This window comes from Ziziphus jujuba, chromosome 10 (genome assembly GCF_031755915.1).
Source record: "Ziziphus jujuba cultivar Dongzao chromosome 10, ASM3175591v1".
In the NCBI taxonomy this organism is placed as follows: domain Eukaryota; kingdom Viridiplantae; phylum Streptophyta; class Magnoliopsida; order Rosales; family Rhamnaceae; genus Ziziphus; species Ziziphus jujuba.
The window spans coordinates 489,723-612,318 of NC_083388.1; the positions used below are offsets into that span (position 1 = coordinate 489,723).

The 122,596-nt window shown below is 34.5% G+C and overlaps 13 protein-coding genes and 1 pseudogene across 17 annotated transcripts; 7 read left to right on the plus strand and 7 right to left on the minus strand.

The window, feature by feature from the left end:
• Positions 1-1,700: 1,700 nt before the first annotated feature.
• On the minus strand, positions 1,701-2,805 carry LOC107409547 (receptor like protein 22-like). Its single transcript, XM_060811876.1, has 2 exons — positions 2,431-2,805; positions 1,701-2,321 (listed from the first exon to the last, which is right to left on the minus strand). The coding sequence occupies exons 1-2, from the start codon at positions 2,803-2,805 to the stop codon at positions 1,701-1,703; spliced, it is 996 nt and encodes a 331-aa protein (XP_060667859.1).
• Positions 2,806-20,963: 18,158 nt separating this feature from the next.
• LOC107409663 (bifunctional nitrilase/nitrile hydratase NIT4A) lies at positions 20,964-24,534 on the plus strand. Of its 2 annotated transcripts, XM_048468883.2 has the most exons (6): positions 20,964-21,323; positions 21,419-21,598; positions 22,464-22,757; positions 23,378-23,659; positions 24,169-24,348; positions 24,439-24,534. In XM_048468883.2, exons 1-5 carry the CDS (start codon positions 21,182-21,184, stop codon positions 24,324-24,326), a joined length of 1,056 nt encoding a protein of 351 aa, XP_048324840.1. In that variant the 5' UTR covers positions 20,964-21,181; the 3' UTR covers positions 24,327-24,348; positions 24,439-24,534. The 2 variants fall into 2 exon arrangements, with proteins under 2 accessions (XP_048324840.1, XP_015872579.1); XM_016017093.4 differs by having other exon boundaries at positions 20,966-21,323; positions 24,169-24,534.
• Positions 24,535-25,239: 705 nt separating this feature from the next.
• On the minus strand, positions 25,240-28,542 carry LOC107409919 (probable LRR receptor-like serine/threonine-protein kinase At3g47570). The gene is made up of 2 exons (XM_060811877.1): positions 25,920-28,542; positions 25,240-25,625 (listed from the first exon to the last, which is right to left on the minus strand). Exons 1-2 carry the CDS (start codon positions 28,540-28,542, stop codon positions 25,240-25,242), a joined length of 3,009 nt encoding a protein of 1,002 aa, XP_060667860.1.
• A 5,427-nt stretch (positions 28,543-33,969) lies between these two features.
• Positions 33,970-35,484, minus strand: LOC107409953 (receptor kinase-like protein Xa21). The gene is made up of 2 exons (XM_060811878.1): positions 34,794-35,484; positions 33,970-34,487 (listed from the first exon to the last, which is right to left on the minus strand). The coding sequence occupies exons 1-2, from the start codon at positions 35,482-35,484 to the stop codon at positions 34,087-34,089; spliced, it is 1,092 nt and encodes a 363-aa protein (XP_060667861.1). The 3' UTR covers positions 33,970-34,086.
• A 5,784-nt stretch (positions 35,485-41,268) lies between these two features.
• Positions 41,269-42,957, minus strand: LOC125420865 (putative receptor-like protein kinase At3g47110). Its single transcript, XM_048468165.2, has one exon. It carries the CDS (start codon positions 42,955-42,957, stop codon positions 41,269-41,271), a length of 1,689 nt encoding a protein of 562 aa, XP_048324122.2.
• Positions 42,958-49,305: 6,348 nt separating this feature from the next.
• LOC107409453 (uncharacterized) lies at positions 49,306-52,747 on the minus strand. The gene is made up of 3 exons (XM_016016891.4): positions 51,873-52,747; positions 51,305-51,436; positions 49,306-50,903 (listed from the first exon to the last, which is right to left on the minus strand). Exons 1-3 carry the CDS (start codon positions 52,317-52,319, stop codon positions 49,632-49,634), a joined length of 1,851 nt encoding a protein of 616 aa, XP_015872377.1. The 5' UTR covers positions 52,320-52,747; the 3' UTR covers positions 49,306-49,631.
• Positions 52,748-55,296: 2,549 nt separating this feature from the next.
• On the plus strand, positions 55,297-56,774 carry LOC107409753 (photosystem I subunit O). The gene is made up of 4 exons (XM_025070694.3): positions 55,297-55,492; positions 55,712-55,784; positions 55,930-56,109; positions 56,480-56,774. The coding sequence occupies exons 1-4, from the start codon at positions 55,402-55,404 to the stop codon at positions 56,568-56,570; spliced, it is 435 nt and encodes a 144-aa protein (XP_024926462.1). The 5' UTR covers positions 55,297-55,401; the 3' UTR covers positions 56,571-56,774.
• Positions 56,775-58,264: 1,490 nt separating this feature from the next.
• On the minus strand, positions 58,265-59,759 carry LOC107409673 (F-box protein At2g27310). The gene has a single exon (XM_016017104.4). It carries the CDS (start codon positions 59,512-59,514, stop codon positions 58,468-58,470), a length of 1,047 nt encoding a protein of 348 aa, XP_015872590.2. The 5' UTR covers positions 59,515-59,759; the 3' UTR covers positions 58,265-58,467.
• A 3,522-nt stretch (positions 59,760-63,281) lies between these two features.
• LOC107410143 (uncharacterized) lies at positions 63,282-68,811 on the minus strand. The gene is given in 10 exon segments (XM_016017551.4): positions 63,282-64,148; positions 64,254-64,334; positions 64,428-64,514; positions 64,700-64,795; positions 64,871-64,935; positions 65,435-65,491; positions 65,628-65,709; positions 67,985-68,077; positions 68,210-68,281; positions 68,366-68,811. Coding segments are annotated over 10 exon segments (1,401 nt in total). The 5' UTR covers positions 68,450-68,811; the 3' UTR covers positions 63,282-63,464.
• An 18,845-nt stretch (positions 68,812-87,656) lies between these two features.
• LOC107409619 (uncharacterized mitochondrial protein AtMg00810-like) lies at positions 87,657-88,863 on the plus strand (annotated as a pseudogene).
• Positions 88,864-97,266: 8,403 nt separating this feature from the next.
• Positions 97,267-102,642, plus strand: LOC107409704 (mitochondrial fission protein ELM1). 3 transcript variants are annotated; one of them, XM_016017134.4, is made up of 10 exons: positions 97,267-97,731; positions 97,913-98,121; positions 98,481-98,577; positions 99,503-99,652; positions 99,752-99,884; positions 100,721-100,833; positions 100,944-101,007; positions 101,116-101,209; positions 101,355-101,463; positions 102,106-102,642. In XM_016017134.4, exons 1-10 carry the CDS (start codon positions 97,531-97,533, stop codon positions 102,205-102,207), a joined length of 1,272 nt encoding a protein of 423 aa, XP_015872620.2. In that variant the 5' UTR covers positions 97,267-97,530; the 3' UTR covers positions 102,208-102,642. The 3 variants fall into 3 exon arrangements, with proteins under 3 accessions (XP_015872620.2, XP_015872634.2, XP_015872626.2); XM_016017148.4 differs by having other exon boundaries at positions 99,785-99,884; XM_016017140.4 differs by having other exon boundaries at positions 97,269-97,731; positions 99,758-99,884.
• A 103-nt stretch (positions 102,643-102,745) lies between these two features.
• On the plus strand, positions 102,746-104,451 carry LOC107409630 (casparian strip membrane protein 3). Its single transcript, XM_016017059.3, has 3 exons — positions 102,746-103,509; positions 103,701-103,824; positions 104,029-104,451. Exons 1-3 carry the CDS (start codon positions 103,208-103,210, stop codon positions 104,242-104,244), a joined length of 642 nt encoding a protein of 213 aa, XP_015872545.2. The 5' UTR covers positions 102,746-103,207; the 3' UTR covers positions 104,245-104,451.
• Positions 104,452-105,249: 798 nt separating this feature from the next.
• Positions 105,250-109,995, plus strand: LOC107409693 (transmembrane 9 superfamily member 5). Of its 2 annotated transcripts, XM_016017123.4 has the most exons (7): positions 105,250-105,499; positions 106,099-106,139; positions 106,957-107,545; positions 107,624-107,755; positions 108,161-108,317; positions 108,405-108,889; positions 109,576-109,995. In XM_016017123.4, exons 1-7 carry the CDS (start codon positions 105,327-105,329, stop codon positions 109,790-109,792), a joined length of 1,794 nt encoding a protein of 597 aa, XP_015872609.2. In that variant the 5' UTR covers positions 105,250-105,326; the 3' UTR covers positions 109,793-109,995. The 2 variants fall into 2 exon arrangements, with proteins under 2 accessions (XP_015872609.2, XP_024926945.2); XM_025071177.2 differs by lacking the exon at positions 106,099-106,139.
• Positions 109,996-117,945: 7,950 nt separating this feature from the next.
• On the plus strand, positions 117,946-118,674 carry LOC107409931 (protein GL2-INTERACTING REPRESSOR 1). Its single transcript, XM_016017354.4, has one exon. The coding sequence runs from the start codon at positions 118,114-118,116 to the stop codon at positions 118,504-118,506; it is 393 nt and encodes a 130-aa protein (XP_015872840.3). The 5' UTR covers positions 117,946-118,113; the 3' UTR covers positions 118,507-118,674.
• The last annotated feature ends 3,922 nt before the right edge of the window (positions 118,675-122,596 follow it).

Below are 122,596 nucleotides of genomic sequence, written 5' to 3' on the forward strand. Positions count from 1 at the left end.
ATCCGTATTGAATGATGAACACTCGATGGATTAATATTTCGTTTCCATTCATTGGTTCATGTCCATCTCTACGTTAGCGACTTGTATGAGAGTTTATTCCTCTCTTTTAATTAATTCATTTCTTCGAGTGTCGATTTCTGAAAAATTTTCTCTGACTTGGTTATCCTTGTGAATTGATCAAAGACGCGATACATTATTTGTTATTTCATTTATTCCCATCCAATATATGTTTAATTAAAATGAAAAATAAAAAAAGGTTCACCCATCATAATTAATTCATAAGAATTTTTGGAGGAATTTGGGTACCTTATAACATTGACTTTTTTGTCACTAATCTTCATCTCTTCCTGAACAAAATCTCGCCAAGGCCAAGTTTGAGTTTGATGTGATTGGATATTATTATTCGAAGCCAGATGTGCCGAGCCTTTCTGTGAATAGCCATCATCTTGGTCCAGTTACGTTCACATCTTCAACCAATCAAAACTAGAGGCACTTAGAGCAACAATTACTCATCCTCAGTTATATATCTCTTGCTGTTAAACCAACTAAATGTTACTCGTGACTTCTCTCTATCCAGTAATGTTTAACGTAATAGTGATAAAACGGCTTAGTTGAAACTAAATTCTCTCAGAGTTGTGTGAAAAAGATCATCGTACTGCTCTCATATTGAAGCATTTGAACCTTTTTCTTTTGAAGTTAAATTTACCAGAGTATATTTAAATCACTTTGTCGTAGGTTCAACAGCTAATTAATTGTGATGGTCAGAGGAAGTAGACTGAGAATTAAAAAAACTGTCACCAATCTCAGTTCTATGACCACCATATAACCCTTAAGTTATAAAAACCAATTCCCTATGCATTTAGCATGATAATATGCTCTATCAAGGAAAAGGCAAAACAATGCAGAGTGCCATACTATATGAGATCATGCTAACCAGAGAAAGAGAATGACAGAGATTATTTTATTTAATTCAACTGAAACCATTTTCTCCATGTAGAACCATTTTGTTCATGATTTTGGCTGCACTCAGCCCCATGTCTTTACGGTAAATTTCTAAGTGCATGCATTCATTTGGTAATCTTTCTCTGTATAAACACAAAACCGCAGTGGCTCAAATAAAATACTAAAGGGTTGTATTTATCTAAAAGCATAATGCATTTCATCACTTCAAACTACTACAACCTGTTTTCCGTTCAACAGAAAAAACTATATTATAGTCCATTTCCATTTTTATCTTCATAAAAGAAAAAAAAAAAAAATGGCACACCAGCGATACATAAACTAATACACATTTAGAAGGAAGAAAAAAAAAATTTTTTTTAAAAAAAAAAAAAAGGGAAAGAAGAAGAAGCTAAAAATATACAAGCAAGAGAAAACAGGTCAAATTTTTTGTCTCATTGTCTCCCTTTCCTTATTGGTACCCATTTTCCAAAATTCTTAACCAACCATGTCCATGTCTGCCTCTTCTTGGTAACAAAGTCACCAAGAACCAATCCAACAACCAGACCACTTATTAATCCTGCCAACATAAATTTCCAATCTAATTCAATAGAAGATCCCAAATCATTGTTGTCTTCTACAAAAATAGAAGATGGAGGTGGAAAAACCTTTGAATTTCCACATTTCTTTGGCAATGGATCACCACACAGTCCTGGATTCCACTCAAATGAACTCTGCTCCATTGTATTAAATTGATTCCCTCATGAAATTAGCCCTGTAAGATTGTTGTGAGAGACATTGAAGTACGCAAGAAATTCGAGTTGATTCAATTGTTGAGGGATCTCTCCAGAGAGATTGTTTCGAGAAAGATCTAATGACTCGATCATCGATAAGTCTCCCAATGATGTCGGGATGCAACCACTTAGTATCTTATTTGAAAGGTTCAATGAGTGAAGGGCCTTTAGGTTCCCAATGAATTCAAGAATCTCTTCTTCGAATTTATTGCTTGAGAGATCAATAAAAGCAAAAAAATCTTGAATGGCACTATAGTATATCTCCACCCCTTTGTATGCTACTGTGATTGTGTAACGATATATGTATTCAGATCCATAAGAGTTTGGAAGAGTATATACCCAATTTGCGTCCATGTATGAAGCATTGTTAGGAAGGTTGATCTCTGTCATGGCATTCCAGTTAAGCATGTAATGATATGGTAGCTCACCTGTGAAATGGTTGTATGACAGGTCAATAATTTGCAACTTGGGGAAGTACTTCAAATCCTTTTTGGGTTTCCCAATCACACCAAGGAATCCATTGCAGCACAGTGTGAGAACTTTCAACTTTGGAAGAGATCCCAACCAAGGAGAGAAAACATCATTCAACTGGTTGTTTGAAAGAGAGTGCTTGTAGAGCCATACAATTTGACAAGGATTGTGGTAGTTTCCCCTGCAACTGATTATAACTGAGATCAATCAGTCTCAAATTACTTGCCTTGTTGCACATTTGAGGAATGCTACCTTGAAGAGAGTTGTTTCTTAAATCCCACATTGACAGAGAATCGCTGAAGTTTCCTAAACATTGCGGAATCATGCCACTTAAGTTGTTATTGGATAAACTAAGGCAGGAAAGAGAACTCGGTTTGCAGAAGAGAGGTGGAATTTCTCTTGTCAGCATGTTGTTTGAGACATTATAATCAACAAGGGATGAAGGAGGAATAGGTAGTGGTCCTCGAAGCTTGTTGAACGAAAGGTTTAGTTTTCGCAAGTTAGAATGGGGAAGAACAGTTGCTGTAGATTGGTGAAAGCTTGTTCGGCAATTTTCAGCAATGTTAAAAGTGATCAAAGTGTCTAAGCTTGTGCTCCACATCCACTTGGGAATTTGGCCATAGATTCTGTTCCTAGAAAGTACTAGCCATGTCAGATTGTTTTGGTATCTAAGGAAATTTGGGAACTCAACTAAGTTGCAAGTACCTAATGATAAATGCTCGAATTTGGAAATTGTTGCATTTATGTTTCCTTTTCCAAAGACCAATGACAAATCGTTCAGACCTAGTTGGAGCTTGAATAGACTTTTTATGTTGAAAAACATATCAAAGTTGTGATGATTTAATCCTTAAAATCACCTTGTAATGCTGCTGTGATGATTTGCAAAACTGGTGCAAAATTGCAAAACTGGTGCAGAACTTGTTTTATGTGTTTTTCAAGCTTCTGGAGGTCAAAACAGTGCACTTCATTATTTTGGAAGTAAAGAATGGCAAAACGGTCATTTTGCCTCACAGCTTAAGTAGAGTGACGTCATTTTGAGACAACACTAATTATATATATGTCTTCCTCCTTCACAACGAGATTAAGAGAGATAAAAATCAAATTTTCAAAAAGTTGCAAAAGCAGGAAAAAACTCCAAGAAATCTGTTTTCATTCCCTCGTGTTCTTCTTTGTGTGTGTAATTGATTCTTGGTGAGGTTCTTTGTGAGCTTGGTAAAGAACACTGAGTGAAAAAGGTGTAACAGGGGCTTTGGGTTGTGAATATCTGAGTGATTTCATAGTTTAAGTTTTGTAGTTATTTTCTGTGATAGCAGTTACTCAATAAAATACCAGAAGCTCTCACCGGAGCAACGAGGACATAGGCTATCTTGGCCGAACCTCGATAACTCTTGTTGTTGTTTGTGTTACTTAGTTTTTCAGTTTTGCTCTCTAATTTTCCAACAGTGGTATCAGAGGTTTGGGTATTTCTAATTCTCGGTGAGTTGGATATTCTTCCTTTTTTTAATTCTTGGTGAATTGGGTTTCTTCAATTCTTGGTGAGTTGGGCATTTTCAATTCTTGGTGAGTTGGGTAATTTCGGTTCTTGGTGAATTTGGATATTTCAATTCTGGGTGAGTTTTTTATTAACAATCTTGGAAGAGAGATTTGGTTCTGGCCAATTCAAAGGATGTTTACGAAAATGGAGATTGAAGTCTTCAATGGAAAGGGAGACTTCTTGCTCTGGCGCAAGAAGATGAGGGCTATGCTGGTCCAGATGAAGGTGGCAAGGGCGATCGATGGGTCATATACAGTAAATGTCACCGAAGAAAAGAAGCTTGAAATTGATGAAATTGCAATGAGTACTATCATCCTTCGTCTTTCTGACAATGTGTTGAGGCAGGTAGATGATGTGAGTACTACTTCACAGATGTGGCAGAAACTTGAACAGCTTTACTTGGTGAGATCTTTACCTGACAGAATTCTTTTATTAGAACAATTTTTTGGTTTCAAAATGGATACCACTAAGGACTTAGATGCTAACCTTGATTCTTTTAATCGATTAATACTGAGTCTTGCAAACTGTAATGTTGTTTTTAATGATGAACGTCATGCTGTGATATTATTAAACTCCTTGCTTGAGACTTATAGAGAAGTGAAGAATGTCATTAAGTATGGCAGAGACTCTTTGTCCTTTGAAACAGTAGTGAGTACCCTCAGGTCCCGAGACTTGGAATTGAAATCTGAGTCTAAAGGGGAAGGACTTACAGTAAGAGGTAGGAGCACCACTCGAAGCTGGGGTCACAATGACCATAGAAGTAAATCTAGAGAACATCCTAGATCTAAATCTAGGATAAGAGGCAGGAAGTGTTATTACTGCAATAGAGAGGGCCATTTTATTAAAAATTGTTTTAAGAAAAGAAAAGATGAAAAAGAGAAAGGCTAAGAAACAGGTGACTTGGCAGTGGCTTATACTGGTTTGGAGCCTGCAGAGGTCTTGGTTGTGTCTTCCAGTCAAGGCAAATCTAAATGGGTGTTAGATAGGTTGTTCCTTTCATGTGTGTCCTGATTTAAGTTGTTTCCATTCTTATTCTAAGTATGATGGTGGTCAAGTCCTTCTAGAAAACAACCTGTCATGTCAAGTAGTTAGCATTGGAAATGTACAACTACAACTATTAGATGGTACCATTAAGACTCTTACTTCAGTTAGACATGTCCCTGATTTGAAGAGGAATTTAATTTCTCTTGGCATGTTAAATGAATCTAGTTTTTCTTGTAAAACTGAAAATGGTACTATGAAAGTGACTAAGGATTCTCCTTTTGTTATGAAAGGTGTGAAAAAGAATGGTTTGTTGTTTTGCTCTATAAAACAGTGACTAATTCTAGTAATGCTTCTGTTAGTTCATCAATTGATAAAAATATTTTGTGACATAATAAATTAGGTCACATTAGAGAAAAAGGTTTGTACTACTTGACTAAACAAAATGTGTTTGGCAAGGATATAATCAGCAAGCTAGAATTTTGTGAAAATTGTATTTTAGGAAAACAACATAGGCTTAGCTTTAACTTGAGTACAAGTAGAGCTAAATCTATGTTAGAATATGTGCATGCTGATTTGTGGGGCCCTGTCAAGGTACAAACACAAAGTGGTAATATGTATTTTTTATCAATAATTGATGATTTTTCTCGAAAAGTTTGGGTTTACTTGCTGAAAATCAAAGATGAAGCATTTCCTAGGTTTAAAGAATGGAAATTACTTGTTGAAAATCAAACCAATAAACCTATAAAAGCCTTGAGAATCGATAATGGTCTAGAATTTTGTAATAGAGAATTTGATAATTCCTGTAAGTCTCATGGTATACTAAGACATAGAACTGTTAAGCACACACCACAGCAAAATGGTGTAGCTGAAAGGATGAATAGGACTTTGCTTGAGAAGGTGAGATGTATGCTTGTTTCATCTGGTTTACCCAAATTGTTTTAGGGTGAGGTTGTTATGACAGCTATACATTTGGTAAATTTATCACCATCTACTATTTTAAATTTTAAATCCCCTGAACATATGTGGCTTGATAAGAAGTCTGATTATAGTAAGCTTGGCTGTGCTCCATATGTACATCAAGCTGAGGGAAAACTTGAACCTAGGAGTATAAAATGTGTTTTCTTAGGTTATCCTTCAGATGTTAAGGGTTATAGACTTTGGGATAAAGAAAGTCAGGGTTATAAAGTCATTATAAGTAGAGATGTAATATTTGATGAAACTTCTATGCCTTGTAACTAACAGTGCAGTAAATGAGATGAGTAACAAGCTGGAAACAAGAAGCCTTGATTTACTTCTTGAGATGGAAAGTCAAGAGGATGAAAATCTAAGTGATAAGCCAAATGATGAAGCTGTCTGTGAACCTGCAAGTGTTGATGAACCAGAAAAGCATACACCTGCCCAATCAGATGAAGAGTCAGAAGATGAACAACCAAAGCAAAAATCGTCAAGTCCAAGACAAAAAAATATAGCTTCACCAGGATACTTGCTGACCCGAGATAAAGCAAGTGAAGCCTAATAGAAAGTACAACTATGCAGATTTCATAGCTTTAGCCTTAGTGGCATTTCAAGATCTTACAGATAATGAGCCAAGAAGTTATTTGGAAGGTGTGAAATCAAAGGAAGCTGCAAAATGGAAAGAAGCTATGGTTGAAGAAATGGAATCTTTACATAAAAATGAGACTTGGGAGTTGGTACCAGAACCTGCAAACCAGAAAATTGTAGATTGCAAATGGATCTACAAAGTCAAGGAAGGAATGACAGAGTCTGAACCAATGAGATTTAAAGCCAGATTAGTGGCTAAGGGGTTTACTCAAGTTGAAGGCATAAACTACAATGAAATTTTCTCACCGGTTGTCAAGTATACAACCATAAGGATCATGTTGGCTTTGGTAACTCAGTTTAATTGGGAGTTAGAAAAGATGGATGTTAAGACTGTGTTTCTTCATGGAGAATTAGAAGAAACTATATACATGAGACAGCTTGAATGTTTTGAAATTAAGAGAAAAGGTAGAGATCTTGTGTGTTTGCTTAAGAAATCATTGTATGGACTTAAGCAGTCACCAAAATAGTGGTATAAAAAGGTTTGATTCATTTGTGGTAAAAGTTGGTTTTGTGAGAAGTAATTTTGATAGCTGTTTATATTTTAAGGACACTATGACAGACAAGGCAGTGTATCTTTTATTATATGTGGATGATATGCTGCTAGCAGGTCCAGATGGTAAACTTATACGTTTTGTGAAGAATTTACTCAAGTTTGAGTTTGAAATGAAGGACCTTGGACAAGACAAGAAGATTTTGGGAATAGAAATTGTGAGAAACAGATCGAGATATGAGATGAAGCTGCTGTAATCTTCCTACATTTAGAAAGTGGTGTCCAGATTTTCTATGGAAGGTGCAAAACCAGCAAATGTTCCACTTGGTGGACATTTCAAGCTATCTAGTGAGCAATGTCCAGCTATAGAGCAAGAGAAGAAAGATATGGTGGCTGTACCATATTCAAATGATGTGGGATCTGTGATGTATGTGATGATCTGCACTAGGCCAGATTTAGCTCATGTCATTAGTGTCTTGAGTAGATACATGGCTAATCCTGGCTGAGATCATTGGGAGGAAATGAAATGGCTTCTATGATATTTGAAGCCCACAGTGAGTGAAGGTTTGATTTATAAAGGAAATTCAAGTGATGTTGAGTTAATTGGGTATTTGGATTTTGACTATGCTGGTGATAGGAACAGAAGGAGATCTATGTCTTCTTATGCTTTCACTTTGGGTGGAAATTGTATAAGTTGGAAGTCTCAGTTGCAATCTGTGGTGGCTTTATTGACAATTAAATCTGAATATATGGCAGCAACAGAGGCTGCAAAAGAAGCTATTTGGCTTAATGGTCTATTGACAGAACTTAAAGCACTTAATCAAGAGGTTGTTTTATACTCAGATAGTCAAAGTGCAATCCACTTGTGTAAAAATCCGGTATTTCATGAAAGATCTAAACATATTCAGGTCAGGTATCACTTTATCAGAGATATGATAGCTCAATAGGTGATTAAGTTGAAGAAAATTCCTACTGAACTCAATCCTTCTGATATGGGTACAAAGGTGCTTACTGTTGGCAAGTTTAATACTTGCAAGAATCTGCTCCGAGTTGGAGCAAGCTGATTTGGTGATGGTTATTTTTGCTGGGATGATGATGAGCTTCTGTTGAATTGAATTTGAGGATTAGATGGAAATATGTGATGATTTAATCCTCAAATTCACCTTGTAATGTTGCTGTGATGATTTGCAGAATTGGTGCAGAACCTGTTTTATGTGTTTTTCAAGCTTCTGAAGGTCAAAACGGTGCATTTCATTATTTTGGAAGTAAAGAATGGCAAAATGGTCATTTTGCCTCACAACTTAAGTAGAGTGAAGTTGTTTTGAGACAACACTAATTATATATATGTCTTCCTCCTTCACAACGAGATTAAGAGAGATAAAAATCAAATTTCCAAAAAGTTGCAGAAGCGGGAAAAAAACTCCAAAAAATCTGTTTTCATTCCCTTATGTTCTTTTTTGTGTGTGTAATTGATTCTCGGTGAGGTTCTTTGTGAGCCTGGTAAAGAACACTGAGTGAAAAGGGTGTAACAGGGGCTTTGGGTTGTGAATATCTAAGTGATTTCATAGTTTAAGTTCTGTAGTTATTTTATGTGACAGCAGCTACTCAATAAAATACCAGAAGCTCTCACCGAAGCAACGAGGACATAGGCTATCTTGGCCGAACCTCGATAACTCTTGTTGTTGTTTGTGTTACTTAGTTTTTCAATTTTGCTCTCTAATTTTCCAACAAAAGTCCACAGTGCCAGCCAAATTGTTAGCACTTAGAGAAAGCTCTTGAAGATTCACCAGTTTAGATAATGATTGAGGAATTAAACCATGAAATTCATTTAGCTGAAGATCAATCCCTGTTATTTGGGTAAGGTTTCCCAGCCAAGACAGGATTGTACCAATTAGTCAATTTCCAAAAAAAGATATAACACGAAGCTAAGTGAGATTTTGAAAAGAAAATGGGATGTAATCGCTTAAATTGCTATTATCAAGATTTAGATAAACAAGGTTGGTAAGTTTACCAAATGAAGATGGAATAGGCCTAGAAAAATTGCAGTCAGAAGCATCAAACACAGCCAATGATTCAAACTTTTCAGGTGAAGTGAGGCTTCCTTAAGATCTAGTGCTTCTAACCTTCAACGTTGTAAGAGGACTACTATGGTGGAGTTCAGGCAAGTAACCAGTGAGATTGTAATTGTATCCAACATTAACAGTTCTTAGATTTGATAATTGAAAAACTTTTACTAGAAATTCACCATACAGACACAATCTTCAAGAAAGAGAGATGTCAAAGAAGTGAGATATACTAATGACTCTGGCAGTGTGGATGATATGTCGACACCGCTGAGATTAAGTTGTTCTAGGCTAGTCAAGTGTTGTACAAGGCCATTAAACCCAAAACTTCCAAGTTTCGGAGACCATTCTCCAGTGCTAGAATCATAATTCCCAGAAAGATCAAGAGAAGACAAATTCGACAAACGCAAAATTTCGTATGGGACTTGACCAAAAAAGGCAGAAACTGAGAGGTTGAGATAAATCAATCTCGAAAACTGACCTATAAGAGTAGGAATTTGAGAGCCATTGAAGTAATTGTCAGCCAGATTGAGCCTCTGAAGATGGAAGAGTTGGAAAAGGGTAGAGTTGGAGTTGACAAAGCCATAGAGAAAGCTACTGCTAACACCAAGGCTAATCACATGACCTGTGTGTTCATCACACTGGATTCAATCCCATGAGCAGCAGTTGCTATTCTCTTTAGGTTTCCATTCTAGAAGTTTGGGATAAGCAGTTTCAGAACGAGAAGCATACTTGTTGATGAGAAAACTTTGCTTGAATTGCAACAAAGCAATTCTCTCATCATCATGGCAAGAATGCTGCTCATGCATAGAATTAGCAACAGATTTAGTAAACACAAGATTACACAGCAAAAGGTAGCGTAAAAACAGGCGCAGCAACACTAATAAGCACATCTCATGCATGACTATTACCCCAAAATAATGCCTAAATTTGATGATTTTTTTCCCCCACCTTTCCCTTAGATGAGCTATATATATGTATATATATATATATATATATATATGGATATACTCTATATTATATATATTTATATATATTTTGGTAATATAGACGAGCTAATGTCGAATACATGGGCTAACGTTGTACAACTTATGCGAGGGTCAAGTCGTCTTTCTGAACTGATGTTTCTCTACCCATCTACCAACATATAAATTCGTCTGCCAACTGCCTCATAATTGGAAATATTTATTGCCAATACGTGGGTGTCCTTTTTTTTTTTTAATTTTTTTATGGTTAGTATCCGTACTTTTTTTTTTTTCCTCTCTTTTCTCTCATTCGTATAATTGTGATATATATATTTATATACATATATATATATATTTTTTTAATTCACCAAAAAATAATCTGTATGATTTTTTTGTCAAATTCCTTTTTTTTTTTTCCTACAATTCTCTTTTTCTTTTTATATTTTTAATTGCATCAGCTTTTTTATTTTTCTTTTTTCCTTTTTCGCATCACTGATTATTTTTCTCTCACTTTCTATCTCCATACTTTTTTTTTCTTCATCGGTATTTGGGTGTATATATATATATATATGTATATATATATTTCTTTATCTTTGATTTTTTTTTCTTCTTATTTTCTATTTTTTTGTTTTTGTTTATCTTTGTTTCTTTTCTCCCAGTGTTCGAGTTCCTCCCCCCCCCCCCCCCCCCCTTTTTTTTTTTTTGTAATATAACAAGAATATATGGAAAATCTGTGATTGTATAAATTAAAAGGCACAATTTTGATAATTTATGCTGATATTAAAATTTTTAATATTAGATAAACTCTTTCAAAAAAAAATTACTAGATAAATAATTTATCTAATTTAAATCTTTTTGTTTAATTGAAAAATCAATATTATATGGTAAATTATATTTATTTTTATCAATTATTATATAAAAAATAGTCAAGTCCAATTGACACTATACACAAAACTGGATTAATTTTATCCAATCCTATTCTATACTAATTTTAGTCTAAAATATAGTCCAATCCTATCTTGCTAACAAAACCGACTTTTAAAGTATTTAAAGAATAATGTTAAACATACCAAATTATTAATATAATTTATTTATCCAACAACACAACTTAAAAGATATTATTGGTTGACTTATTGATATAATTTAAACCTAACTATATATAAATCAACATTAAAATAGATATGTAAATAAAAAAAATTAATTAAATATTCAATGAAACTTTATGTATAAATACTACGAGAAAAGGAACAGTACGCTTTTAATTGAAAAAGTAATGTGCATATTTATTCATAAGAAATATTAACAAAAACACATCTTATTTAAATGTTTATTTATTTATTCTTTTAACTAATAAGAACACTTTAGTCAAATGGTGTTTGAATAAGATATGCTGCTATACAAATACTAGTAAAACAAACCTTATTCAGATGCTATTCAAACATTAATCATACGTAGTAGCACTCTTTAGTCTGCAGTAATTCTTTGATCCAGGAATTTTGAATGAAGTTTTATTTAGGACAACATTATCTTCTTTAAGATATGCTTGTATTTTATTTATACATGTACTTTGAAGAGGATATGCGTTGTTCTAGATAAAAATTCGTCTAGGATTCCTGTACAAGAAAAAAATTACTTTAGTGTAACTATCCAAAATATTGGAAAAAAGTGTTGATAGCGGCACATGGAGACACGAATCTTAATAGATTGGAGTACAACAGGGCTGTAAATGTGAAAATTATACACATACACATGACTTAATTTCTCTGTTCTTTTGAGTTTTACAAATATGTATAAATACATGTATTATTATATTCATATTTACGTTTAAGAAATTATGAAATATTCTCTTAATTTCCTTATCGAAAATATAAAGATAAAAGAAAAAACTTGAAGTAATTAACTAGCTAGCTTTTGATTAATAAATAGTTCCCTTTCACATGCAGAAGAAGAAAAATAATTCCAGAGCATTGAAGCTTTTTGACAAGAAGGCACATGAAATAAAACTACGAGATTTAGAAAATTTATAAGTCTAATGACAGGATGGTGTCATGTTGGAGCTCTCATCCTCTGTAATAAGCAAACATGAATCAGAAATACCAAGGCCCTGAAATTGCAGTAATGGCTTAAAATGTTAATCATTTGTAAATGGCAAATAAGTAAGGAATGGAAAATAATCATCTCTGCCGCCAATAATAAAAAAGATTAGGACTTTAAATTCCAATCCATTTGTCCTAAGTGGGCGGAAATGAACTGTTATGGGTGAATTTGGCTGGCAATTCCTACATGCAAACATTAGCTTGTGTGGCAATAATAATCCTATATGACACCATTATTTGATGTGGCACCGTCAACATTATGTGATGGGCAGATTTTGTAGATGCCTTGGTAGCATTCATCTAAGGATGTTGGAAGGCTTATCCTTATCGATGGCATTCAATGAGTTATTGACACTTGTGTGTGGTGGTTGTAGGAGGTTAACCATAAGGTTAAATGGCTTATGCTGATTGGTTCAGTAATACCCATACAACTAGGATTGTTAAATGCAAATTGGCAAGCTATATATGCTAGAACAAGGCAAGAGATATCATAAAAAGAGCATTATGGTGATCTTTATATGTTCTTCGCCGATATATATGCTTATATTGTGAAAAAGAAAAAGGTTGGGGGAGAATTTTGATTGTACTGAGTGTGATTGCTGTGTTAAAACTCACTCAGTGTATGTAGACCTGCATTGGATGAAATTGACTGAATAAGATATGGTACTTTAGTTAAAATTTGATGATAAAATTTGCCCTTGTAACACTACCTATCTACCAACATATCAATTTGTTTGCCAAGTGGGTGTTGTGGTTCTCTGACCACTTTAGAGAAGAAATATGAGAAGAAAAATAAAAAGAATTCTATTACTCTCTTGGAAATAAAATACAAAAATACAAAAACTTCTCTCTTGGATTCTCACGTGGAATCTCTCTCTACACTCTCCAATTCTCTCTGGAATTGCTCACTCTTCTCTCAAGCTCTCTCTGGAACTTATTGAGCTTGCTCTCTTGGCTTGGTTTTCATGCAACGGGAAGGAGCCTATTTATAGGCTTACAAGGCCACAATCTTCAACAGCTTAGCCCACAATTGTTGATCGGTGCAGCAATGGTGTCAAAAATGGTGGCTGTCCAAAATGGTGGCTGTGGTTGGTGCGGCTGTGGTTGGTGCGGCTGGACTTCACAATTCTCCCCCTCCAGCCGCATTTAAAACTGATTGTCATCTGCCATCTATTCCAGCTATGTCTCTGCATAGCTTCAGCTTCTCTTGAGCAACAACTTTTGTTAGCATATCTACTGGATTCTCTTTTGTGTGAATCTTCATCAGTTTCAGCAACTGTTGATCTATTACTTCGCGTATCCAATGATAGCGGATGTCAATGTGCTTTGTACGGGAATGATACATTGAGTTTTTGCTCAAATCCATGGCACTTTGGTTATCACAATGTATCGTGTAGTCTTCTTGCTTGATGCCCAATTCTGTGAGAAAACGCTTTAACCACAACATTTCCTTACCCGCTTCCGCTGCGGCAATGTACTCTGCTTCAGTAGTGGATAAAGCAACACACTTCTGCAATCTTGACTGCCATGACACAGCTCCCCCTGCAAAAGTGTAGAGATAACCTGATGTAGACTTTCTATTATCAAGGTCTCCGGCCATATCTGCATCTGTATAGCCTTCTAAGATTGGATCACCTCCCCCGTAGCACAAGCACAGCTTCGATGTACCTTTAAGATACCTGAGAATCCATTTGACTGCTTCCCAGTGTTTCTTTCCAGGATTTGAAAGAAATCTGCTCACAACACCTACTGCGTGAGCAATGTCTGGTCTGGTACACACCATTGCATACATCAGACTTCCTACCGCTGAAGAATATGGTACTGAAGCCATCTCCTCTATCTCTTCTTTGGATGAGGGGCACAATCTCTTACTCAACTTGAAATGATTTGCAAGTGGAATGCTGACCGGTTTGGTTTTATCCATGTTGAATCTCTTTATCACCCGTTCAACATACTTCTCTTGAGATAGCCATAACCTTCTATTCTTCCTGTCTCGGATTATTTGCATTCCCAAAATTTGTTGAGCTGGTCCTAAGTCTTTCATATCAAAGGACTTAGACAATTCTTTCTTCAGCTTACTAATCTCCATTGCATCTTGTCCAACGATCAACATGTCGTCCACATATAGCAAAAGTGTAATGAAGTTTCCACCTGAAAATTTTTGAATATAAACACACTGGTCTGCTGCAGTCCTTTTATAACCTTGACTCACCATAAACGAGTCAAACTTCTTATACCATTGTCTTGGTGCTTGCTTGAGGCCATACAATCTCTTCTTTAGCTTGCATACGAGGTTTTCTTTCCCTGAAACCTCAAATCCTTCTGGCTGCTTCATGTAGATTTCTTCATGTAAATCACCATGAAGAAATGCTGTCTTCACATCCATCTGTTCAAGCTCTAGGTTTAGACTTGCTACTAAACCAAAAATGACTCGAATTGAAGTCATTTTTACCACTGGTGAAAAAATCTCATCAAAGTCAATTCCTTTTTTCTGAAGAAATCCTTTGACCACCAATCAGGCTTTGTGTTTCACCACCCTTCCGCTGCCATCTTTCTTGAGCTTGAACACCCATTTATTCTTTAGTGCCTTCTTTCCTGTTGGAAGCTCAACCAACTCATAAGTATGATTTTTCTGCAAGGATTCCATCTCATCTTGCATTGCTTGCAGCCACTTTTCCTTCTCTTGATGAGAAACAGCTTCCTGGAAACTCTCTGGCTCCCCCTCCTCAGTAAGCAGAATATACTCAGATTCTGGAAATCTCTTTGATGGAATTCGGCCTCGCTCAGATCTCCGAACTTGCAAACCACTGGTTTCAGGAGGTGTACCATCATCTGACCGCTGTGATGGCCCTGCAGCTGCTTGAGAGGATTGAGTCTCCCCCTGCTCAATATCCCCTTCTTCCTCCTGGTATGCTTCTGGTATATCTTCATGCACCTCATTATCTTCTGTGGCTATTTGTGCTGGTGCTGGATTAGGACAAAAATTCTCGGCACTAGAACTACAATTAGGAGACATTCTGGGCTTTTCAATGTCTTCCATTTTCTGGTTTTCATGGAATACTACATCCCTGCTTCTAATAACCTTCTTTGTTTTTGGGTCCCATAACCTGTATCCGAATTCTTCATCTCCATATCCTATAAAGATGCATGGAGTAGATCTTGCATCGAGCTTCTGTCTGAGCTCCTTGGATACATGTACATAAGCTAAACAACCAAACACTCTTAAATGAGAGTAGGAGGGAATCTTACCCGACCACACTTTCTCCGGAATGTCAAAATTCAACGGTACTGACGGTGATCTGTTGATTAAATAGCAGGCGGCACGAACAGCTTCTCCCCAGAATGGCTTTGGCAGCTTAGCCATACTGATCATACTTCTGACCTTTTCCATAATGGTTCGGTTCATTCTTTCGGCTATTCCATTATGTTGTGGGGTGCGAAGGACCGTCTTCTCATGTCGAATGCCGTGTCTTCTGCAGTAGGCATCGAACTCCTTGGAAGTATACTCGCCTCCATTATCTGAGCGGAGACATTTCAGCTTCTTTCCTGTTTCACGCTCTACCATGGTATGAAACAGTTTAAAGTAATCCAATACTTGGTCCTTTGTCTTCAAGAAATATACCCACACCTTCCGTGAAGCATCATCAATGAAGGTCAGGAAATACTTGTTGCCACCTAATGATTCCACCTCCATGGGACCACAAACATCAGAGTGCACCAGACTAAGCAACTCTGATCTTCTCAATGCAGAGGAACTGAAGGAGACTCTATGTTGCTTACCAAACAAGCAGTGATTACAAGGATCTAGCACAACATCCTTGCAAACAGTGATAAGCTTCTTCCTTACCAAAGTGGATAATCCTTTTTCACTCATGTGACCGAGTCTCTGGTGCCACAGATTTTGAGACGCCTCTCCTTCTGCAATATTGAGGCTATCTGCACATATCTTCACATGAGTCTTGTACAGCGTTCCACAAATATGTCCTCGGGCGACAACTATGGCACCTTTCGTCATTTTCCATGTGCCTTTGCTAAAGTAGTTGTCATAGCCTTGCTTGTCTAAGGCTGCTCCCGAAAGTAGATTAAGCCGAAGATCTGGAACATGACGGACATCCTTCAAAGTGATTGTACAACCAGCATTCGTTTTTACCTGAATATCACCAGTTCCCATAATCTTTGCGAAACTGGAATTTCCCATCTTTACCGTACCAAAGTCTCCTGCTTTGTACGTTTTGAAGAAATCTCTGTGTGGAGTGACATGGTAGGATGCTGCAGTATCGACTACCCATTCAACATCTTGGGTTGATATATGAAGGCATGTCTCTTCTTCGGTGGAGCAGAGCGCCACTTCACCTGTACAAGTGACTAGTGTCTCTCCATCCTTCTTCGGCTGATTACCTTGGAGTCTCTGCTCTCTCAACAACTTTCTGCAGTTCTTCTTCATGTGACCCTCCAGGCCACAATGATAGCACTTATACGATAATTTTCTGCCGTCTGTAGATCTGCCTCTGCTCTTGCTCCTGCCTCTCCCCCTATCTCGACCACCTCTTTGCTGTCTTCCTCTCTCTGTGACGAGGGCATGTGACTGATCCATGCCAATGTCCTTTCTCCTGGCCTCTTCATTAAATAGGGCATCCTTAACCATAGACATAGTAAGTTTGCCATTTGGGGCCGAATTGCTAAGAGAGACTACCAATGTCTCCCAACTGTCTGGAAGAGAGCTTAGAAGTAGGAGGGCCTAATCCTCATCCCCTAGTTGGTAATCCACAGCAGATAGTTGATTTACCAAGCTCTGGAACTCACTGGTATGCTCGGCTACAGAAGTTCCACTCTGTAATGTTAGATGTACCAATCGCTTAAGCAATAGGGCTTTGTTTCGAGCAGTCTTGGCCTGGTACATGTCCTCCAATTTTGTCTAGAGGGCATATGCATCCGTTTCCTTTGCTATATGATGGAAGACACTGTGGTCGATCCATTGCCTGATCTGACCGATCGTTTTCTTGTTTAATTTCTTCCATTCTGCTACTTTTCTGGGATCAGGGTTTTCTCCTTTAGCTTCTATAGGATCAAACAGATCCTTACAATTGAGGAGATCTTCCATTCGAGGTCTCCAAAGTGTATAATTTGTGGCAGTGAGCTTAACCATAGCTCCCGAAGATGATTCTTCCATTGACATTATGGCTTGACCAAAAATGGAGCTGAATTTGGCAAAACGGAGTTAACCGTTGCGTCCGGAACGGCCGAAAATGGTGGACTTGACTCTTCCGGGGTCAAAATATAATTACCAGAAATTTTGGGGCAAAACTGTAATTTCATAAAATTTCTGGATCAACCTGCAAATACAGCAATTACAGGGGTCAATCTGTAATTTCCAATAGTTCAGGGCTGTACCGTAATTTCAGCAAACTACAGGGGTTAATCTGTAATTTCTAATAATTCAGGGGCTGTTCCGTAATTTCAGAAAACTATAGGGGTCAATCTGTAATTTCCAATAATTCAGGGGCTGTTCCGTAATTTCAGAAAATATTGATGACGTGGCAGATGGTGCTGACGTGTCAACACGTGGCAGATGACGTGTCAGATGACGTGGCTGACGACGTGTCGCTGGCGTGGTCGATGACGTGGCAGGGGTGTGCTGACGTGGCTGCTGACGTGGTCGTCTTCAACCTCCAGACGGCGCGTGAGGCGCGTGAACTGTTGCAGAAAACTTCAGGCGGCGCGTGCGGGCGCGTGAGACGCTCTCTTGCTCTCCAGCGAACTTCTTTGTTCTCGTCTCATCGTGTACTTTCACCTGGTATTGTCAAATTAATTATTTGAGCAACTTTTCGAAACACCAACTTAAAGAACAGTAGCTCTGTTTCTTCAAATTTTGAACCCAAGCTCTCAACCTGGAGCTCTGATACCACTTGTTGTGGTTCTCTGACCACTTTAGAGAAGAAATATGAGAAGAAAAATAAAAAGAATTCTATTACTCTCTTGGAAATAAAATACAAAAATATAAAAACTTCTCTCTTGGATTCTCACGTGAAATCTCTCTCTACACTCTTCAATTCTCTTTGGAATTGCTCACTCTTCTCTCAAGCTCTCTCTGGAACTTATTGAGCTTGCTCTCTTGGCTTGGTTTTCATGCAACGGGAAGGAGCCTATTTATAGGCTTATAAGGCCACAATCTTCAACAGCTTAGCCCACAATTATTGATCGGTGCAGTAATGGTGTCAAAAATGGTGGCTGTCCAAAATGATGGCTGTGGTTGGTGCGGCTGTGATTGGTGCGGCTGGACTTCACAGTGGGCAGGTGGCAACTATATTTGTGGTATCATAATTGTCAACAAGGCCATTCTATGATTTATATAATATTTTTAGAAAACATTAAAAAAAATTGATGAAAAACATGATCATTCAAAAGTATTCAGAGAATAATAATAAGCTATTTGCTTAAATTAAATAAAAATAAGCTTTTAATAAAAAATGATTATTAAGAAACTAACTACTACAATAAGATGCAAACTAGTTGCAATAATATATGCATTGAATAATATATTTCTGGATGGTCGATTATAGTCAAAGTCACTCTGTAAATGTATAAATACTCTGTTTCTCCATTATCACTTAGTAGAATACCCAATTATTCAATTTCAACCAGCTGCAACCAACTATGCCAATTGTTGCATTACTGTCTACTTTCCAACCTTGCAACGCTTCTAAAAAACGAACAAAATAAATAAAATAGATAGATAGAACAACTCTTTTTTTTTTTTTTTTTTTCCTTTTTTTTTTGGGTGCTATAAGATGAACTTAGTTGAAGACAAAATCAGTAGATATCCCATCTCTTTTTTTTTTTTTTTGGGTAGCAATTCTATCCTTGATATTGCACATTTTAAGATAATCATGGAAGACCTGCCGAGGAGGCCGGATAGAACACAAAAATCATTACAAGTGTTGGTATCATATATAATATATATACAAGTAATTTTTTTTTTTTTTCCTTTTATATTGATGATAGGGGATTTAAATTCGTATTATTGTCCGAGAAAACTGGACTGTCCGAGACATATAAAAGTAAATTTATATATTGTATTTTGTTTTCGATTATATGCAAAATGTTATTTGGTATTATTTAAGTTAGAACAATTTATCAATTTAAAATCTAAAACAAATAATTTCCTATCAAATTACCAATTAGATATCAAATTAATTTTCTCCATTAATGTATACAATCAAATATGTATAATGTATAAATATAAAAAAGTAAATCTTATTGTTTATTATTCATGCCTAACAAAATTTAACAATTATTAACAAAAAAAAATTAACAATTACATTTTAATAACACACACGTAAAAAAAAAAAAAAAAAAAAAAAGTTGATTATTTTAAAAGAAGTTAACATCTAACAGAACACGATGACAAGGTACGTTCAACATTTTCACTCCTTTCTAGGATATTGTCATATCGATTTTCACACTTAAATCCCCAATCTTTTTTTCTAGACAAACTAGTCCCTCGTAACTTCCTAGAAGGCTGCACGGTTCATCGTGAGCCTTTTTTTTTTTTTTTTTTCATCCATCTGAGATTGTTAAACTTACATGTTTTCCATGTGAGCGAATTAGAAAAGAGTATATGACATGTTTTTTGCACTTGTTTTTTTACTCTCCTTTCTGTCTCCTCTGCAAATCGGCAAAATGAAGGAAATAAAATAGAAATTTTTTTCTTCTAATCAGCTCATGCCCAGAAGTAAGTTGTCAAAGAACAAAACCAGGCTTTTAGAAGCATCAAGAACCACATAAAGAGAGAGAGGGCAAGTAGGAAGAAGAATTATTTTGAGTTTTGAAGGACTTGGTCTTTTGAATACCATATATAAGACAACCCATACATGAACAATAAAAACCAGAATCAATCCCCCCCCAAAAAAAAAATAAAAATAAAATATATATATATAGAAGAGTGAGCAAACTTATGATTTCTCAAATATGTCTTCTAGCTGTAGTATGATCACTCAAGTCATTCCCATTCTTATAGTGTTTCTTCTTTCTTTTTATCCCGGGAACATCAAAGCCCAAATGTTTTTTCTTTTATTTATTTATTTTTTATGTATGGTTGAAAACATAATTTTTTCTTAATTCAAACCCAAAAAAAAAAAAAAAAAAAAAAAAAAAAAAAAAAAAACACTTGATTGCAACTTTCATATTGGGTTTTGGAAAGAAGGTAAAAGTCATATTTCAAGCTGATTGTTTGCAATGGGTCTCTTTCTCTAGTTTTAATCAATTTATATAATTTGAGCCTTGTTTAAGATTTAAAAGAATCCTACTTTGATTGGAAATATGAAGGGTTCATGAACTTTTTAGACAGAGGGAAAAAGATTTTGTGAGATTTTTTTTTACCATGATGTCTGATGGATTTGCTCAAGGTTTTTACAATGTTGGTTCAATCTCGACTCTTCCCTATTTTTATTTCAAATCCTCATAAATCCAATCTCTTCAATCTTGAATCCTCAACCCACAGTTTTGGGAAGAGGGGATTTTGGACTGGTGGTGAAAAATTTAGGAATTTGCAGGGCATTGGCAATTTTTGACATCGTTGTTAGGATTGGGAGATGGCTGGCAAATCAAGGGGCGTGCTTGAAGATACAGTTCACTAGTTCAACAAATTTCAGGCAACTTCCAATACCGTTTTGACAAGATAAAAGCACAGGAGAGAGGTGGTTCGGATGAATTGGTGTGAAAGGAAAAGACAATAGTTACCCTTTATTTGGTTCACATGTGGCAAATATGTACTTTTCACGGTAGAAAATAAACGGTAAATAAGGGAAGTACGAACGGTGCAACTTTTATGTTTTTTTGTATTTTTTGGGTGGTAAATTTCAATGTTTTCATTTTTGGAAAACAAGTTCAATTTTTTCATCATTGCCAAAAACAGTTCAATGTTTTCATGGTTGATCACCTCATGCTGTATGTCAGCCGGTTTGAAAGAGTGCTCTATCTAAATTTTAAAATATTTGTTAATGTTAAAAGGAAATAAAATAAAAAATAAAAAAATAAAAGTTGAAAGTGTACCTGAGTTTGTTCTAGAAGTGTCGAGTAGGAAGTGAGGAGAATCTGGACTAGTGGCGGCCAAAAGAAACAGAGAAGTCCAAAACGAATTGATTTCGAGTGTACGAAGACAAAAACAAAGCAATTCGTGTCCACCCAAACGCCATTAAACCAGTATACAAGCTCCTTTCTCTAATCTATTTATCAGTTGGTAAAATGTCGCTTGTACCCTCCGTACCCATCAACGAAAGCCCTTTGTTCGCAGAGGTCGACATGGGTTCCGACTCCTCTGCGCCCACGGTTCGAGCCACTGTGGTCCAGGCCTCTACCATCTTCTACGACACCCCCGCCACTCTAGGTCTGTACTACTACCTCCCCTGACCCTATTCTTTTCTTCTTCTACTCTATACAATATTGCCAACAAAGATTAATTAAAGATATGGGCATGCACAGATAAGGCTGAGAGATTGTTGGCTGAAGCTGCTGGATATGGAGCTCAGCTTGTTGTATTTCCAGAAGCTTTCGTGGGTGGTTATCCTCGTGGTTCCAATTTTGGCGTTACCATTGGGAATAGAACCGTCAAGGGTAAAGAGGAATTTCGCAAGTACCATGCTTCTGCCATTGATGTGCCTGGTGAGTATGATTCGCTTTGTCATCCTTTATTTGTTTTGTTTCTCCTCCTTGATGATTGAGCATGTTGGTTTTAGTGTCCGTAATCAAAGTTTGAATACTCGAAATGCTGAATACTTAATGCACAAGGCTTTTCTGATATACTGATCTTTGACTAGGTTGTCAAAGCTTGATTTTCGTAGTTGGATTCTGCATTATTTGAAGTGTTAGGATTTGATATTGATAAGTTTTCTTCTGGTCTAAGTATCACTGAAGAATGTACAGCATTAAGACCCCAACAGATGATGATTCATCAACCAAAGGACCAGTCTAGGATAACAATAAGGTTATGTTTGGTTAAAAAGAATGACTATTTCTAAAAATTAAGTATTAGTCATTCTTAAGAATAAAAATATCTATTCTTATTATTTAGTTTAGTAGAACAAAGATAAAAATATTAATATGAAACTAAAAAAAATCAAAACGTAAAAAAAAAAAAAAAAGAACGTAAAGTAGCATGTTTTGTATTCCTTTATTTAGGGAATACAGATTCTGTGTTTTTTTATTTTAAGGAATTAGAATTCCATAGGAATAGATAAGTCAAATTTTAAAAATCCAACCAAATAAAAGAATATCAAAATCTTAGAAATCCTTATTTTATTCCACTATCTATTCTCTAAACCAAACGTATCCTAAGAACTATAACTATTGAATTGTTGTGAACCAACTGTGGATTCTATAAATATCCACTCTAGCTGTTATGAGCTTTTTGAACTACCCTCTAAATGGGAGCCATTATTTCTAGAATTGTCTTAAAATGAACCATTTTGTAGCTTTTAGTTGTGTGGTCAAGCATGCAACATTCACATCACATATTGATATGATGCAGGCCCTGAAGTTGACCGATTAGCAGCAATGGCTGGAAAGTACAGGGTATATTTAGTAATGGGAGTGATAGAGAGAGATGGGTATACACTGTATTGTACTGTACTGTTTTTTGATTCTCAAGGTCGCTACCTGGGAAAGCACCGGAAAGTTATGCCAACAGCTTTGGAGCGTATCATATGGGGCTTTGGGGATGGATCAACAATTCCTGTTTTTGAAACTCCAATTGGAAAGATTGGTGCCGCTATTTGTTGGGAAAATAAAATGCCACTCTTAAGGACAGCAATGTATGCAAAAGGTGAGAATCGTTGTATCCTCAAACGGTAAGAATTGTTGTATCCTAGAGGTTAGAATTGCATGGGTTTTGAGCTTCTGAAAAACGGTTCAATTTTAGCGGTATCTAGCAATTTATGTTTTTGTTGAGTGTATATTCATTGATAACCTTGAAATCGTTAAAAACATGTTTGGAATATAAATTTTCACATGCAGTTTATGAAGTGCTTAAATATATGGAAAATGGAAAGAAGTTGGAAGATTTGGGTTGTGATTAAAAAGCCATCATACTGTAATGCCCTCACCTCACCTGCAAAATAATTGCGAGCTGCTTCCGTTACATTTGGCAATTGATGCACTCATATGTTGCATATACTTGTAGTATTTAGCAGTCTTAGGCCCGGCTGCTACTACTGCATGGGGTCCTTAAAGGTGACTATAGAAGTTGTAAACAATGGCTAACTGCATAACCATCTAGTTTGGCAATTTTAGTATGGGGCTGTTTCCCTGCTTGAGACTGAGGTTCATTCCAATATAATGCTTGATGTGTTATCGTCAACTCTTTTTATGTTATTCTAATTTATCTTAGGTTATAAATATTTAAATATTTGTATACTTTATCTTATGGAATTTAATCTTTCATAGGTATTGAAATATATTGTGCTCCTACTGCTGATGCAAGAGATGTATGGCAAGCTTCAATGACCCACATTGCTGTAGAGGGTGGATGTTTTGTTCTATCAGCCAATCAGTTCTGTCGAAGGAAAGATTATCCCCCACCTCCAGAGTATGTTTTTTCTGGTACTGAGGAAGAACTTAGTCCAGATTCTGTTGTCTGTGCTGGAGGAAGTGTCATTATATCACCATCAGGTACGGTTCTTGCAGGACCTAATTATGATGGGGAAGCACTAATCTCAGCCGATCTAGGTATGTTATTGTCATTAATTGTTTTAGTTTTGCTAAACTTCAATATTGTCTCTGAACAGTACTGTATGGAAACCGTGGAGATTATTGGGTATGTGGTAACTATTTCTTAAAATGATGTTGCTAGTAATAAGATTTCAATATCACCAAATATTCTATCATCTATCTGTTAGATTAGATGTTTTATAAAAGAAATGAAAATACAAAAAGATTAGAATGAGATTAAAATTAAAGTTAATGGAAATGATCAAAGATGAGTCACACTGGGAAATAGATCCATTATTCTCAGACATGGGGTATGATGAACCATTTCCAAGTGATAAACTTAGGACAATATTAGAATCTCTGGTCTTTATGAGTACTTTGAGTTCATGTTTTCTTTGCTTCCTTCTATTTCTATATAGAAAAATGACAGTGGATTATGTCCTAAGCTTGTATCATGTATTTAATTTCTCATTTGGTTATTGTTTTGAAAACATAGCTCTCATTTTAACAAAGGAAAATTCTTGTAGATCTTGGAGAAATAGCAAGGGCAAAATTTGATTTTGATGTTGTTGGACACTATTCACGGCCTGAAGTGCTTGGCTTGATTGTAAGGGACCATCCAACTAGCCCGGTTACCTTTACATCATCATCATCTCTGAAAACAGAAGGCTTGCAGAAGTCATAGTTGTACTCGCTGGCCGGCAGTTGTAAGTTCAGCTGGCTAAATGTAAAACCTCTTCGCTAAGAAGGGGATTGTTGTCAAATATTGTATGGTGATGTTATATCATCTTGTGCAGACAAGCTTCATGTGGGATTGCAATCAACAATTCTGCCTGCAACAGGGGCAAATGTGTTTAATATTCAAGTCTTAAGTGAATGTTGGTTTACATTTACATATTCTTTTGGATTCAAATTTATTTCATTTCTGTAGTCATCGTTACCACTTGAATTTATCTATGATTATATACATTCAAATCGAGCATTATATGTCAATAACTCTCATATGGAATGGGTTTTAAGCTGCTTTGGCATAATGTGCGTTCATTGATAACTTGGGAATCATCCAAATCATGTTCGGTATAGAAAATTGTACAATTAAAGTGCTTAAGTCGTAGTATTACAATTTAGCAGTATCATCTCTGGCTGCTACCCAGCATATTGTCCACAGAGGCAGCCGCTGAAATTGTAAACAGTAGCTGACTGCTTAACCATCTAGCTCTCGGTTATTATTGATGATTCCAAGTAAATTTATATAAAAAAATAGATTACAAATATAAAAGAGAAAACCTTAAAAGTGTCGATACAATCATTAAAGTAGACTATTTTATTATTTTGCAGAAAATTTACTACTAGTGACACTTGCATAAGGTACAAGATAGACATTACTTCTGTTTGGTTGTTGGCCATATTCTTCGACTTCAAGAACTCCTTTTGGACAAGCATAGGGTTTTCTAGCAAAACAGAGTGCTCTGTTTTACTTTTAACCAAACACAGAGCCTTCCATCAGGTAGACACACTTTTGACTCAAAACGGTTATATATCAAGTAGGAACCATGAGAGGGTGCTTCCTGCTTTCACTGTTCATGATGCTCCTGAGTCTATGTTCTGACCAATCTCTCCTTTATATGACAGAGTTCAGAAACAACTTTGGCAATATCCATTCGCTCTTTTTCCATTTCAGAAGAGCAAGCAACTCCGATTTTAATTACAGAAATCAAGCAGTCAAGAATGCGAATGCGTTGATTTTGGGCCCTATTCCTGTTGCAATTGGTGTTGCTGCTAATTTCATCTTCTGTTTGAAGAAGCGCGGCATCTGTAATTTCTTCCACACTATGAGAAAGACCCATCAGAGCAAAATTATGCAGATTCATACCATCTGTAAACATAGTATCAGTTGGCCTTTTTCCTGTGAACAATTCCAGCAATAGTATTCCATAACTGTATATATCGCCGGATTTTGACACCTTGCTTCCCATGCCATACTCTAAATTACATATATAAAGTAAAGATTAGAAAATTTATTAAAGGAAAAAAAATATATGATCCAGAAAGCAAAACCTTGTTTTTCGTGTGTGTGGCAAAATGTTGAAATTTGTAACCCGTATTAACCACAACGATAATTGATCAATGATGCACTATTTAAATTAACCATAAACGAAGGAAAAAAAAAAAAAGAAAAAAGGATAACCCATAAATAAATAATAATGAAAAAGACAAGTTTTTTGTAATATAATTATACCAACATAGTTAAAATTTTGAACATTACGATGAAGTTTACCTGGAGCAGTGTATCCAATGGAGCCTCTTACTCGAAGAGAACTGGTTTGTTCTGAGGAAAATGAATGGGAAGCATCCGGGAGGAACCTCACCAATCCAAAATCTCCAAGATGAGCATTCATGTCACTATCCAAGAGGACATTACTTGGCTTCAAATCACAATGAACTATTGGCACGTGGCATTGATTGTGCAAATAATCTAGAGCATTTGCCACACCCAGGGAAATGTTTACCCTCTCAATAAGACTCAAATTCTTGTGTTCTTCTTCCATGCTTGTTCTGTGATATGGATGTAGCCACTCTTCTAGGCTCCCATTAATCATAAACTCATAGACAAGAGCTTTGAAATCGTTTCCCTGAAAATCAATACTTGAACATGCAGTTATAACTCTGACAAGATTTCGGTGCTTGATCCTTTTCAAGGCTTTGCATTCAGCTACAAAACTTTTTGATGCTCTTGAAGTTCCAAGGTTTAGTACTTTCACGGCAACAACTTTTGTTTCTGGCTGATTTAAGATTCCTTTATATACAGAACCAAAACTTCCAGCACCAATCATATTTCCTTCAGAAAAGCCATCAGTAGCTCTAAAAAGATCTCCATATGATACTTGCACGAAAGAAATTCCAAATGATAACCCCAAATTTGCTGACTTGCTTCTTTTCCTCCACGCACTAAATATAAGCAAAAGCACCATAACAATCAATGCAACAAGTCCACAGGCAACTGAAACAATGATTATCTTCACCTTGAGAGAGTGTTTATGCTTCTTGTACAAATTGGTGGAGCAGCTAGATAAGTTCAATTCAGGAATACCTCCACATAGCCTAGCGTTTCCCACTATGGAAAGTGCACTTGTATTACTGAACACTCCCTGAATAGGTACCTCACCTTCAAAATCATTGAACGATAAATTCAGAAGCCGCAATGAACGAAAAGTCTGCAAATAGAGTGGAAGTTTTCCAGATAAGTTGTTGTGAGAAAAGTCAATTTGTTCTATTCCTCTCAAAGAAACCAAAGATGAGGGAATGTTCCTTTGCAATGAGTTTCCGTCCAAATACAAATACATCAAGCTCGTGCAACTACCAAGAGTTTCAGGAATTTCACCGGTCAATTTATTTTCTGCCAGACCCAGATATGGGGTGTTTGCCAGATTACCTACTTCCATAGGGATGGGACCAGTCAACCTATTCTTTGATAAATCTAATCCCTCAGACAAGGATGACAAGCCAATAAGTTGTTTTGGTATAGGACCTGTGAGATTGTTTTGAGAAAGATCCATTAATGTCAAACTCTTACATCCTCCAAGACTTGATGGTATGCTACCCTGCAAGTTGTTTGAGGCTAGCAAGACTTTGTTTAACCATGTCAAATTTCCCAGAGAAGAAGGTATAACACCTGAGAGTTTATTTTTGTCCATAACCATCCAATATAATTTTTGTAACTTAACTATCGAGGTGGGTATAGGACCAGTCAACTGGTTATGATCCATAATTAATACCTCCAAGTTGATGAGATTTCCAATATCAGTGGGAATACTTCCTCGTATCAAATTACTTGCAAGTGATAACAGCTCAAGATTTGTTGACAAGTTGCTCACTGATTCAGGCAAAGATGCTTCAAAGTTATTGAAAGAAATCTGCAAGGTGTCTAACTTTGTGCAGTTTACAAGAGAGGTGATGAAATTTAAGTCATCATCCTTGTGAAATCCAAGATTATTAAGAGCAATATGTAGACTCCGTAACTTGGAAAGGCTTGCTAAACTGGGCACTTTACCTGTAATCTTGTTTCTTCCAATTTCAAAATATGCAAGGTTCGATGCATTGGAAATGGTTTTTGGAATTGGTCCAACAAATTGATTTCCAGAAAATAGAAATAATTCCAGGTTGGGAAGAGTGTGACCAAAGTCAGGTGGTAGGTTTCCACTAAGTTGGTTATCAGCCACTGAAAATATTCTAATGGAAGAAAGATTGTATATGGAGGTAGGAATTGTACCAGTCAAATTATAATTTTGTCCAAGCCTCAGAACTCTCAAACTTTTCAGCTGGCCAAAGCTAATTGGAATTCTTCCATTCAGGCTGTTACGTTGCAATCTTAACTCCGTAAGAAAAGATAGATTGCCACAAGAAATAGGTATTTCTCCAACTAAGTTGTTGGAAGCCAAATCAAGCACTTCAAGCTTGGATATAAAGCCTATATCTATGGGAAGTTTGCCACTAAGATTGTTTTCAGACAGTCTTAGGTACTGAAGGCTAGAACAGTGCGAGATGTTGTGTGGAATTTCACCACTAAAGGAGTTATTATTGAGGTATAACTCTCGCAGTCGGAACAAATGACCGATTTGTGGAGGAATATGGTGGCTGAAACTATTGCCAGAGAGTCTTAACATTCTGAGAAAACTTAAATTTCCAACGTGGGGAGATAACTTACCTTTGAGCTTGTATGAATGGAGGTCCAAGACAGTGACCCTTCTGTGCCTTGGGCTGCAAGTAACGCCCGGCCATTGGCAGAATTGTTGAGATGCATTCCAGGAGTTGAGAACTCCAAGAGGGTCTTGTAGTTGAGCCTTAATTGCAAGCAAGGAAAGCCTATCTGTATGGTTATTTCCTCCAAAAACTGGCGACATCATGGCTAAAGCAATCAGCAGAAGGAAAATTTGCATGAAAACTGACGGAAACATGCTAAAATGGATGCCTGAAAGCTGATCTATCTGGACTGGACAACCGAAATATATGAGAATAAACTGAATGACTGATTTATCAAGTTTTGTGAGCTTAATTAATTTCCTACCTTTATCAAGGGGTATAGATATTTATATGAATATATATATGTTGGTGATTGACCAAAAGTAGTCATAAGCGTTGATTTCACTGGAAGCAACTACATGAATATTAGTAAGCCATTCATACGGAAGAAAAGAAATACATCCATTACCCAAAAAAAAAAAAATTGAGGAAGAAAGAAAGACAGAAAAAAGTAAAAGAAAATTACATGAATGTGAATATTACTTTTATAAACCATATTTTATTATTTTATTATATTTATTTAATTTAATGCATCAGCCAAAGATTTGTTAGTTTCTTTGTAAAATTATTATTTATTTATGGCATAAAAAGTATTTATTCTTCCAATAGCCAGAAAGATAACAATATAAATATTAGTTTAACGAAAATAAATATAAATATATTTATGTGATCTATATGTAAAATTAATTAATTACAACTGGTGTATTGGACATATTTTTTCTTATTTTTTTCTTTTATATAGAGTATTGGAGACTCACACGTATATATTTTACTTTTTTTTTAATTGATTATTGTATTATTTGTTAATAAGAAGTTTTTATTCAGATAAAAAGAGGTGGAAATTATACAACTTGCAAGAAAAGCAAATGGTTAGTGGGATAACCACTACATTGTGTCGGATATTAAATTTCCACAAGATAATTACATACCCGATGTTCAACAGCACACCTTGTTTGGACTTAGAGAAAAAGGTTGATTACGATCTCCTTGTTGATGCAGAAACATGACTTGCTGAGATCATTTTATCCTATACGTGTTAAATGGGATGGCCCATACTTATTTAATATTTTTGTGTTAATATCTCTTATTTATATTCTAGAAAATATGATTATGCTTATTAATATTCTTAATTTTTAACCCAACATCCAGATAGAAGGCTGGTTGACATGATGGTTTTGGTTGTCACGATGGTTTTGGTTGTCACGATGGTTTACCTCTTTTTTTTTTTTTTTTTTTTTTCCTTAATCATGTACAATAATTTTTTCCATTTTGATATTTTAAATCCATGATCATTTAGGTATAGATATGAGTGATTTACATTTTATTTGACACTCTTAAACTTTTTCTAATAAAATTTTAACATATTATTAAATTTATATTATATTATTAATTGATTTTTAAATTTCAATATTATAAAAATTTATGGATTAATAAAGAAAAATTTGATAAAAAAATATCAAGTCGATCTAATTTGAGCCTAATTCTTTATGTAAAATGTGGTGAATCACATGATGTAATTTTGGTGTGCTCGAGTTTGATGGATTTAACCAAATAAGTCCATTTTCTTCTTCTGTTTGGTTGTGTAGACTATAATAGGCTATGATCATACGAGTGCCTCAATCTCTTATTAATGTACCAAAACCATTGTGTTTGACCAACCAATTAAGTTAGGAAAAAATAAAAAAGGTGATCCTCAGGCTAAAACAGCCTTAATCTCCTAGTCAATCAGGCTGCGTCAAAGATCAATGTAGATTAAAAAAAAAAAAAAATAGATTGCTCAAAATTTGATTGACCTTTCAATTAAATTCGATTTAATAATCTAATAATAAATACTCACCGGATACGAAAAGAAGAGAAGAAGGATGGCCAAAATGGTACTCCAGCACTGTCTCGTTCATACACTAGAAGACACGGCACAAGTTTTTAAAGCTTTGTTTTAAACTCCAGTGTCTCAATTCTCATTCCGGAGACAAGGATGGGAGGAAAAAGTATTGACCCAAGTTTCTACATTTAAATCGTACATGTGCTTTGCTGAAGTTACGAAATTATTTTATTTTATACTATATTATAGGCTATCAGTTTAGCTGGTAAATAGATTTTAGCAGCACCAAACAACCTATATATCATCTACCTATTACATTACATATCTAATGTCACATCTCCTATGTCTAGTAAAACAAGTGACAGCGTATATACAAACTTCATATTACATTGCAATCAATAATTTTGCCTGCACAAGGGCAAATTTGCTTACCATTGAAGCCCAATTGTAATTGTTCATACATATTTTTTTAGATTCAAATTCATTGCATTTTGTATAGTCTTAGACTATTAATGACCATTGGATTATTACCTATGACTGAAAACTAAATTTATACACACAAATATTTATCAATGTGAAAAAAGAAGATTTAAAAGTGTGCGTACACACACAATCGTTAAGACGAGTCAAAACTGTATTTTTGCTATTGTGGAAAATTTTGTGCTATTGTAACGTGCGTGAGGTACGAAATAAGACATCACTTCTGTTAAACACCAAAAAAAAAGATTTGCTCTGTTGTAACAAATACTGTACGTTAAAAAACTTAGAGAGCCTTTCATCAGATAGACAGACAAATCAATATATATAACCACCAAATTTTGAATCCAAACACTAACAGTACAGCATAAGCTAAATCAAAAGCTTGTGAATCTATACATTCCTCCAAGTCTATCCCTCAGAGATATACATTCGCTTTGTTTGCACTTATAATTTTTTATTATGGCTAAACATTTGAGAAGAAAGATTTGCACAAAACTGACTACTGAGAGTTTATCCATTTGGACCGTACGTGATGGTCGACTAGCTCAAAGCAATATATGAAGATGATGATAGATGATGATCATGAACTGTATATATATATATATATGCATTGCAACATGCATGCATGTCTGATTTTATAAAACTTTATTTAATTCAAAGTCCTGAAGTAGTCTTGGTCAGCGTTGAGCGTTGAGTGGGGCATTGCTAAGTCAATTCCATACCCGCCTTCTGTTTAGTGCGTGGCAGAGGAATTACCTGACGCTGGACAACATTCCTCTCTCTCTCTCTCTCTCTCTATTATTTTATTTTGTTTTTGTATAACATAAATGACAAGTTAAATAATAGGATATAACATTGTATTCTTACATAGATATACGAAAAATTCTCAATTAATTCTTTAATCTTAAGGCAAACAATAATTTTAATCTATTTAAGAGATAGAACTGAGTGTTTATTAATATGTATGATATTGAATATCTTTTAACGCATTAATTAGATGAAGATGAACCCACAGAGATCATGATTCTCATATCAAAGTGGACCACGGGGATGTTGACATTACATAGACTTTTCTTTTTAGAACGCCACATATAGTTTTTGAACACATATATTTAGAAGAAGGGGAAAAAAAATGAATACATTATTATAAACTTTTTTTTTTTTTGGGTTATTATTTTATTTGCTAACTAGTATATATCCGTATATTTTATCCAAAAAAAAGAAGCACATATACATATATTGGCATTTCCTGTTCAGTTTCTTCAAGCAATCAAAACTCTTTTATCTTTTTTCATTTTTCCCATGGCAATTTTCCTCATTCAGGTCTTCTCTATTTCCTTCCTAATTGATTTAGTTACACTTATTGGATTCAAGGTTTACGCTTTTGATGAACTGATTTTTTTTTTTTAATTTTTTGATATATTTATGAGATAGAATTAATTATGTCCTTTAACACTAAAACTCTTAAATAATTCTGAAAGTTAGAAGAAAAGACCTGACAAAATGTGTAGTTGAGTTAATTAGTAGACTATTTTACATATAGGCTATCACTTTAGCTGGAAATTAGATTACAACAACACCAAATACAAATACTTTGTCATATCTTATCTGCTAGATTATTATGCAAGGAAGAGTGACACCCAAGTCAAAAGGTAGGCTTCCATGAAGTTGGTTATCTTGTACATGACTTATTCTAATAGAAGAGATATTGTATATGGAAGTAGGAGTGGTACCAGAGATGTCATATTTAATCCAAGCCATAGAGCTGTCTAACTTTTCAACTTGCCAAAGCTATGTGGAATGCTTCTGTGTAGTCTGTAATCTACTAAACCATATATGAAAAGAAAGATTTCCAAAAGAAGTTGGAATTTCTCTGACTTTTGGACCCAAAATGATTTATTTCAATATTTGACAAGGAGTCTATATTTGTGGGAAGTTCACTGGTAAGATGGTTACCAGATAGTCTTAGGTCCTCAAGGCTAGAACAGCTAAGCTTAAGATGTTGCGTGGCATTTCGTCGCTAAAGGAGTTGTTAGTTAGATCTAATTTTCGCAGACCCAGAAATATAAGGTGGGTGAAGCTATCGTTAGGGAGGCCAAATATCATGAGAAAACTCAAGTTTAACAATGTAGGGCTTTGAGGTTGCATGAATGGAATGAAGGTCCAAGACTCCTCTTGTGCCTTGGGCCACAAGTCATTCCTAGCCACTCACTGCATTGAAGAGAAGAATTCTAGGAATTCAAAATTCCAAGAGGGCCTTCGATTTTTTTGAGCCTTCAAGGCAAGCAAAGAAAGCTTATCTGTTCATTATTATTATTTCCTCCAACTACTGCTACTACTAATAAGATTAACAAGGTAAAACGAGTAAGAAGAAAGGATTGCATGAAAATGGACCCAAATATTCTATAATTCGTACTTGAGACCTCATCCATTTTCCATTTGGACCGGACATGAAGGTATATATGAATGAATTATGCCAGAATATATGTGCATGACTATTTTTTTTTTGAACTTGTATAAATTCTTGAATGTTTGCTTACCTATTTTATTGGTAGTTTAACAATGATTTTTACCCCAAAAAAAAAAAGTGTTAAAACAGTAACAAATAAACCTAGGTTCATACTCTTCTCTTATCTCTCTCTCTTTTTATTTATTTAATTTTTTTTTATGGTGAGAAAATGCTCATGCTCTTCTTAGATCAAACCACATTTGGGACCAAACCAAAAAAAAAAAAAAAAAAAAAAAAAAAAGAAAACAAACCAAAGCAATATTTTAATATTTTTCAAGATCAATCCGCCTTATGAATTTCATCCTCCAACACATTGACTAGATGAAGATGAATACCAAAATATATCACCAAGGTATCATAACACACAGGCCAACTGGCATCATGTCAATTTCCAAATTAAATGTTTGCAGTAATAGAAAGTACCACATAAAGCTGGACAAATATAATAACATAAAGGAGGAGGAGAAGAAAAGAGGAAAATGTGTTATTGACTTTGCTAGAGTACTTCATACATAAACCATAATTTTATTGGCTAGTAAATAGTTTCAATGGCACGAAATATTCCCCACTTCTGCTAAATTGCGGGCCATATCCTTCAACTTCAAGACCTCCTAAAGAACCATTGGATTCTCCTGCACAGCAGAGTACTCTGTTATAACCAAATATTGAAATCTATGAACTTATAGAGCCTTTTATCAAGTAGATAAGTATGATAAATTATTAAGACTTAATTTTCACACATAGAAACCAGGTACAATTTCCCATTTGTAACAAAAACTATGGATTTATAATGTAACAATTATAGTGAGAGAATGCTTACTTTTTGGACAGTTCTTAATGCTCCCTATGCATGGCTGTCCCTAGAAGTCTGTCCTTTATGTGACAAAGTTCAGAAACAACATCAGCAATATGCATTCTCTCTTTTTGCAGCTTGGCAGAGCAAGCAACTCCAATTTTAATAACAGAAATCAAGCAGTCATGAATGCGTTGATTTTGCGCCCTATTATTCCTGTTGCGAGTGGTGTTGCTGCTACTTTCATCTTCTGTTTGAAGAAGTACGGCATCTACAATTTCTTCCACACTACTACAAAGACCTGTTAGAGCAAAGCTATGCAAATTCAAACCATCTCTAAACATAATATCAGAAGGCCTTTTCCCTGTAAAAATCTCCAATAGCAGGATTCCATAACTGTAGACATCGCCTGACTTTGACACCTCGCTTCCCATGCCATACTCTATATTACATGAATAAAGATTGAAAAAATGATTAAAAAAAATATTAAAAAAAAAATAAACAACAAAAAACCACTTCAGAAATCAAAACCTTGATTTTGCGTGTGTGGCCAAATGTTGAAAATCCATAATCCTTATAAACCACATTGTTTCTTTGATGATTTATATCGTAACAATAACAAAGACTGGTTTAGTGACTTAAAATTTAGCCACGTGTATTAGTAATAAGCACAAATACATTCTCAAATGAATTCATATCATTAGAATTTGGAAAACTTAATGATATTAAATTATAGTAAGATTTGTACCTGGGGCAATATATCCAATGGAGCCTCGTATCCCAAGAGAGCTAATTTGTTCTGAGGAAAATGGATGGGAAGCATCTGGGAGGAACCTCACCAATTCAAAATCTCCAAGATGAGCATTCATGTCACTGTCCAAGAGAACATTACTTGGCTTCAAATCACAATGGACTATTGGCACATGGCAATGGTTGTGCAAATAATCCAAAGCATATGCCAGACCAAGGGAAATGTTAACCCTGTCTATAAGACTCAAATGCTTGTGTTCTTCTCCCAATTTTGCGCTATGAGTTGGATGTAGCCACTCTTCTAGGCTCCCATTAACCATAAACTCGTAGATAAGAGCTTTGAAATCATTCCCCTGAAAATCAATACTTGAACATGCGGTGATAATTCTGACAAGATTTCGATGCTTCATCCTTTTCAAGGCTTTACATTCTGCTATGAAACTTTTTGATGCTCTTGAAGTCTCAAGTTTTAGTACTTTCACAGCAACAACTTGTGCTTCTGGCTGACTTAAGATTCCCTTGTATACAGAACCAAAACTTCCAGCACCAATCAAATTCGCTTCAGAAAAGCCATCGGTAGCTTTAAAAAGATCATCATATGATACTTTCAATAGAGAAATTCCAAATGTGAATCCCAAATTTGTTGACTTTCTTCTTTTCCTCAACACACAAAATATGAGCAAATACATTGCTAAAATCAATGCAACAAGTCCACAAGCAACAGAAACAATAGTGATCTTTGCCTTGCGAGATAGTCCATGCTGGTTGTAGGGATTGGAGAAGCATTTAGAAAGGTTCAATTAGGGTATGCCTCCACATAGCCTTGTGTTCCCCACTATGGAAAGTGCAGTTGCATTACTGAACACTCCCTGAGCAGGAACCTCACCTTCAAAATCATTAAACGATAAGGTCAAAATGTTCAAGAAGTGAAAAGTTTGCAAATACATTGGGATTGTTCCAGTTAAGTTGTTTCTAGACAAGTCAATTTGCTCTATTCCTCTCAAAGACGCCAAAGATGAGGGAATATGCCCTTGGAATGAGTTTCCATACAAATACTGTTAGAAAATCAGAACAAAACAAACACAACAGGATTTATCGAGGTTCGGTCAAGATGACCTACGTCCTCGTTGCTCCGGTGAGAGCTTCTGGTTTCTTATTGATTTTGAAGTAGTTACACAAACTGACACCTTTGGTATACACACAAGTTTTCACACAGAAAACATTCACACCAAATCCAAAGCCCCAGAATACACCCTCTCAACAATCACTCAATCTCACTTAGAGATTATCTCACACACACAGAAATGAATACAATTAAAGAAAGGGAAAAAGAATCTTGGAGCTCTCTCTCACGATCACAAGCTTGAAGAAAGACAATTTCTGTTATTTCTGTTTCTTCTATCGAAAGGAAAGAGTTCTGTGCATATATATATAACACACCAGCTTCAAAACGACATCGTCCAACTTATACCGTTATTCTGTTACAATACGCTAGAAATGACTGCTTTGCCCTTCTTTATTTCCAAGTAAATGAAACGATGCGTTTTGCTTCTTCTGAAACTCATCAATTCAATCAACTTGAGTCTTCTCCAAACGTTGACTTCATGCATACACCAGACCTTTGCAAGTTAAATTTGTGGATTATATCTTCACATATCTCCACCTAATCCACAAATTTAACCAAAAACCAGAAACTCATCACCATCTCAGCAAAATTCTTTACAAAATGATCAGCCTGCTCCTATTCGAAGCAGGTTCTTGCAAGTACTAAACTTGCCAACAGTGAGCACTTTTGTTCCCATATCTGCAGGATTAAACTCTGTAGGAATCTTCTCCAATCTGACTACTTTCTGAGCTGTCAAATCTCGAATGAAATGATATCTGACTTGAATGTGCTTAGATCTCTCATGAAAAACTGGATTTTTACATAAATGAATTGCATTTTGACTATCCGAGTACAAAGTGACCTCCTGCTTAAGCACTTTAAGCTCTGTCAGTAACCCTTTAAGCCAAATGGCTTCTTTTGCAGCCTCAGTGGTTGCCATATACTCTGACTCAGTAGTTGACAATGCCACCACAGGCTGCAACTGAGATTTCCAACTTATGCAGTTTTCACACAAGGTAAATGCATAAGAGGACATTGATCTTCTCTTGTCCCTATCTCCAGCATAATCAGAATCTAAGTATCCATTAAGCTCCACTTCACTTGAATCCTTCTTATAAATCAACCCTTCATTTGCTGTATGCTTCAAATACCTTAGAAGCCATTTTAAAGCTTCCCAATGACCTCGGCCAGGATTTGCCATAAATCTGCTCAACACACTGATAGAATGAGCTAGATCAGGCCTAGTTAGAATCATAACATACATCACTGAGCCCACAGCATTAGTATAAGGGACTGCTATCATGTCTTCCTTCTCCTGCTCAGTTGATGGGCACTGCTCACTTGACAATTTGAAATGTCCACCAAGAGGTACACTTGCAGGTTTTGCATCTTCCATTGAAAACTTTGAAACTACCTTCTTAATATATGAAGATTGCATTAACTTCATTTCACATCTTGACCTATTTCTTACTATCTCAATGCCCAAAATCTTCTTAGCTGGTCCAAGGTCCTTCATCTCAAACTCTGACTTTAACAGGTTCTTCACAACTTGTATAATTCTACCATTTGGTCCAGCTAGAAGCATATCATCTACATATAACAGTAGATACACTGCCTTATCTGTCATAGGATCTTTAAAGTATAAACAGCTATCAAAATCACTTCTCTCAAAACCATATTTAACCACAAATGAGTCAAAACGTTTATACCACTGCCTTGGTGATTGCTTAAGTCCATATAGTGACCTTTTAAGCAAGCACACCAAATCTCCACCTTTTCCTTTAATTTCAAAACCTTCAGGCTGCTTCATGTATATTGTTTCTTCCAATTCACCATGAAGAAAGGCAGTCTTGACATCTAGTTGTTCTAACTCCCACTCGAAATGAGTTACTAATGCCAACATGACTCTTATACTGGTATACTTCACAACTGGTGAAAAAACTTCATTGTAATCTATTCCTTCCACCTGTGTAAATCCCTTGGCCATTAACCTGGCCTTAAACCTCACTGGTTCAGATTTGGACATACCTTCTTTGACCTTGTAGATCCATTTACAATCTACCACTCTTTGATTTGTTGGTGTTGGTACTAAGTCCCAAGTTCTGTTCTTATGGAGAGATTCCATCTCTTCCTTCATGGCCTCTTTCCATTTTGCTGACTTCTTAGAATTTACTGCTTCTCTGTAACTTCTTGGCTCATTATCAGTAAGTTCTTCATATGCCACCAAGGCATAAGCGATGCAGTCTGCATAACTGTACTTTCTGTTAGGTTTCACTGCCCTCTTAGCTCTATCTCTTGTCAGCAAATATCCAGGTGATGCTATGTTCTTATTCCTTGTACTTGGTGACTGCTGTTGAGTGTGATCATCTTCAGAATCTGCCTCAGATTGTGCAGGTGTAATTTTTTCTAGCTCCTCACCTGTTTCAGGCTCTTCTACTCCTTCTGAAGTTGACCTTCTCACAAAGTCTTCACTGTCTTGGTTTTCCACTTCAGGAAACAAATTTACACCTCGTGTCTCCACTTTGTTGCTCATTGCATCACCTGCATTGTTAGTATCTTTGCAAGGCATAGAGGTTTCATCAAAAATAACATCTCTGCTAATAATAACTTTAAAACCTCTACTCTCTCTATCCCAAAGCCTATAGCCTTTAACTCCCTGAGGATAACCTAAGAAAATACATTTCAAACTTCTAGGTTCAAGTTTCCCCTCAGATTGATGTACATATGCAGCACAACCAAAGACCCTCAGTTTGCTATAATCAGGCTTCTTTCCAAACCACATTTGTTCTGGTGTTCTAAAGTTTAAAGCTGTAGAAGGTGACAAATTCACCAAATGCATGGCTGTCATTACAGCCTCACCCCAAAACAACTTAGGTAATCCAGATGACACTAGCATGCATCTCACCTTATCAAGTAGGGTTCTATTCATTCTTTCAGCCACACCATTTTGCTGTGGTGTGAATTTTACAGTTCTATGTCTTAAAATACCATTTGATTTGCAAAAATCATCAAATTCTCGACTGCAAAACTCTAGACCATTGTCTGTTCTTAAAATTTTAACAGTTTTGCTGGTTTGATTTTCAACCAGCAATTTCCATTCTTTAAACTTCGAAAAAACCTCACTTTTAGCCTTTAACAACTTTAACAAGTATATCCAGACTTTTCTAGAGTAATCATCAATTATGGACAAGAAATACCTGTTTCCACTCTGTGTTTGCACTCTAGCAGGTCCCCACAAATCAGCATGTACATACTCTAAGACAGACTTGGCTCTATTTGAGCTCAAATTAAAACTAAGCCTATGCTGTTTGCCCAAAATGCATGTTTCACATGACTCCAAATTATTGACTATATCCTTATCAAAAACATTCTGTTTATTCAAGTAATACAGGCCTTTTTCACTAATATGACCTAATCTCTTATGCCATAAATCAGTTTTATCAACAGTTGAACTTATAGAAGCATTACTTGAATTAACTAATGGTTTACCAAGCAAGACATATAAACCATTTTTCTTCTGACCCTTCATTACTACAAGTGATCCTTTGGTCACTTTCATGACACCATTTTCAGCTTTACAGGATAAGCCAGACTCGTCTAACATGCCTAGAGAAATTAAATTTCTCTTCAACTCAGGTACATGCCTTACTGCTGTGAGGGTCTTTACAATACCATCTATTAACTGTAACTGCACATTACCTATGCCAGTTACTGAACAAGATCGATTGTTGCCTAGCAACACTTGACCACCATCACACTTAGTATATGAGTTAAAACAACTCAGGTCAGGACACATGTGGAAAGAACAGCCAGAATCCAATACCCACTCAGTATGATTTTGACTTGTGGACACTACCAAGACTTCTGCAGATTCTACATCAGTGTAGGCCACTGCTAAATCACCAGACTCTTGACTCTTTTCTTTCTCATCCTTCTTCTTCTTGAAACAATTTTTAATGATGTGTCCCTCTCTCTTACAGTAATAGCACCTTCTACCCCTAGATCTTGATTTAGACCTAAAAGTCTCTCTTGACTTACTTCTATGGTCACTATGACCCCAACTTCGAGTAGAACTCCTACCCCTCACAGTAAGTCCTTCACTTTTAGATTCAGACTTTAATTCCAGGTCTCTAGATCGAAGGGCACTTATAACAGTATCTAAAGTCAAGGAATCTCTGCCATACTTAATGGCATTCTTTACTTCTCTATAGGTCTCAGGCAAAGAATTCAATAAGATCACAGCATGATGTTCATCATCAAAAGTAACTTTACAATTTGCAAGACTTAAGATTAAGCGATTAAAAGCATCAAGATTTGTGTCCAAATCCTTAGTAGTATCCATCTTAAAGCCAAAAAATTGTTCAAGTAGAAGAATTCTATCAGGTAAAGATCTTACCAAATAAAGCTGTTCAAGCTTTTGCCACATTTGAGAAGTAGTGCTTACATCATCAACTTGCCTCAGAACACTATCGGAGAGATGCAGTATAATTGTGCTCATTGCAATTTCATCGATCTCATGCTTCTTTTCATCAGTAACATCAGCAGCATAGATTCCATCAATTGCCTTAGCCACCTTCATTTGCACCAGTACTGCCCTCATTTTCTTGCGCCACAGCAAGAAATCACCTTTGCCATTGAATACATCAATTTCCAATTTTGTAGACATTCTTGACTTCTTGAAAGATTGAGAAAACTTCACACAGATGATTCTCACAGAAAACTCACAAATCACAGAACCAAGAATCAAGAATACTCAAACCTTGCTCTGATACCACTGTTAGAAAATCAGAACAAAACAAACACAACAGGATTTATCGAGGTTCGATCAAGATGACCTACGTCCTCGTTGCTCCGGTGAGAGCTTCTGGTTTCTTATTGATTTTGAAGTAGTTACACAAACTGACACCTTTGGTATACACACAAGTTTTCACACAGAAAACATTCACACCAAATCCAAAGCCCCAAAATACACCCTCTCAACAATCACTCAATCTCACTTAGAGATTATCTCACACACACAGAAATGAATACAATTAAAGAAAGGGAAAAAGAATCTTGGAGCTCTCTCTCACGATCACAAGCTTGAAGAAAGACAATTTATGTTATTTCTGTTTCTTCTATCGAAAGGAAAGAGTTCTGTGCATATATATATAACACACCAGCTTCAAAACGACATCGTCCAACTTATACCGTTATTCTGTTACAATACGCTAGAAATGACTGCTTTGCCCTTCTTTATTTCCAAGTAAATGAAACGATGCATTTTGCTTCTTCTGAAACTCATCAATTCAATCAACTTGAGTCTTCTCCAAACGTTGACTTCATGCATACACCAGACCTTTGCAAGTTAAATTTGTGGATTATATCTTCACAAATACAAATACCGCAAGCTTGTGCAGCCACCAAGAGTGGCAGGAATTCCACCAAATAACTTGTTATCGTGAACATCCAAAGAGGGAAGATTTACCAACTTACCTACTTCTAAAGGAATAGGACCAGTCAAGATGTTGCTAGATAAATCTAATGTAATGGAAATGGATGACAAGCCAATAAGTTGTTTTGGTATAGGACCACTGAGATGGTTCTGAGAAAGAAAGAGATCTATCAAACTCTTGCATTCTCCAAGACTTGATGGTATGCTTCCTTGCAAAGTGTTTGACTCTAGATAGAGTCTACTTAACTGTGTCAAATTTCCTAAAGAAGAAGGGATAAACCCAGAGAGTTTATTGTTATTTAGGTATATGTATTGCAGCTTTTGCAATTTACCTATTGAGCTGGGTATAGGACCTGTGAGTTGATTTCCTGCAAAAGATAATACCCCCAAGTTTATGAGATTTCCAATCTCAGTAGGAATACTTCCACGTATCCCATTTTCTTCCATGGCAAACGGTACGAGCTCAGTTGAGAAGTTGCCAACCAATTTAGGCAAGGTCAGTTGAAAATTGTTGCCAGAGGTTGAAAAATCTCGCAAGTGTGTGCAGTTTGTAAGAGAGGAAAGAAAATTTAAATCCTCATCCTCACGAGATCCAAGATTATTGTATTGAATAAGTAGCCTCTGCAAATTGGACGACCTAGCAAAACTTGGCACTTTCCCAATAAAGTTATTTTTGGGAACTTCAAAATATAAGAGGTTTGAGGCATTAGAAAAAGAGGTAGGAATTGGTCCACCAAACTGATTGTATGACAATTGAAAGTAGTGAAGGTTTGGAATACTGCGGCACAAGTCAGGAGGTAGGCTTCCTTGAAGTTGGTTGCCTGTTAGACCAAACTCTGTAATAGAAGAAAGATTAGTGAACATGGACTGAGGAATCACACCAGACAAACCAGCCTCCACAAGCCGTAACACCATCAAACTTTTCAACAGGCCAACGCTGGTTGGAATGCGTCCATGCAGGTTGTTTGCTACCAAACTGAACTTCTCAAGAGAAGAAAGATTTCCAATGGATTCTGGTATTTCACCGACCAAATTGTTCCTGCCCAAATCAAGTTTCTTAAGCTTAGATAGCAATCCAATCTCTGCGGGAACTTTTCCAGTAAGATTGTTACCAAATAAGGCGATGGTTTGAAGGGCAAAGCAACGAGATATATTGTGTGGAATTGGGCCGCTCAAGGAGTTGTTGGAAAGGATTAATACTGTCAACCGGAACAAACGGCCGATTTGTGGAGGGATTTGGTGGGTGAAGGTATTATTTTGGAGGTCTAACGTCCTAAGAAAACTCAAGTTTCCAATATGGGAAGATATGCTACCCTTGAGGTCGTATGAATTGAGCTCCAACTTGGTCACCCTCTTGTGCCGTCGGCCACATGTGATGCCTGTCCATTCGCACACGTGCAGAGATTCATTCCAAGATTTCAGAATTCCATGGGGATCTTTGCCTATTTGGGACTTGAACCCAAGCAAAGATAGCTTATCCGTATCATCAATATTATTATTATTATTATTACTATAATTTCCTCCTCCACTTCCACCTCCAACTGCTACTTCTACTACCACTGCTGTCCAACCCAAAACAAATATAGTTTTGTGCATCAAAACCGACCAAACTTGGAGCTCCATTCGTATTGATTGGACAATGTAGAATTTTTAGTAGCTACCTGATGACACCAGATCTGATTTTCTAGCCTTCTAAATCACTAAAACCAGCAATAAACCTGCTACACACAAGCAACATATAAATATGCACTCAAGATGAAAACTCAATCGGGTAACCTCACCAAGCTAAACAACGTGACAGCTACAGCTTTATATATACTATATATATGTATCAGATAGGAATTAAGGATCATTAAAACCAGCAAGGGTAATAAAATATCAACAAGCTTATCAGATACAAACAGGAAAAATATGCAAGCAAAGGAGAACGAAAACAGACCAAGAACACCAAGGATTTCAATGTGGTTCAGTCATCAAAATGACAACTTACATCTCCGGGCCAGCAAATGAGAGTTAAGATTTCACTGATCAGGAGAACATTACAAGCTTACCTCTGTTCTTCACACTCAAAACCCGAAGGGACCACTCTCTCACGTTCACACTAGGTGCTGGTTTATATCTTCAGGACTAGGATACAAACTCTCACATGCTTCACTTGTATAGCACGTCCGAGTGGTGTAAAAACATGTTCACATCAGCTACAATAGTCAGCAACAATAAAGCTTACTCGTCAAATAATTTAATGCCACAAGACTCGCAGATAATAATGGTGCTCAGCTCAAACTTGTAGTCATGAAGATGATTGTAAGTGGGAAATCGCATATTTGTCAAAATTAACATGCCTCATCTTTATTGATTGACTTTGAAATAAAAGATAGGTGCCACAGTGAGACGAATTAGAATACAATAGGTGGAAAATTGGAAATATATGTCATATGTTGACAAACAAGTCATAGTTAACAGGTGGGCTCAAAAATTTGAGTCACATTTTCATAAACTCTGCTCATTGTTCAGTACTAGAATTATTTATATATTTATTTATTAATTATGTTTATGCTTGGTTGTTCACTAGGATTAATGTTTAGAACCACTATCACACTCAGAGTGTTTTTCTCACAATAATCATCCACTATTAACACCATTATACAAAAACAAAACCTATTGAATAACTCATTAACTTTTATTCAGTTTATAATTTAATGACTTATGACTAAAATAGTTTTGCCAATTAGGTACATTATTAATTTTTGCTTGAATCTTTGAGACGATCTTATGACTTGTCTTTTACGGTAGAAAGAAAAAAAAATGGAAAAATTAACCTTTGACATGGACAGATGTGTGGAAAAAGCTGATTATAACGCTGGAAATTCGTTAACTCTTTTGTTTGGTAATTCACACTGTAACTATAAGGAAACCTTAACAATCAAAGATGTGAGTCATATAAGTGCAGAATATTTGAGACTGATTTAAATTTGATTTAAGAAGTCAAAGTGAGGTGTCGTATGCCCCTCGTATCCACACCATGAGGTTGCAGACTGATTTATAAGTTAATGACATATGACTAAAATAGTTTTGCCAATTAGGTACATTAATTTTTGCTTGAATCTTTGAGACAACCTTATATGACATGTTTTTTACGATAGAAAGGAAAAAAATGGAAGAATTAACCTTTGACATGGACAAACATGTGGAAAAAGCTGATTATAACTCTGGAAATTCATTACTTTTTTGTTTGGTAGTTAATTTCCACTGTAACTATAAGGAAACCTCAACAATCAAAGATGTGAGTCATATAACTGCAGAAAATTTGAGACTGATTTAAATTTGATTTAAGAAGTCAAAGTGAGGTGTAGTATGCACCTCATATCCACGTCATGAGGTTTCAGAGTTTGAAACAAGCCCCCTTCCTTTTAGAATAGAATTTATAGCAACCTAATAAAAAATATAAATAAATAAATTGTTTAAGAAAATTATGAGAGTCATAACGGCACATACATGCATGATTCACATGTTTCAACATTAATATCATGATTCAATATACACTCAATAAGCGTTTATTATTTAAGGGATACATAATAAACTGAATGGAGAATAAAAGGAGAAGCTTCTAGGCCATCATGTCCATCTTTTATTTGAAATGCAAATGTATAAAATAAGCATGACATTTTTCATTGTCTTAAAAAAACCAATACAGCCGCATGATCAAAGTTTCTTTAGAATTTAATTAATTCATTTATTTTTTCTCTTTTGATAGAAACTAGAAAGAGAGGGAATGTTTGAGGGAGAGTGGGAAGCAGAGGTTTCTCCAAAACAGAAACTTTCTCATGACTAGAAAGTTGTAGTTAAGAACAATAGAAACAATTATTACGAACTTTCAGAAATAGCAGGAAACATGTATCACCATGCAGCTCTTCATGTTGATTGGACATATGGGATCCACTCTGGTTTTAGCAGCTAATTACTCGCATGGTTTTATTGACATTCCATTTTTGCTTTATATGTCAAAATTCATTAAGGCTGGAATGCGTTTTAAGCTGCTGAAATTGAAATAGTTCAATTTTACGAGTATGTCGCAAGATGAAGATTTCTATTTCATAAAAATTCAATTTTAGATTTTGGAATGGGTTTTCAACTGCTCTGCTTTTAACAAAGATAAACTTCTATAGTTTTCTTACTGTCCCTCTGTCTCTTTTAGAAAGAGTTCGGTTTTGAATGCAAGGGACCACCCCAACTTAACCCAGTAACTTTACGCTGTCATTTCCAAAAACAGAAGGCTTTTAGTAGATGTTGTAGTTGTAGCAATTGGAAGTTCAGTTGGTTAAATGTAACACTTCACTAGGCAGGGGATTGTTGTCAAATGTATGGTGATGTTTTATCATCCTGTATAAATAAGCTTTAAATTGCATTGCAATCAATAATTCTTAATGCGGAGGGGAAAATTGCTTAGCATTCAAGTCTAAATGTAAATGGTTGTACATACTATTTGGATTCGAATTCTCTTCATTTCTATAGTCTTAATGACCACTTGATTATTACTTATGATCGATCATAAGTGAATTTATGTAAACAAATATTTATAAATATGAAAACAGAAGTAGATTTACAAGTGTTAATATAAATACAGTCGTTGTGAAACTAGTAAAATCTGTATTTTTCTGTTGTGGACGGCCAATTCCAAGACCTTCCAAAGAAGCATGGGGTTTTCCTGGAAAACAGGATGCTCTGTCCTTACAAAATACTAAAATTTATTTATTAAAAAAAAAAAAAAAAAAAAGAACTATGTGTTATTGCGGTGACAGTACTGAATGCACCCTGTGGTTGAATCTATATTCCTGCTAGTCTGTTCTTTATATAACAAAATTGAGCAACCACCTCAGCGATAATCATTTGCTCTCTTTGCATTTCAGCAGAGCAAGCAGTTTCTATATGAATACAAATCAAGCATTCATTTTTTTTGGACGAAACAAACCAAGCATTCATGAAAGCCTTGATTTTGAGCCCTTTTCCTGTTGTAACTAGTATTACTGCTACTTTTGTATTCTCTTTGAACAAGTTTGCATCTAAACTTTTATCCACACCTGTAGAAAGACCCATTAAAGCAAAGTTACGTAGATTCAAACCTTCTCTAAACATGATAGCAGCTGCCTCTTCCCTGAAAACGTCTCCAATACCAGGATCTATAGCTGTACACATTTCCACATTTACAATATTTGCTAAACTAGGTGCTTTCCCTTTAAACTTATTGAATCTGATTTGAAATGATACAAGGTTTGAAGCATTGGAAATAGTTTGGGGAATTGGTTCATCAAACTGATTTATAGAGAAGTAAAACTTTTCCAGGTTTGGCAGAATGTGAAATTTTTCCAGGTTTGAGAGAGTGAAATTTTTCCAGGTTTGGGAGAGTCAGGAGGTAGGCTTCCTCGAAGTTGATTATCTGCACATGAAGTATTCTAGTAGAAGAGAAATTGTATATTGAAGTAGGAAATACAAGAGATGTTATAATTTAGTCTAATCCATAGAGCCTTCAAACTTTACAACCTTCCAAAGCTATTTCAAATGCCTCCGTACAATCAATTATCTGCTAAACTTGACCACCTGACAAAAGAAAGATTTCCCAAAGAAGTTGGAATATATCCAACTAAATTGTTGGACACCAAGCGAAGTATTTCAAGCTTGGACAAGGAGCCTATATCTTTGGGAAGTTTACCACTAATACGATTACCAGATAGCCTTAGGTCCTCACGGATAGAACAGCTCAAGATGTTGCGTGGCATTTTGCTGCTAAGGTAGTTGGTAGTTAGATCTAATTTTCACAGTCGAAACAAACAATGGCTTTCTAAACAAACAATGGATTTCTGAGGGGATATGGTGAGTGACACTATTGTTAGGGAGGCTTAATATCCTGACAAAAGTAAAATTTCCAATGGGGGGAGATAACTTACCTTTGTGGTTGTATGGATGGAAGTTGAAGACTGTGACTCTCTTGTGCCTTGGGCCACAAGTAATGCCTGGCCACTCACAGAATTGAAGAGACGCATTTCAGGAATGAAAAATTCCATGAGGGCTTTCACTCTTCCATTACTTGAGCCTTAAATGCAAACAAATAAAGCTTATCCGTTTCATTATTATTATTATTTCCTACAACAACTACTACTACTAATAACGAGATTAATAAGGTAAAAACACAGGGAGGAAGGATTACATGAAAACTGTCCCAAAAATTCTATAACTCATGCCGGAGAGCTCATCCATTTGGAGAAAATATAAATTAATTTTATAAAATTTACTATTATTTATTATATGTTAATATAAAACAATTATTTGTTTAAAGCATCATCCTCCAAACACAATAAGTAGATGAAGATGAGCCCAAATCCTTGACTCATAATCAAAATGGACAGCATAGGAATCATAACACACTAGGGGATCTTTCGGTTATTTGCAACTTTAATAAGACCAGCGATATATTAACGAAATTGGCGTTCAGAATATGGTGAAGATGGTCAGTGGGATATGGGGCATATGCCGAAATATGTCTATAATTCATTATCTTTGAATTGAATATAAAAAGTAGATTTCAAGCTTACAAGAAACAGATATACGTTCTCAGCCTTTTTAAAAATAAAAAAATAAAAAAATAAAAAAAAAGGAAGAAACACATAATTGATTTTCTTCTTGAACTTTTACTTAACTGAGAAAGAAACACTAAAAGCGGCATCAGAACCTACTAAACAAGTCCACAAGCAGCTGACAAATTAAATCATCTTTAATCTTTTTTTTTTTTTTTTTACTAAAATTAACTTTAATTTAACACATGGTAGTTTATACTTCTTGTGAAGATCAACTTTGTACTTGTCTGACTTATCGACAAAGCTTTGTGATTCCCCTGATGTTTCAGTGCACTTACATTATTTGATAAATTCAAATAAAGCGAGAAGTGAAAATATTCCAAGTATATTGGAATTGCCCCACATAATTAAATTGTTATGAGAAAGGCTAATTTCTCCAATTCCTCTCCAAAATCTTAAAGAATGGAAGGCTAATTTTTCCGTTCCTTCCAATGTCTTAAAGAATGCCACACAAATAAAGATATGCAACACTTTTGTAACTACCAATAGGTTATAAAATAATTTCTTGATTTGAAAATCCACAAGGTTGGAGCATTGGACATTAATTGTAGCCAGAATTGATCACTAAATTTGGTTAAACTAAGAAGGTTTCAAGAATTGGAAGAGTTTGGCCCGAGTTGACGTATATATTAGTACAGAAAATACTTAGTTGTAGATTGAGGGAAATATTATTTACCACTTAAATTATTTGAATTATCATTACCAAATATATGTATATATATATATATTATTTGAACTAATTCATTTTGTACCTGAACATTTGATTGAAACACTACTCAAAACTTTGGTTGGCAGTTTAACTTTAAGCGTCCTTAGCAGCAAGATTTATAAAAGAAAACAGAGTCATCAAAGTGTTTCACCTATCATGTAACTTCTTGAAAGAAGACTTGGTGCTTTTTAGAAAATGATAACCAAAAGGGATTGGGTGGAGGGAATTGATTATGGCAATTCTTCAACATTGAATTGGAATACTGTCTCACCTAATGTAATAGCATTGCTCACCATTGTCTCCTTTCTTATGAACAATATAGTTTGCTATATAATTATAACCAAACAATACTCTTATAAATTTAGTAATGAAATTGCCAGTTTCTTGGCCAAAATCGGTCTATTTCCGGCATCATATCCATAGGACACCCAAGTTTTTTCAAAAGTCTTGCTTTGAGAAATCTTAATATTCAGCTAGGCCCAATTACCCTCCTAGCTTGATGTCTCCTTTTTTTAGCAATATGTTTACATGTATTCTTAAACAAACCACCAGGTGTTTGCATTCCAGCACCATTCAGTTCGTGAAATTTAATTGGACTGTATTCAAATTGGCCTAGAAACTCTGGCATCTTCATATATATATATATATATTTTTTCATGCTTTATGTCTGCATTCATTTTTGTAAATGGATACTGGTAAAAACATCACAGAAAGAACATGTATGCCTGCTGGATGCCTAATGAGAGCTAGCAGGCTTTCCATACATAATTATACTCGACCAATACTTATACTTTTACAAGATTATATTTACACTTGAATTATGATGCAGCAAACAAGCAAGTAGCAAAATTCTGACATTTTTCAAAAACATGCAAACAACCACTCCAACCCTGCATTCTCTCCTTTCTACTAGCTTGATCTTCAAGTAATTCCCCTGAATCTAAAATTTTGTTTGCATTTTAGTCATGGTCCTTCAAAGGCAGTGCAAAACTCCATTGCTGGGTTGGACTCGTAAAGCTAGGGAGTGATACTATCTCTGTTCCAGATAATATTTGTTCTGCTAGATCCTTCGCAGATCTATATCTCTTCACTTCTTCATCTTCATGCCCTTGTGCTTGAGCTTGTGAAACCAGATCAGATGTTTCAGCATCGAAGTCCAAATCAATGTTATTGGAACTTTTGTTTAAGCAAATGCTTCCCCATTGGATTTTCTCAGAAAGAGACTTCCTCCCTGCAAATTCTTTATCAACTGAAATCCTTTTTGAATCATCTTCATCATTTCCACAGGCATAACTCCACTTGTAGCTCATATCGTTGTTGTCCATGTTTAATTCAATGGAATGAAGATCACTTTCACCTGAATCGTCTCCCTCGTGCTCCTCTCTATGTGCAAGCTCAACTACATCTCTTCTCTCTGGCCTTTGAGATGACCCAAAATTGATTTTCTTCAAGTAAGCCTCAAGTTCCTTGATTTTTTCAAACTTAGGAGAGCCATCACAATCTTCTCCTATTTTGGACCTTAAATAGGCCTCCAACTCATTTCTCATCTGTTCGACAGCTGCATTTTTCTCCTCAAAATGATATTTTGCTTCAGAGAGCTTCATATGGACTCTCTCCTCCCGCAACACATCAGCTAGCTGAAGCATTTCCCTCTCCTTTTCGACCTCTACACGAACTTTTGCTGATTCTCTCTTCAGCTCTTCCACTTGGGCTCTGTCTTCCCCAATACTTCTGGCTAATTCTTCGCAAATCTGCTCCAATATCTCCTTTGCCCTTTTCTCCCTCTCGACCTCTTTTGTTTTCTTTGAGAGGACTGCCTTTGTATCTGCCAATTCTTTCCCAAGCTTCTTGTTCAATCTCTCAGTTTGTCTTCTTAGCTTCTTCTCCACTCCGAGTTCTTCTGCTATGCACGATATAGCATCAAGAATCCTCTCTCGCTCCTTTCTTTTCCAAGCTGCCTTTTCTTCTGCAAAATGCTTCAAAAGGTGCTCAATGTCATTGCGATTAGACTGCTGCTCTCGAATCAAATTACCAATCTGGATGCAAGCACGATCAAGCTCAACTCGCAGGGCAGAGACTAAGGATATGCTTAAGGAACGCTGCTCCTCAAGACAAAACACATGATTCAATATTTTAAGAAGCTCCTTTGATGTAGTAAGGCCATTATTAACCTCCTTCAAACGAGACGTTACTCCAAGTATGCATTTTTTGCCTCGTGAATTTTCTTCCAACTGCATTTTTTGCAGTACGTGTTGTTCATACTCGGTGTAAGATAACAACTTAGAACCATCAAAAAATTGAATTCCAAATAGACTGACATATACCCTACAAACACTTAGCATTTGGCATGAACTAAAACCTACTTTATGCTTTTAAAAAAATTATAAAAATAGAAGAAAAATAAAAATAAGATTCGTGGTCAAACTTCCTACTCTTTTCAATAAATAATTAGATACGACACTACAGAAAACTTATTCTAATGTTTAAAAAGATATGAACAATCATGTGGAAGAATTATTTGCCAACTTGTCATTTTCACATTATTGTAGTCTCCTTTCACACAGGGACAACAAAAAAGAAAAAAAAAATTGAAAAGAGCAGAAGTATAGTAATTCAATTTTTCTTGGTTTACCTCCATAAAACTGGCTGTGCTAAGAGAATCCAAGCCTCCCACAAAACAATCAGTCAGCTGAAGCTTATTAGATGTGGTCGACATTTTTCTATGGTGGCTACCACCACCAAATCTCTCTTTCCTCTGCAACCTCTGCAAAATTTCACACAAGATAACTTAAAATAAGCAAGCTCCTGGACTTCAACTTTTATTCATTTTGCAGGTAAGCCCTTAAACTATACAGCATGAACAAAACTACCCCACATGGATAAACGAAAAGCATTCACATTCACACAGCTCAATTTAAGATTTCTATGACTCATAGGACAACTCAAAACTCATCACTCCCACCAAGCCACTGTCAAAATCCAATGCAAAAACAAGTGACATGAATATACATCCATACATACATACATACACATACGTATATATATTTACATATGGCAGAAAATATAGAAAAATGAAAGATTTTCATCACAAGTAGTATTTTCCTGTACAAATGGCATGTACCCTGCAGTGCATTAGGTAGAAGCAGTCCCCGCTGTAGAGTCAAAATTTCTAAATGATGAGGTTAAGAAAGAAAACGGACCTCAGAAAAAGGAGTATAGGATGGATCTGACAAATGATGAGGCAAAGAAGCCGATCGGGAAGGCACTTTGGCAGACCTTTCACCACCCCTTCTCACTTGTTTTGGCTCCATATCTTTCTTCTTCGAAGGAACCTGATTGATCCCCCATAGAGTAGCTCCAAGCTTCCTTGCCGAAACTGAAACTTCCTTCCCTTTACTATTATCCACCATGGAAGTGGAATTCTGCTTCAACTCAGTGCTCTGCATTGTCCCAGAAAGCGATCTAGCGGTTGTCTCCCAACTGGGCACTGGAGTGCTCGACCCTCCTCTCTTCCCCACCAGAATTGCCCGTTTGAATCTGTATTTACGGACCAAGGAAGATGATGAAGAAGAAGAGCAACCCCGTTTCCTGATCTTGCATTTTCTCTCCAAATTGTGGTGGTGGTAGTGGTGGTTTAGCCCGGACATTGTTTTGGTATTAAAAAAAAAAAAAAAAAAAAAAAGGAAGAAGTACCCAGAAACCAAAAATGAAATCTTCAATCTTGAATTCTGAACAGGACTAGGAGATCTCAAAGATTTGAAAGGTTTGGGAGGAGGAGAGAGAGAAGGAGTTGAGAAAAGTTGATGGAAGTACAAATGGTGATGATGATGAACATGGTTTTGTGTATAGCTAGCCTTGAATTTAGCAAAGGCAAAAGAAAAGCGAAAGAATCAAAGATTCGTGGAATTTGAGAAGTCCTAAAGAGGATGAAGAAGGAACATTAGAAAGTGGGAAAACTGTCAAAAAATGGAAAGTGAGTTGGTGATTGGAAGAGAAAAGCTTTTGTTTTTGGAAATCTTGAAGAGGGAAAAGGAAAAGGAGATGACGGAGAGTGATTGTTGGGAGGAGAGAGAGAGAGAGAGAGAGAGAGAGAGAGATGGACAGATTTCGATTAATATTTAAAACTAAAATAATATTTTAAAATTACGAAAAGGAACAATTGGATGACATGGCGGCCACGTGGGAGAGGCTCAATCAATCAGAGACGTGCATGTGTGACAGAATCTTGACTAGGTTCCGAGTATTTGTTTTTGTCTGCGTCCTTGTAATCTTAAGCTGGAAATTATGTTGTTTTGCTTCAATCAATGACCACCTCCACTGCCTTTGCATCTTCATCATCATCATCAATAAGAGATTAAATATTGTGTCAACTTTTTTTATATTATATGGTTTATTTATAAATGCTAAATGATTCAAAATTTTTATGTGTCTTTCTCCTATAATCTTAAGGAAAGAAAGTTTCACTTCTTCTTCTTTTTTTGTTTTTTTTTTTTTTTTTTGGCAATACAAAAGAAAGTAAATTTAGTACATATATTGCTAAAAAAAATAAACAGATTGAATGAAATTTGCACTAATATTTCTTACCAGATATCTTCCTTAATAATCAAAAGATATCTCTATGGGATTAATTGCTCCTTTCTTTCAAACATACTCAGTGTGGGTATGGAAAGACTTTGACCAAGGATGTACTAATATGCCATAATTTCTTTGGTCTTTTTCTTTTTGTATTTGTAGGAATCCTTGGCCCCCAGTTAGCCTATCAAGATAGATTTTAGGGAGGTACATTGGTTTAAATCTAATATGGATTTTAGTTTTTTTTTGTTGCATAACTTTTGGAAGGTTTGCAAAAGACCGATATTCTGCTATTATTGAGCTACAACAAAGAATGGTTTAAAAAATATCTAACAATCAAATTACTGTAAACTTTCTAATGTGCTTTTTAAGTCAATAATGGATAACAACGCAAGAGTTTTAATATTAAAAAAGTAAATAAATAAATAAAAAATGCTAAAATTCGGTAAGAATTCGAGAAAAACATATCTAACGAGGAACTAAGTGGAGTATTTACCTTCGGATCCAAAAATCAATAAATTCAACTCTGCATTGCGCACAAAATTTCAATAGGAGAAAAATTACCTGTAAACCGAAATGTAGACCAAGTGTTTTAATTGTGAATTCAATAACTTACTTATTCCTTTGATAACTATATATTTGAGGTCTTGGACAATCTTAGAAGATTTGTTCAAAGGACCTTGGCAATTCTACTCTAAATGTCCTTAGGGAGGTCTTGTCCAATCACGTGGGTGATTAATTATTTTTAGTGCATGATAGGGTGGTTATAATTAAAAGAATAATTAATAGTTTTTTTAATTATTGTTCAAGGATATATCGGTGTAATTTTATAAAAATAAAAAATATATATAAAAAACAAAAAACAAAAAACAAAAAAGGGTGAATGAAGTACATGCAAATAATTGGGAAGCATTGAACCGCTGCCAGTACTTAATACATATATTCAGAAACTCTCATAAAGAAAAAAGTTGAAGGGAGAGAGGGCAGAAGGTGGTACCCCACTAACGGCTCTATGTTGGGGATTGGGTTTGGATTTTCATGGCTGTATTTGGAAGTTATGAGGACATAGGAACACCCACAAATTGCCAACACTAGGACCCACCATCTGCACCCTCATATGCTCTTTAGCTCTCACTCTCAGACCCTCCATGAACCTGTCTCCACCAATTCATTCAAATAAATATACATACAATTTTTGGACTATTAATTTCACATTCAATTAATACTCATGACATATATGTATATGAAGGTGGTCCATGGTTCTTACTAAGATTTGGGGCCTAAAGCCTTAAATTCAATCTAAGTTTGCAGAATACAAATTAAAAATGGGGAAGAAAGAAAACAAGTGACATTGTGTTAGATTATATATAAAATTTTTCTAATTTTGCTATTTGTTAAAAGTGATGATGCTTACCAGCACAACTATTGTTTACATTAAAAGCTTTCATAGAAAATTCGTATCAGTTTTGATGGCAACCATCCTAATTTTACCATTTAAATTATAAAATGACATATGAATTCAATTAATCAAAATCATAAATAATGACAAATAATATATATATATATATATATATATATATATATATTTGTCCATTTTGGAAAGTTCATGAGAAGTTCTTATTCTACACAATCATCTATATTTGTTAGTAGTACAGAGAGACTAGTCTATCAAGAGATGAGAGTACATTATTTCTTCAAGAAAAAAAAAAAAAAAAGTACAATGTGAACTAAAAAGTTTTTGAAAATTTTAAGTGAAGAAGAGGACTAAAGGAAGCATTGCCATCGAGGTTTATGAAATCCATCGAGTAAGCACCTTTATCGAAAGCCCAATTGAAGAATCATTCAAACAAAAAAGCCCATAATTCCATCACAATAAACCCAAAGTCCAAGATATTGTGGGCATCAGGATTCCGAAGATGAATAGAATAGAGGACCCCACTTTATCCAGGCAAATCCCAGGTGGCAGAAGTTGATTGTAGAAGATAAAATCCATACAATTTCCATCTAATCTTTCCAACACAAAAATGATGTCCAATCACAATCTCACAAAACAAAACACCAACTCCTCCTCCACCATTACATTCCACTTTGCATATTTGTGAATTAGCAGGGCAGCAGAGAAAATAATCAAACCAAAAAAGAAAAAAAAAAAAAAAAATGGCAACAACCATTGCGACCGCATCAACAACCGTGCTAGGCCTCTCCACTTCCTCCCTCTCCTCACCCAAGAGGACATCCCTCTCTTCAGGTACTTGTTCGCTTTCTATATTTTCTCTTCAATCTTTTTAATTTATATATATTTACCAAAAACAAAACATATTTATAATGTAATAAAAAGATGGCTTCTACAATTTATCCATCGTCTATTTCTCTTTGATATACCATATCAATTTTTTTTTTTAAAACTATCTTCCATTTAAATGCATACTATCAATATAATAAACTAATTTATTTGAAAAATAAACAGGATTTTTGAAGCCCAGCGTTGCTGTTAGGAACCCTTTGAGGCAAGCCCGGGCATCAGGAGGAAAAGTTACATGGTAAGGATTAAGGAATCACTGACTCCGACTGAGCTAGCTGCTTTTAAAAAAAAAAAAAAAAAATAAAGATAATCAGAGCCGTTGGTTTGTTTATTTATTTTTTAATGGGTTAATGATGACGTTGACGGTGATTGATTAAAAACAGTTTCGAAAGAGATTGGCTGAGGAGGGATTTCAACGTGATTGGATTTGGGTTGATCGGATGGCTTGCACCGTCCAGCATACCTGCGATCGACGGTAAGAGCTTGACGGGTCTCTTCTTTGAGAGCATTGGAGCAGAGCTGGCCCACTTCCCCACCCCTCCCGCTCTCACCTCCCAGTTTTGGTCAGTTACCCTATACCCATCTCTTTTTATTAATTTTTTCTTCTTTTTTTTTTTTACAATTTTGTGATTATAATTTATATCTCTGATTCTTTTAGATTGTATTTTGTAATAATGTTTATCATTTCAATTCCATAATCAATTTATTAAAACTCTTACATTTTCATATAGATACTTCCATATAATCAATTTATATATGAAAATTTAAAAAAGTTATGTACCATAGATATGCAATATTTTTATAACAATAAAGTTTAAAGAGAAATTTAATGTTGCAAAACTCGCAGAAATAATTTTCTTATTCCATTTAAGTAGAGCATCTTATCACTAAAAAAAATGCATCATACTTTTTTTTTTTTTTTTAATTACACAGGTTGTGGTTGATTACATGGCATTTGGGATTGTTCATTACCCTCACTTTTGGGCAGATTGGATTCAAGGGAAGGACTGAGGACTACTTTTGAAGCTTCTTTTTTTTTTTTTTTCCCTATTTTAATTGTGCATGTAAAATCTAATGTATAATATTCAGATGCTCAACTTTCTTATTGTCTTTCTTCTGCCCAAATTCTCTTCCATATATTCTTTATTGTTGTGTATTATTTGTAATCTTGGTGTATGTCAATTTGTTGGCAAGTTGTTGATAAAATTGACACGAGACAATTGATTGATGCATGATTCTTTATCACAAAATTCCAAATACATATCAAGCTACAAAAATAAATAAATAATAAATTGATTAAATGAAAAACAATAGCTAACCAAAAAAAAAAAAAAAAAAGAAAGAATAAAATGAAATAATGCAATTTCGGTATATTGAAGCCGAGTATCATGATTGGTGCTGTGCAGTAGAAGTTACAAGTTCCCACGAAGTGTCTATATGTAATTTTCTCATATAGTTGGCTTTTAGTATTGTTCCCTTTGTGAGACCTTGTAGATCACGAGTTTTATCAGGTAATTTGATCAGAAAGGGCCCCACTTAAAATCGTTTTCGGTGGGTTTAATCCCATACAAGTTATAGATCCTCAAATTAATGTTACATTTGAGCTACCAATTAAGGTGAGACTCGATGACTAATATTGTAAAATGGTATCAAAGTCATCCCATAGAGGAGAGTTTTCAACGAGGCTAAATGAGATATTACGTTTTTTCTTTTTTTTTTTCTTTTTTTTTTGGTAATAATTAATACTTTTGGCTCGTTAACTTCTTCTTGACCAATAAGCCTTTCCTAAATCTTAGGTACTATAACAGACCCAAAAAATAACTTATCTACACTAAGGTGAAAACAGGGCTTATATATAATTTGGAAATTTCAGCTAGATCTAGCGGATTTAAAAAAAAATATATATATATATATATATATTGAGGGATTAATTAATAATGTAATTTATAAGAAATGAAATAGAAGAAAAAGAGGTCACTTTTTCATACTCTGTTTTACATTTATATTCTGTGTTGTATGCATCACGAGTTTGTGGTAGAAAGAAAACCATTGAGATGGAGATGCAGATAAGAGTCAGTGTATTTGTGATTTATGAACATCGACTAGGCAGAGACTGACTGACTCAGAGACTCCCTCCAAACGAACCCCGTGAACCTTTACCTTTACCATCAGATTTATTTTATTTTTTTTCTTTTTATATATCTTTTTCCATTACACTGGTACTTGACAAATAAAGTTGGATAAGGATGAATTTGGAATCTTTCTTTTAAAAGCATATTTTATAAAGTTTGACAAATTCAACAGTCAAATTAGCTTTCTTTTCTTTTTTCCACAGTAATTCATCTGCTTAAGCTCTTATGTTCATCCACTTTCCTACTTGTGCATTTCTCCTTGGACTTTTTTTATATGTATGTGTATATATATAGCCCGAATTCAATGTTCAAACATAAGATTATAAAAGAATCTTTAATCAGATGTAATAATTCTCTCCACATAATTATTCTAAAATGTAAAATAATACACAGTTTCATAAAAAAAAAAAAATGTAAAATAATACACAGCTATATGTACACGAGTACTCCATAGCACAAACTACAAAGAGTCAATGATATTAATAAAGATATTTTGAGAGTAAATTCGTACATGGCCGTCTTACATGAATAACCGTCGTAACAGTAAAAACCAACTCCAACCATATAAATGATTAAACCAAAGAAGTAATGAAAATGTTGTTAATTTTCCAAAAAAAATAAAGATATTTTGTATGTATTTCTATATATATATATATATATATTGTCATCAGTAAATTTGTATATGGCCGTATTACACGTATACCTCCGATAACAGTAATTAAAAACCAACTCCAAGTGTCGGAGTGTAGAAATAAAAAAAAATTAAATAAATGAAAATGAAAATCTTAGCTATCTGAACACAAGGAAGGTCCAGAAACCCACGAACATGGAGATCCCACAAACAATGCAGGCCATGTCCAGAGCTCTCTCCCTCCTCGCCTTCTTCTCTTTCCTCTGTCTCTGCATCTCCAAATACTCTTCGTACCTCTGTTTTCCAAATTCCCTTCCTTTCCCAGCTAATTTCTTCCTCTTCCCTCCTTCGATGGCACTCTCCAATATCCCCAAACTGTCCCTCCCGCTCAAATGCTTCCCTTCCATGTCCTCCACTTGCAGGCTCACTTCCCTCACCTCTAACTTCCCTCCTTCCTTCCCTCCGCACGTCACCACCATCGCGCACTCCACGTGATCATCGTCCCTGCCGGGGCCCCTCGCCATGATCGTCGTGTACCTCAACTGCACGTCTCCCGTCAACCAGTGCCTCTGCACCGACACCGCCTTCCGGCTCGATAGATTCGCCGCTCTTTTCCGGGTCGGGTCGATTACGATCCAGCTCAGTGTCAAATTCTCCTCCAGGTGCTTCAGCCAGGCCCCGTCGTCCTCTCCCGCCACGTGTTGTATCGGCGTCGGGGCGGACTCTTTCGGGTCAAGGAGGTCGACCCGAAATGGCGAGCAGAGAAACCACCCGGACAGCGTCTCGATCTCTTGGACCTTGGAGAAGATAAGACTGTCTTTATAGAAAATATCGACGGCGGAAATCAGTTCCGAAGTGGAAGATAACGGACGGCCGTGACCGAATCGGCAGAAGGAGCTGGGGTCCAGAAGCGGAAAAGAATCGGAGAAGAAGGAACGGTGACCGGATGGAAAGGAGAAAATAAGGCGCTGGACACGTGGGTCGTTTATGGAAGGCCACGTAGAGGTGCAGATATCTCGCCAGAGTTTGTCCTGGGTGGAGAGGGCGTGTAGGTGGGAGGAAGCGCAGCCGGCGGAGGCAAGAGTTGGGCCGTCGAGACGGGTGAGGATGTGGGCCTGGATGATGTCGGGATGGACGGCGGAGATGGAGATGGCACCGTCATCATCAACGTTTGCTGTTGAATCTGTTGGATGAGGAGAAGGCATAGCGGTTGTAGGTGAGAGAGCCTTGGTTTTGGTTTTGGTTTTGGTTTTGGTTTGGGTTTTGGTTTTTTATGGTGGTGTATTGTAGTAGTAGTAGCAGTCAAATGTGAAATTGAAGCAAGGGGTTGGTGGTGTTTTGAGTTTTTTCTTTTTTATAGTAAGAGAGGCCAAAGCTACGTCAAAAGTCAACTGTCAACAGCAGCCTGTGTTGGACTTTTCGTTACGAAATCTCCTTCGATCTTCTTCCTTCTCCTTTTATATAATATATACATATATTTTATACACGCCTTATCTGTAATTGCTCGCAAGTGTATCATATTTTCCATTTTTTTCAATTCTATACTTCTTTAAACCCAAAACTAATCTCTACATATGTTTCTTTCTTCTTCTTCTTCTTCTTTTATTCTGTTTTGGTGGGGCTTGAAGAGGAATGTGGGTTGGGGTTCCACACAATTTCAAATAATAACCATCTTAAATAATTACTTTATATTTTATTATTTACCGTAAAATATAGGTTCTTAAAATTTATTATTATGTGATTATAAATCATTCTCACAAACCGATTCAAGAACAGCATCGCGGATGCTATCTAACCACACCCTTTGATAGCATATCGATACAAATAGAATAAAGAAAATTTTCAAATCTATTTGCATTGAAAAACCAACAATTTTCATTAATAAAGGTGCAAGTGGATAGCAACACCAATAAAGTATGGAACAAAAATGTCGACCAATATCACATTGTTAATATATATCCAGATTCGAAGTTAAATTTTAAGGAAATTAAGCACCAACAATTAGGCTTGGAAATAATTTTTCTTTTTAAAGGAGATGGAATCCTAACAAATAAATAGTCAAATAACTTGGACGCAAGTGGTAAAGAGGGAAATCTATGTACCAACCTAGAAATAGATCCTATTGTTTTCAAATTAAATATAAAAAGTGTATTCATGGAGATGAAGGTACTATAAGTTAGAATTATAATTAATGTTAATTCTTCAAGGACAATATAGTTGCAAAGTTCACTGTTTTTCTCAACAAATGGAAGTTTAAAATAAGATCTTTCCCCTTCAAAGTTAAAAAGAAATATATATTAAAGTCACAAAAGTGTATTTCAAAAAAAAAAAAAATCAGAAAAGCATTTTTTTTTTATTTTTACGAAGAATTAAATCTCTATCATCATTCACACAATATCTAATACTAAATTTTTACGATTCGATTTGGGTTTCACAATTTTTTTTTCTTTTTTGACTATTATATTATCAAATAATAATGATAATAATATCGTCTAATCCATTATTAATTTAGAATATTAAATAGTTAATAGAATTTTTTAGTGAGATGTTGAACAAAAATTGAAGAGTTTTGGTGTTAGGTACGTCCGAGTTAGTCAATTTTGGTTGTCCGGACTTGGATGTTCGAAATATTCAAACATGAGTAGCTTATACTAATTATTAGACTACTCCCTCAAACAGTGTTTAATACCTGACACCACTCTACACGCGTTGACTAAAGTTTCACCTTGTCATGGTATGCCTACTCTGGGGTTTCTAATCTTTAATTTGAGGGATCGATTTCAATTGTGATTTGAACCCTATAATTATTTTATTTGACTAATAAAGTATTCAACTTTGTGTTATATATATATATATATATATATGAAATAATCAAACTAAATCGAACCAAACTCATCATAACTTTTTTTCCCCGATAAATCAAACTCATCACATATATATATATATATATATTATTAATTATTTATAGTTTACTGTTTACATAATTTTATGTTTTATATTTGATTTTATTATTTGTATTGTAATTTCATTAGTTTTATTATTCATACTTTTTTTAAATTTTTTATTGATACTTTAATTATTAATAAACTTAAATTTTAGAATTAGGGGGAAAAAAAAACATTTTGACTCAAAACAAAACATACATTCAACCCAATTAAGTGGACCATTCGTTTCAGTTTGTACACGTGGTTTGAAGGTATAGTTTGGGATTTTTAAGTTAGATTGTAACATCAAACTAATTTGGTTAAACATTTTTAAAAACTATATGTAAATATAGAGTTTTGATTCAAGTAACGTTGTTAAATTCATATTAAGCAATGATGATGTGACATCGTTTATATTTTCAACTTATTTTTCATTTTTTTATTTTTTTTATTATTTTTTTTTTTTACATAAGTTATAGGCTACATGATGTAAAAGATATATAAAGCAAATAAAATAAATTAAAATTGAGCGTCACTTCGTTGTTACCTCCAATAAAATGAACAACTTGTTTAAAAAATTATTTCTTGATGTAGATATGTGGAAACTATAAATAAATACGACGTCCTACTGTTTGCGCGTTGCTCCCGTATTCATATCCAAAAGGTGAACGAACGCAAAATTTAATTACAAAGTCTATGCGGCAAGTCCAAGTATAAAGTTGGTTGTTATTTATTATTATAAGGTAAAGAGAAAAAGACAAGGAGGATTCACCAAAGCATACAATTATTTAGACATCGTTTTCACGTTTTTGTTGAAATTTCAATTGCAATTGCTCATGAAAAATGAGGTTGGAAGGTAGCGAGCAAAATATAAATAAATAAATAATATAATATAGTTGATATTTATCTCGTAACTCATGTTCACAGTCTTATCTACTCCATATCCTCGTAGCAGTGATTGAAGCCACTTAAAATGCTTTGCCCCACTAATTAAAATTTCTCAACTTTCTCATTTCTGATAACCACCAACCATCCACAAAAAGTAACTGTGCCAAATGCTGCATATATATATATATATATATACACAAATCTTATCAATTTGTCAATTTTGGACTTGAATTTTTCTTTTCTTTTGGACCGTTCAGACTAAATTATTCAGGGAAAATGAGAGAAATTAATCATTTAGTGCGCAAACAATACACACACACACAGAGAGATTGGAAAAGTTCTCAAATTCATTTAAGAGAAAAAATAATAAATAAAACCCTGTATTAAAAAAAAATCTATATTTTGCAACTGGGGTGTCTTAATTCTCAAAGGTGTGTCCTTTTTGACATCCCAGTTTGTTTTAACTTTCCACAAAGCGAGATAACACTCTCTCAACTATTACACATTTTCTACTTTAATTATTGTTAAAAGTTCAAAAATTCTCATCATTTTAATGCAAACAATACATTTTTTTATATCAGTTTAATGGAATCGGACCTAGTTATGCTAAAATTGAAATAAATAAACATATGTCGATACACGTTTATATCATCTCCCAGAAACTCCAAGTAAAGGAAGTCATGCTGTAATGTATGAATATTTAATTAACAAGTGCACACTGCACTAACTTTGACCAAAATCCACAATGTGGACATTGTTTAAAGAAACAAATGCTCCCTCTTTCCACATACACACTTTATCAAAGTCAATTAGCAACTAATTAACTTTTAAATAAATTTAAACTAAATCACCGAACATAATTTAAGAACAAAAGCAAACGATAGCTTTTTGCGCCTTCAATTCGAAGGTCAATTGACTTTAAAAATATGGTATGAAGAAGATCACAAACGATCCATGAAATACAGATACGAATAAAGTTTCCATCTCCGTCAATAACACCCTTCGTCCGACACAAAATCCTAAACCACTTGCTTTCGTAGTTTTCTTGTTAAAGTACAGAATTTCCACAGTTGTTGCCAAGATATTGAAGTCAAACCCAACTATTTCGTTTTAGTCATGGATGAATAATGACGATACCAACCAGCGAATGCTATATGAAATGGAAAAACAACACAAATCTTGCCCATTAACTATTCGATTAGAACCACATTAAGCAGGTCCTGATTGCAGATTTCAGAAACTAATCGAGTTATGGTACAACTTGAACCAGTAAGAGCAGGAAACATAACCATGGAGGACTCAGTATCCGGAATTTGACATGATCAGAACATTTCCCACCATAATTACTCATCACCCCAAGTTGAAGGCCCACCCATTCCAACTTCAACAGCTGGGAATGATTGTAGCAAGGAATCTGCACCCATGGTTTTAGCTTTCTTCCTCTTCGCCTGAAAAGTCACCATGCCACCCCCTGACTTTGAAACTTGACTATCCTTGATAGTAATCCTCTCTATAGTGCCTTGTTCGGTGTCTTTTGTGCTGCTCACAGATAAAAGCTCTACAATGGAAGCATCTCCATCATCAAGAACATCAAGTTCACCTCGTTTTACCTTTGATTTTTCCTTTAGTTTCTTTTTGACGTTGGTATTCTCCTTGTCCTGTATCAATCATTCTCTTGTCTGAAGCTTGTCATTCTTTTTTCCACTTCTCTCATTTGATTCCTTCTCCAAATAAACATTGTTCCCAAGATTGGCAACTGTACCTTGATTTGGCTCATGATGTTTAGATTTCTTTTCCTTGACTTGATCGTTCTTGTCTTCCTCATGGCCCAGATATTCATTTTCTAAGAGATTCTTAGCTGTTTTTTGCCTTTCCTGCTTCAGTTGCTTCTTCACTTCAAAATCAGTACTGTCGAGATTATCTCCCTTTTCGGTTTCTAGCTCAACTCTATCACGCTTTCCAATCTTTGAATATTTATCAATGGGTCTGGCATTGAATACCCGCAAGTTTAATAAGATGGTTCTAACCTACAGTAACATTGTCCTCTGTAAGAATCAAGTAAAGATGGCAAGTTTGAAATAAAGATAAAAATAATAAACATAATAAGCATGGTAATGACTGTTGACTGCTACCTTTTTCATGTATTTGTCATTTTCAACAATAGGATTTCCTAGAAGATTAATATTTCTCAGACTAACCAATGATTTAAGGACCTGCAATTTCAAAATGTAAGCAGGCTTTTAAGGTATAAATATTATTTCCATAATATTCTAAGATAAACAAAATTTAAGCTCCATTTTTCTAACCTTTAGATCTGACCACCGTGTGATCACATTGCTTCCCAAATCCAAATTAAGTAGATTTTTATTATGAGCCAACTCAGCTGGGAGACTCTGCACAGTAAAGAAACATGAAACAGTTAAAAATTTGGGCAAAGCTATGCTCCAGGCAAAACAAATAACTAAAAAAAAAGGTAAATTTCAAAAACAACAAGAAGCATTAATTGAATGAAAACAATTTTCAAATGGTGAAATTTCAATAAGAGAATGCTCTCTAGATGTTAAAGTCAACAACATACCTTGATTTCATTGTGAGAGAGTCTGAGTTCTTTCAATTCAATACAGGACTTGAGTGAGGAGCTTATACTCTGAAGGCGGCAATAAGAAAGAGAAAGCTGGAACAAAAAAGTTTTCAACAACCTTAGCAAGAAATTACCGCCGAGAACAATCAAAATCAGAGAATTGCTTACCTTCGTGATTGATTTAACCTTTGCCAAAGATTCACCAATTTCACCAATAGGATTTTTGGAGAGAACTGCAGGAGATTTCACAGGAAAAAAAGTATTACATCTTAATCTCCCATAAGCAATTCAAAGCTTCCCTAGATTTTATCTTCTTCTTCTTCTTCTTCTTTTTTTTTTTTTTTTTTTTTTTTTTTGTGAGACAATAAAGTTTCACTAATTTGACTTCCATGAACAAGAGTTGAACCACATAAGTTTTGCAGGAAAGAAGAGATGTCTACTTTATAGATATTGAGAAAGAAACTTGTATAAACATCTCTCTAGTTCATATTTAAAGTTCCTGCATAAATTCTTGAACTGATTTTTCCTGCACAAGACATGTTAATTTTGCTTTCATTTTTGTGCTCTCTATTTGAGAACTATATCCTCTGTCTAAAATGAAGTAGAATTAATTCTAATAAAAATCAACACTGTAGTTTTTGGTCAAAGTACTTGACTATATCATATACAAATACCAATCACTGACAAAAATGGAACTTGCCCAACAAGCAGGTCTGAATTAAGAATTCATACCAAGAGTATTCAAATCTTTCATCCGATCAAGCTTGCAAATGGAACTAATCTCATTTTCTGCAAACCAGAAAGGGGATAAAAAAAAATATGAGGGGGGAAAAAAAAGCTGCAAATGTAAACAATTAATACCAGCATGTCAAAACACAATATATTAATCTTCGCAGTAATGCATTGAATACATTTCACAGCTCACCATTCAAAACTAATGCACGCAAGCTGGTGATAGACCTGAGTTCCTCCATAGATTTAAGCTTATTCTTGCTTGCATTTAGCACCTGATTACAAAAATTGAGGGGGAAAAAGGTAACTACAAGACACCATATAGGGATGAACTAGAAATTATGACCAAATAATTTATGGACAGCATAACAAAAATAGTATTGCAGGTTCTAGCTCAATGGTTGGTCAATGACATTATCCTACAAACAATCAGTACAGACGAGCTACTTAAGCATCCAAAGGCTCTAGTGCTAGTTAAAAGCTCTAATGAAAAAACTATAATTTGTCTGATTGCTCATAATAAAGTGTTTCTAAAAGATTAGAAAGCTCCTCTCTGTCTCTGCCTCTTCTACAAGACACCATATAGGGATGAACTAGAAATTATAACCAAATAATTTATGGACAGCATAACGAAAATAGTATTGCAGGTTCTAGCTCAATGGTTGGTCAATGACATTATCCTACAAACAATCAGTACAGACGAGCTACTTAAGCGTCCAAAAGCTCTAGTGCTAGTTAAAAGCTCTAATGAAAAAACTATAATTTGTCTGATTGTTCATAGTAAAGTGTTTCTAAAAGATTAGAAAGCTCCTCTCTGTCTCTGCCTCTTCTAAAATATTGTCGGCAACAACAGAAAGTTCGACAACACATCATTGAAATTCCAGCAAATCTGTCATTTTTATAGAATTTGCAGCTAATTCTGATATTATTAGCAGTAATAGAAACTGTCGCTGATTAATAGGCCACATAGGAGAAAGTTATCATAACCCTCATATCATTATCAGAAACTCTAATTACTGAAATTTAGCCAACAACTTCACCAATATCAGCAACATTTGCTTCCATACTTGGAGCTGAGCACATGAAATGCCTACTTTTTTAATGTCTTAAGTGATAAGTTATGAGTAATACCTTATTTCATTTCCTATGCTACTAAGAAGACTCATAACCTTAGAGCTAGGGGCATAACATACTACCTTCCCTATCCCCAAGGCCCTAACTGATAGAAATACCTTCCAAAATGTCCAAGCCCCTAACCATGTCCAACACTTATGCGTCCCCTGAATTAACTAGGCATGTCAATGCATCCCAAAAGAAGGAAAAGCCAAGGTCACACTTTATCAGATAGTGAACTATATATACAATTAATTGTTTACTATCGATATTATCCTTTCCATGCTCTCAGCACACATGGGTCTTCCATTCAAAAACGTATTAGATAATAATCATATAATATGAAAATTACCGTTAAGAAATACATTTTTGAATTAAAAACCCTGTGAGCTAGGACCCTGGATACATGATAATATTATTCTTACATGCATAATGGGATGTAATTTCATAATTGTTGTAACTAGACACAATTGAAATCTAGTTTCTCAGAGCAACCATCATGCATGCTCAATAGGTAGTCATGAAACCTATTGCTGTATTGCTGTTTGTTTCAATAAACAATTTGCAGCAACCAGCAAGTTCAAATTCATCTAAAAGGATATCTAAAAAAACATTTATATACTAGTAAGGAGGAGTCTATTACTAAACAAATAAAGAGGTAAAGCCATTAGGGACTATTCCATATATTACAGGGGATAATAGATTTAGAACTTATAAACATTATCTAGATACAATTATTTGACTTAAGCAAGAGACAAGGAAAATTGAGGGAGCACAATGACGCATCAAAATTAATACTTCCAAAACAGAAGAGGAAGTTACTGCATTAGAGCCCATGTATAATGGAGGAGAACAAATTGGAGGAGAAGAATCATGGGAAATGCAATTTCACTCTAGTTGTAAAGTTAGACACTGCAAAATGACGATTTCCTTTTATAACCAAACAAGAGAAATCAGGACAGTTTAAAAGGAGGGGAACTGTTGAGAAAAGAGACACTACAACAGCATTAAGCTACCTGCTTGTTTCAATTCAAATCGCATCAAATGCCCAATCGGCAAAAGGTTTAAAAATAGTTCAAAGCATATAGTAGAATATTACACTCAAACTTCCACAACAACATGCTGCCAATTTAAAATTACATTTATACTTGTCATGAGATGGTGACTAACACATTTATATACAGAGGTACGCCAAACAGGAAAAAAAAAAAAAAAAAAAAAAAAGAGACCGGCAACAGAATTAGCCAAAACATTCCCAGATTGAAATTCATAGAGGATGTAGAGTTCCTTCATAAGTTAGAAAGCAGTAATTCTAAGAACAATCAGCTAAACTTGCGTGTGTACAACTATATAAGTTGTTTACAAGCTTCCAAGGCAATTATAAAAATATTCAAAGAAAGGAAACAGTAACAAAGCAAACAGTGTGGGGATACTTACAGTGAGCTTAGAAAGTGATTCAATTCCTTTCAAGCTCTCTAATTTATTTTGTGCAACCGATAACCACTTCAAATTAATGCATGACTTCAAACCCTGATTCACAAAATACATCGTTCACTTCACAATCACATAATAAAACAAATTCCTCATAATCTGATGTTTGCACATAAAAAATAAAAATCAAAACTTTTTTAAAGAAAATAGAATTGGAGATCGGAAATGTACCTCGAGAGAAGTAAGCTTGTTGAAGCTGAGATCGAGCCTTTCCAAGTTTTTGAAATCTCTCAAGCACGAGACCTGCCAATTCATATCCAAAAAACTCAGAGCTTTGAGAGGGGGAAACAGAGAGAACGAAGTACGGAATAGAACTACTTGTCGTACATCAGAGAGAGCTTTGTGGTTGAGTTTGAGACATCCAACGGAGTTGTCGTCGTTCAAGAGCTGATCGGAGCTCAACCGAGCCATGGGTCTGCAATGGATTCTTGCGAGTTTTCTTCCACATAAACCCTAAGTCTACTGGGTTTTGGAACTCGCTATCCATATATATTCGGTCCGAGACCAACTCTATTTTCATTTTACACGTACTTTATGCCAAATAAAAATAATGATAAAATACTATCCTATCACTTTGCAAGAATACATAAATAAATAAACAATAACACTGGATGTAAAAGCAGATTAGCACCGGCACAAAATTTTAACCTAAAAAATTCAGCCAAAAAAAAAATTTTAACTTAAAAAAAAAATCAAGCACAAAATTACAATTTATTATTCCCAAACAGCTCCAAAACCGTGTACAAAATTACAATTCTCTTTTTTTCCAAAAAAAGTCAAAATCAAATTGCTAAACTTTCAAAGCCATGTGAAAAATTACAATTCACTTTTTCCAAACAAAAGCTTCAAAACTATGTTGTTATCGATTCTTCGGTTAGTTGCTCCCATCTCGTCAACATCAAGTTGTATATGGGCTGTGACTCTTGGACCAGTGCCTCATTGTTTGGCTCTTGGGCTCCTGGTCCATCATGTGCTAATTCTGGACCCCACTCAATATTGTTAACTTGGACTTCAGCCATTGCCATTTCTTGGCCTTCAGCTACTTCTGGGCCTTGGTCTTGTTGGCTCATTCACTTTTTCCAAACAAAAGCTTCAAATCTATGTTGCCGCCGGGTCTTCAGTTAGTTGCCCCTGTCTCGTCAACGTCAAGTTGGATCTGGGGCTGCGAGTCTTGGATATTGGGCTCGTTGGTCCATCATGTGCTAATTCTAGGCTCGGCTCAATATCGTTAACTTGGACTTTAGCCACTGCCAATTCTTGGCTTTTACTACTTCTAGGCTTTGGTTTTGTTGGCCGACTGCAGGCTCATTCAGGACTGAATTCTAGCCAATTGCAAGCTCTTCTTGGACTAGATTGTGGCCGATTGCAGGGTCATCTTGGGGTGGATTTGGGTCTTCTGGATTCGGAGATGGTGGACCCCGGGCCATGGCCACCAGCAGGTTGGCAATTTCAAGGAGATCGTTTAAGACTTCTTGGGGTTGTTGTAACTCTGGTTGTTTGGATTTCTTTTCCTTGACTTGATCTTTCTTGTCTTCCTCATGGCCCAGATATTCATTAGAGTTGGGGCTGTGAGTTTTGGACTGGTGCATCGTCGTTTAGATCGTGGGCGAAAAGCTCAACTACTTGGTTTCTTTTTTTCTTCCTTTTTTCTTGTTTTTCTACAATTAGAATATCGACACCATTCAATTCGATTTGGGTATAAGATTCATTTACACATTCTTTCTCTTCACTTTTTATACGTAAGTTTTGTTTGTTCTTTAGAATGATGGGGTACAATGCATCTGCATTCTTTCTGATCTTCTTCTATGACACATTTTATTTAGTTATGTATTTTCTCTTTTGATATGCATTTTGTTTGTTCGATCTCTATATGCAGTTTGTCTGTTCTCTATATGCAGTTAGAACAGTACTATAAAAAGTAGGAGATCTTGAAAGAGTTTTAGAGGATGTAGAATGCTTGTATTCTTAGATTGTTAGATGTTTTGTATGTGTTACAAACCTTTTTATATAGAGAACCTAGCTTATATCACAAACATCTATAATGTTCTAGATATGTACACATGTCACACATTTAAGCTAGGATTTAGATAGTTCTGGAATTATGTACAAGATATTTACATGTAGTATTTTAGAGAGATTCTATTCTATTTTCTCTTAAATTATCAAGGAGAGTGTAGCACCTTTCAACATTTTATGCGCGGTGCATGACACATGGCTACCATCCGATTGGCAATATGAACGAGATCATCTAAGAGCTGTTGGGTGTCTTGTGACTTATATTGTTGTAGTTTGTAAATCCAACGACAGCTTCTTCCTGTCCTTTTGGTCACTGTTTGCTGGATCCCCATGATTACCAATCCTTACGCTTGCATATGAAAGAATGAAACCAAAAAATGTATGAGAAAACAAGAAGATTCCCATGATTACAATCCCTACACTTGCATATGAAAGAATGAAACCAAAAAACATATGAGAAAATAAGAAGAGAAAGTATGTACATATGTAAATGATTTGCAACCAATCAATCTAAAAGAATGAATATAACCTACATAAGATCAATTGAAAGAACCTAAATGAATTGGACACCCCAATCAAATTGAATGGTATCAATCTTAATTCTAACTGCATATAGAGATCAAACAAAATGCATATCATAAGTGAAGAGAAAGAACATGTAAATGAATCTTATATACAAATCAAATTGAATGGTGTTGATGTTCTAACTACACTGCATGATAAGAGAGAAGAGAATGAACATGTAAACGAAAAGAACGTATACAAATGAAGTAGAGATTAGTTATAATACCATAATGTAGCTTTAAGTACTATTGACCTTAGAGTGATCATAAAACAAAAAAAGTAAGAAAGAAAGAAACCAAGTAGTTGAGCTTTTAGCATGCATGAAAACTCCAGAGAGTGAGAAAAAGCAAAACAGTTATATAACAAGCTAACTGAAAAAAATAATAATAATAAAAAGAGACAGTTGGAAGCGGGTGGGGATCCTTCGTCTCCAAAGTGCTCTCCCTCTCTCTTTCTTGCAAATAACATGTTGCCACGTTAGTTTAATTTATTTTAACATCTTAAAACTTCCGAATTGGAATTAGAATTAAGTAATCTTAATATTATATTTGGAAGGATTAAAAAATCATGGCCCACTAAATAATAAAAGATTTTCTTAGAAAATTTTAAAATATCTAAGAGCATCTCCCATGGTTCTTTTTTAATTGGAGTCTATGTAGTATTGATTTTGGAAAGTGTTCATACTTATATGACATTATTTATATTTAATAGATAATGTTTTAGATAATTTCTCTCTAATGGGTTCTGTTTAAAATGTCCTGAAATGCTAATGTGTAATTTTTTATTCTAAAATTATATCTAATTAAAAAAACCAAAAGCCCATTTTTCTTTTATCAAAAGTCAATTAAAATAAATAAAATACTGATTCAACATGTCTAACAGAGCGTTAAGAAGTAGACAGTGTCCTTCATAGCTTCTATTTCTTTTGTTGTCACATCAGCTTGAGAGAACTAATGCACAGAACCATTGGAGAAGATTTTTTTAAAATCTTATCTATTTATCTGATGTGGCAAAAGATTTTTAAATAGACACATAACCATTAGAAATGCTCTAACAAGCCCTTTAGAAGTTGAAAGCCATCTTAACATTATCTAATTTTCTTTCCAGCTGTATCAACTTGATAGGGTTCTTAAACATAAAAATTTAGCAATAAATATAAAAATTTAGTAATAGATATAACCATTAAAGATAATATGAAGAAAAGATTTTGGGTTGAAGGAAAAATATATACAAACTTAAAATTACGTTTTAAAAAAAAAATCAAATTATCGCATGCATATATATATATAGGGCGATTCTATGATCAGGACCCTCCGCATAAAGTTGCGTGCGGACTAGGAACAAAGCCAACTCAAAATCGATGTTTTTTAGAAAAGCTGACTTTTTTTTTGTATAGCTTCTGCTTTTATCTTGAGAGAAAAACCAACGTTTTTTTCTTATGTAGCGTCTGCTTTTCACGGATTCTCATGCAACTTTATCCGATGGTCCTAACTATAGAAGGATTCTATATATATATATATATATATATATGCGTGTTTGACTAAGAAGGTGGAGAGTATGTACGTGTAATTGACTAGAGGATGAAGAGAAGTATTTTGTAAGGAGGAATGTTGGTCTCTATGGTTTCTTTTCCTAACAAGAAGCTAGATGTTTATCTTTAATCAAAATCTAATTTGAGGGCATGTTAAAGGAACAAATCGAGTCACAAGAATTAATTAAACTAATGTCAATAGTCGGTAAGAGAAATCAAGACAACAAGCTGAATGTTTATCTTTATTCACAATCTAATTTGAGGGCATGCTAAGGACAAATCAAGTCACAAGAATCAATTAAATTAATATCAATAGTTAATAAAAGAAATCAAGATAAAAATCAAGTTGATCAAATCATGGAGATATAGATTAATTGACTTCCCTTGTATAATTTTCTACAATCTTTTCTATGATTATGCATTGATGTATTTTGTAAGCTCTATGAACAAGAGCCATTGATATTTGTAAGATTTGAAATTTATTGAGATGTCAATGAAAATATTTGTATTTCTTATTCTTCTATCTTTCATTTTCCTATTCTAAAATTGGAGGGTAGGTTTTAATTATCTCCATTCAATGAAGGTCATCATATTTTGGTTTGGTATAGACGACTAGCATGAATCATAAAATTGGAGGTTAGAAATTAAATTTCTTCTCTATGAAAAAAATTAATCATAAAAAACAAAATAAAGAAAAACAAATCATACCAAAGAGTTCAAAACGTTAATAAAAATAATTCAATCTTCCTAATCAATATAAATTTATCTTTTCTTGGGACTATAAAAAAAATTTGTGTCAATCATACATTGTTACTGATATCTTTTAAAAGTAAGTTATATATGCCCTGTACATACAATTATCTATTTAATTGTGACAAAAAAAATTAAATAAATTAAATTTAAAGGTTTGATTTTATCACCATATGATGTAATATAATATGAATAGTACATCCAACGCATATGCCTATGCATCAATTTACACCTACTCTAATATTATTTTCTTTTTCTTTTTTTTTTTTGGGTAAATATTTTATTTTTTTATACCTATAGGCCTAATGTATGAAAATTTTAAACTAGTAGCTTCCAATTTGATGTAAGTACTTTTTTTTTAATTTGTGCCTATTTTTAGCCTAATTACGTAATGTGCCCAAACCTATATGTAAATACAATATATATAATTTTTTTAAAAATATATTTGTGTATATATACACAATAATTCTCTTACTAGGGATTTGATGATTTTAATAAATAAGAAATGATCATGTGTTAATTGTTGAGGATTACCATATTTCAGATTTAAATTCAAATATTAATTATTATTCTATTAAATGGTCAAAACTTTTATCACGTAAACATTTTGATTAAATAAATTATATATATATATATACATAATATTGCTATAGTATGTACTTGTTTATATATATATACACACACACACACTCTTGATAAGGGTTGTTTGATTTCAATAGGATAAGATAATGAAGACATGTGTTAGACTATATCCAAGTAAATCTTAAGAAAATGAGTCTTCTAGGAGTTTGTTTAGATTTGGTGCCACCTTGGTGTTCCAATTAGTTAATCAAAATGGCCAAGCCAATTCGCCTAGACATGCAGCATAGGCAATATAGTTGCTTTAAAAAAGGGAAGGGATGGCCAAGCAAATATGGTGTTTTAAATTTGTTTGAAAGGAATGAAGAGAAAAAGCAGTTTGTCTCATTTACCAACAGAGCTCTTAGAAGACATCTTATGCAGACTTCCTAGTAAAAATATTGTGCAACTCAGATGTATGCAAAACCTGGTATGAAATTCTAACCCATCCTAGCTTAATTTCCATGCATGCCGATTGGTGTGCCAAAAATCATAATGGATATTTAGTAAATATCTTTCATGGTGGATCGCATATCTCACGCTTAGATAAGAGCTTTGATTTTTCAAAAAAACTGGAATTCCCAATCAACTCATCTGTATTTAGATTAGTTGGTCCATGTGATGGTTTGGTTTGCATGAGAGAGATGAATCCTAAAAAGCATCACTTTCCCACCACATATCTATGGAATCCTTCCATAAGGGCTGCATTTGGTTTTGACAGACGAACTAATGACTGTAAGGTATTTCATATTGTCCGTGAAAAAAAAAACAAGGAAGAAGAAGCTTATGTTATCAACAATCACCTTTACTCTCTCAAGACTGATTCATGGAAAGTGATACAAGGGATTGATGATATGTCCTCATATCCTTCTGGCTACCTTGGTTGCCGCACGTATTTCAATGGAGCTTTTTACTGGATATAGTATACGAAATATCCTAGTAGTTCAAGATTGATGCTGTGGTTTGATTTTTGTGATGAAACTATTCAGAAAACAAAGCTGCCAATAGATTATGATGATAGAAGAAACATAATCCCCATTGGACCATTCAACAACTCACTTTTTCTGTACATGTCTCCCTCCTTTTAATCTTGCTTTTTTTTTTTTCTTTTTTTCTTTTTTTTCTTTTATCCTTAGTATTGGTTTTGTTTTCATCTGTAACTAAAACAACGAATTAATTAGTAAAAGATTAACTCAAATGGAGCCGTTTGAGAGAAAAAGAGAAGAATGTAAGGTATACCTCAATGGCCGTTGGTACTTGTGACGTATTGTACCAATAGTCTCTAAATCCTGTTAGTAGAAAAGTGCAGGATGTGTACTTGCATGATAGAACAATAAGGGTGTTGTGGTTCTCTGACCACTTTAGAGAAGAAATATGAGAAGAAAAATAAAAAGAATTCTATTACTCTCATGGAAATAGAATACAAAAATAAAAACTTCTCTCATGGAGGATTCTCACGTGGAACCTCTCTCTACACTATCAAATTCTCTCTGGAATTGCTCACTCTTCTCTCAAGCTCTCTCTGGAACTTAAACACACTCTCTCTCGAAGTTTACTCTCAATACTCCTCACTTGGGATGATATTGAGCTTGCTCGACTTAGCTTGAATATGCATGCAACGGGCCTATTTATAACCTTACTAAGTTGGTTGCATGGCCACCATTTTCAACTTCTTCTGACAGGTGCCCACAATTGTTGAGCAAATTATTTTTCGGTGTTAATTGCAGCACATTGTCAACAATTGTGGTTGAGCAGTCTTCACACTGTCGGTGCAGTGGTGGTGCAGTTGGACTTCACAATTCTCCCCCTCCAGCCGCATTTAAAAACTGATGGTCATCTACCATCCATTCCAGCTATGTCTCTGCACAGCTTCAGCTTCTCTTGAGCAACAATTTTTGTTAACATGTTTGCTGGATTCTCCTTTCTGTGGATCTTCATTAATTTCAGCAACTGTTGATCTATTACTTCGCGTATCCAATGATAGCGGATGTCAATATGCTTTGTACGGGAATGATACATTGAGTTTTTGCTCAAATCCATGGCACTTTGGTTATCACAATGTATCTCGTAGTCTTCTTGCTTGATGTCCAATTCTGTGAGAAACCGCTTTAACCACAACATTTCCTTACCCGCTTCCGCTGCGGCAATGTACTCTGCTTCAGTAATGGATAAAGCAACACACTTCTGCAATCTTGACTGCCATGACACAGCTCCCCCTACAAAAGTGTAGAGATAACCTGATGTAGACTTTCTATTATCAGGATCTCCGGCCATATCTGCATCTGTATAGCCTTCTAAGATTGGATCACCTCCCCCGTAGCACAAGCACAGCTTCGATGTACCTTTAAGATACCTGAGAATCCATTTGACTGCTTCCCAGTGTCTCTTTCTAGGATTTGAAAGAAATCTGCTCACAACATCTTCTGCGTGAGCAATGTCTAGTCTGGTACACACCATTGCATACATCAGACTTCGTACTGCTGAAGAATATGTTACTGAAGCCATCTCCTTTATCTCTTCTTTGGATGAGGGGCATAATCTCTTGCTCAACTTGAAATGATTTGCAAGTGGAATGCTGACCTGTTTGGCTTTATCCATGTTTAATCTCTTTATCACTCGTTCAACATACTTCTCTTGAGATAGCCATAACCTTCTATTCTTCCTGTCTTGGATTATTTGCATTCCCAAAATTTGTTGAGCTGGTCCTAATTCTTTCATATCAAAGGACTTAGACAATTCTTTCTTCAGCTGACTTATCTTCATTGCATCTTGTCCAACGATCAACATGTCGTCCACATATAGCAAAAGTGCAATGAAGTTTCCATCTGAAAAATTTTGAATATAAACACACTGGTCTGCTGCAGTCCTTTTATAGCCTTGACTCACCATAAACAAGTTAAACTTCTTGTACCATTGTCTTGGTGCTTGCTTGAGGCCATACAAGCTCTTCTTCAGCTTGCATACGTGGTTTTCTTTCCTTGAAACCTCAAATCCTTCTGGCTGCTCCATGTAGATTTCTTCATGTAAATCACCGTGAAGAAATGCTGTCTTCACATCCATCTGTTCAAGCTCTAGGTTTAGACTTCCTACTAAACCAAAAATGACTCGAATTGAAGTAATTTTTACTACTGGTGAAAAAATCTCATCAAAGTCAATTCCTTTCTTCTAAATAAATCCTTTGACAACCAATCGGGTTTTGTGTTTCACCACCCTTCCGCTTCCATCTTTCTTGATCTTGAACACCCATTTATTCTTTAATGCCTTCTTTCCTGTTGGAAGCTCAACCAACTCATAAGTATGATTTTTCTACAAGGATTCCATCTCATCTTGCATTGCTTGCAGCCACTTTTCCTTGTCTTGATGATAAACAGCTTTCTGGAAACTCTCTGGCTCCCCTTCTTCAGTAAGCAGGATATACTCAGATTCTGTAAATCTCTTTGATGGAATTTGGCCTCGCTCAGATCTCCGAACTTGTAAACCACTGGTTTTAGGAGGTGTACCATCATCTGACCACTGTGATGGCCCTGCAGCTGCTTGAGAGGATTGAGTCTCCCCATGCTCAATATCCCCTTCTTCCTCCTGGTCTGCTTCTGGTATATCTTCATGCACCTCATTATCCTCTATGGCTATTTGTGCTAGTGCTGGATTAGGACCAAAATTCTCGGCACTAGAACTACAATTAGGAGATATTCTGGGCTTTTCAATGTCTTCCATTGTCTAGTTTTCATGGAATACTACATCCCTACTTCTAATAACCTTCTTTGTTTTCGGGTCCCATTACCTGTATCCGAATTTTTCATCTCCATATCCTATAAAGATGCATGGAGCAGATCTTACATTGAGCTTCTGTTTGAGCTCCTTGGATACATGTACATAAGCTAAACAACCAAACACTTTTAAATGAGAGTAGGAGGGAATCTTACCCGACCACATTTTCTCCGGAATTTCAAAATTCAACGGTATTGATGGTGATCTGTTGATTAAATAGCAGGCGGCACGAACAGCTTCTCCCTAGAATGACTTTGGTAGCTTAGCCATACTGATCATACTTCCGACCTTTTCTATAATGGTTCGGTTCATTCTTTCGGCTATTCCATTATGTTGTGGGGTGCGAGGGACCGTCTTCTCATGTCAAATGCCGTGTCTTCTGCAGTAGGCACCAAACTCCTTGGAAGTATACTCTCCTCCATTATCTGAGCATAGACATTTCAGCTTTTTCCCTGTTTCACGCTCTACAATGGTATGAAACAGTTTGAAGTAATCCAATACCTAGTCCTTTGTCTTTAAGAAATATACCCACACCTTCCGAGAAGCATCATCAATGAAGGTCAGGAAATACTTGTTGCCACCTAATGATCCCTAGAATGACTTTGGTAGCTTAGCCATACTGATCATACTTCCGACCTTTTCTATAATGGTTCGGTTCATTCTTTCGGCTATTCCATTATGTTGTGGGGTGCGAGGGACCGTCTTCTCATGTCAAATGCCGTGTCTTCTGTAGTAGGCATCAAACTCCTTGGAAGTATACTCTCCTCCATTATCTGAGCATAGACATTTCAGCTTTTTCCCTGTTTCACGCTCTACCATGGTATGAAACAGTTTGAAGTAATCCAATACCTAGTCCTTTGTCTTTAAGAAATATACCCACACCTTCCGAGAAGCATCATCAATGAAGGTCAGGAAATACTTGTTGCCACCTAATGATTCCACCTCATGGGACCACAAACATCAGAGTGCACCAGACTAAGCAACTCTGATCTTCTCGATGCAGAGGAACTGAATGAGACTCTATGTTGCTTACCAAACAAGCAGTGATTATAAGGATCTAGCGCAGCATCCTTGCAAACAGTGATAAGCTTCTTCCTTGCCAAAGTGGACAATCCTTTTTCACTCACGTGACCGAGTCTCTGGTGCCACAAATTTTGAGACGCCTCTCTTTCTGCAATATTGAGGCTATCTGCACATATCTTCACATGAGTCTTGTACAGCGTTCCACAAATATGTCATCGGGCGACAACTATGGCACCTTTCATCATTTTCCATGTGCCTTTGCTGAAGTAGTTGTCATAGCCTTGCTTGTCTAAGGCTGCTCCTGAAAGTAGATTAAGCCGAAGATTTGGAACATGACGTACATACTTCAAAGTGATTGTACAACCAACATTCATTTTTACCTGAATATCACCAGTTCCCATAATCTTTGCAAAACTGGAATTTTCCATCTTTACCGTACCAAAGTCTCCTGCTTTGTACGTTTTGAAGAAATCTCTGTGTGGAGTGACATGGTAGGATGTTGCAGTATCGACTATCCATTCAACATCTTGGGTTGATATATGAAGGCATGTCTCTTCGTCGGTGGAGCAGAGCGCCACTTCTCCTGTAACAGTGACTAGTGTCTCTCCATCCTTCTTCGGCTGATTACCTTGGAGTCTCTGCTCTCTCAAGAACTTTCTGCAGTTCTTCTTTATGTGACCCTCCAGGCCATAATGATAGCACTTATATGATGATTTTCTATCATCTGTAGATCTACCTCTGCTCTTGCTCCTGCCTTTCCCCCTATCTCGACCACCTCTTTACTGTCTTCCTCTCTCTGTGACGAGGGCATGTGACTGATCCATGCCAATGTCCTTTCTCCTGGCCTCTTCATTAAATAGGGCATCATTAACCATAGACATAGTAAGTTTGCCATTTGGGGCCAAATTGCTGAGAGAGACTACCAATATCTCCCAACTGTCTGGAAGAGAGCTTAGAAGTAGGAGGGCCTGATCCTCATCCCCTAGTTGGTAATCCACAGCAAATAGTTGATTTACCAAGCTCTGAAACTCACTGGTATGCTCGGCTACAGAAGTTCCACTCTGTAATTTTAGTTTTACCAATCGCTTAAGCAACAGGGCTTTGTTTCGAGCAGTTTTGGCCTGGTACATGTCCTCCAATTTTTTTCCAGAGGGCATATGCATCCGTTTCCTTCGCTACATGATGGAAGACACTGTGGTCGATCCATTGCCTGATCTGATCGATCGTTTCCTTATTTAATTTCTTCCATTCTGCTTCTTTGCTGGGATCGGGGTTTTCTCCTTTAGCTTCTATAGGATCAAACAGATCCTTACAATTGAGGAAATTTTCCATCCGAGGTCTCCAAAGTGTATAATTTGTGGCAGTGAGCTTAACCATAGCTCCCGAAGATGATTCTTCCATTGACATTATGGCTTAACAGAAAATGGAGCTGAATTTGGCAAAACGGAGTTAACCGTTGCGTCCGGAACGGCCGAAAATGGTGGACTTTATTCTTCCAGGGTCAAAATATAATTACCAGAATTTTTAGAGCAAAAATATAATTTCACAAAAATTCTAGGTCAACCTGTAAATACAGAAATTATAGGGGTTAATCTGTAATTTCCAACAATTCAAGGGCTGTTCCGTAATTTTAGAAACTTCTAATGACGTGGCAGATTGTGTTGACGTGTCAACACGTGGCAGATGATGTGGCGCTTGCGTGGCTGACGACGTGTCGGGCTGCATGGCAGATGACGTGTCTGAGTTCGATGACGTGTCTGCTAACGTGGTCGTCTTCAACCTTCAGACGGCGTGTGCGGCGCGTGATCTGCTGCAGAAAATTTCAGACGACACGTGCGGGCTTGTTAGGCTTGTCGTTTCTCTCCGACGAACTTGGTTGTTCTCGTCTCGTCGAGTACTTTCACTTGGTATTGTTAAATTATTGATTTGAGCAACTTTTCGAAACACCAACTTGAAGAATAGAGGCTCTGTTTCTTCAAATTTTGAACCCAAGCTCTCGACCTGGAGCTCTGATACCACTTGTTGTGGTTCGCTGACCACTTTAGAGAAGAAATATGAGAAGAAAAATAAAAAGAATTCTATTACTCTCTTAGAAATAGAATACAAAAATAAAAACTTCTCTCGTGGAGGATTCTCATGTGGAACCTCTCTCTACACTGTCAAATTCTCTCTGGAATTCCTCAAGCTCTCTCTGGAACTTAAACACTCTCTCTCTTGGAGTTTACTCTCAATGCTCCTCACTTGGGATGATATTGAGCTTACTCGACTTGGCTTGAATATGCATGCAACGGGCCTATTTATAACCTTACTAAGTCGGTTGCATGGCCACCATTTTCAACTTCTTCTGACAAGCACCCACAATTGTTGAGCAAATTATTTTTCGGTGTTAATTGCAGCAACCATTGTCAACAATGGTGGTTGAGCAGTCTTCACACTGTCGGTGCAGTGGTGGTGCGGCTGGACTTCACAAAGGGAACTACTTCGGGGTCATCCACCAGTACACAAGTCCGGAAGCATAATGTGCTTATATATATGCTACGTTTCCACTTGTCCCTACTAGGTTGTTTCTTGTATACGTCTCGTTAGCCAACTTAGCAGGGAAAGAAGGCCACCAAAAATTGTTCACTGGAACTACTAGATTCACACTAGCAAGCCCGCCAGGTACACACCATATTTATGCTTAATCAAGGGATATTTATAAAAATCATCTATGCATTTAATTAGTGAACACAAACAATACTTTTTCAGCAGAAGTTGCTAATGCCCCTTTTTTCTTTTTTCCTTTCTCTCTTTTTTTTTTTTTTTTTTTTTCCTATGATCGCGAGGTGTCCCCACACTTTAATCAGTGCAAGGTTGATCCTCATCCTAAGAGTGGAGCAATAATAGATTGCCTTTCCTTCCAAACAAGAGCTATGATAGAGAAAGTCGATCCATAAAATTGCAGCTTCCTACCAACTTAACTTTTACCTTATTCGTAGTTGTTATGCCCCTATACTGTTGGAAGTACTTGACATAGAAGCATGACACGTTAACCATGCTTTAGAAGCACTTTTTTTTTCTTTATTTAGGTTTAATAATTATCACTAATCACTTTTATATGTAAGTATTAAATATCAATATACTAGTTAATTTTTGATGTGAATATTAATTATCGACGCATTTTCTTATATCAGTTTAATGAAATCAGACCTAATTAGCTTCATACAACTCTTGGTAATTTTCTTTTCATATTTAATCTCAATTTTTTTTTTTGGCAATTTTATGGCTTATTTTGAAATTTTATGGCACAAAACTATTTATTAAGAGACATCAAAACAATAATATATGAAACCATGTAATAATAATGTATGATTGTTTAGAGGCTAAATAAATGTTATTTCCCCTTTTATGAAATTACCGAGATCTTGTAAAGTAGGTCGAGATTTTCCAATATAATTTTAACTTTTATAGCTTGGAATAGAAGTGAATTCAGAGGGAGAAGTTCGATGGTTAATTCATCCTGGAGGAACTATGTAATAAATTTTTTCTTTCTCTCTTTCATTGGTAAATTTTCTTTCGTTCTTTTGTGAAAGAAGTAGTATATAACTAATTCAAAAAGCTATAAACCAGTTATATATGGCTAGAAAAGGGGAAAGAATATTTACACAAGAGAATAAATACATGTCGTACACGTTTATTTCATCTCCTAGAAACACCCAGTAAAGAAAGTCATGCTGAAATGTATGATTATTAAATTAACGAGTGTACATTGCACCAACTTTGACCAAACTCCACAACGAGGTTTCTCTTTCCACATTCACACCTTATCAAAGCCAATTAGCAACTAATTGAGCATTAAATAATTTAGCATAGGCTTGATAACTGAGAATCCACTTCCAGTTCTCAGGTTAAAACCTTGAAATGATAACTTATTGCGCCTTCAATTTGAAGGCCAATACCTTAAAAAAAATAGACTGTGAAGAAGATTACAAAAGCCATCCATGCATCTTTGTTGATAACACCCTTCCTCCGTCCCAAAATCTTAAATCACATGCTTTCATAGATTCTCTGGAAAAGTAAAGAATTTCCATTAAATTTTGCCAAAATACTCAAGTCAAACCCAAATATTCCGCTTTAGCCAAGGATGAGGTCAACAACAATACCAAAAAAGAATGCTATAAGAAATGGAAAAATGACTCAGAACTTGTCCATTCGATTAATCTTATGAACTATTCCATAACAACCCCATTAAGAGGGTCCTGACGGCAGATTTCAGACACACTAGCTCAACTATATCACTCTTCCCATTCTTTGATTATTTATAAATGGGTTTAGCAATGAATACCTGCATCTTTTATATAAGATGTATAACCTACATTAACATTGTCTTTGTTGAGAATCAAGTAAAGATGGCGAAATCTGGAATAAAGATTTTTTAAGAAAAACAAAAAATGAAGATGGCAAGGACTACTACCTTTTTCATGTATTTGTCTTTTTCAGCAGAAGGATTTCCTTGCAGATTAATATTTCTCAGATTAACCAATGATTTAAGGACCTGCCGTTTCAGAATGTAAACAAAGATATAGATATTATGGAAATGGTATTCTATGATGAACAAAATTTAAGCTCCATGTTTCTAACCTTCAGATCTGACTACCCTGTGGGCTGTGGTCACATTGTTCCCAAATCCAAATTAAGTAGATTCTTATTATGAGCTAACTCAGCTGGGAGACTCTGCACACTCAAGAAACACCAAAACAGTAAAACTTGGTGCAGACCTATGCTCCGGAAAAAATTAAATAAAGAAAACAAAAGTAAATTCCAAAACAACAAGCAGCAGCAATTGAATGAAAATAACTTTTAACTGGTAAGCATTTCGATGGGAAAAAAAAAATAATAATAGAAAAAAAGAATTATAATAATGAAAGCTCTCAAGAGTTAAAGACAACAACATACCTTGATTTCACTTTGAGAGAGTCTGAGTTCTTTCAATTATATTCTGAAGATGGCAATAAGAGAGAGAAAGCAAGAACAAAAAAAATGTGCTCAACAACCTCAGCAGATGTCAAGTGAAATTACTGCTAAGAACAATCAAAATCAGAGAACTGCTTACCTTTGTGATGGATTTAATCTTCACTATAGATTAACCAAATTCACCAATAGGATTTTTGGAGAGAACAGCAGGAGAAATTATCAGGAACAGAGTATGATCTTAATTTCCCATAAGCAACTCAAAGCTCCACTAAATCTTGTCTTTTTTCATTTTTTTTTTTTTTTTTTTTTTGGGAAATAATGTTTCGCCAACTTGACTATCATGAACGAGAGTTAAACCACTTAAGTTTCTCAAGGCAGGAAACCTATGTAGACTTCTCTCCTTTGTTTTTTTTTTTTTTTTTTTGTTTCCTGGTAACAAGTAGACATCTCTCTTGTTCATATTTAAAGTTCCTGCATAAATTGTTAACCTGATTTTTCCTGCACAGGACATGTTAATTTCGCCGTCATCATTGTGTTCTCAATTTGAGAACTACGTCCTCTTTTTTTTTTTTTTTTTTTTTTTTTCTTCTTCTTCTTCTTCTTCGAAGCAACTATGTCCTCTTTGCAGAATGACGTAAGATTAATTCTAATAAAAACCAACAGTGTATTGCTGACAAAAATGTGACCCAACAAGTCTGAATTAAAAATTCATACCAAGAGTATTCAAATCCTTCAATATCTGATCAAGCTTATAAATGGAATTATCTCATTTTCTGCAAACCAGGAAAAAAAAAAATCCTGAGGGAAAATAAAGACACAAATGCAAACAATTATTAACAGCATGTCAAAACACAAAATAGCAATCTTTGCAGCAATACGTGGAACACATTTCAAAGCTCATCATTCAAAATTAATGCATGCAAGTTCATAATAGACCTGATTTCATTCGTAAATTTAAGCTTATTCTTGCTCGCATTTAGCACCTGATTTACAAAGATGAGGAAAAGTGACTACAACACACCATATATGGATGTACTTGGAATCATAACTGAATAATTTATGGACAGCATAGCTAAAAAAGTACAGCAGATTCCAGCTTAATGATAGGTCCATGACATTCTTCTATGAAACATCAGTTTTTTCAGTTTGGATGAGATACCTAAGCATCCAAAGGCTCTACTCCTAGCCAAAAGCTCTACTGGAATAAACTATAATTAGTCTGGTAGTTCATAATAAAGTGTTTATGGAAGATGTTAGTGTATCAATCTTGTCCATAGATGTAGCCTTAATCTTAGCCATAGATTATGTCTTAGATAATATATTTGGGATTATTGCCCATTGATTTCTTTCCGATTTCTTTCCTATTTTAGCTAGGTTGGTGTATATATATAGATGTATAATCTCTTGTACAATTGAACAATTGAATATAATTTGCTCTTCATCAAACATGGTATCAAAGCCCTACTCTTGAAATATTTTTTTTCTTTGTCTTCTTGTTCCTTGTTTTTGTCTCAGTTGTCATACATTAAGTGTGACCTGATTTGTGGCTTTGGTTATTTCTACCTCTTGTCTATGTTTGGTTCCTCTTTTGGGTTTCTTGAGATGGAGAAATCTGAAATCTCTCATCCTATTGGTACTATTTTGGATGGCTCTAATTATACTCTATGGTCTCAACAAATGAAAAGTTTCTTAATTGGGCACAAGCTTTGGTGTATTATTACTGGTGATATTGTTAGACCAGTCCGAGATACTGATGAGAATGATACCAAGTATGCAGAACGTCTTGAAGATTGGGATAGCAAAAATCACCAAATAATTACCTAGTTCTATAACACCTCTATTTCAGCCATTCATATTCAGTTTGCTGATTTTGATACTGCAAAAGAAATTTGGGATTTCTTGTCCAATCGGTACAAAACTACTGGTCTTGCACACTATTATCAACTGCTCACTACTCTTGCCAGTTTTAAACAACACTCCGGACAATTTGTTAATGACTTTCTTGCTGTCATTCAACCTATATGGAATCAATTAGCTCAAGCTAATATCAGCAATGATCATCTTCGCCTTATCCAGGTTCTTATGGCTCTACGCCCTGAATATGAATCTGTCCGTGCTGCTCTGTTACATCGTGATCCCTTGCCTTCTTTGGATGTTGCTGTTAAAGAAATCTTATTTGAGGAAACACGTCTTGGTTCGATCAAGTCATCAGAAGTTGTTCTTGCTATCACTCAGCCACGCTCTGCATCTAGCTTGTCCTTCTGTAAGAATTGTAAAAACATTGGCCATATGTTTGCTCATTGCCTTACTATTGAGTGCAAATACTGTCATAAGCATGGTCATATTTTGGAAAATTGTCCAACTCGTCCACCTCGTTCTCAAGGCATTTCAAAAAAATCTAAGTCTTTCTCTAAGTCTGGTTCTTCTTCTGTTGCTGCTGTTACTGCTCCTCTGATGAGTCCTCTTCCCTTGTTCTTACTGTTAGTGATCTCAAAGCTCTTCTCAAACAGATGATATCCTCTAACTCTTCATCTTCCATTGCCTTAGCTGTCACTCCAAGTGATTCTTGGCTTCTAGACTCTGCTTGTTGTAATCATATGACTTCTCAAATTTCTCTCTTATCTAATAAAACTCCTAGTAGATTTCTTCCTCCATTCAAACTGCCGATGGTAATTGTATGTCTATTACCCATATTGGAACAGTTGCTACCTCTAATTTAAATCTTCTTTATACTTATTGTGTTCCTAATTTATCCTTAAATTTAGCCTCTATTGGTCAATTGTGTGATCTTGGTCTTACTGTTCTTTTCTTTCCCGATGATTGTCAGGTTCAAGATCTTCAGATAGGACAGATAATTGGCACGGGATGCAAGGTGGGATGATTATTTAAGCTCACATTTATTCAAATTTCTGTTCCCAGATCGATTTCTGCTTACACCATCGTTCCTTTAATATACCAGTGGCATCTTTGTTTTGGACATGCATCTGCTAATAAACACCGATCTTTAGTTTCTAGTGGAACATTAGGTCTTTCCAAATTTGAGTCTTTTGATTATTTACATTGTAAACTCACCAAACAACCTGCTTTATCTTTTAGTCATAATAACTCTAAATGTGATACTCCTTTTGGTTTGATTCATTCTGATATTTGGGGTCCTGCTCCTACTCCCACTGTGAATGGTTATAGATATTTTGTTTTATTTGTTAATGACTATTCTAGATTTACATGGATATATTTTGTTAAGCATAGATTTGAATTACCTCCATTTTATATTAATTTTGCTACCATGATTACAACTCAATTTTCTTGCCCTATCAAAATTCTTCGTATTGATAATGCAATGGAATATCAAGATTTTGTTCTTCTTCAATTTCTCAAACAATAGGGAACTATTGTTCAGAGATCATGTCCTCATACCTCCCAACAAAATGGTCATGCAAAACGTAAACATCGTCATATTTTGAACTTTGTTCATGCTCAACTTTTTTCAGCATCCTGTCTTGAAAAGTTTTGGGGTGAGGCTGCACTTACTTCTGTTTACACCATTAATCGTCTTCCTACTCCAGTCTTTCAAAATCTGTCTCCTTTTGAATGTTATATGGTAAAATACCTGATTACTCAAAACTCAAAGCTTTTGGTTATGCTTGTTTTGTTCTTCTTAATCCCCATGAACATACTAAACTTGAACATCGTGCTCGTCTTTGTTGTTTTCTTGGATATGGGTTAGAACATAAAGGATATCGTTGTTGGGATCCTATTTCTGGTCGGTTATGAATTTCTCGCCATGTCACTTTTGGGGAACATAGTATGTTCTCCACTTTGTCCAAATTTCATAGTTCATTTTTTGCTTTTCCACCGTTCTTTACTGACCCTTCAATAGAGTTATTTCCTTCCTCTGATACAGAATCTTCAGCTGAGCTCGATAATTCTACTTCCACCTCTGCACCCACATCTACAGCATCTGTCTCCTCTGATGATCTTGATCCTCCTCTTTGTCGCTTTAATCAGGTAAGAGAAACTCCTCATCATCTTCAAGATTATCATTGTTTTTTTGCTATTGTTTCTTTACAAGAACCACATTCTTATCGTGAGGCTAGTACTGACCTTCTCTGGCAGCAAGCAATGTCTAAGGAACTTCATGCCTTAAAGAAAACACATACTTGGGATTTAGTGGACCTTCCTTTAGGAAAAACTCCTATCGGATGTAAGTGGGTTTACAAGATTAAAACTCGTTCTAATGATACTGTTCAGCGTTATAAAGCTCGTTTAGTTGCTAAAGGCTATACTCAGGAATATGGTATTGATTATGAAGAAACATTTGCTCCTGTTGTTCGATTAACCTTTATTCGTAGCCTCTTAGCTGTTGCTGCCATAAAATATTGGCCCCTTCTCTAGATGGATGTTAAAAATGCTTTTCTCAACGGTGATTTCGATGAGGAAGTTTTATATGCATCCTCCTCCTGGGTACTCTCATCCTCCACAAAAAGTTTGTCTTCTTCGGCGAGCTTTGTATGATCTTCAGCAAGCTCCGTGGGCATGGTTTGCAAAATTCAATCCTCCTATTGCATGGTTTGGTTTTGCTTCTAGTCCTCATGATTCGGCCTTATTTATCCATTGTATTGAGAAGGGTATTGTTCTGTTGTTACTTTATGTGGATGATATGATCATTACAGGTGATGATTCTGTGGCCATTTCTGAGTTACAAAACTATCTTAGTCAACATTTTAAGATGAAAAATTTAGGGCCACTCAGTTACTTTCTCGAGCTTGAAGTCTCTTCTTGCTCTAATGGCTACTATTTGTCTCAAGCCAAATATGCTTCTGATTTACTTTCCAGATCTAGTCTCACTGATTCAAATACTGCCTTCACACCATTGGATACCAATATTAAGTTAACTCCATTTGATGGCACATCTCTTCCTGATCCTACTTTATATCGGCAACTTGTTGGTAGTCTTGTTTATCTTACTGTGACTCGTCCTGATATCGCCTATGCTGTGCATGTTGTTAGTCAATTCATGGCTGCTCCTCGGACTGTTAATTTTACTGCTGTTCTTCGTATTCTAAGATATGTCAAAGGCACTCTTCTTCATGGACTTCATTTTTTAGCTCATTCATCCTTAATCTTATCTAGCTACTCTAATGCTGATTGGGCTGGTGACCCTACTGATCGTCCTTCCACAACTGGTTACTGCTTCTTCTTAGGTGACTCGCTCATTTCATAGATAAGTAAGAAGCAAACCATCACATCTTGATCAAGTACTGAATCTGAGTATCGAGCACTAGATGATGCTACTTCTAAATTACTTTGGCCCTGTTGGTTACTTGAGGATATGGGTGTTACACAATCCTTTACTACCATTCTCCATTTTGACAATCGAAGTGCAATTCAAATTGCTGATAATGATGTTTTCCACGAACGCACCAAACACATTGAGAATGATTGTCATTTTGTTCATCAACATCTTCAGCATGGCACTTTACAACTTCTTTCTATTTCTTCAGTAAATCAGCCCGCAGATATTTTCACTAAAGCTCATCTTCCTGGTCGGTTCACTCATTTACTTAGCAAACTCAAGTTGGTCTCCACTATCCCATCTTGAGTTTTGGGGAGGGAGGATGTTAGTGTATCAATCTTGTCCATAGATGTAGCCTTAATCTTAGCCATAGATTATGTCGTAGATAATATATTTGGGATTATTGCCCATTGATTTCTTTCTTATTTTAGCTAGATTGGTGTATATATAGATGTATAATCTTTTGTACAATTGAACAATTGAATATAATTTGCTCTTCATCAAACAGAAGACAAGAACTTTTCTTTATCTCTCCCTCTACCAACATATAAATTGGCAACCATAAAACCAAAATTATAGTCAGAAACCTTTAATTACTGAAATTTAACTAACAATTTCACTGATAGCCATATTTGGGGCTAGGCATATCACATACTTCTTTAAGGTCCTAAGTGACAAGTAACTCACTTCATTTTTCATGCTACTCAATAGACTCATAGCCTTGGTGCTCGGGGCATGACAGCTACCTTCGCTAAGGCCCTTACTGATACAGATACTTCCAAAAGGTCCCAACACCTAACTATAACCAATATTTATGCTTCCCCAGAATTAACTCAGCATGCCAAATGCATCTCAAATGACCGAATGACATGTAATTTTATAATTATTCTTCTCAAATGCACAATGACGTGTAATTTTATAATTATTGTAACTATACAGTTGAAATCTAGTTTATCAGAGAAACCATCATGCAAGCTCAATAGGTAGTCATGAATCTTTTGCTGTATTGCTATTTGTTTTAAGAAACAATTTGCAGCAACCAACAAGTTCAAATTCACATAAAAGGACATCTATTTCTATATTCGAATGGAAGAAACCATTTTATATACTACTGAGGAGAAGTCTATCGGTAAAGGAACAAAACAATAGAGAGGTTAGCCATTAGGGACTATTTCATATATTATAGGGGATAATACATTAAAAATTTATAAAAAAAAGTTATCTAGATAGTTTTATGTGATATTGTACCCATGATTGCTGGACATATACTATTAGGTAGACCATGGCAATTTGATAAAGATGCTACTCATTTTGGTCGAGAAATAGTATTGTTTTCAGGTTTAAAGGGAAGAAGGTCAAGCTGGAACCATTATCTCCTAAAGAGGTTTACAAAGACCAATTACGAATGCAACAAAGGAGAGAAGCCGAAAAGCTTAAGGAAAAAGCAAGTATAGCACCAACGGCTTCACCATCCTTTCAAGAAGGTAAGAATGAGGTTGTTAATCAAGGTAAGATTTCTAAGACTCATATTGAGTGGAAAGATCAAGGAATCACATATAAAACAAATTCTCCATCTTATTTATTTTTTACACAATAAAAATTAAAAATCAAGACTTCGTACCTAAAAAATAAAAGAAAAAAGAAAAATTTTAGAGATTGAAAATGAACCTCTCGAGAGAAGTGAGCATGTCGAGCCTTTCCAAACAGTTGAAGTCTCTCAAGCACAATAGACTCGCCAATTCATACTTCATATCCAAAAAATACTCAATCTAACCATGTGTACACTGTATTCAGTAACCGTAACTCACAGGGATACTGGGTTTTAGAGCTCGGTATATCCAGATCCAACCGCCCATTTTGTTAGAAAATTTTCTTTTATATATATATATATATATATATATATATATATATATATATATATATATATATATATAGGGACGTTCTACTATCCGGACGTCTGGATTGTTAAATTTACGGACCAACAACACGCTAAATATTGGACACCGTTAGATTAGGTCAACGGCTCTGCTAGCTACACTCACTCGCACACACGCTAGCACACTGCTCGTTTCTAAAATTGACTTGTCTTACAACTTTTCCCAAAACCAATGCACTGCTTGAAACAATAATTTCACTTTTTTTGCATTTATTACAATATTGCCATTTCTTTAATTTTAATACAAAATTCTTATTTTATATATATTTTTTTCCTAATTTTTTAAAAATATATATTTTTATTTTATATGTTTTTAAAAGTAACACAACATATATCCAAAATAATAATAAATAAATATTTATTTATACATAACTAATTAATTTTTTTTATGAAAAACATATATTTAAATAAAGTAATTATTTTTAATATAATTAAGAAACCTTTATTTCACATGTGTTTTTAACTAAGATGTAATATAATTAAGTAAACACATGTCAAATTAAGGTGTTTCTTAATTTTATTAAAAATATTTACTTTATTTTAGTTATATATGTTTCATACAAAAAATTAATGCTAATTACCTATATATGAAAAAATATAAATTTTTTTATTGTCTTGGATATGTTATAGATAGGAAGCTAGATTCTTCCCCCCAAAAAAAAAGAAAAAGAAAGAAAAAGTAAAAAAGAAAATAAACATATGTAAATTATGAGTTTTGTATTTAAATAATAGAATGACAATATTGTAATAAATTTAGAAGAGAATGTCAAATTCTTGTGTTGAATTCTGTTTCGGTTTTGACAGAAGTTGGAAGACACATGTCAGCTATAGAAATTAGAAAGTGTGTGTTAGCGGATGTGCAAATTGAATGTTGCTGGTAGTCCGTAAATTTGATAATTTGGACATTCAGATAGTAGAACATCCCTATATATATATATATATATATATATATATTTTTTTTTTTTTTTTGGAAAGGATGTATGGATTATATATGATTCACCCACACAAAGAAAAATAAAATAATATAACTATAAAAAGCACAAATTGTTTTTTAAAAAAAAAAAAAAGGGATGGTGCATTTTTATTTTATTATTGATTATTAGTCTTTCGAAAAAAGAAACAAAGAATGCGAAACTTTTACAAGCAAAAGAGGAAGAAAAAAGACGATGAAACCGAAATCCACCAATCCAATCTTATGATTTTTCAGTTAAAAAACGACTAAAAGCCACTGTTCACTTTGTTAATCTTCTGGTGTGCACTGGGCCTGGGCCTCTCCAATAGCAGGCATCAGCAGCTTCTTCTTCTTCTTGGACAATGTCATAACCGGCCCCAAAAACTTCTCCTTGGTTAAGCCCATATTCTTGATGATCTGCAACACCTTGCCCAATATCACCAGCCCCAACATGAAGTTCTTCATGATGGAGCCCATATTGTTGATGATCTGCAACTTGTTGCCCGGCAGCGACATCATGTGCATGCCCGACAGCTTGTTGCTCGGCTTGATGATCATGACCCTGTAGTCGTGGCAGTGGCCCAACAACCACCCCTGGCACCATTAATGCATGAATGGCAGCCCTGACTTCCGGATTCGCATTTGCCGCAGCTATTTGGTTCAAGATGTGTGGATTCAGAGGAGGAGGAGGAGGAGGAGGAGCTACTTCTCGCCCAGCGGTGGCGACCTCATCATCATCATCCCCAATAGCTTCTTCTTGTTCTTCTTGTGGGTGGTGTTGGTGTCGTTGAACAACAACCTCTGGCACTATTAATGCTTGAATGACAGCCCTCACTTCCGGAGTGGCATTTGCCGCTATATTGTTCAACATCAACATGTGTGCGTTTGGATTCACGGGAGGAAGACGATCAGCGGCTTGTAATTCTTGGTGGACCTCGGGATTCACATTCTCAGCCGTAGGATTTGGGTCTGGGACCCCACCCTCCTCAACATGATCAACATCAACATCATAATCATCAGCTCCTTCCAAACTTGGAGATCTTGCTCGTTTCTCACCAACTTTATTCTCCATAATAACCACTACAAGTACGTATTATAAAAAAAAAAAAAAAAAAAAAAAAAAAAACTATGCATGAAGAACGCAAAACCAGCTATATATCAAGAATTCCAGGAAAAGAAAGAAAAGAAGAAAGAGATCAAATACGAAGAAGAAGAAGCTCAGCTCTCTCAGCTTTTTTGTTCAATTTGCATGAAATCTCTCTCTTGGTTTAGGTAGGCTCGGAAGACTCCCTCTATGTATCACTTTCTTCTCTCTCTGTTATGGCTTTATGATGATGGTATTCTTCTCTTGTGCTGGTTCGGATGTATATATACTCCTCTATTTAAAAGTTTCACAGAGTTTTAGTTAGTTAGTGGAGTTACAAAGAGTTTGTTAGTACGGTTGTGGGGAGTTAGTTTCATTCTGTTAGCATATATATACTTGTTCTCTTCTCTTAAATTTGCAGGAAAACCATGCACGCGCGCGGGAGCAGAATGAATCACAACACTCCGTTTACGTACGGTTATCTTTTGAATATGCTTGCTTCGTTTTACTTTGATTCACCTGGCCAACCAAGGTAGTTAATTAATCAATTAGACTCGTTACACTCTATCTATCTCTTCTTATTTCTAGAAGTAAATTCATATCATTTTTTATTTTACTTATTTATCGTCAACTAATAATTTATCAGATAGAAGGATTAATGTTTTCTTTTTGCCTATTGTACAAATTAAAAAAAAATAATAATAACTCTTATCGCGTAGAAAACTTTGCATGCATCATAAAATAAAGCCTTTTTTTTTTTTTTTTTGAAACTGAAAGTGTTAAACATGTATAATATTTTATCCTATATAAATAAAACATACTAAAAATCGGCCTGAATAAAATATTAAAAATATATAAATAATAAAATAATTGGTGAAAAGCACTTGCTTTTATGTCATTTTTTCTTTTTTTGATGGAATGCTTTTATGCCATTAACCTACTATAAATATGTATATATTAATTAATAGTTTATTGCTTACCTTGTTTACTTATTCTTTAACATATATATATATATATATATATTAAATTATTATCTCGTTAATAATTATATAGTTTTTTATAATAAAAAAATAATTTATTTTAATAAAACACTTAATACTAGATTTTTAATCCCATATTTTTAATTATATAACATATTATATTATATACATTATCAAAAATATATTATCATATACATACATATCAAATTTCTGAAACTATAACAATTTTTTCTTTCAAGATCCCACCATTTTAGAAATTCATCACTAAATTATAAAAATATACCATTCATAATTTTTTAGCACTTAACTTTAACGGTCAAATGCCAAAATTATTCAATTATAAAACCCTTTTTCTAAAAAATACAAAAATAAAAACCTTCCTCTCACAAGAAAACAAGTATATATATTGAAATATTTTTATAATTTTAGTAAAAGAGACTACAAAAGACGTTTCATTAACTTCGATTTTTTAAATGTACGAAATTGACTTTTTACTGGTCAAACATTTAGATTTGAGATTAGAGATTGATTTTTATTTTGATGAATTATGATAATTGAAAGGAGGTTAATAATGAATTTCCAAAATTAAGCATGACGTATAAGCCTAATTAGAGCAAAATCAAAAAGCTTAAATGAGATTTCCTTACTTAACAGAAGTTTAAGAATTCCAATCTTGCCCTAAAACTTAGAGTTTTGTAAGGAAACAACTAAGGCTTAAGTCGTAACTTTCATACAAATGACTTTTCATATGCAATTGTTTCCATTGTCTCATCTTTATCCGTTTTCTCCACTACTGTTTTTTTTCATGATTTTGATAAAATTAAACTTTTGGATGAAAAAAAACTAGGTTATCGGGAGAATGTATGTATCTATGGGCTTCATGTTGCTAGCACTGAAGTTTTTTTGAACTTTCTACTTGGCTTTTTATATTAATTACTGTTTTAGTAGGACTTTTATCTTGGGGGATATCATATTTTCAATTTGTGCCTTGGGTATGTTGAAGAATTTCAATAAAAACAAAACTCGAAAAAAAAAAAAAAAGATTAATGGGTAGCAAAATTCCCGAAAAGGCCAAGTAATGGGTCTCTCATTTGGCAAAATATATCGTGAGCCATTTAAGCATATGGATTTATATATTATGTGCATACCTATATATATATATATATGTAATATAGATAGATGGTTCATCTCTGAGTTTTGGAAAATCAGGACAACCTTATTATTATTTTTATTTTTTATTTTTTGTTGCAATACTTTATCCTCTTGTAAGTATTACGTATATAGAAGCAAATATTGTTCAGTAATGTTTAGTGTGGACACATATGTACACATTGCAAGAAACTTCATTTTCATATTGCAAATTGTATATCAATAAAATGGAAATTTTGTATTTTTTTATTTATTTAGATACTAAAGCTGATGTTAGTAGATTTAATAGAATAAAAAGCTTTTTACAATAGACTTCTTGATTATAACTTTATATATATATATATATATATATATATATATATATATATATCTGTTTGATCTTTGTAATCTTGAAAACGTGAGTGGGAGAATTGATCATCTTTATTTCAAGAGGAAATCTAGATGGAGGCATAGATTTTTTTTGGTTGTATAATTGATATATGTTGAACATTTTCATTTCATTTAATATATAGGCTTAAATGAAGGAGAAATTCTTCCATATACAATGTGTACTAAGTTGGAATATGATTTGGTAGTTTATAAATTGATTAATTAAGAAAAATATAATATACATTCAATTCTATTATAATTTTTATAGTTAATTGGACAATTAATTAATTAAATAAACAAATCTTAAAGTTTTAATAAAAAAATTTTTATATCTTAAATAAATTTTTATTAATTGGCTTTAATTTTGTGAGTTTTTAATGATGTTTGATAATTTTTAATATTTTTATAAATATTAAAATTTTGAATATTGTATACGAAAATAACTAAAATAATAAATTAATTAATAGCAATTTAAATTTTAATATTGACAATGATATTTTTTTATTAAAAAGAATACATGAATGCATAAATTTGAAAATAATAATGATAAAATACAATTTGCATGCTCTTAACATATTGCTAATGGTAACTAAAGCCCGTTGGTTGAAAAAGCATGGGATGTGTCTTCGCATTTTAATACAATATATAAGAGAACAACTTCTGGGTAATCCACCTGTAACCAAGTACAGTAGCATGATATGCTATATATAAAAAGTTTCCGACTGGTCCCTTTAGGTTGTTTTTGCATATGTACGAGCTTAGCAGGTAAAGAAGGCCACACGAAATTGATCACTGAAACTAGTAGACTCATACCAGCAAACCTGTTAGGCACAGACCATACATAATAACAATTATATATAGATCTACCTGTTTCACCAAACAGATATTCATAAACATCATCTACGCATCTTATGTCGTATCTCAAATTTGTTGGTTAATAACAAAATCTCATCACAAGTTCAAGTGATATGTTCCTATACGACCTATATTGTTGGAAGTACTTTGAATTGTCAGCCTCCAATAAAATAGAAGCATGCATGCCACATCTAGTACTTGTGTGCAAAAAGCATTTTATTTATTTATTCAAGTTTGATAATAATCAATACGTTAATCGATATCCATGTATTTGTGTTTAAAAAGCATATCCTCTCGGCATTTAAGTTTGATAATTATCAAATATGTTACTCAATTTTGAATTTGAATATTAATTACAAAAAGACCTGCGGATGTTAATATGTCAATAAATTATGTGGTATGCATTATTTAAGGATGTCCAAATATTAGAATTGGTTATTCATTACCCCAAAAAAAAAAAAAAAAAAAAATTTAAAAACAGATGCACAAGAGCAACAGGAGAGAAGAGGGACTGGCCTCTTAACCCTGTAGCCTCTCAATTTAATCATCTCAGCCGGAGCTCTTTAGCATTCTGAATTTGAGCTCCACTGTTGATATCTTTTTTTTTTTTTTAAATATATTTTTCTGTATAATTTCTCTTTTCATTTTTCCAATCTTGTGAATTGTGATCGCTTTTTTTTTTTTTTTTGGTGAATAAATAGTGATCACACTCGTGTTCCATAAGTAATTATTTGTAATTATTGAAAAAACAATAATATAAATGAAAAAAAAATTAAATAAAAGGGACAAATTTTTATTTGATTTCCTTTTATTTACAAGGATTTGTTTGCAATATAAATTTAAACTAATATTTCCAAACCAAAAAAAAAAAAATTATATATAAGGAAAAATTAGAATAACACTCCTTTAATTTTAGCAGTTTTATAAATATACTTTTATACATTGAAGCATTTTAAAAATTTCATTCTTTAGCGCAATATCTTTTTTCGTGGGTAAATAGTGCAATTTCACATTTTTATAAAATTTAGCTGTAAAAAATATTAAAACTAAGGAGTTCATTTCAAAATTTTGTTAATTTGAAAAGTTAAAAAAAAATATTTCAAAAAAAAAAAAGTTAAAAAAAATGGTTAGTGTATTTTATTTAATAGTACATTTAAGCGCTTTGTATAATTCTGCAAGCCTAAAAAAATAAAAAACTACAGCTTTATTATTATCATAATTTGATCAGACTGAGAAAAATTTACAGGTAAAGAAGAATAAAAATAGACTAGGTTTATTGGTAGAGCACCTTCATTTGTGTCGAATTATTCAAGAAAAATAAATAAAAATAAAAAAATAAAAAATTACCGGGAGTAATTTTGCTGGGCGACTTTATTTTTCTTGGCCGCCAAACACAAGGTTAGGCCACTGTCGCTGGAGGAAGCAGGCGTGTATAATCCCCCTTCGTTCAAAATCTTCTTCAACTTACATAACAAGATCTTAAACCCACAACATAACACGAAAAAATAAAAAAAGATCCTCCTAATTCAAACCCTAAGTCCTTCTCCTCCACCGACTCGACTCGGCACGACTCAAAACTCTTTCTGAATCTGATGCAGTCAGTCCCTTTTTATTTATACTCTTCGCCTTGTGATTGTGAAAGAATAAAATGAGTCCAATGAAGCCAATTCGTCTTCCGGAGCCACCCAGTCCCACTGTCAGCAAGGGAGGCTTGCCAGACATTTTCGAAGGCGGTGTATACGGCGTCGTTAGGCGGGCCGTCGTCATCGGCAACGGCTTCCCGGTTTCCGAGAATCAGTGCGTCGGTTTGGTTCGTGCACTTGGCCTTGCCGATAAGCATGTCTTATATGTAAGTTAGTTGCTGTTGAACCCCACCACCCAAGCCACCCTGTTTTGATTTTGATTTTGATTTTTTAATCAATAACACAGTACTAATATTTCATATAGCAATTTCAATTTGGAAAATTGGCATCAAATTCCTTTTAATTTTGAATATTTAATTTGTTGATTTTCATGTTGGGGTTTGGCAGAGGGTTACAAGACCAAAAGGAGGAATAAATGAGTGGCTTCACTGGCTGCCGGTTTCGCTTCATAAAACATTAGATTACTTGCTCAGGAAGATCTTTAGGCACAGAATCACGCCTTTAGTCTCAGAAAATGGTGGCAGTGTAGGATTATCTTCTGTTTTAGAAGCTGATTCGAAGCAGATTGTTACCATGGCTCGTGAAACTTATGAAAAGTAAATTATTTGTTTGTTTTTTTTTTTTTACAGACTTACAGTTGCAATGATTGCTTCATTTAGTCTATGGGGAAGTAGACGCGACTACGTATCAAGCCAATACGACACACATTTAACATTCTCTAGGATTTTGTTTTATCAGGATTCAAATACAAGAACAAACAGAAAACATCACCAATAATGACATTACCCTATTAAGCTACCCTTAGTTAGAATACCTTTATGTTGTGTTTATGTCAAGCCTATGCAAACACACTCTTTTAAGAGGTTTAAATATGTTTGCATCTTAGAGATGTTTCTTTTGTTGGTTGCGTTTAAATATTTTTGTAAATTGTAATTGTTTATATTTTCTTTTGTAGGGAGGGTCCTTTATTGGTCATTGCTTCCGGCAGGGATACCATTTCAATTGCAAGTTCTATAAAACGATTAGCATCTGAAAATGTCTTTGTTATTCAGGTTTGTTGATGGAATAACATTTTGGTGTTATATTATTTTTTTTTTCTTCTGCACTTTGGAATGACTTAGGGCCGGTTTGGATAATGTTAAACTTAGTGGGAATCTAATTCCCGTGGAAAACTAATGATTTTTGTCTATTTGGATATTTATTTTTAGGTGGAAAAGTGTGGGTGAATTAGATTCTCATCTATGTGAGAAAATATGTGTAAAAGTTATTCCCACCTATGAAGATGTTCTTTAAGAATTCAAGAAAATAGTTTTAGAATTTTTGTTAAAGTACAAATTTGCGCTTGATTTTTTACACAATATTAAATTTAATTATTTATAAATCCTAACTTTACCATTACTCACCAAGCATAATAAGATAAAAATGAATTCTTCAGGGAACTAATTCTGGGAATCAATCTCCCTCTAAACTTTCACACTTCTTGAAGGGGGAGTATGAACAGTTGTATACTTGTGGTAAGCAACTTCGATATGATGTTGTAATATTAAGATGGTACATAAAACTTTTGTATAGTGTAGTGTTGCACTATGGTAGACATTGGCATTTTGGTCTATTGTTTGTCAATCAACTTTTGCAAGATGATTATCTTTATGCTTCATCCACCTATATGGGGATTGGAACAGGCTGTTTTCCTATGTACAAGTACTGAGCACTATCAACATAGTATTAGAAATGAAGGCAACTGAGTTGTATTAGCATGCATGCATTTTATTTAAATTTGATGGAGTCTCCATCAATAGTATCATTTATTTTCATCATTTAGCTCATTGCTTTGGTAGGTGTAGGTTCATGATTAGTTTTTGAGGTTTTTGTTACAGCAAAATGTTATGCTTTTGGAGTACTGCAAGTCCAACAAATTCTTGTGATGAGACCTGAAAAACGTGTATTGTGGTGATTCTTTTGTGTTTTATTTTGTAGATAAATCATCCAAGGACACAGTTGAATCGGTTTGACCTGGTCATTACCCCTCGTCATGATTATTATGCTTTGACTCCTGAAGGACAGGAGCAGGTTCCTCGATTTCTTCGGAAGTGGATAACTCCACATGAACCTCCTGACAAGAATGTGGTATGTATAATTTTTGGAAAGGTGTCTGCAAACTTTAACCTAAACTTAATATTCTGCTATCTGTTCTTGAAGACTGTAGACCATTCTAACAACTTGTAGATTCAGGTCCTCACATTGGGTGCTCTGCATCAAGTTGACTTTGCTGCACTTCGTAGTGCAGCTAGTGTGTGGCATGATGAGTTTGCACCTCTGCCAAAGCCCTTACTTGTGGTCAACATTGGTTCATCATCAGGTTATCTTTCATTCTATTCTCTGGCTTTAAGATTCAATGCATTTTGAAGATTAGTGTATAGGTATTTACTTTGTTGTCATTCTTTTTAATAACTCATATTCTTGCTTCATTTGCGTTATATAATTTTTCTTTGAAGTTTTTTGTTGGCACAAAACTGGTGGTTGGCTGGTACTGGAGCTTCTAACTGTTTGCAGATTAGTGGGTCACCATGTGGAATTGTATTCTGGACTTCTCTTCAGATGATTTTTCGCCCTTTCTTGTGTGAATATAGTTTTGATATTTTAAATCGAATTTTGATTATTTTGGTGGGATACATGCATCAGTACATTTCATGGAGCTTACAATTTTATAGATAATCATCATTACTTGCCATAATATGTAATTCGAGGAAATATCCTTGTTGGTAGTATAGTGAAAAATCCACTTTGATATTTGAGGTCGTAAGAAAAGATTAAAGTAGCATCACTTGGTATGAATGTGTTACCATCAGCCAATTTTTAGCCATTCTCTAAACAAAAATGAAACAAGAATGCCTAAACAAGCATTAAAATTGAAGTGCACCTTTTCCTGGATTGACAGATCTTTGATAGTGGTTTGCTCGGTCAATGTAAGAGAGAGAGTTAAGTTTGTGCTGTGTGTTTTGATATACATAATGGAGTCACTTTCAAACACATTAAGCTTTTGGAGTTGATGGTGGGTTTACATCTATAAGCATATGTGCATGTACATATGTGTATGTACATATGTGTGTGTGCATACAGATATTGTAAAATATTCACTATAGTTTAGTGTAATTAGATATGGTTATATGATGGCTGACCATATCATTTCTATAGGCTACTGTCGTTATGGTGTGGACCTTGCAAAGCATTTAACGGCCAATTTGCTTCGTGTTATTGTAAGCTGTGGAACTGTCAGAATATGTTTCTCTAATAGGACTCCTGAAAAGGTATTTTCATTTTCATGTTTTCTTATAATATTCGTTTCATTTTCATGTAGTATTTATTAACTAGTCTAAATTTCTTTTTCCCTTCATTCTGTTGTGCTTTTCATCATCAGGTATCGAATGTGATTGTGAAAGAACTTGTAGATAATCCAAAAGTTTTCATTTGGGATGGTCAAGGTAATTGATAACCCACATCCCCCTCCCTCCCTCCCTCCCTCCCTCTTCTAAGGGAAATATTTTAAGTTAGGGAAACTTTCTAATGGATGGTAATGTTATAATGTCCAGAGCCAGATCCACACATGGGCCATCTAGCTTGGGCTGATGCTTTTGTTGTCACAGCAGATTCAGTCAGTATGATTAGTGAGGTTTGCAGCACTGGGTATGGCTAGGGAAATCACCTTTGTAGTTGATGATTCAGAACATATTTTATTGGTTCTTAAGCATCTTCATTCAGCTGGTTGCCATCAATTATACTTGTTTTAATTTTTTCCCTTCTGACAAAATATCTGATTTATCTTTACCAGGAAGCCTGTGTATGTTATGGGAGCTGAGCATTGTAGATGGAAACTCGCAGACTTCCATAAATCTCTGAAGGAACGTGGAGTTGTCCGGCCATTTACTGGTTCGGAAGATGTAAGTAGTTTATCTTCTTTTCAAATGTTCCTGATATGGGGGTCAATAAATTGTGTAAGGATGTTTTAAAATAGTTATCAAGGCTTTAGGTCAGTTGAGATTGAATTGAAAATAATTAAGGTCATTAGTACGAATTCATGAGTCATTTGCCCCAATTAAAATCTCTATTATGTGTTTTTATTTTCATATTTCATATGTACATTTTTTTAATAATGATTCCCTATAAAAAAGCTCTTTTTGTTGCTATTGCAAAAGAATTCGGTTTTGAAGTATAGAATATTAATTGCAAAAATGCGGTTGTAGATTTGGATTAAATTATTCTACGAAGACATTTCCATTTCTCTGTCTTATTACAAGATAACTAGTTTACTTCAGTACGAGTTTCTTCATTATGACTAATGTACTAATGAATGAACTTCATCTTTATCAATCTTTATATTTATTATCTCTTTGGTGTCCCTTTTGCATCAGTTTTTCTTTTGTAAACTTTTCTGCCCCTATTGTCAGTTTTCTGTCTCGGTTCCTTTCGTTGTGAAGAGTTAATATGATGTTTTTATTCGGCACCATTTAGAAATGGTACATTGCTTAATCAATGCTACTCTTTTTCTCCAACTTTAAGACAATGCTCATAAATGTTTACAGATATCAGAGAGCTGGAGTTATCCCCCTCTCAACGACACTGCAGAAGCAGCCCATAAGGTGCACCAAGCACTAATTGAGCGTGGATGGAGACTACGGCCATAAGCAACTGGTTAATTCTTGTTGTACATGCACATTGTTCATTCTAGTATTGTTTAAAGGTGAAACTTTACAATTAGGTCTGTCTGATAGCACGTATAGGGATATCTACAAACATTGATTTTTTAAAATTGAATTTTCCTCCCATTCTGGGTATTATGATGTGTAGAATAAAAGGCTATCTATTTTTTTGTTCGGCTTGTAAAAATAGGAGGAGAGCAGTCAATTCTTTTTAATCTCTTTGCCGCTGTATTGAAGATTTGTAATGCCTTTTAAAAGGGCGGGTTTTGTCATACAGTTTTTCTGAAGGTGCCTTCTCTATTGAAACTGGTTTACATATATTGTGTTTGATTTTGTAATTGCAGTGTCAAACTCTCATTGTCGTTGGTGTATTTTTATATTTTATCAATCTATAATATTAATCTTGTCGTGGTTGCAATCGTTTTTAGTGTATAATACTAGGGAATTGCCTTAATTTTTTTTTTTAATATTTGTATTTTGGTCGGGAATGCTAAGAAACCAATTAAAGGGCTATTAAATAATTATTACACTATCATATAAAAAAATTTTAATTGTTGATTAACTTGTATAGTCATAGGCGATAGGACATCATGGAGCTATTAGCTACTGTATTATAATTTTTTTCTCAATATGTTATGTAATGGCCTTTCTATATTATATTACAGCCATATCAGATCAACTTGTGATTTATAGCTCAAAAAAAGTACCCGTCTTGTCCGTATAACCATGCATTTTTATTTTTGCTTTGAAAATCATGATTATGTAAGTAAGTGGAGCAAGTGAACATTTAAGCAACTGACTGACTCCTCCATCTTCAAATGTTATAGTACAAAACAAAGTAAGAACAGAACTAATCCATTACTAATTAATTTATACGTTCTCTAATTCCTATATAACACCCAGTATCCCTCGCCACTACTCATTCCGCAGCAAACACAAGAGTCTCACAAAGAAACTTCTCACAAACCTTTTAAGTCTCAGCCTAATGGAATCAAAACAAATCAGCGATGAAACTGTTCTTATTCCAAAGACCAACTCCAAGGGGAAAGCTGTTGTTGATGGTGATGCTCATGGTTCTCCTCCTGTAGTAACCACTGCAAAAACTATCACACCCCAGGGAGGTAGATGGAAGAAAGGCTTAGCAATATTAGACTTTATTCTAAGGCTCTGTGCCGCCTCTGCTGCTTTCGCTGCCACTGCAATTATGGGATATGATGAGCAGATTCTCCCCTTCTTCACACAGTTTCTCCAATTTCATGCTGAATACAATGATGTTCCAACTTTCACGTAAATGCATTTAAAATTCATGCGTTAAAATTTTGAAGCGTATAACATATGTCTTTTTGATATAATTGCATATGCTCTTTTCATTAAAATTTTAATTATTGTCATGGAGACTACTTTCAATCAGTCGAACCATGAGAATATGCTTTGGTAGAGAAAAAGAGTAGCAATTATATAAATGTATAAATATGCAGGTATTTTATTATTGCAAATGGTATAGCTGGAGGATACCTTGTTCTCTTCCTGCCATTTTCTATTGTATGCATTGTTCGTCCTCATGCAATAGGACCAAGGCTCTTACTTGCTGTCCTTGACACGGTAATATGCATTATAAAATTGATGAACAATATTTTTATTTATTTATTTAAATTGTCCATATACAAGGGTAGAAACAATATGTATATATATCACTAATCAATAATACTGCATCCATTCAACTAAATTATCAAATTTATAAAAACGTTTGGTTAATGAGTTTACTTCCTACTATCATTGATGTATAAAATTGGTGCAATCATGTAGGTGATGATTGCTCTGATCATATCTGCTGCTGCTGCTGCTACTGCAATTCTATATTTAGCTCACAATGGAAATGCGGATGCCAATTGGATTGCTATTTGTCAGCAATTCAGTGATTTTTGTGGAACAGCCAGTGCGGGTGTGGTGGCTTCGTTCATTGCCTCTGTCATTCTCATATTTATGGTTATGAATTCAGCTTTGGCTCTCAAACGAAGTTAATTCTCATTGAATAACGCCATGTATACCTTGTTACCCAATTAAGAAGAAGAGAAATTGATCATCACAGCAAAAACCAGGCTACAAAGGGTCTTTGTAATTATTATTTCTGCTTTGTTTATCTCTGAAATTGCATTGCCATTTGCAATTGCATGTTGATGTCCATATGTTTTATATGTGTAATGGAAATACTCTCTGTGTTTGCCTCACCATGTGCCTGCAAAGGGGAAAAGACTCTTGTTTATCAAATCAAGTTAATGAAGGTGGCAAGAGCTGAAAACGGGCTCGTTGCCCTAAGTTGAATTCTCTAGGAAAAACAAACTTTTAAAGATAATTATCATCCACGGTAAATACTAGAGTCAGTAATGGTGTTTATTGAGAATTTTGCTACGGCCATCTCAATTTTCATTTAAAATTTCTAAGTTATTAATCTAATCCTACCGCAAATATTTTAATAAAAGAGTACCACTTCCAGTTGGTTATTTACTTGAAAGATAAAAATAATAATAATAGTAACATTTTCGAATATTAAACATATATACATTATTTTTCGTAGAGGTTGACAACATTGATTAACTAATATTTTCAAATAGATTTTCTTTTTTTTTCTTTTTTTTTTTTTGGTTGAGAGGATTATTTTCTAATAGATTATAATATAAATGATATTTATGTAGACTAATATTTTTTTTGGCCTAAGATTCATAAAAAAAAAAAAAGAGTAAAATGAGCCAATTTATTGTCCATATTATTTGTCAATTTTTATCTATTTTGTACAGAAAAAAATAGCTAATTTTAACACATATGTGTTTGTATAAGTTGTTTATTTGAATTATAGACATTTAAATTTGTAAAATTTATGGGGGAAAAAAAAATTTTGAGTGGGCGAAAATTTAAAGTTTGCTGCGGAAAATTGGCCCAAGTGAAAATTTATTAGAAGGCAAATGAGGGGTGGTTTTGCAATTTCAAAGACAAATAGAGAAAGAAAACTAAATACAGGAAAATGGATCAATGAATCAGCGAAGACAACACAGAAAACCGAAAAGTAAGCATTTTGACTTACTCTCCAAATGCGGCTTTAGAACTCCATGGCCATGGCGAAATCTTCGTTAGCGATGGATTTGATTCTTCTCCTTGTGCTTTTCACGTTCCTTGCTTGCTTAGCTCCTTCAGCTACAGCTTCTGCCATCGATCACCGATTCAATGTAGGAGATCATGTCCCCTTGTTCGTCAACAAAGTGGGACCTTTCAACAACCCCAGGTACCATTTTACTATCAAACTCCCAAATATCAAATTCCTTGCGTTTATATTCACTTAATTTTTTTTGTCAAATTGTTGGTTTCTGCTTGGAACTTTATTGGTAAGATTTGGTTTGGCATTAGTTGTTTTGCCTTTTTATTATTATTGTTTTTTCCTTCAGAAACAGAAAAATTAAGAAGGTACAATAAAACCCATTTGGCAAGAAGGTTCTTTATTAATGTGTAATCCAGATTGGAAGAATTTTAAGGTCTACGTATATTACCCAAAAGGATACATGAAAGTGGGATTTTAATGAATTTTTTATTATCTTCCGGGTGTAAGGAGATTGGGACCGGTAGTGAGGCTGTGGAATTAGGATAAGATCTGAGATGCACTTTGAATGAAATTATCTTATATCATTTTTCGCCATTGATGTGGACTTTTGGTCGCCTGTTTCTCACTTTTACTTTCAATTACAAACTTTACAAATGCTTCATTGCGGAGTATACTTTTATAGCTAGCAGTGAAAAGATGATCTTTAATTATAACTCTTTGTTCTTTCTTAGGTGACCTTGCAACCTTTACACCTTTAATTTTGTTTTTAATTGTTACTCTTGCAGCGAGACCTATCAATACTATGACCTACCATTCTGCCGCCCAGGTGTGACTTTAGGTTCAGAATATCAATTTGATCATGCATTACTTAATGGAAGAATTATTAATCAAGATCTGATATAAAGGAGGGTAATAATGTTTGTGCAACCCCCTTGGAAGTCCAGAAGCTATATATTCTGTACCAACCAGTGGGCCATATAAAATTTCAACACCAACAGATTTATAACTCAACCTGTATGCACTTTTATACAGAACATGGAATTGCTATGGCAAGGGAAGGAGCTCACCAAGTGGTAAGCGCCCAACACATGTCCTTCGAAGGATACACAAGCAAATCATTTACGCGTGTATCCTTCAAAGGTTACGTGTTGGGCGCTCACCAAGTAATGAGTGCCTTCCCCCACTATAGATGAGCTGATACAGAACGTTTGTTTATTCAATAATATTGATATATTAATGTTCATTAATTGAATGGTGTAATAGCTTGTATGAGAATACTTAAATTTTGTCTGTTAATAACACTTATGAGAGTCCTTTTTCGATTAATATTGAGTCCTTTTTTGATTAATATTTCTTGGGTAAGCACCTATTGTGGGCTTTTAGGAGAAGAACCTATTTGGTGCTTTTATGAGAAGCAACTGATAGAAGGCTTTTAGGAAACCATTTTTGTAGGAAAAGCACTTAATAAGCATTCCTAAGATTCGATTTGTTTGTGCTATTCATATTTTTCTTATCAGAATTAGTTCCATATTAAGCTCTAAATCAGTTGATTTGTGTACAAGTTTACAGCAATTTTTGTCCCACTTCAATTGTCCAAAATGATAAAGTACAGAATTCTTATTTTTAACCATTATGGTTTGCAGATCCTTTAATTCAAAAGCAAGAATCGATTGGTGAAGTTTTGAATGGTGATCGTTTGACCAACACTTTGTATGAGTTGAATTTCCAGGAGGAAAAAACTTTCAAGACCCTTTGCCAGAAAAAGCTTAAAGTTGCTGAAATTGCAAAGTTCAGAGATGCTGTCATTAAAGATTTTTATTTTCAGATGTATTATGATGACCTTCCTTTGTGGGCATTCATTGGCAAAGTGGAAGAGGAGAGCTGGACTCTTAGTGAAAATGAGCCCAAGTATTATCTATTCAAGCATGTTCAGTTTGATGTTTTCTTCCTTGGCAACCAAGTAATAGAAATTCAAGCATTCAGTGATCCAACTTATGTTTTGGATATAACTGAAGATGTTGAAACTGATGTTGAGTTCACTTATTCAGTGAACTGGCATGAAACCTCTGCTTCATTTGAGAGCAGGATGAACAAATATTCAAAAGCTTCTTTATTGCCAATCCGTCAGAAAATACATTGGTTCTCATTTGTTAACTCAATTGTAATCATTGTTCTTTTGCTGGGATTGCTTAGCTTACTTATCATGCGGCGTCTAAAGAATGATCTAAGAAAGTACTGCTCTATAAACTATCACTAAACCACTGGTTATATTGTTTCTCAACCTAATCCAATGTAGATTTGTTATTACAGGTGCTCTGACGGTGATGAAGAAGAAGATAAGGAAGTTGGCTGGAAATACATTCATGGTGATGTGTTCAGATGTCCTTCTAACATGTCCTTGTTTTGTGCTGTCTTAGGCAATGGTACCCACCTGCTCACCCTGTAAGCAACTATTAAATATGACTTTGTTGTTCTTCAATCCAACTCTTTCTTGTTTCATGTCTGTATGCTTTAATCTGTGAAAAGATACCTTAGTAAGGTTTCAATTGCTGGGTCTTAACCCCCCATATTTACACAATCAAATGTGGCTGTTGCCCCTCTTATTGTCGATGTTGCTTTTGAGTTCTATACACTCTCTTGATTTGCTAGTCTATCTGCATATTCCTTCAGTTGTATATTGTCTAGGTTTTCCAGTTGATGTCCTTGTCTTTCGCCTGTTGTTAGCATATGTATTGCATATGCCACTTATGTGATCCAGGAATATTATTCAATTTGTTGACTGAGGGTCTAATTTTAGCATCTATTTAACATTTATTATTTTCAAATTGTTTTATGTTTGTATATCAGGCTTTGCATCTTATTCTTGCTGGCAACCTTTGGAGTCCTCTACCCCTACAACCGTGGAGCACTTTTCACTTCTCTCATCTTGGTATATACTATTTCGTCTGTGGTTGCTGGCTACTCTGCAGCTGCTTTCCATAATCAATTTTCTGACACCAGATGGGTAATTAGTTGATGTTTTCCCTATCTTTACCAGTTAAAATGTCAAAACTTTACCTTATCTCTTGACAGAAACAACATTAATTTCCAGGAAAGGAGTGTTCTTCTAACAGGGATTCTCTACTTGGGCCCATTGCTAGCTACTGTGTGCATTGTTAATGCAGTTGCTGTCGCTTATGGGGTCACAGCTGCCCTTCCATTTGGCACCATTATAGTGATTCTTCTCATATATATGTTTCTTGCGATACCATTGCTTGTATTGGGTGGGGTTATTGGTTATCATTTCAGGTCTGAATTTCAAGCACCTTGTGCTACCAAGCAATATCCAAGAGAGATTCCACCATTGGCTTGGTACAGGAAAACACCTTGTCAAATGTTTATTGGGGGTCTCTTACCCTTCAGTGCAATTCTTGTCCAGTTACACCACTTGTATGCAAGCATATGGGGCTACAAAATATACACTCTTCCTAGCATTTTATTTGTCACCTTTGTCATCCTTGTTATACTAACTGCAATTTTAAGTGTTGGTTTGACATACATTCAGCTATCTGTTGAAGACCATGAATGGTGGTGGAGGTACGTTATTCTTGCATACTTACTCAGATGCCCAAGTAAACAATAAACTTGATGCCATTTCTAATTGACTAGGAGATCAATTCTGTTCCTCTTTTTTTCCATTTCTAATTGATTTTACTCCAAAGAATTTGGGCTGCTGTAACTCTGTATTTGTGATTTTATTTTGAGCTATCACCACCAAATTTTGATGGTATTTTGTCTTCTCTCCGCCACCTTTCACGTATGTTAGAGATGGTCTGAAGACTGTCAAAGCATATCCTGTACATGTGTCAGTGTTGTGTTGTCTAAACAGGTTGTAGTGAATGTAGACATCGAGTCTAGGTAGCACAAGTTTCTCTTTATAATCTAGGAGATGTTTTCCTTGTCATGGACCCAACAGTTTGATAAAACCTGTTGAGGCTTTGGACTGCTTATCTTTTAAGTGAATCTTGAAAAAGCTAAAAAAAAAAACAAAAAAAAAAAAAAAAACATAATCTTCAAGCAGCTTATTATATAAGTTGACATAGATAAGTTTCATGCATGTCTATGGATGTCAACTAATTTTTTGCCACATCTTCCTGAAATATGGCACATTTCCACTTTGTTTTCTATTTTATGGCCATATGTTAGTCCTTTATGTTTTGTCTGATGTTAATAACGTTCATCTGCCTGAAGCAGATATTTATTAATCATTTTTTATCTGTCAGATCTGTATTATGTGGAGGCTCAACGGCAATTTTCATGTTTGGTTATGGCATTTACTTCTATCTCAGATCAAATATGGACGGTTTGATGCAGCTGTTCTTCTTTATTGGTTACAGTGCTTGCATTTCTTATGCGTTCTTCTTGATGCTTGGTACAATTAGCTTTCGTGCTTCATTGATGTTTGTTCGCTATGTATACCGTGCTGTTAAAAGTGAATGAATGATTCCAGCAATAATGCCTGATCTATATGTCATCCCTACCCGACAAGGCATGGAGAGGAGCAGAAGAGTCATTTAAATTTGTATTATTGATTTTCTTCTGTCATTTGAAAATTCTGAGTTATGAGAAAAAACTGAGGCAATCATTATGAACTGAGAACCCTCCGAGATTTACATGTTATAGATGTCTAATATGTTGATGCTCATGCTGCTTCCTTTATTTCATCAAATTAGTTTGAATACGCAACATGGTCTGGTTTTGCATGCAGACCAGCTGGTGTGCCCTTTGAACTCCCAATAGCAGCAAATATCATTGGAAACTTGCGTGGCTGTATCAGTATCTTTTGATTTGTTCCGAAACAAGAAGTAATAACACCAAAGGAGATGCGGGTAATGTCCACTTCAATTGAAACAACAAAACAAAACTGTTGATGTAGTACGTACACCAAAGAAGATTGGCAGTTACATTAAATAAGGGCTTCCCAATTTATACAAAACTGTTCTCTGTCTGTCTGTTTCTCTCTCTCCCTCTCTCTGTCAAATAGAAAACAGAGAGGACTTAAGTAGATAGGTGAGCAAATGGCATTCTTCTAAGAATTAAGACAGAAGACCAAGGCAGTGTGATTTGAGGGGAATTTCCAATATCCATTTTACTATGATCATTATCCATTTGCTTTGCACTGCATTTGGAGTACCATGACTAAAATGCATGTAGTCAAATTTCAGGGGGCTTATTTGTAACTCAAGCTAGAAGAATGGAGGGAATGTGGGATTGAAGTGGATCTTTCCGTGTCCTTAAAAATTTCAGAATTTTGCTACTTGCTTGTTTGCTAGCTGCATCATTCAAGTGTAAATAATCTTGTCGGATTCTACCTATGCACCCTATATAATTATGCATGCAAAGCCTGCTAGCTTTCACCAGCCATCTAGCTGAGGCCTACATATTCTTAATGCAACTAATTTTAACCTTTTATTCTCTTATATTTAATATATATTTATAATTTTTTAATAGATGTAGCTTGGTTAAGTATGTTCTTTGTTTTACAATAATAATACAAAAAATAATTAGCCTAAGTGAATTTGCTAGAATAATCCCATGACATTTTTTTTTTCCCCACCTCTATCATAAGCTTTATTCATAAAAGTAGACTAACATATATATATATATATATATAGATAGTTGTTTTATACAATTTTTTCATATGTATATTTTGTTAGAATGCATATTTTTTAACAGAACAATTTATTTATTTATTTTTTTCTTTCATACTTTGGCCCCCCTAAACAAATCTGTCCTGGTTTTATCCCTGAATATAATTGATTGAACACTCGATGAGGAGAAAATTTGCATGACGAGTTTATCATTATTAGGGGAAAAAAAAAAAAAAAAAAACTTATTGCTATACTTCTTATTAACTATAGTTTTTTTAGATCAATAGCAATTTAACAGTCTCAAAGCCTAATACCTGAAGTTTGTATTTGTATTTTGTTAAATAGTTGTTTACATTGTTTGGCACATATAAAGCTTAATGGCTAATATATATATATATATAGATATATATAATTTACCATAATATATATCATATTGACAAGAGCAACTATTATATGTGTGGAAATCATGTTCTCGATATATAAATTAACTTCTTGCGACAATTAATTTTGTAAATTTAAAGTATATATTATACACGTGATGGAATAGCGATCTGAAATGAACATGCAGAGGACAAAATAGTTACAAAATGCAGTGAGTTTTAATCTAAGAAAATATATGTGACCATTTACATTTAGACTTCAATAGTAAGCAAATTTACCCCTGTGCAGGCGGAATTATTGATTGCAATGCAATATGAAGTTTGTGTATACGCTGTCATTTGTTTACTAGACCTAGGAGGTGACAGAAAGAAAACCATTAGATATGTAATGTAATAGGTAGCTGATATACAGGTCATTAGGTGCTATTGAAATCTATTTACCAGCTAAACTGGCAGTCTATAATATAATATAAAATAAAAAAGTTAAGTAAGTTTAGGAAAACACATGTCCAATTTAAATGTAGAAACTTGGGTCAATACTTCTTCCTTCCATCCGTGTCCCTGGAATGGGAATGGAGACACTGGAGTATAAAACAAAGCTCTGAAAACTTGTGCCTCTTGAGATGAAAAAGCCTAAACGATTCCCAAGAGGACCTCCCCATCGGCATACAGAATGCTTGTCGACTCCAAAGACAATGCAGAAGACGAATCCTATCCAATCACCGTTATTATTACTCCGTTTTGGAGGCAAATGTATAGTGATTGAAGATCCCTCCCATGTTTTGATGCTGGAACCAATATGGAATTCTAGTTGTAGGAATAATAATATCAAAACAGCCATTTAGATGTGACAGTTCCTGCCATGAATTTTGTTTTATGAGAGACAGACAATACAGAAAGAGAAACACAGGCATGATATTGGAATACTAAACAAAAATTAAATTTTAAGAACACTTGATTGTCGAGTGAACAAAAGGTTACTTAGATTGTAAGAAAATGTTTATGAAGGACCTAAGGAATAGTGAAGTAAGAAATGTCCTATAAAGTATAAAAACCAGTTTAATGCAGCAAGCAAAGCAAGTAAGAAAAGGAAGGGGACAAAAAAGAAAGTTCTTAGACTTGGGAACTCTGCATTGCCCTGATGGGTGTGCATCATAACTTAGAGACAGAGACATAGAGAGAGAGAGAGAGAGAGAGAGAGAGAGAGCTGCTTATGGCTGTCTAGCAATGATTGGAGGTACGTTTTCAACCGCATAATTGCCATACTTTTGCAGTCTTGATCATTATACGTCAGCTTGCAAAAATTACTGAAACTCGGTACAAAATCAGAGGGCATCGTCTTTAAATGGATCCGAAAAAGTAAGCAATGAGCAACAGTCTCTTACTTCTACATATCCTATACTGGAAGGTAGCTCAGGGACTGATTCGAGCAGATTGCAACGCGCCAGTCCAAGAAATTTTAGCTTGCTATAGTATAACTTGATGTAATAAATTTACTATAAGTTCCCTTGATGTAACAAGTGCAATTTGCTTTATTACCAAATGACAAAAGATTTTTAATTACATGGATAGGCATGCAAGCAGCCAGGCTAATCGGCCCAAAACCCAAAGCAAGCTTCTAACTGTGGTAGCCTTGTGTGCGAAGAGAGTTATTTGGATTGAGATACTATCCTGCATTTTCTACCTTCTTAATTGTCTGCTCCAATAATGTAAACATCCTTAATTTGTGGGTGATTTGTATCATCTTCAATGAAGACATGAACCCTGTTATCCACCTCTGTCCAGCTACAACCTGGATTCTTCTGGACTCCCTTTTCTTTCATCATTTTTGTCACATCTGCAAAAGCTTCTAGCTTTCCAGAGTCCGAATATATATTTGCTGGAAGGACATGACTACCAGAATCTTCTGCATCTAATTCAAGCAAAATTTTCACTGCAAATTCTGCTAATTTTGAGTTGTGATGCATTTGGCAAGCACCAAGCGGGGCCCCCCAAACACCAGCATTTAGCTTGAAAGGCATTCCATCAATTAAATTCTTGGCCTGTTCAAGTAAGCCAGATCGCCCAAGCACAGATCAACCATACAAGCAAAATGCTCACATGTAGGCGAGATGCCAAAATCTTCGGTCATGGAACTGAAGTAATGTTTCCCTTCTGTTACAAGCCCAGAATAGCTACAACCTGATAGAACAGATATATAACTTATATGATCAGGTAGGCAATCTGTCTTCAAAATATTCCCAAAAATCTCAATTTCTTTCCTCCCTTGACCATTTTGAGAATATCCTGCCATTATATAGCATTCCAAGAGATCAAATTCTTCTCAGAATTGAATCAAAGACCTTTAAGGCTTCTTCCCTTTGCCCACATTTTGAATACATGGTAATAAAACTATTTGCAAATGAAACATTAGAACCAGACCCTAATTTTACAGCTTGAGCTATAATTTGGGTACCAAGTTTTAACATGGCAAGATCAGCGCAGGCACTAACGTGATCCAATCACGGTCAACCCCTTTCCTTAACATCAGGGTATATAATTTCAGACCTTCTTCCCAAAAACCATTCTGAATATATGTACCTAACAAGTTTTTGTTTTTTTTTTTTTTTGTTTTTTTTTTGTTTTTTGCTTTTCCTATTTTTTTTTTTCCTTAGTTGTTATTATTATTATTATTATTATTATTATTATTATTATTGTCTTTTCTAGATTTACATGTTTCTTGTATTTGTTTCTCTGTAGTTTCTAGATGTCATATTTGTAAAAAGAATAGTCAATCTACTACTCACGCATTTGTTGCTTGTCCTTAGGCACGAGCAGTGTGGAGCAATCAGTTTGGGTTTGCTCTTGATATTTCGGGTTTGCCTCTTCACTTGTTTAATGACGCATTAAGGATCAACATGAGTTCACAGGTTTTTTCCCCCATGGCAAGCAGCTATCATTGCAGGTTTTCCATTCTATTTGGTATGTCAGGAATCAAATTTTTAACTGGGATATTTTTATTCCAATTTCTAGAACCTTTGTTTTCTTTGGTATAAGAACTATTAAAGAAGCAAATGAGTTGCAGACGGGGGTTTATGCATGATAGTGTTGCTGATTTGATGCTTCGTAATCGACTTGAGGTCAAATCTATGTCTCTCCATGGAAGCTCCTAAAATCGTTTCTGTTAGTTGGCTGCTTTAAAATTTTTATAACTTTTTTATTTTTTTTCAAAGTTTTCTATTTTTTTTCCCCTAAGTTTTTAAAAGATTTTCTAAATTTTTTAAAAGCTTTTTAAAGTTCTTCTAAATTTTGTAAATCGATAAACAACAAATAAAATAAATAAATAAATCATAAATATATCTATAAATCAATATCCATAAATAAACAAGTAAATCAATAAATTAATAAATTAATAAATTTGGAAGAATCAATTAATCCAGCATGGGAATGTTGGTACCTTACATCAACTCAAGCCAAGATCAAGAGAAATTAATAAATAAAGATAAAGGTTTCTAAGTTTTTCAATGTTTTTTAAAGTTCTTTTTTTTTAACGATTCTTAAGTTTTTCTTTTTTCTTTTTTCTTTTTTTGTTGTTTTTAAATTATTTTAAAAGTTTTTGAGGTTTTTAAAGTTTCCCTAACTTTTCAATAGCTTTTAAGTTTTCTAATTTTATTTTTTTAAGTTTTTATAGTTTTGAAATTTTTTTAAGTTAAACGCATAATTGAATAAATGACTAAATAATTCAACAAATGAATAATTGAGAAAGAGAGAGAGAGAGAGAGAGAGAGAGAGAGAATTCTTCTATTATAATGTTATGATGGTTTTTTTATTAGAATCTCACTTTTTGAACTTTTGAATTGCTAAGAGAATTTATATATAAAATTATTTTTGGAATAAAAATTAGTGTAAACAGGTTTTTTTTTTTTTTTTGGGGTCCTTTTAAGGTTTTAAAATATTATCCAACTCATTTAAACTATCAAGACATTTTAAATCTAAATTTTTGAGAAAATTCAAAAAGTTAATAAAAAAGAGGTTTAATTGAAAAATTTATTAAAGTATACTGATGAAAAACTGACAGCATATATATATTCTAGTTACAGTGAAACTGTAAAACTAATTAAATAGACAGAGATGGAGCAATGTATATATTAGAATAGTTGTATTTTTAAAAGCGTACTTTATTAATCTATTCAAGAAAGTAGATTATTATATCATTCATTTACATGCTATGTATATCATCGATTATTTCTTTTGATTTTGTAGGACACTTGGAACTAATCAACTTGATGATGGGAAAATAATAATAAATGTCACTATGTAATTAATTAAAGCACTTAATAAACTACTCAGTTAAACTGTTATTAATTGCTTATTTATGTTACAATTAAAACACTTTAGAAAATTACATTGACATCCTTAAAAATATTAGGATTTTTTATGTAGCAATATTACTCTAGTAAGTTCTACAATTTCTAAAAAAATATGAAATATTTGTTTTGAAATAAAATAAATATGAGTTGTAAATGAAAACATGAACTAGAATTAAAGAAAAAGCAATAAAAAATAGTTGTATGTACAAAGTAAAAGAAATAAAATAAATAACTGTACATACATGTATTTTTTTTCCCCAACTGAAATTAAAGCATATTTTCATTGCATATATAATTGTTTTGCATCCATTGTTGTAGATTACTGTTACATTTTGTTTTACAAAATAGGCCTTTTATTTTTATTTTTCTCTTTTAACGGAAAGTTGTTTTCATGATGCCCGACCATTTCCAATTTTCAATGATAGCCATTGGAAATAAATTGGACATATATTTCCATAGGGAGCTTGTGCGATCCAAACAAAAGCAGTAAAAAGTGACGATGACATTCATTCAATTTAGCATTCAATTCAATCTAGCAGTTGAGGTTGATGTGACGAAATTATTCAATGCTACACCACATGCATGCTTCGTGAAGTTATCGCCAAAAAAGCTTTTCACATTGGTGGTTGAAGATCACTGCTAAAAATTGGTCTGTCAAAGTATTTACACACACACACACATTTATATATATGGTCATATGCCACCTAATTAAACGATAATTTATAAGATGATAGTTAATTCATTTTTGGGACCATTATGTGTATGGTATTGACGTCACAACGACTTGGCTAAGTTCTTTAAGGATTATGCGGTGTTAAGCCCACCCAACCCATTTTTCGTTAATAGTTGTATTATTATTAGTATTTTTAATGAATTTTTCTTTTATTTTTTATTTGAAGAAAAATACAAAAGTCCAATATGGCTTTTGAGATGATAAAAAATAAAAAAAATAAATAAAAATTCATGGCTCAGGAGTATTATTTTTATTTTTTTCTAAGTGAAATTTTTTAGCTTCAAATCTAATTGAACCCAAGATCATGAGATAATTGTAAACTGGATTGTCTCCCAGAGAACAAATTCATAAGTAACTTGTTTACTAATTTTTTGCATTTATGCCAACTAATATTGTTTGGAACATGTTCCAAGAAAAAAAAAATTGAAAAAAAACTAATATCGTAGGAAAGTTCTTAATGGCTGGAACCTCTAGGTATGACGCATTTTTCATTTTACCGGCCCTTTGTAATTATAAAATTAATTTATTTCATTGCTTTCCAAACTATTATTTTTTAATGTGGCAATAACACATAAATTGGTATTAAAAAATGGGTAAACAAAGTTGATATATATGTAGTACTCAAATAATAATAATAATAATAATAATAATTCTGCTTGCTAGCTACCCATAATTACTTAACAAGGAGGTAGGTCCACATGATTAACAACCATAAACCCATAAAGGTAAAGAGAGATATATATCATAGTAATACTTTTACCATGGCCGGCTCAACCCTAAAATGGCCTTAGGCAAGGGAAAAAATGAGTTCTTAATTTTTTTTTTAAACAAAAAAAGTTTATAAGATAGTTCAAACAAATAACAGTAATTAATTTATATTAATAAACAGTAAAATAGTTATTTAGAATTTATTTTTCTTACTTTCTAACATGCAAAGGTATATAGAAATTAAGTGTTTATATTCTAGTTTTACTAACAAAACCTTTTCAATAGATAACCTTGCTAGTCCATTTAATTTTTCAATTTTTCATGTGATATAGTTGTTCTTAAATAAGATTTGATTAATTTTAATTTTGAAAAATTTCTTTTAGCGGAAGCAACAATTATAATAAAATTTTATGAGCAAAAGCAATCAATGCATTTGGAAAAGAATATAACCTTTTTTTTTTAATGTAATTTAATGTCTATATTTGTAAAATATATATATATATATATATATAGTCTACAGTCTACTCACCTTAAATCACTGCTGGTATATTTACTATATATAAAATATTTGGGACCCTCGTATCTGGGGGCCGTAGGCGAGCGCCTTAGCGGTCTTACCCAGAACCCGCAGTGCCTTAACGCTCCTGTGCAGTACTATGTACCATGCTACCTCTTCATTTTTCCAATCCACCGACCTCCAGATCTTGAGCTTTGCCTATTTAGTGGAGCCTCACACTTACCCAAAGAAAAAAATATGAAAAAAAAAGCCTAATTTGTTCGAAAAGGCTGACTTCTGCATACGTTCTCTTCACTCATCAGGTTAGACAAAAGGAAATATATATATATATGCTTCTGCATTTGCATGATTAAAATTTTTATACTGAAGTTAATTTTCAGTCTTTTTTTTATGTTAGTATTATTATTACTATTTTTAATCTTTGGATGTGATTTTGTATCTCTGCTAGCTATTCAGTGAAAACTAAAACACGGTGAAATTAACATGAGTACTGGAAGAGGTAGTAGTAGTAGTAGTAGTAGTTCAAAGCATGAAATGGAGCTGAACTTGTCTGCACCAATAAGGCCAAACTCACCCCATGACAATGATGTTGCGCCATGGAATTCACCATCATCGGAAATATCGTCAGAAATGTCGGTGGTGGAAGGTTCTTCTTCTTGTGTGTCGTGGGAGGCGGCAGAAGAGAGTAGCGTCGTTGATGGAACTTTTGCAAGCAGCCCAGCAATGGTGCTGGTGGGGTGCCCTCGATGCCTAATGTATGTGATGCTATCACAAGTAGATTCCAAGTGTCCCAAATGCAATAGCACAGTATTGCTCGATTTCCCTTTCCTCAATATTGATCATGAGGAAGCCACTAAGACCACTGCAGGGATCTGATATTGATAATTATGTAAGAACATATATACATATATATATCTATATATATATATATATATGTGGACTCCTTAATTAATTTCCTTCATCTTTATTATATGTCGACGTACGTTGTTCTTGATGTTTGTAGGACATCCATATAAATTGGAAGAGTAATTTCCTTCATCTTTATCACTCTCTCCCTCTCTTGTCTTTTCTTCTATGTGTCTTTGTTTTTGTTTGGTGTTTCTTCAGAAAGTGATAGGCACAAGGGAAGAGAATTGAGATTCTGTACTTAACAAGTAATTTAGATAATTCAGTGGCTAATCAGGTTGGTTAGTGTAATTATAATAAAATTCCTTCTTTTTCCATTCTTTTTTTTTTTTTTTTTTCCCCTCTTCTTCTTTTGGGGGTTAAATACATATATGCTTAGAAGGTAGCACATGCTTAATTAATCCAGCATAAAATTTTTGTCAATATTCCGCCCCCCCCCCAAAAAAAAAAAAAAAAAAAAAAAAAAAAGCCCACACATACACATACATGGATACGGATCTTCTATCTTCAAAATCCTATTCCATCCACATCAATAACTTTCACTCTCCGTTAACTTACATTAACGAACCAAGCTTTCTATATGAACGCAAAATACCAACCAACCCCACCTTAATAAAATTTTAAAAGAAACCTATATCATTCTTTTTCTTATTTCTTGTGCAATTCCCTTGCCGTTCTTCTCTCTTCCAATCCATAACTTTTATATATATTTTTTAATTATTTATTATTTTTTCTTACTGTGCGACAGTAGCAACCATTAAAGCTTCTTTCTCTATTTTTCTTTCTATTCTCTATTTTTCTTTCTATTGTACGGCACTATAGCAACTTCTTGCTCTATTTTTCTTTCTATTGTGAGGCACTACAGCAACCATCAAAGCGTCTTTGTCCTCTTGTGTTTAAGCAAGTTTCTATCGTCCTACCTATCATCCAAAACACACAAAAAAAAAAAAAAAAAAAAAAAAGGTGCCTTCTCTATTTATTTATATAATATTCAATTTCAACAGTAGAAAAAACATATAAAATTTAATTATATGTTTTTTTATTTATATGCTTTGTTTCTATTAACAGAGGGTTTAGAGTATGATATTGCATTCAAATGGAAAGCTTGGTCTGTTAATATAGCTAACGAAGAGTGAAAATTATTGACATGAAAACGTAAAAAAGTATATGAGAATATATTAATTGGCATTTTAAATGAAATATTTATTTTTTGATGGGACAGAAACAAAGGTAGAATTTTAGGGATAGAAGATCCGTATCCCACCACACACACACACACACACACACACACATAGAGATAAATATATCTTAATAATGATAATCAACAATAAATGCTGGAAACAATAAATGCTGGGAAAACCATAAAGAAGAGGAAACCTCAACTAGATTGGCCTCTAAGACTTCAAATATTTCTTTTATTTTCTTTTCTATCTCAATATACGTTTCAATACAATGAAACATCATTAAGTATTTCAAGCAAGTTGGATTCATATACAAGTACTACCAGTACTAAATATTGGTTGATATCCCTCAAGGCTTCCTACTCATTCTTATATAATGGACCACCACACTCCAAATTAATAAATAGGGTTCGTTGCATTTGGTGCCATAATGTTTTAGATTTGTGTGATTTGAATCCTAAAATTTGAAATTGTATGAATTGAATTTTTAAATTTCAACTTTGATGCAAATTGATCCAATTGGCTAATAGGGTTAATGATGCTATTAAATGATATAGTCATACGTTACATGCTAACATCACATTGATGTTAGGAGCTGACATTACATTGATATTATAATTTATTTTTCCAACAAAAAGTTAAAAAAGAAATTGAAAAACATAAATTTGTTATTTTTCCATCTTATACTTATGATTTTTAATTTGAAAAATTATATCCACTCCTATTTTGTTTAAATCAAAATGTCCAAGAAATTAAATATTTTTGGATAAAATTAGATGAAAAATAAAAATAAAAATAAAATTGGAATTTTTTATCTAATTTTAATTTAAATAAAATGGAGTGTTACAATTTTTCGAATAAAAATCCATAAATTTAAAATTGAAAAATAACAAATTTATTAGTATTATTTTTTTAATATTTTGTTAGAAAAACAAATTTTGAAGTGAACACGCTGACAGCACCATTAATCCCATTTGCCAATTTAACGAATTTACATCAAATTTAAAACTTAAAAATTCAATTTATACAATTTTAAACTTTAAAATTCAAATTGTACAACATTAAAACTACAATTTACCAAGTAAGTTGGATTCATACTCATAAAAGCACGTTGGATTCATGGACAACTACTACTAGTACTAAATTTTAATGATTGATTGACACATGAAGTATATATCCCTCAACGCTGTCGACTCATGCCTATACACTCGACCATGGACCACCATACTGCATCGTTACAAGGTGTAAATTAATAAATATTATATTTTTTACTAAAAAGCTTATTAATTTTGGAAAAAAAAAGTATTTTATTTTTAGATAAAAATTCTTATACTGTCACTTTTAAACGCATATAAAAGATAAATTGCATTTTGATATTTTTGACGTGTAAAGTTTCATGACAATTTAAATATCAACTTTTAAAAGATTGAATATTTCAATTTTAATTTATTCAAATTGATACAAGCCTTAATTTTAATCAAACAAATTGATAACGACTATACTTTCTTTTCATTGATCGATACAATAATCTCTTTCTTCAGATATTCTACTACGTACAAGTTTTAAAGTAGGAGTGTTGTTGTACAGATATAGTTATATATCAAAAATTAGGTGCGTGGCTGATTTTCAAGCTCTTCATTACTTTTGCATCTTGAATATGAAAAAGTTTTTTCTCTCAAAATAGAGTATTGTTAATCCTTAATATGAAGTACTTTTGGGCAAGCAGAAATGGCAACCGGGGCAAATTTTCCTAGGTTTTTATGTAAACCTAACCTGATTTGATAACAACTAGTCTATTATTATCGGATTTGATTTTACGTTAACCAGGTTTTGCCCAATCCAACCCAATCTGACTTGACCTGATAAATTTGTTAAGAAAAATTCAAATTTTATTACATTTTACCCTAAAATATCACTACGCGAAAATTGATATCTAACGACACTCACTTATCGACGTTACGAAACAAACACGTCTGAAAAAACAAAACCGGGACTCTGAGGTTAATGCGTCAGTAAAAATTCAATAAATATACGATGTACTATATAAATTGTGCGTCGCCTGCTCTCTTCTCCCCTTTTTTTTTAGTTCTTTTAATTAATCTAATTTTCATTCAACAACAAATAACCCATAAAAATATTAGAGCAACATAACTGAGGTTGTTTTTTTTTTTTTTTTCTTTTTTGTTATACGTGTAACAGGCGACGCACCAGTAAGATTGTGCGTCGCCTGTTCTCTCTTCACCTTTTTCTTTTTTTGGTGTATCGCCTGTTCTCTCTTCACCTTTTTTTTTTTTTTTAGATCTTTTAATCAATCTCATTTTATTTTAATATAGTTAACATGCGACACATCAATAAGATTGTGCGTCGCTTGTTCTCTCTTCACTTTTTTTTTTTTTTTTAATAAAATCAAAATAGGACCATAACAAGAATTGAACTCAGAACTTCCTACACTCTCAAGAAATCACCACACCACCAGATCAAATGACTTGTATGTACTAATGCAACAAAAACTGCATAATATAGTGTTAGGCGACGAATTACTTAAAAAATGCGTCGCCAAATAGATGAACAGGCGACGCATTCTTCAACAAATGAGTCGCCTATTCTTTTTTTTTTTTTCAATTTTTTTGTTCAAACATTTAAAAAAAATAAAATCAAAATAGGGCCATAAAAACAATTGAACCCAAGACCTCTATACTCTCAAGAAATCACCACACCACCAGGCCAAATAACATATATGTATTGATACAACAAAAAATAATGTCAGGCGACACATTATGTTAGGAATGCGTCGCCAAATAAATGAACAGGCAATGCATTATTCAACAAATGCGTCGCCTGTTCTTTTTTTTTTTTTTTCAATTTTTTTTTAAACATTT

Coding starts and splice junctions, on each gene's coding strand:
- LOC107409547 (XM_060811876.1), bottom strand. CDS start 2,805: ATGTGGAGCACAAGCTTAGACACTTTGATCACTTTTAACATTGCTGAA. Junction 2,322..2,430: donor TTCCTCAAATGTGCAACAAG/GCAAGTAATTTG, acceptor TCAAACAACCAG/TTGAATGATGTTTTCTCTCC.
- LOC107409673 (XM_016017104.4), bottom strand. CDS start 59,514: ATGCCTTCTCCTCATCCAACAGATTCAACAGCAAACGTTGATGATGAC.
- LOC107409663 (XM_048468883.2), top strand. CDS start 21,182: ATGTCGCTTGTACCCTCCGTACCCATCAACGAAAGCCCTTTGTTCGCA. Junction 21,599..22,463: donor TTCTGCCATTGATGTGCCTG/GTGAGTATGATT, acceptor GATATGATGCAG/GCCCTGAAGTTGACCGATTA. Junction 23,660..24,168: donor ACTAATCTCAGCCGATCTAG/GTATGTTATTGT, acceptor AAATTCTTGTAG/ATCTTGGAGAAATAGCAAGG.
- LOC107409919 (XM_060811877.1), bottom strand. CDS start 28,542: ATGTCGCCAGTTTTTGGAGGAAATAACCATACAGATAGGCTTTCCTTG. Junction 25,626..25,919: donor CATTGGATACACTGCTCCAG/GTAAACTTCATC, acceptor TATGTAATTTAG/AGTATGGCATGGGAAGCAAG.
- LOC107409953 (XM_060811878.1), bottom strand. CDS start 35,484: ATGTATTTGCTCATATTTTGTGTGTTGAGGAAAAGAAGAAAGTCAACA. Junction 34,488..34,793: donor CATTGGATATATTGCCCCAG/GTACAAATCTTA, acceptor CATGTAATATAG/AGTATGGCATGGGAAGCGAG.
- LOC107409630 (XM_016017059.3), top strand. CDS start 103,208: ATGGAATCAAAACAAATCAGCGATGAAACTGTTCTTATTCCAAAGACC. Junction 103,510..103,700: donor AATGATGTTCCAACTTTCAC/GTAAATGCATTT, acceptor ATAAATATGCAG/GTATTTTATTATTGCAAATG. Junction 103,825..104,028: donor TACTTGCTGTCCTTGACACG/GTAATATGCATT, acceptor GCAATCATGTAG/GTGATGATTGCTCTGATCAT.
- LOC107409931 (XM_016017354.4), top strand. CDS start 118,114: ATGAGTACTGGAAGAGGTAGTAGTAGTAGTAGTAGTAGTTCAAAGCAT.
- LOC107409453 (XM_016016891.4), bottom strand. CDS start 52,319: ATGTCCGGGCTAAACCACCACTACCACCACCACAATTTGGAGAGAAAA. Junction 51,437..51,872: donor CCTATACTCCTTTTTCTGAG/GTCCGTTTTCTT, acceptor GAAATTTTGCAG/AGGTTGCAGAGGAAAGAGAG. Junction 50,904..51,304: donor GCACAGCCAGTTTTATGGAG/GTAAACCAAGAA, acceptor CAAAAAATGCAG/TTGGAAGAAAATTCACGAGG.
- LOC107409704 (XM_016017134.4), top strand. CDS start 97,531: ATGAGTCCAATGAAGCCAATTCGTCTTCCGGAGCCACCCAGTCCCACT. Junction 98,122..98,480: donor GCTCGTGAAACTTATGAAAA/GTAAATTATTTG, acceptor TTTCTTTTGTAG/GGAGGGTCCTTTATTGGTCA. Junction 101,464..102,105: donor CATTTACTGGTTCGGAAGAT/GTAAGTAGTTTA, acceptor AAATGTTTACAG/ATATCAGAGAGCTGGAGTTA.
- LOC107409753 (XM_025070694.3), top strand. CDS start 55,402: ATGGCAACAACCATTGCGACCGCATCAACAACCGTGCTAGGCCTCTCC. Junction 55,493..55,711: donor GAGGACATCCCTCTCTTCAG/GTACTTGTTCGC, acceptor AAAAATAAACAG/GATTTTTGAAGCCCAGCGTT. Junction 55,785..55,929: donor TCAGGAGGAAAAGTTACATG/GTAAGGATTAAG, acceptor GATTAAAAACAG/TTTCGAAAGAGATTGGCTGA.
- LOC125420865 (XM_048468165.2), bottom strand. CDS start 42,957: ATGGAGCTCCAAGTTTGGTCGGTTTTGATGCACAAAACTATATTTGTT.
- LOC107409693 (XM_016017123.4), top strand. CDS start 105,327: ATGGCCATGGCGAAATCTTCGTTAGCGATGGATTTGATTCTTCTCCTT. Junction 108,318..108,404: donor AATTTTCTGACACCAGATGG/GTAATTAGTTGA, acceptor ATTAATTTCCAG/GAAAGGAGTGTTCTTCTAAC. Junction 108,890..109,575: donor GACCATGAATGGTGGTGGAG/GTACGTTATTCT, acceptor TTTATCTGTCAG/ATCTGTATTATGTGGAGGCT.